General features: G+C 42.2%; 2 protein-coding genes and 1 pseudogene across 3 annotated transcripts; 1 reads left to right on the top strand and 2 right to left on the bottom strand.

Annotated features, from left to right (window-relative positions):
* Positions 1 to 35,523: 35,523 nt before the first annotated feature.
* Positions 35,524 to 77,127, bottom strand: LOC147434990 (uncharacterized). 2 transcript variants are annotated; one of them, XM_086491355.1, is made up of 8 exons: positions 76,619 to 77,123; positions 75,965 to 76,086; positions 36,638 to 36,742; positions 36,446 to 36,538; positions 36,275 to 36,349; positions 36,081 to 36,143; positions 35,893 to 36,002; positions 35,524 to 35,825 (listed from the first exon to the last, which is right to left on the bottom strand). In XM_086491355.1, exons 1-8 carry the CDS (start codon positions 77,058 to 77,060, stop codon positions 35,798 to 35,800), a joined length of 1,038 nt encoding a protein of 345 aa, XP_086347481.1. In that variant the 5' UTR covers positions 77,061 to 77,123; the 3' UTR covers positions 35,524 to 35,797. The 2 variants fall into 2 exon arrangements, with proteins under 2 accessions (XP_086347481.1, XP_086347482.1); XM_086491356.1 differs by lacking the exon at positions 36,081 to 36,143 and having other exon boundaries at positions 76,619 to 77,127.
* A 1,988-nt stretch (positions 77,128 to 79,115) lies between these two features.
* LOC147434991 (uncharacterized) lies at positions 79,116 to 80,099 on the top strand (annotated as a pseudogene).
* A 45,874-nt stretch (positions 80,100 to 125,973) lies between these two features.
* LOC147434992 (trihelix transcription factor GT-3b-like) lies at positions 125,974 to 128,547 on the bottom strand. The gene is made up of 2 exons (XM_086491358.1): positions 127,843 to 128,547; positions 125,974 to 126,984 (listed from the first exon to the last, which is right to left on the bottom strand). The coding sequence occupies exons 1-2, from the start codon at positions 128,269 to 128,271 to the stop codon at positions 126,424 to 126,426; spliced, it is 990 nt and encodes a 329-aa protein (XP_086347484.1). The 5' UTR covers positions 128,272 to 128,547; the 3' UTR covers positions 125,974 to 126,423.
* Between the last annotated feature and the right edge of the window lie 15,632 nt (positions 128,548 to 144,179).

Below are 144,179 nucleotides of genomic sequence, written 5' to 3' on the forward strand. Positions count from 1 at the left end.
ACCTCTAAAGGAATGCCTCCAAGCCCTACATATTACTATCTTTGTCGACGTACTAGATGCAGGGAAGCCCAATGAAATACAGGTCAATTTAGCAAGGAGAAACCATGTCGAGTCAACCTCCAATCGCAACTTAATACGTCCTCGACCCCAGGAAGATAATGTCAACTTTAGACCAACTCCAGGAGGTATGTCTAACTTTTTAAGGAACAGAGCCTTTTGTGATCATTTATGCTTAAACTGCTTACAATCGGGTCACATACAAAGAGAGTGTTTTCACCGTGATGAACCCGTGGTAACCATCCCAGGGGACAACCCATGATTAGATCATCCAAGGAAGTTTTTCCAACCCAAATAATATTCCAGTGCCTTCCTACTCTCTTATAGAACCCTCAACCTCTTGGTCAACAAGCACGAGGCACTATGAATCAGCAAGGAGGGTGACCCCAAGCCAATATAAACCCTCCTCGCCCACAATTTGGGGGACCTCGCAACACTAATGTAGATCACGGTAATCAACTTAATGATTTTGAAATTGATGGGAGAGTGGAACCAATGGCTCACATTCACATAGCAATTGAACATCAAGGAGCCAACCAACAATTCTTTGTCCTTCAGACACCTGTTGAATACGAAGGTAAAAAGTTCACCTTACTTAGTGATTCAGGGAGCACACATTCTTTTATATCTCCGAAGTGCATAAGGAATCTACAATTAGTTGAACATCTTGATTTCTCACTAATGGTTCAACTTGCAACGGGTAAGAAAACCAAATCACTTACGACACTAGGACAAATCAAATTCAAACTAGGAAATGAGAACAGTAATGCTCAATTTTGGGTACTACCCCTTGGGATTTATGATGGTATACTAGGGATGGATTGGCTAAAGAAGAATGATGCAGCCATACATTGTAAGAAGGATTTACTAACTTTTGAGAATGATGATAACAAGAGAACAACAATTTTAGTTATTAGAGGGAAACCAAAACTTCAGCTAGTCACAAAACTATTAAAGGCTTACAGGAGGAAACAAATGGTCTATGCAGTCAAGCTAAACCCCACCAACAAGAAAACCACCCAAACCGAACTAGAATGGGTGACTGAGTACGATGATGTCTTCCCAGAAGAACTTACTAAGCTACCACCTAAGCGTGAGGTTGATCATGCTATTGATCTTATTTCAGGAGCCCAACTAGTAGCTCGTAGACCCTACAAGATGTCTGTACCAGAGGCTACTGAGCTTAAAGGATAACTTTCATAGCTACTTGATCAAGGATTTATACACGGTAAAGCTTCTGATTTTGAGCCATGAGAGGTTGGGTGTGTGGATACAAGTGTTGTTTCACCTATGGTTATATTCATTGTTCCTCACATGCCATGGAGCGTCCTAGTGTTTCACCTTGGAGCACACTTTCTGGAAAGAAGAAAAAATTGTTGGGTAAATCAGTAGTTTTTGTTATCAAAACATAGTGAAACTATGTTTTTGTAAAACTTATCAGCCCATAAGAATAGGATAATTAGAGAAGGTCTACATGATCAAAATCAAATTTTGATGCATAGAGATATGAATTATAATTATTCGTGTCATAAAATCTAATATCTAACTAACCCAAATGATTTTCTCATATTAAATTGATCACTTAATGTGGGAGAATAAACGGGAACAAGTGTTAAGATATAGGTATGTGCTTATAGATCTATCTCAACACGGGGCCAATGGTAAAGGGGCCCAAAAGGGAGATGGTCTATCAAAGAGCAAGGCTAACCAATGGAGCATAAGACCTTAGGGTTAGCTTCATTGAAGACCTCCAATAAATGTGTGTAAAAGTCCTTTGACCTTAAGTAAGCTAGGGCTGAGCTTGAGGTGGGAACCCGGCCCAAGCTCGAGGTGCTTGTCATGCTTGAGGTGCTTGTCATGCTTGAGGTGTTTTTCATGCTTGAGGTGCTTGATTAAGATGCTTGAGGTGCTTGACTGGCTCCATGCTTGAGGTGCTTGACTTGCTGCATGATTAAAGTACTTGAGGTGCCTTGAGAAGCTTGCCTGAGATGCTTGTGGGAACACCCCCTAGTTCAAGTGCTTTGTCATGCTTGGTGAGTAAGGTACTTGATCACCTAAAAGTCAAAAGCATTCCTACAAGAGGGGGGGCGAGCCCTTTTCCTAGGGGCTAGAGAGAGAACACCCACTCACACACACAAGGGAAGCCCAACTTGAAGAGGCAGCAAGGACACATGTCAGGCCCCTACCCATGTTACCTTCATGTGTTGCTTGAAGCCTATTGGCTAGGCTTCAAAGGGGTCCAATGATAAATTACATGAATTATCTAATTGTTTTAGCATTTATCAAGTCCTCTCTCTCAAAGGGGAAAGGGGGACACTTGTCCCAAGGCTACCCATGTTACTTGTAATGGCACTTGCTTGTGATTGGCTAGGCCTGGAGGGGTCCAATGAGCTTCAGGCATGAGCTACAAGGGGGGGTCGACCCAAGCAAGCTAGGGGGGTGCCTAGGGGGTATACTCACCCACACACACTCACAAGCACTCTCATTGTGTGATATGCAAAGTGCAAGAGCTCCCTCTCCAAGCAAGTAGAGGTTGAGAGCCTACACCAACACTCTTGGCTATGGAGTGCAAATCCAACCAAGAGCCATGCTTCAATGCTTAAGCTTGCCATATCCTTCTTCTTCATTACTATGCTATTATGTATGCTAGCAACAAGAGTATGATAAGTGAGGAACTAATTCTTTCTCCTACGAAATGTTTCTTCTTCCTCTTCCCTACCCTCATTCCCTGCTAGCTCTCTCCACCTTCGAAGGTGTTTGAGGTCTTGGGACTGAGGCTTGGGATAGTTAAAGCTTTCTTCAAGTTTATGTTATGTTTGTGGTGCATGAAGCCTTCCATCTTCATGGCATCACCTAGGTCACAAGGAACACAAAGACTGTATTGTAACAAGTCTCTCTTTATGGGAGAAATCATAATACAAATGCCTATTGGAGGGGGGACCGGCTCCACATAAATCCGTTCCTCAATTGTTGTCATGTTCTCTAAACTCTCTCTCTTGCAAAAGTATTGTCTATGCCAAGTTAACTAATTGCTATGATTATGTTGCTATCTTCAATTATGTCTACCCGCTATGCTCACAAAATCATTTCTTGAAAGTACTCTCATTAAATTCCGCTATTCTCAAATTGAATAGGCAAATTCCATTACAATTCGTCAATTTTGCATTTAAGTTTTGTGTTTTTTCGATGCATGGGGGTAAAACCACTAAAACTTATCCAAATTGAATTCTGTTTGTTGGAGCACGATCAGTGTGTTGAGATGAGTTGAATTATACTTTCAAAATCATATTTTGATGTTCCAACATAGATTCACATTGTATGCCAAGTCCACAGGTTGTAATCTGCATTTTCTTTTTCTCGTATGCATGCTAAGGAGATAACCGGACTCTGAATTTGATTCCACTTGTAAGTATGAGGTTATGGTACCAATTTGGATTGATTTATAAGTTCAAAAAGAGTTTTTTTTTAATGTTTGGATATAGTTAGACTGTGTATGGATCGAACATGCGGACATGCGAGCTCATGACATCTTGAGGATCAAAAATACATTGTGATGCTTGACTTGTTGCCTAATCATGATTGCAGGGAAGCTAATTTGATTCCTTGATGGTAAAGAGGAATCATTGAATGTTTTAGTTGGATTTTATAATGAGCTATTAAGATTGATGGTTTTCATGAGTGAAAGTAATTTGTGGCTGGTATATTGCTGATTGCGTTATAAGGAAGATTGACATGCGGTATGGTTACTTGTAGCATTTTTATATGATCCAAGTGATGATGCCAACCAATAAGTTGGATCATCTGTATATGATTGGATAATAAATAAGTATGGCCGGGTATGTTTTCGTATGTTTCCGGGTATATTCCCATGTTTTTGTCCACGATCAATGTCGCATTCGGAAGAGGCTGGTTTGCCTAAATCACCAATTGGCACTAATCTCTGTCACTGGTGGGTATGAGATCCTTTCGAAGCTCGGGCTTGTGGAGGTGTTCGCAGAGGCCCATGACCTAAGTGTTGGTCTTAGGGTGTCAGGCGCCACACCGTAGAAGCAAGATTCTCTTCGTTCGTAGGGGAGTGTATGGATGGGTGGCCCGATCGATCCTTAAATGGTGCGAGGCTCTCCAATTTATTATTTTCAAGTTTGATTTGAATTTATTCGTGAATTGAGTTGTACGAGTTATATGGTTTTGTTATTAATGCATGCCTCACGTAGAGATTATGACTTAGATCACTCTATGTAAACACTCTCTTTCTCTCCCTCTCTTCTCTATCTTATCTCTCTCTCTGTCTTCTCTCTTATCTCTCTCTCTCTCTCTCTCTCTCTCTCTCTCTCTCTCTCTCTCTCTCTCTCTCTCTCTCTACTCAGAATAGCACCAGGCATTGGGTATTCCGGAGTCAATACAATCCTATTCTAGGGTGGATGCGGGAGACCCCTTCCTTCTGGGTATCCCAAGTCATGGGGCGAATATAATGTCTATTTGGCTTCCACTATGTATATCAGGTTTAAGAAAATCCAAATGATAAATATTGAATAGACCCCGAGAGGCGGGGATCTCTCAGAGAAAGGTTGTAAGAAAACACTTTTGGACATCCTCAAACTCTTTCCAAGTAGACTTTGAGATGCTCTTGCTCCACACTTCAACTCCATAAAGAAGAATGGGTGTCACCAATGTGTTAAAAAGGTACTTTTAGAGAACCCAACACTTGTTGTTTCTCGCATTACACATGTTCTCAAATGCATAATATACTTTCTTTCCAGCTTCCAAACGAGGTATAGCACATTCATGCCACTTGTGATTGGTAGAAAACCTCAAGTCCAAGGTACTTAAAGCTCTCAACAACTTCAAGTGTCTCATTGTTGTACACAATGCATGGCTTCTTCTTCTGGTTGGTTTTCACAAGCATAACCTTTGTTTTGGATTCATTCACAATCATCCCACTATGCAAGAAAAAGTTCTCAAGGACAACCATAAGCTTTTGTGCATCCTCTAAAGTGTGTGCTAGAAGCACTACATCATCTGCATACAACAAAAGCATGATTACCGCGTTGCAAATAGTGACCTCTTCAATGCCTTCCTCTTGCATAAAGTCAAGTACCATTTTTTCCAATTGATCAATGCATAGACCAAAGAGATTTGGTGACAACGGAAATTCTTGTTTCTTGCAATTTTTTTGGAAATTCCTCTTTCCATGTGCAATTGACACATCATCTTCTCATAGATTCAAGAAATCGCAATCAGAAACCGCACTTGGATTTCTTCCATCCTTCTCCATAAATTGTTACGTGGAATCATATCAAATGCTTTTTAAATTCCACAAAGCAACAACACAATCATTTTCCTTAAGAGTGATAAGATGATCAATGGTGCTATGGCATCGATGAAAACCCACTTGTCCTTTTGCATGCTTGCCATTCTCTTCAGCCCAATCACTCAATTTTATCACCATTATGCACCCAAACTTTTCCATGAGAGACCCAATCATTTTAGTCCGGTAGTTATTTACATTCTTTACATCCCCTCCCTTATGCAAATGTTTGACCCGATTAGTACTCCAATCATAAGGCATACCATGTTTGAAGTGCAAGGTTGAACATATCACACATCCACTCATGTGTAAAATCACTCGTCCAGTTAATCATTTCCGGATTGATACCTAAAACATCTCCCACTTTGCAAGTGGCCAACTTTGGAAACCACCATATACATCCTCAATAGAAAAAAAAGAGGGCATACATAAAAGTGAACCATAAAATGGCATTTTTCCATCACTTGGTTGCTCTTATAGTTGCCTATAATGTGTGTACATATCCACAAGACTCAAGTTACCAAAACTCTTAGGCCACTAGCCCCTCAAGTTTTCCAAAATCTTCCACATGCATGTGTGTTTTCTTGGACTTGAAAAAATTGATGCTTTATTTCCCATCTTTTTTTCTTCTTTTGAATCAATGCCTTGTATGTATGCAAATAACTTTGATAGTTGTCTTTGTCCGTAGTTGCATCAAGCTTTATCAGGGACTTTCAAGCATTGTTAGGTGCAGCAAACACAGAGATTTGATACCAATGTCATGTCACAAGTGCAGTGGAAGTGTTTGAGGATTTAGCTCGGATCAGTGCTCTGCACAAATAGAAGAACATTTTACTTCACTTGAAAGAATTGAATTGAACTAAATGAAGAGAGAGAGAGAGAGAGAGAGAGAGAGAGAGAGAGAGAGAGAGAGAAGAGACGACACCGAATGTCAGGTCCCAAACCCTCAAGGGCCTCTTTGCTCTGTTGCCAGAGCAAGTACTTTCTTTATTCTTGCACAATGCTGATACAATGACTAAATGCTGAGAAATTGACGCTAGTGGGTACTAATGCTACTGATGTTGGGTACTACTGAGATTCTAAGGATATCACGGCTACTAGGGTACTACGGGCATAGAGGTGCCACGGGGTGCTGACGTACTGATGGGTAATGAGGATACTAAGGTACTGATGGGTTCTATGTTGATAAAAATGACGATGATGATGGGTTACTGATGGATCCTATGTCGACAACAACAAGGTATTGATGGGTTCAATGTCCACAAAAATGATGAGGTACTGATGGGTTCTGTGTCGACGACGACGATGAGGTACTGATGGGTTCTATGTCAACGATGATGATGATGATGAAGAGGTACTGTTATATCAAAGTGCTTTTTACGACCAATCTTTTGGAGCATCCTTTGGACTTCTTTTTGCTTTTGTAGCTATTCCATATCTTTTGGCATCAAGAAAATTTATGCCAAGATTCCCTGTGTATCTCTGAATTTTCCATAAAATATGTAGGTACTGTGCTCTTGAAGATAATAATTGTCAAGCTAGTAGGTTGTGGCTTGTTTGATGCTTTCTTCATCTAGCTAGTACGGTGCCAAGTTTCCAAGTTTGTTATTTTGCTTCTACTTTTTGGAACTTGTTTCCTAAATTTATTTGCAAAGGATGAACTTGGCAAGTTCGATCAAAAAATTCAACTTCAATATTTTATTTAGTGATATACAACGTGTATACATGCATAGCGGAGTGCACAAAACTTGTAAAAAGTGTAAATTGACACACTTCTTGCGTATCATAACTCTGGACTATTATGCATAGTAAAAGAGAATTGAGCATTGATTAGTGTTAATCAAGTCACATGAGAAAGGAGAAGCTCAAGGACTCCATAGCCACACACCTCATGAGCGCTCACTAGAAGTGTTCTCAAAAAATGAGGCTAAGAACCCAAATTCCATTCACACACTACTTTATATACTAGGGTTAAAATGTGCAATGTTAGGTTGCCCAAGACCTTTAGGGCTGCACATTTTATTGTATCTGCAACCTAGGCACACTAGCTAATGTATTCTTTCTAGCTTGGAACTTTCATTGAATCGTAGCACATCACAATTATTACAATATCTTGAAATAAAATGGGTTATTACAATACATGTATATTTTGGGAAAGTGTGAAAATGTGTGACTCCAATCTTTATTGCTTCTTTGCATTTGTCTTTCTGCATTCGCATGGGCCTTTAACAACTCCTATTAACTAACACCTACTCCATTAACACTCTCCTGTTCCGATTTTAGTGCCTACCCACGGGCTTTTTGTTGACAAGTGTTAGTGGAGACTGAAAGGTTGTTGGTTGATTGTGAATGGGATGTATTGTCTTCATTTGTTGATGAATCTGTTGATGAGGTTTTTCCATTATAACATCTTGAATGTCCAAACTTGTCTCTAACGTGAGAGATAATGTTGCATTGTTTAATGTAGAAACATAATGGCGAGGCTTTCTCTTTATTTTATCAAGAGTATATAAAGAGACATAGAGAAATGGGGATCTAAATTAGGGTCCAATACCTAATGACCAAAGAGAAAACACCTAGTGGGAAAAAAGTTTCTTTGGGATACGTGCATCATTGGAGTACTTATTTGCATGGGAAATATTAATAAAGTACTGAAGGGGTTATTTACTAATGTATATAGAAATAGAGGGCGGAAAATATGAGTAGCAATATGAAAATTTTGTTTTCCTATTGTAGTCCACTTAAGGTGCATAGGTGGAAACAAAAAAGAGTGTATAATGCATATGGGACATCCTCTATGCATACACAAAAATTCATGGAAAACAATAAGTTGTGCAAGAAATATTTTTGAGGGGTTATTCAAAAAGAAGGTGTAGCTATAAAAGGATATGTCATGGCTTTACAATCTGGGACCCCTTTAGGAAGGGTTTTTGTTGTTGAGGTTATATGCTCTCATCTTGCTATGCACTATGCGTGAGTGTAGGACTCTACTCCACCATAATTAAATTAATAGACTTCGCTCATCTCATCCAACATGAGCAACATGGCTTAGATAAGCTCAACTCTTCTAGAACAAGTGTAAGCCTTATAACTATGACTCTTAGCACATACTTTATTAAGGCTTGAATCTTTGGGACTAATACTTTGCTCATTTCTTGGCATAGAAGCGCGACTCTGACTACGCCAACATAGAGTGTTTTTTGCACCCTAGCAACTTGAATTTTCACATTCTTGTGCTTACTAAAAACATTTTATCTCATACAAGTAAGCTTGAATCCTCAAAAAGTGGATTATTGAAGGACCAAGGTGGCATTAAAGGTTTCTTTTGCCAAACCTATTTAATCAACTTGAAATTTGTAGCTATGCTGGTTGGATTGTCCTTCATTGATTGTGAACGCTCCATTGTCTATTTGATTCTCCAATTAGGCCTATTGTAAGGAACCTTTGAAGTTGTTGTAGGGCTTTGTTGATGTTTCATCTTTGATTTTTGACTAAGAGCATTAGAAACTGTGGAATCCAAATCTTGCTATTACCTTTGTAGCTCCTTTGGTGACTTTTTCTAGCATAAGGTCTTATTGAGCTCTTGAAATCTTCATGCATCTCGTCTATAGTAGATGCAATTGGCTTGTGGTTGACTGGTAGACAAATTCGTGGGTAGCATATGTGGAATCCTTGTGCAAGACAAGATTCTATGGAATCCATCTATTTTTTGTATCCTCTTGAGGGCTATGGTAAACTTGAGTAGCACTAAGTGTTTTCCTTTTGTATTGTCTCTTCTTAGGTACCTTGGGATGTTGTCGAGATTGATACCCATTTGGCCTTCTTGCTTGGGATGGTTTGCATTTCATTTTTTGTAATCTTTGGATTTGGTAACCATATCAATCTATTACATCTGTGATGATATCCATCCCATGTGTTTGTCTTGTTCTGTTGATCTTGCATTTTCAATCCACACCGGATCACTGACTTTTACTAGACTAATCAAGAAAAACACTTGCTTGACTTGCTCAGGATTTAATATACCTTTTCTTTTCTGGGTGGCTCCCTAGAGGTTTTGTTTGGTTCAACAAATGACTGGGAGTTTCCAAAGCTTGACTTGCTTGAAGGATTTGATCCATGAGGGTTCCTTGATGTAGAGACATATAATGTCACATCTTTCATGCTAGTCAGCTATAGGTCCACTTTAGCTTTACTTATGTCTATAAGATGTGGCAGTGATTCTTGTGACATTTGTAACTCTAAATCTAGTATTAGTGATACTTGTAACAATTGCTAACTACCACTTGGGGAAGAGAGTAATAACATTATGTCTTCTCTATAGGCCTTGTGTTGGTCTAACCATTGATGACCAAGGATGACATCTGCAAGCATTTCTCTTGAATGATTTACTTGAAACTTTACTTGCTCTTCATGATTTTGGATGTTAAGGGTAGCATCCATTTCTCTTTGACTTGTAGCCATTTCTCATATTTCTCTATTGTCTAGTTTGTGTGGATTAATCTCTAGTATTCTCGAGATGTTGTCTAAAACCATATTGCACGTCTTTTATTCATCCAATAGAGTGTTTCATCTTACACTTGCTCCACTTGCATTGTTGAGGACAATAGCTATTCTCATTGGTGGTTCTTTTGAAGATTCTTGTCTTGCTTTTGTTGTGATATCATCTTGACCTAGCTGGTTCTTTATGAAAGGTGGTTTGAGACTTTGTGTTCCATTGGGACTTCCATCCATCATCTTAATTGGGAATGAGTGACATACCTTTTGGTTTCCTATTGCTTCTTGGTACCATGATTTCCTTTACTTCTTGTCTTGATGGAATTTCCTGCTTAGTAGCTTTAGTGGTTGCTTACTGTTGTGTTTAAACTACACTTTATTTTACCTGATCTACTCCAAGCTCACTTGAGGTTCTGCCTATTGAAGATGAACCATCTTCAATAGGCTATGTTTTGGCATTTATTCCACTTGTATTGTTTTTGAGGAATTTGTGCTATCTTCCATCGGTGACCATGACTGGTCTCATTCTTGGTTGTCTTTCAAGAATGCAGCTTGTTTAAACTCCATGTTTCAGAACTTTTTGGGCTAGTGACATTCCCAATATAATGTCGAAATTGAGCTATGAGGTATGTGAACCTAATTGAATGGTGGTGTAAATGATTCCCCAACATTTTGCTCGTGTGTTTCTAGATATGTTGTAACAAACTTGGACACCCCAAGTCAAGATTCTACTGTGACACAATAGAGATTCACTTCAAAGTTATTCACAATTCACAATAAACTCGACACGGCCCGGCATATTCCGTGCCAAGAGGTATTGGCCCCAAAGATTGGCACCCCTTTTGGTATTTCTTTTTATATTAATATGTGTGCAAAGTACAAGCGAGTCCCTGGGAACTCACACTCAGACTCTACGTCGAGATGCTCTTAGTAATGAGGCCCAAAAGATCCCTGATTTTAGCATGGGTGAATCTAGTGCCTCGGGCTTGCACAACAGGGGAGTCACTTTGCTCCTTTGTCAACAGATTACCCCAATTTTGATATAGAGTCACTAATGTCCCTTTGAGTTTCAGGGATACTGCTGGACTGACAGTATTCTGTTGTACAACTTTATGAACCGAAATTTGTAAAAATGAAATTGAAAATGATTGATTTGTACTTGACTTGTTTGAGTGCAGGAACTGAAAGACGAAATGAGTGCAGCATTTTGGTCTCATAAATCTCTATACACATGATTGCAATAAAATCGGGCATCTATGAGGTCTCGACTAGATCTAGATGCGATAACTAAATACGTTGCCGATTAATCATGCTTTGATATTTGGAATGAATTTGTATGTGATTTGTCATGTGATGTCAAGTTATGTCATGTGATGTCCGATGATGTGACGGTCGTCTTGTACAAGTGCTAGATGTGTCGTGTCTAGTGCATCGGTACTAACTATCAAGTCTACTAAGACAGTTTATGGCCTCTCTCTATTTTACAGGCGTAATCAAGGGCAATTTCAATTCTTTCAAGAGGGGGGTATGTCACAAACTAGTGATGTGGCAGGCCCTTAGACAAACACACAGATTGAAGGGACCTGTGAAATGCACCGACAGGCTGACATGGCAGATTGTACGGACCCCCGCAAATTCCGCTAATTGCTGACATGGTAGATTCTCTGCAAAATGACTGGGCTACGGTCATGGCAGTGTGTACCGAATTTTGCAAATTATGTTGGCTGATTTTGACAGCTTTTAAGTTGAGAAGATTTTGGGGGAAACAATTGCTTTGATTTTGAGAAGCTTTGGAGTTTCAAAGCTTTTGAGTTTAAAATTTTGGGGATCTACTTTTGGGCATCCCTTGTAGCAATAAATTATCGGAGTAGACTATGCTAAACCGCATGCTTCAAGGTAAAGTTCCAAAAACTGAGGAGTATCTGGTAGGTCCTCCTCCTCCATCCAGTTTGCATCCAATGCATGATAGCTCTTGAATTTAACCAAGAACCACCTAATCACTTTACCTTTAATCTTTCTATCCTTGTGTGCCAATATCTGTTTTGGAGAGAGTATCTCCTCGCTTTCCTCCACTTCGTGTTGCTCAAATGGCTCCCCATCATCGAGCACATCGCCTTTGAACTAAGTTACATTTATATGCCTGTATATTAAAAATTGTACGTATATTACGTAGTTATATGTTGTATATCCGTAACATACGCGTTTATCTGAATAAAGTGTACTTCAATTGAAATATATTTCAATCGAAATATTATTGGACTTATAAAAAAAGGTGTCGCGGCAGTTCGAACGAACTGCCGCGATAGCGATTGTTAGAGAGAGATATAGACATTTTCTAGAGAGAGAGAGAGAGAGAGAGAGAGAGAGAGAGAGAGAGAGAGAGGATAGTAGAGAGAGTGCATGGACAGAGTGAGCAGAGCAGGCCCGCGCCGAGATAGACAAAGCAGGTAACTCTTTTTGTACTATTTCCTTTTTTTTTTTTTTGCAATTCAATCTTTGCTAAGATTGTTGTTGTGGAGCTTTGCTCGCACCTCAGTGCTAGTTTACATTTTGTTTTTTACTAGCATTGTTGTTGTGGAGATTTGCTCACACCTCATCGTTAGTCTGTAGGTTTAGACACCCGTCCTTGGCTGTGTTGATCCTCGTGACACACTGCAAGGAGGGTTAGACTTTAGACGCTTCTTCCTTGACTGTTGCTGACCTCCGTGTCACACTGCAGGGAGTAGCTTAGGTTGTTCAATTAGACTTTCCGTCCTTGGTTGTTCCTGACCACCAAGTCGCATTGCGGGGAGGAGTTAGCTAACTTACATCTTTTCTTCCTAGTTGTTGCTGACCATTGCCTCGCACTATTGGAAGATCGGATTTAAAATATTAGATTCCTCATCTCTGGTTGTTGCTAACCAACGTGCCGCACTGCAGGGAGGGGTTTAGGGTTGTTAAATCCATCGTCTTTGGTTGTTGCTGACCATCACGTCGCACTGCAAGGAGATTGGATTTAATAGATTCTTCGTCTCTGGTTGTTGCTGAACACGGTGTCGCACTGCAGGGAGGGGTTTAGGGTTGTCAAATCCATTGTCCTTGGTTGTTGTTGACCATTGCGTCACACTGCAAGGAGATTTGATTTAATAGATTCCTCATCTCTGGTTGTTGCTGACCACCGTGTTGCACTGCAGAGAGGGGTTTAGGATTTTTAAATCCATCATCCTTGGTTGCTATTGACCATCGCATTGCACTGCAAGGAGATTGGATTTAATAGATTCCTCATCTGTGGTTGTTGCTGACCCCCGTGTCGCACTGCGGGGAGAGGTTTAGAATTTTTAAATCCATCATTCTTGGTGGTTGTTGACCATCGCGTCGCACTACAAGGAGATTGGATTTAATGGATTCTTCGTCTCTGGTTGCTACTAGCCACCGTGTTGCACTGTAGGGAGGAGATATATATTTTACATCCTTCAATCCTGAATGCTTTGACCATCGTGTCACACTTTAGGTTGATTGGATTTAATAGATTCCTCGTCTCTAGTTGTTGCTGACCACCATGTTGCACTATAGAGAGAGGTTTGGTAGTATAAATTCTTTGTCCCTGATAGCTGTTGACTACCACGTCGCACTGCAAGACGATTGTTATTATATGTTGTTTTCGTCTTTGATTTTTGTTGACCACTGCCTCATACTGCAGGAAAATATTATAAATGTTTTAAAGTCTTTCTTACTGTTGTTATTATGGTGCATAAAATGTTTCAATCTCTCATTACTGGAGGTTATTATTGTCCATGAAATATTTTTGTTTAGAATTATTTACAATCATATATGTCAAATTTTTATCTATTCTAGATTTACCTTACTTATATTTGCTTCATGTATTCTCAGGCTTCAGTCATGGTAGAGACAAGTTAACGCGTCAGCATCGCAAAATCATTAGTGATTCTTTGATTTTGTCTCTCTATGGAGCTTCAGACGATCATTTGCGACAAGCATTTGATCCACTACAGGAAAAGTTCTATGATTTTGTGATTGAACTTGTGGAATAGTATTGGCTGAAGATGTGCAGTGCATTCCCAATTTCATTTGACCCTACTCTGCGCACTAATGGAGTGATGCATAACACAGTAAAGCAATTATTGGGTCAGGTCACTAGAAGTTTTGAAAATATGGTTCATCCAAAAATCAAAACCAAACCTGGAATCAAAGAGCGAATGCAGCTTGCAGCACAGCTACATTCAGAGTTGAAGAGCAAAGTTAAGATTGAAGGCTCTTCAAAACATCCTAGGACAAAAGAGGATGTACCTCCTCCATCAGGTGCTCAACCCTTATCTGTACACCTGGATGATATGATATGTCCTCCTGTCCTACACTTACTTGGGGAGCATTCCATCTTTCACTTGCAAGCAACCCAATTAGGTGAGGGACATTTTGCAAATGTGAAGCAAGTATCAGTGACTCATCCTCCCTTCAAAGATCCTGTCTATACGGAAAAGATCTACAAAGACCAAATAGGAAGCAAGCCGACATTACAGATCGAACTAGAGGAGGCAACTTCTACAACTATTCAGCATTGTGGCATGATATTGCCTCGTGCTCTTGTTCGATATAGCAAAAGACCTATGTTGATCTTCAAGCTTTGGAATGGAGGTCATCTTGAGCAGTGGATTCAGACATGTCATCATGATTCAAGCAAGCCTGCAATCAGAGAGTTCCAACACGTCTGGAACTATATAGCAATTCATAGACAACATTTTTCCAAGCTGAAATGCTCCTCTGCATACGATTAAATTCGTGCATAGTCACGAATTCATTCACAATGATCTACACACTAGAAAGGTTCTACTTCATTTTGGCGAGCGAGGAGTGTATGCTAGCATTGTAGATTGGGGGCAAAGCACACCATCAAGCACGTCAGCAACATTTCCCAAGCTGCCAAATCTCACACCTCAATGTAGAGCTTAATTTGAACGAGATTATCCATGGACTGCCCCTGAAAATATCAGCACCAATCCTCCTCCATTCACCAAGGCATCTGATATATATAGTCTCTCATATATTCTTAGATGCTTTATTGTGTGTATTCGAGAGCCCACTGAGGTTCTCAAGCACGAATTTTTACGAAATGTAAATAAACATTTTGCTAGTGGAAAATCCCCCAAACCCTTAGATAGACCTAAGATATGGGATTTAAGGCTTTGTTTGAATGGAGGCCATAATGTTGGCTATCATATTGTAACCAAATCTGGCTTGAGGCTTGTTGATGATTAAACCGAATCAACTTTTTTGACATTAATGGTGTGCAATGTGGTGTGATATTTAGTGTGGTTATATGTAAAGTGTTTCATTAATAGTGTTCAATTACGTCTTTAAAGTTCTCAAGTTGAGGTTTTAAAGTATTTCAAGTTGGATCGCTCAATTCTCTAAAACAACTCTCTTTTCCAATTGTTAAGACCTATTTCACTAAGTTTATTATTTTGCATTTCAGTTATGGAAGATATTGCTCTTGACCAGAATGCACAGCAGCCTAATGATCCTTTGCTTAATCATGCGCTAGCTCAGCAAATTTACAAAGAGGAAGAAATTCAGGTGGCTCAAGGAGATCTTAGCACTTTGGCTGCAATCCAACAAGATGAATCAGAACTTCAAGGGGAGCCACTGAATTACAGGCAATGCAGACAGCTATTCCCGAATCACTTCATACGCAACACATTATTTTGAGTCAGTGGAAATGCTAAACCTTTCACTCCCTTGAAAGTTTTAGATTTGCAACACATTGTTCTCACAAGAAATATCCTTGCAAGATTTATCCAAGTGTACAGATCACCAACAAACAATAATCAAGTGGCAAATTACTTTGTACAACAATGCTATTGCTACTATGTATTGCGGCTCAAAGTTGATTGGAACGATCATCCCGCTACAGGAGGTGTTGTAAAAGGACGCCCAGCCGAGAAGATTTATGCACGGGAAGCTAATGAAGAAGACCCTCCTCGCAAGAGAGAATATACATACTTGCCTAAAGAAACCGCAGTCATTGAGCAGCTTGCAACCCAAGGCGTGGATTTGGCAAGTCAAGGAGAGACCCCAGCCATGTTGCGTGCTCGTATAGCAGTTCTAGAAATAAAGTTGGCATGGTATGAGGCAAAGTATGGGCATGTTAATGAAGAAGAGATAGACAATGCACGTGCAAGCGATTCATTTGGCCAATCAAAATTTTGTGTATCTGACCTTTTAAGAGATGCAATCCATGATTTAAATTAAATCTCCCTCACAATACTAAGCTCTTTTTGTATCTTAAATCTCAAGATTTGTAACGAAAACCTCTTTTTGGTATGTAAATCTTTATTTTCTGCAACAAATGAACATGTCGGCTCTTGTTACAATTGTGTAAGTTTTGTTCTCTCTCTCTCTCTCTCTTTTTGACAATGATATGGAGCAGATGGAGAGAAAGGGAGACAAAGAAAGAGGAAGAGAGTGGGTGAGAGAGAGAGAGAGAGATATTTTGAAGCTAAACTCTACATAACTTTCGCATTGCAAAATTGATAGAGAATACAGTACAAACTTTATAGCTCATCCGTCCCCTCAATCACAGGCACCATGTCATAAATTTCTTCAACATCTGAATAATCTGGATCAATATCTTCCGGGTTCCATTCCAATTCATCATCGAAGTTGAGCTCATTTGCAATTGCTTCGTGTGTTTGAAAGCGCCTGAAGCTTTCTTCTGTGGCACGTGGCTAACTTCGCTGGCTTGTGCATAAGTCACATATTACAAAATACATAAACCAAATTCGCAGCTCGTTTAGGACTTAATCGATTTTGTTTTTTAGTTTGCAAGAAAGAAAACGAAGCGGCAATAGATAATACTCTCACAGCCACATGTTGAAGTTCCACTTTTTCTCCACCGTACCCTTTCCACCAAAGTGGTGCGGTCATCGTCTTGATAGCATCTATATGCCAAGGATCCCAAACATTCCTTCTCTGCTAGTATATGCCATCTTATGTGTGTATGCCACCTGTCCAGTTGCTTTGTAGGTAGATGCATTATCTGTGACAATGGCTGTCACATTTTTAGGTCCTCCTGACCTTCTGATTGAACGCTCATACACACCAGCAAGATACCCACTAGTTTTCTCTTTCAAGGATGTATCGATCGCTTCATGAAAGATGGAACCTCTTGGACAAATCAACATCACATTAATCAATGGTTTCTTCTTACAATTTGTCCAACCATCTAGAGCAATTGTGCATCCATATTGTGGCACATAATCAAGAGTTGTGCGCTTTAAAATATTTTTTGATGTAGTTTTCACTTTATCTAAGTATTCTGTACGCATCTTATTATAATCAGGTACCACAAAACCCTTCTTCATCGTGCTCTTTAAAGCATCTTTGAAGATAGGATTTCGAATGACATTAAAAGGAATTCCACATGCAACAAATGCTTGCGTCCACTTAAGATGGAGTTCAAGAAGGCATTGTTTACCAAATGCTTGAGGCAAAGTAGGACCATTGATGCAGGTTCTCCTCCATTCCATGCTTCACTTCGGCTTATGTTAGCAGAGCTTCCGGTAGGATTAGAGCTACAATCCCCAGCAAAGGATGAATGATGCCCTCCTTGATGTGAAGCAGGGTAGAGGGAGGGTTTTGATCATTCTCGAGTGTCATCTCGATGTCCCTAGCCATAGATAGAGCCATCATTTTGGGACCTCCCTTTTTTTTGCCTTCAAGAAGTGCTCTCTTTGCCTTGAGCGCCCACTCGGGAAATTTTTCTTCAATACCTCTTGGGGGATTTTTGCAAGCTAAAACATTTCGAGGAATTTTAAACACATGTTCTTTTATCCTGTGCGCATTTTCGCTAAAATTATGGCCACACGTCTTGCACTTCAACTTTGATGTATTCTTTCCACTAACCAATTTGTCTACGTAGTTCCTCTCATATCCTTTCACCATCTTCTTAAGATCTGCAAACTCAAACAGAACTAATTACTAAATACACATTTAAAATCAAACTCTAATACCATTTACATTACTTTAATTATCAAAATTTTCAACCTACTTAATTAATAAATACCAAAAATAGATTTTTTTTCAAGTGTGAGCTCTCACTTTACACTTGAATCATGATAAATAAATCGCTTAATCTATCTCAATAACTTCCAAGTGTGAGTAAACTCTACGCATAGCAAGTTATTTTTAAAAAAACTATCTAAATTACCGCCAAGTGTGAGTGTAACTCTACACATGGCAAGCAATCAAAATTCACTACTTCTATAAATCTCTTCTAGGTGTGAGAGTACCTCTACACAAAGAGAGAGATTAATATTTAATCTACCTAGATTGTATGTAGTGTGAGTACTACTCTACACATGATAGACAATCATTAGATAAATCTAACCTAAGTTACTTCCAGGTGTGAACGTAGTTCAACACACAACAAGTAACTCCTCACTGTAACTATCTAACTTAAGTTACTTCTAAGTGTGGATATAGTTCAACACAAAGCAAATAACTGCTAACTTTACTTTTATTGAATCACTTCCAAGTGTGAGTTTCCTCTACACAATGCATGTAATCATTAACTACCTTAGTTAATTTACCTCTCAGTGTAAGATATACTTCACACAGAGCAGATAAAGACTAAAATCAACTCCAAAACATAAAAACACATTTTGTTTAAAGCTCTAAATTTCTATTAAATTATTCAATAACATTAAAACTAGTTTTTTTATATTTTTCTTGTTGTTGAGGCTCACCTACAGATGACGAGAGGAGAAGAGAGCTCAATGGAATGAGTAACACAAGCCGTTTTCACAGTATATAAAGAAACTTATTTCGATCGTAATATTATTTCGATCGAAATAATATATAGATCCAAATATTATTCAATCGAAATGCTAATAAATTATACAATACGGTGGTTTTGTTGTGATGTGGCATCATATAATACGGCCAAATGAAAAGAGGTGTCGTATATGACACGTCCGTTTAAAGCGTATTATACATACACCGTATAACGTACAATGCAACTTAGCCTTTGAAGGGCTTCAATAGACTCACATGAAAAGCATTGTGAATCTTCCAAGTATCGGGCAGCTTTAGTCTAAATGAGACATCATTTATCTTTTTGTTTATCTGGAAAGGCTCATAGTATCTCATGCTAAGCTTTGGAAAAATCCACTCCTTTCCTTTTTGTTTTCTTAGGCGTGCCTTCTCAAAGTAAGAGCACCCAATCATCCTCCTTTAATTCCAAATCGTGATCGATGATGTCCATCTGCTGCCTTCTTATGTCTTTCTTGAGATTTCTCTAAAGCCTCCCGGACCTTCGCAAAAGCAGTGTCCAAGTCCCTCGTGTATTGGTTGGCTTCAAAAATCTCATCATGGGTCTAGGTAATGTTATGATCTACCAATTGATTCCCTTTTTCCTTTCTTTCCTTGTGCCTTGGGACTTGCGGGTAACGTCTTTCGCTTCCCTATCCATTGGCAAGTGAAGGTACACTATGTGTTGCCTTGTCAGTGTTTGTCATTTGCAGACCTTCTACATAGTTTCCTATGTACCTCCGTGAAACATGACAAATGTTTCTCCAAGTCAAGTTGTAAGTTGCATTGTCCTTGCCTTGATATTGTCTATCCTGTGGGTCTGATATGACATGGGCTTCTGTGGTTTTAGGACCAAAGGCATCATAGATTATAGATTCTCATCAATATCTATATTCATTTTGGTCATGATATGTGCTTGTCAAGTTACAATGTTTAAGCTTTATGTGGGTGATAGTTTGACTCTGGATAGATTTTTGGGTACACTCGAATAAGGTCTCTAGAGAGAATGGACTATATAGATTCTTTCCTCTGAAATAAACCATCCTTCTTGATCTATCACTGGGCATAATTCTCTGAGTTGGTATGTAGGCCTCTCAATCATTGGTTGGTCCTTTTTGTACAGTTGTCCTTCTCGGTCTACCTAGTGTGCATATGAATTATGTGTACCATATAACGCTATTAGCATTCACTTTGATGTGTCCCTTAGACTCATAAATGATTTCACACTATTGGTTGTGGATGTAGGATCACTTGCAAACCTAACACTCTTTTTTACCTTCGGTGATAGCTAAATTCTTTGATTAAATTCATGCATGAATTTGTTGTTTAGAGGTTCCAATTTAAGCTTTTCAAGTGCCTATGCATCTTCTTGCAGATTCTTAACTTGCAGTGGTTTCACATGTGCTTCTAATGGCAATGAGGAATCATTTGATTGCATAAAAAATGACCAATTAGATGCACTTACATCGCAATTCGCATTTCCAGTTTGCTCAGTGCTTCGCTTTCCAATTGCTATGTCCCTGTTGTTTGGATTCTTGAGACGATCCTATGGGAAATGTTCAGAATTTCATCCACATTCTCAACAATACACCATTATGGGTGGCACTTCAATTGGCTCATTCATGTCAAGCTCTTGTTGAGAAGTTTGTGCTTCTTTGCTAGTGACATCATCTTTTAGAACACTGCATCAAGTTGTAGATTATTTCATCTTGATCTTTGTACTGCTTTGGGCTTGGTTTTCCAATAATACTTGCTTATATTGGCTGATCTATTGGATTTTCTAGTTGTGGCTCTCAATTGTAGACTCAACCACTATAGTCCATGTACAATGGTCGTGATTGCATATGTACCAATTGTTTGGTTTGTTGGCTTGTGCAAATGTCTGGGTAGCCACTTGAGTACCAACTGCATGGTTTGTTGGCTTGTGCTGAGATGTCTGGATAGCCACTTGGGTCAATTTTTTGAACTTCTATCTACACCTTGTCTTTTAGCTTACAATACTTGGCTCCATTGAAATCTATGAACATCTAGGTGTTCTCTGGATCTGATTTTTCTATGATCAATAAGATCTTAGCTCCCGTGTTGCTTTTATATACAATGCTCATACAAATTAGAATCGGACAATTTAATACAAGGATATAGCCAAAACTATTGGGGTAAAGGCATTGTGCCTTTACCCCGGGCTGGACGTCCGGTATCCGACCGCCCATCCACCGTGTGTACATACCCTTATTCTTTGTATATGAAGAATAAGGAGCTCCTCACTTACTACCACTTCCAGAGGTTGCATCACCCACACCATCTCTTGATTCTTGTGACGACCCGGGAGTTGGGCCGTCAATGCGGAGAAGCGTGGTGGGCGAGTTTGCGGAAGCGTGCGGAGAAACAAGGGCCCGGCTCGGACGGGACCGGCTCGGGGCAAGGTGCTTTTGTCTTCACGGGGCCTGGCTCGGACGGGACCGGCTCAAGGAGGGCCCAGCTCGGACGGTACCGGCTCGGGTTGAGGTGCTTGTCTTCCAGGGGTCCTGGCTCGGACGGCACCGGCTCAGGAGGGCTCGGCTCGGACGGGACCGGCTCAGGTCGAGGTGTTGTCTTCCAGGGGGCCTGGCTCGGACGGGACCGGCTCAGGTGGGCCCGGCTCGGGTCGAGGTGTTGTCTTCAAGGGGTCCTGGCTCGGACGGCACCGGCTCAGGAGGGCCCGGCTCGGACGGGACCGGCTCGGGCGTGGTTGCGTTCCATGGGTCGACGGCCGTGTTGCGTTTCGCGGGTCTTGCGTTCCGGGTCCCTAGCCCCACGTAGCCTCAGGCTCCGCCGCACTCACGGAGGGTCATAGCGTGCCCTGGGGAACCTTGCGTGGAGTCCCCACGGTGCACGAGTGCATGGAGTGAGGCTAGCGTGTCTAGGTGGGGGTCCCCTCCCGTGACCGTTTTCGGGAGGCTCATACCCCTTATATACACCCCCGGTTGAAGAGAGTTCGAGGTCCTCGTCGAACGAAGGAAAAAGAGGGCTTGGCTATGCATGAGGCCAAGGGACTAAGGGATGCATATAAGTGCAAAGCGAGAAAACTGTACCCGAATAATGCAAGTAGAAGTATGCTTTGTTTTTGTCATTTTTGGCATGAAGTGTGTGTGTATTTTTGGATTTTTGGCAGAAGGCTGAAAAGATATACGTTGAATACCCAAGTAGAATTCCCCATACTTGAGCATTAAACAAAAAGGGTAACTCGGAGTGCGCGGAGCCACCTGCTGCGTTGGCCCGCGCGGAGGCTTTTTGAAAGCCGAATGTGAAGGAGAATCCGTCGCAATGCAGCCCTTGCGAAGTTGCAAGGAAACTTACCGTCATTTTGACGAGCGTTGTAGACTTAGGCTGACACCAGCTTTGGTTTCCAATCGCCGAATCTTGAATCGGGCAAGGTCACTTGGTTAGATGCAGTCTTTGGGTTGAAGTCGCTTTGGTCGTCATGACACCATGAAGGCTTTGGCTGAAACTTCACTCTTCAAACTGATCCCTATTTGTCCCTGTGTGGACGTCATTTGGAGGGCTAGCTCGGTGCCTTGTGGTCTCTTGTAGACTTGAGTGGGTCTTCAGCTCAGCATGGGCCACAAAAGTGGCCGGGGCGCGACGAACTCGGTTGACTTGGTCCGTCGCGTTTTTCTCTTTTTGTTTTTGATGTGAAGAGCCCTGTCTGGCTCGCATCTTTCCTTTTTGTCATGTGGAGGTGCCCGGCTCGGATCGGGATCGGCTCGGGTCATGGGTGACGGCCCGGGGTTTGGACACGTCACAGGGACGGGGACTGGAGCTCTCTTCCTGGAGCTCTGATACCAAGTGTGACGACCCGGGAGTTGGGCCGTCAATGCGGAGAAGCGTGGTGGGCGAGTTTGCGGAAGCGTGCGGAGAAACAAAGGTCCGGCTCGGACGGGACGGGCTCGGGGCAAGGTGCTTTTGTCTTCATGGGGCCTGGCTCGGACGGGACCGGCTCAGGGAGGGCCCGGCTCGGACGGTACCGGCTCGGGTTGAGGTGCTTGTCTTCAAGGGGTCCTGGCTCGGACGGCACCAAGGCATTGAAGACTACATCCGCAGCTACGTCAAAGCAGATCAGAAGGACTGGTCCGAATACATGGACGTCCTGGAATTCCACTACAACAACTCCATCCATAGCAGCACTGGCTACACCCCCTTCGAGCTCTCCACAGGTAAAGAAGTCATCACACCTCTTGCACTGGCAACCGGCGACGTGCATGCCCAGGATCTGGAATGTGAAGAGTTTCTTCAACAATGGCAAACCCGCATGCAAAGGGCAAAGACAAGTCGCGAGCAAAGCAAGGTACGCATCGCCAAATACGCCAACCAAAAGCGCAGGCCTGCCGAACTCCTCCAAGAAGGTGGCTTAGTCCTCGTCAGCTCCCAGAATATCACCCTCCCTCAAAGCCTCTCCCCCAAGTTCAACCACCGCTACTATGGGCCATACAAAGTGCTGAAGTCCTACAACGACATCACCTACAAGCTGGACCTCCCATCACACATCAACATCCACAACGCCTTCCATGTAAGTCTACTCAAAAGGTTCGTGCCGGATAACACCTATGGTAGAAGCCTCCCCGAATATGTAAAGGATGGCCCGCCACATGAGCCGGAGGCCATCCTAAAGTCGCGCTTTGGGCGTCGGGGACAATTATTCTATGTCAAATGGCGAAATCGCCCTATGACGGAATGCACTTGGGTACCTGAAGAAATCATACTCCGACTTGGGAGACCCCTTGTTCTGCGCTTCTACAACATGCCAACTGAAGAGGAGGACAACCCACTAAATGACAACCACATAGAGTAGTCCTCCCTCTCCCACTTTGTAACTAGCATCACCTTAGGTAGCTAGACATTTTGGTGGCAACATCTAACTCCCCTCCTTGTAAATATCCGCCCCAAAACCTCGGAATCAATTTTTGTATCGGCACTTCTCAAAACCCCGGCTTGACGTGGGCGTCAAGCTCTCTCAACCCGGGGGTGTATATAAGGAAAGTATGTGCCACTTCCCCCAACTTGCCAGCCCCGTTTTCAAGTGATTACTTGCGTTCCTTGTATTCGGCACTTTCTTATGATATTGATCATTCGTTCGCGTCCCTCATTCTCGTGTCCCTCTTGCGTTCAGTTTTCAAGTTGCGTTTTTGTATGTGCGTTTGCTTGCCTGCAGGTCCCGTTTGCATCGCAGGTGAGCCGGCGCGGCCCCGTTTCCGCGACGTCCCGAACGAGGGCGTCACACTATATAAGGGGTATGAGCCTCCCGAAAACGGCCACGAGAGGGGACCCCCCACCTAGACACGCTTCTCCGCATTGACGGCCCAACTCCCGGGTCGTCACAATTCTCCCCTTCCCCGCATTGCACCGCGCACGCATGCATCCGCACACACATGCACTCACAAGTCGTAATTAGAGCTACGACTTGGCAGGCGCAACGGCTTTCGGGCGACAATTCGGAAGCGATGGAGCTCGCCGCCTATGGTAGAGCTCGGAGCTCAAACGTGAGCTCAATGGTGGCAGATCTGGCAAGGCAGAACCGCATTGGGCGAGATATAGGTTCCCGGATACCCGGCGTGTGCATCGACTCAATCGGGTATGGAATTTCTTGAGGAGCTTTGGAGCTTCGCTCAGCAAGAAATTTGGGAGCTTGAAATTGGGGCAAAGCAAGGAAAGGAAGGGCTACTGCAGGCAGAGAAGCCCGAGAGAAGGGCATCAAGAGAAGCAAGGGAATCATCATCTGCAAAGCATCACAGGCAGGTATCAAAGCAAAGGGCAAAATCAAGACTGTCGACAGAGCTTGGTGGGAAGTAACAATCCAGGAGAGCTTGTGTGTGTACACAGCGAGCCTTTGGCTTGAGTCAGGAAGGCACTGAAGAATTAGAAAATCAAGCAAGTGTGCAAGCAGGCAGTGCTGGGGAATCTGCATGGCAACTCAGGATAGAGTCGACAAAGAGCATGGGAGTTAAGGAGTTAGAAAAAAAAAACACACACACACACACACACACACACACAAACAATTCAAAGCTCAAACAAGTGGGGCAGCGGGAAATTGAACCTTGAAGGCTTGGAAGCCCTCGGCAGGTCGCAGCAGGAGCAAGTGAGCAAAGCACCGAGAGCAAGAGAGAATTGGGGCAGCAGATTTGGGCAAAAAAGGCAGACAGTGCAGAGCTTGGAGATAATTGGGCAATTTGGGCAGTAGACTCAAAGGGAGACACCGGCAGTAGACACAGAGCTTGTGAGCAAGAACACGATCGGGGCCTGATTGAGGCAATGCTGGAGTCACACACCACCAATTGACAGGCTCTACAGGTTTTGATAGTTCTCGTTTTTTTTCTTAAACCATTACACACTTAAGTGTGTGCAGGGGATCGCTCCCACGCAGTTCTAGAACCCCTCCCCCCCCCCCCCCCCCCCCCCCCCCCCCCCCATTCCTTGACCCGGTGTGTGCAAGGGTTAAACCCCAACACTAAAGCCCTCGACAAACCTGGTCCCCCGCTCCTACTAAACCCTCGACATTGCAACCCTCGACTCCCTGCCCCGCTCTCATACACCAGCTCACACACACCCAAGCGTGCACATGAATTCACATTGGATCTACTCCACACATTAAACATTTGTAATGTGACTGAAAACCGTACAATATCACCTTGAAGCTTTACAAAATAACCTAAACATCACACGACTCCCATGAGATTTGCCCAGCTATCCAAATCTCATACATAGACATTACCATGTGCTATCGATCCTCATCCTTTTAAGGAGTGTTAAGGCATCCATACCACACAACATATGGAAGACCAATATAACACTTATAATAAAGATAACAAGATTTCTCTAAACATCAAATAATTGAGATTTGGGTGACCACCCAATTCTCATGGAACCATTTAAGATAGAAGCACCAAGATTTATGAGGCACTATAATAGAGTTTACAAGGAGCTCAAGTGAAATGGAAACTATGCTGACATATTCAATCATTTTAAGAAAATTTGTTCATCTATCAAGCTCCACAGGATTTAGCTAGTCGTCCAAATCTCATGCATAGTGCTGACTTTGTGCTATCAGCCCTCATTCCTTGCAAGGTGTCAATGTATCCAAATTATTAGACATTGGCAAGGCATTATGCTAACATATGTTGAATTTACTATAGTTTCCAGGAGCACATTATGGACTTCAACACAAGAGTTCACATCCTATATAGTGCATATATTTTTAGCATGACTCAAACCCATATGATAATATCTTGAACCTTTGCATGATAACCTAGCTATCTAGAGATTCACATAATATTTGGCCAATTCTTCAAACCTCGCACCATAGACACTACCATGTGCTAGTAACCCTCGTCCTTTTAAAGAGTGTCAAGACATCCACACGACTAGCATAACAGAAGACCAATATGAACACTTTTAATAAAGAGAGCAGGGTGAAAGCATGACCGGGTGGTACACTTTTATGGATTGATTACTAGTTTTGAATAGCTGCACTATTAGACGTGGTGCGCGGTCAATTTTTTGCAAATTAATTCTAAATTTGGTGCCAAACAGCTTTTTAGATTCTCCTCTTTAAGAGCTATCCAATGATATATCACATGCCTTGGGTTCTTCTATCTTTGTCAAACATATTACAGCTATTAATTTGCCAAATAGTGATGTCCTGGACAAAGCTTTGGTGTCCACCCAGTCATGCTTTCACCCAGCAAGCTTTCTATAAACATGAAGGCAATTGAGATTTGAACGGCCATGCAATTCTCATGGAACCATTTTTTGATAGAAGCACTGAACTTTATGAGGCCCTACATTGGAGTTCGCATGAGCTCAAGTGCAATGGATTCTTGGCACTACCATATTCAATCTTTACAAGAAAACTCTACCCTAGCTATTAAGCTCCATGAGATTTAATCAGCTATCCAAATCTCATGCATAGTGTCGATTCTATGTAATCAACCCTCATCCCCTATATGATGGCAATGTATTTAGACAGTATATAAACCTATGTTGAATTTATCATATTTTTTGTGTCAAGGATATTAATGAGCAACTTATTTCTGCGTGCAAAGTCATTTCAGACAGTTCCCTTGTGCAGACTATTCTTGATGCTTTGCCAGATTCTTACCAGACTTTTGCTAGTACTTGGAGACTTATGACCCAAGGAAATCTAGAAGTTGTCAAGTTTGATGCATTATGCACATTGTTGTTGCAAGAGTCACTTTCCAAAAAAAACAGGGCTAAACAGCGTGCAGTTGAACAAGCATTTGTTGTTGCTCAAAGTAAAGGTGGTAATAGCAATGTAGCCACTTCTCATGGTTCTTTTGTGAGTGGTAAATCACATGCTCGTAATGATTTTGCTAGCAGCAATTTGTCTGGGAATTCTAGTGAAAAGGGCAAAAAGAAGATGTGTTGCCATTATTGTAAAGCTAATGACACTTGATCAAGCAGTGTCCTAAGTTGAAGGCAAAAGAGGCTAAGAAGAAAGAGGTTGGTTCCACTAAAAATGAAGCTATTGTTGAGTCTTTTGTGAAAGGAGATTGTGATGTTGATGTTAATGCAGAATGGGCTTTTAGTTCAAAGTGACTTATGATCCTTTTGTCCATGATGCATGTATGTCAGTTTTTTTAGATGCTCATGTGTGGTACAGTGGTGCTACAAAGCACATTACCTCTCATCGTGACTTGTTTACCTCGCTCGAGGATTTCCCTCATGGGAATTCATTCATTTGTGCCAATTATGCCTCTTATCCATTCAAGGGAGTTGGAAAGACTGTGCTAACTGCTGCTTCGAATGGCAGCTCTTTCACACTTGTTGATGCACTTTATTTACCTGGGATCGAGAAGACCCTTTTGTTTGTATCTGCACTTGTTGCTAGACTTGGTCTTGTTGTGAAATTGTTGCATCAAGAATTTTATATCGTGGGCTGAATAAGCTCACTTTGTATGACAAGTGTGGGCAAAATTTTGCAAATGCACTTGTGGATTTTAAGTCTATTTCAGATGCAAAACTTTGGCATGCACGTTTTGGGCATCTAAATTTTGCCAGTTTGTTGCGTTTGCAGAAATATGGTATGGTTGCTTCTTTCCCGCCTCTTGAGGCACCTGTTAAGCATGTTTGTGAAGGCTATATTTTGGGTAAGATGCAGTGTTTAAAGTTTCCAAAGGATGGCTCAGTTAGGGCTACATTCAAGTTGTAGCTTGCACATAGTGATGTTTATGGGCCCATGCAAACTCCGTCCTTGGGCAATTACCTTTACTTCATGACTTTCATCGATAATTACTCCAGGCATGCGTGAGTGTATTTGCTTACGGTGAATTCCGAAGTGTTTATGTGCTTCAAGCAATGGCTATGGCTGAAAGTGTCTCTAAATGTACTATAGACACCCTCCATTTCGATCAAGGGGGGGAGTATATGTCTCATGAATTTAATGCATTTCTGGCTAGTCGTGGGATAAAACACCAATGTACAGCGCCGTATACGCCTCAACAAAATGGTGTTACTGAAAGGAAGAACATGTCACTTACAGGGATGGTACCAAAATGGCCAGTGCATACTTTGCATGACAGTCAATTGGATGCAGCTTTGTCTAGTTGTACTCATTCAGGTTCTCGCCATGCATCTTATGCGGATAATTTGTTGATCAATGGTCTGAATGAGGCTATTTTCAAGACGAAAGATTTGGGGATGTTCCATCATTACTTGGGCATACAATTTAAGGAGTGCGATGGTGGTATTGCCTTTTGTCAGACAAGCTACATAGAGACATTGCTATGTAAGTTTGGACTTGAGGATTGTAAACCTATTGCCACTCCCATGGAAACAGGTTTAAAATTGATTCTTCATGATGTTGGTGATCCTGTTGATGTTACTCTATACCAATTGATGCCCTCTTTATCGGATGGGAATTGAGGGATCTTTTTAAGTAGCTTTTTAGGGAGCTTTTTTCCTAATTTTTACTTGCAGAGCAGAAATCAAAAAAAGCTTCCTAGAAAGCTCCCTCGTGAAAAGAGCTTCAGGCCGAAGCTCTCTCTCTCTCTCATACATACATACATACATACATACATACATACATATATATATATATATATATATATATATATATATATATATATATATACACACACACACACACACACACACACACATATATATGACCCATAAAGAGAGTTGTAGTCGAACGGTGTGCAGAGGCACCTTTACTTATTGGATAATTTACTCTACGCGTTGTTCGGCTACAAACCCATTAATGGGGTTTATATATATATAAGGAAGATATTATATATATACACATACACACACACACACACAAATATATAACCCATAAAGAAGGTTGTAGTCGAACGGCATGCGGACGTACCTTCACTTCTTATTTCCTCTGCACGCCGTTCGGCTACAAACCCGTTAATGGGGTGGTATATATATATATATATATATATATATATATATATATATATATAGATATATATACCTTCACTTCTTGTATAATTTCCTCTGCACGCTCCTTGGCTACAAACCCATTAACGGGTTAAACTCCGTTAAGGGGTTTGTAGCCAAGCAGCGTGCAGAGGAAATTATACAAGAAGTGAAGGTATATATATTTATTTATTTATTTATTTATTTATTTATTTATTTATATACCACCCCATTAACGGGTTTGTAGCCGAACGGCGTGCAGAGGAAATTATACAAGAAGTGAAGGTACGTCTGCATGCCGTTCGACTACAACATAGATATGTACACACACACACACACATATATTCTTGCTCTCTCTCTCTCTCTCTCTCTCTCTCTCTCTCTCTCTCTCTCTCACACACACACACACACACACACACACACAGAGATAGGGAGATAGATAGACCGAGTTAGAGAGAGAGAGAGAGAGAGAGAGAGAGAGAGAGAGAAGGGAGAAAGCTCCCTCCTAAAGAGCTCTCCCAAGAGGGCAATTTTGAGGGAGCTTTCTAGGAAGATCTTTTTTATTTTTGCTAGTGCAAGTAAATTTTATTTTTTTAAAGCTCCTTAAAAATCTCTCTCCATACCTGTATTCCTAATTTATGTATACAACATAACGCCAGATATTCACTTTTCAATATCACGGGTTATGAGATTTATGCATAGCTCAGGGTCTAAGCATTGGCAGGCATCAAGTGGATCTTTCGCTACTTGAGTGGCACTTTACATCTTGGGTTGTTTTATCCCAATGGGGGATCATTGCCGCTAGATTTACATGCTTTTTTAGACTCACATTGGGCTGGTTGTTTTTAAACGTGAGTGTCCACAAGTGGTTTTTGTTTCATGCTCGATAGCTCATGCATATCATGGTTGAGCAAGAAGCAACCTAATGTGGCCACTTCCAGTTGTGAGGCTGAGTACAGGGCAGTCTTCACATCTACGATTGAGTGTGTATGGCTCAGACACCTTATGGATGATTTGGGTGTTGGAGAGGACACTGCCAACATCATCTACATTGACAGTTAGAGTGCATTGGTAGTTGCAAGGAACCTAGTTTTTCATGCTTGCACAAAGCTCATTGAGGTGTATTACTACTATGTCAGGGAAAGACTCTCAGTAGCACAGATCATCTTTGCTTATGTGCCAACACATGACAACCTCGCAGATCTTTTCACAAAGGCATTATCCCATGAGAAGTCGAAGCTTTTTGCAAAGCTTTGGGCTTTCTCCCCTTTGTGGAATGATCGTGTCCTTAAGGCATGGCACTTTATGTGCCAGCTCTCATTTAATGCATCACTCCTAAGGGGATTTGTTACCATATACATGTGGTAGTGATGTGTGTGAACACACTTAGGACCACTGGGGAATTTTTTCCCTCACTAGGAGGTTTTTCCCCCCCGTGCATTGTATATACGCCCATCACTCTAGGGCTATCTTATATTTCCATTACACACTAATTAATACACTCTCTCTTGTGTGCCTTGAGATTCCTTCATCTTCTCCAAGTTCTGTGTGTTTCCTTGCAACCCTTATTCCAACAAGAGAGAGAGAGATGCACACAAGCTTTACGGCCAATAAGTTTTCATGGTATTATGTCATGTCTTCTACTCGAAACCTCCTTCATTTACCAAATCACCATGAGGAACATGGGATAAGTAAGCACTAACGGGCTTTGCACTTGAATGCTAAGGACACAATGAACAAGCACGATAGCACGTCCCCACATATGTTAGGACTATGCAAACTCTACCATGCAAGGAAACTTGCATGTTTTTATTTTTTCTCAATAATATAAGAATAAAACCATATTATGAAAATCCAGCAATACTATGCTAGAATTAGTCCAACCATTTGCACCTACCCTTTACAAGGTACATTGAAATGAGAACTTAGATTGTGCGCCTCCAATAAGGGAAAAACTGTGATGCATAAAGAGTGAGCAATTTCTACGATGCGGGGAAGGACAAGAGGAGGAGACAGAGTGTTTGGGGTGGGTCTATCTCTCAAGCATAACAATGAAAGAGCTCCTTGTTCTTGTATATATACATGAATAAAGGGGAAGTAAGTGGGCAGTCGGACATAACCGAGGTAAGGCACACCGCCATTACCCCGACAACAACCACATTGTTACACAAGCAATGATAGAAAACACAAATTACATATTTTTTCCACATAATTATACTTATTAATGGTTGTGCATAATTATTACACGGCCATCACATTTGCCTGCAGTACATTTTCATTTTGTCATTGCAGGGAGATTGCACACACAAGTGTAAAACTAAAATCAACACTCAATGGAACAAGCTAGAAAACATATGAGACAACATATTATGTTGATAGCAAGAGGGCACACATCAGTGATGAGGAAACTTAGATTAGTGCAGTGCAAGATCGTGGGTAGAGATTGGCAACTTTGCCTCTCATGGAATTCAAATATTGTAGGGAAATTCAAGTGTATGAGCATATGTCACATCTATGATGTGGTTATTATCTAGAAAATATTGTGGATAGTTTGTTCTCAAACTGAGAGAGAGACATGAAGTGCAATATTTTCTAGTACCCTATTGGTTTTTGGCTTGGAGGATGCACAAATACAAATGCAATGGTTGCAATGTTTTACTTGTGCCAACTTAAATGCACGTCAAACATACTATGTGCCATTGCTTACAAGAATAATATTAAATGGGAATCAACTACACCTAATATTGTTGAACATGGTTGACATATCCCTTAGCACCATCTCAAATCGTAATAGCAATTGCATGGGGTACACTCGACAAGCGGTCCATCTTGGATTAACCATTGCTCTCATGGAGCAAAGAGCATAGATATGGCAACATCACAACTTGCACATACTTGCGTATGATTTGGAGAACAACTTTGTGGTTAAAAAGACTTATTAATGGTTGAATGGCTTAAGAATAGGCTTGTGGCTTTTATAGTAAGCTAGGAAAGCAATATAGTTAAATAATAGCAAGAACGCACTATTTGCATTGATATCACAAGTCAATACAAACTTGATGTTAAACAGCCTTGAAAACATTGTTGAGCTAGCTAGAAGAAGGGTATATGCTCATAGCAATACAAGTTTGCATCAGAGCATCTCTGTGGCAGTCAACAATTGCTTAAAATAATTGCTACTTTCAAGTCCAATGGCATGCCTAACTCATTGAGCTTCACATTACGATAGAGAAAACAACCTTTATGTTCCTATTTCCTCTCCAAAAGGGTCAATATGAAGGCAAGATCTACTTCAACTCATTTGTGAAGATGTGGAGGTCAACAATATTATTTGTCTACACTTTGTACAAGCCCTACTTGCTCATCATGTACCAATTGAAGTAGTCACTCATGTTAGCAAACAACACAAGCATAAGCTTGCTACAAAGGGAAATCGACCGTTGTAATAGAGAAAACCATATGGAAACTGATGAAGTCACTATAAGGCACAACAACACTCCTTCTATCATGTTGAGCTTATGCTCATGGCACCAAAATAAGCTAAAGGGCCTAATAACAATGGTGGACAAATGGAGAATGCTCGATCTGTTTTTGGCCTCACCGTCGACAAGGTCATAGAGACTATATGGACTGAAATCAACAAGATCAAGTTGATATCACACACTTGGACATACTGTTTGGTTGAATGCGCTCTCACATTTTACTCTAAGTTTGAGATGTTTATATGGAAATACATTCTCATGAGAGGTGTGTTGGGCATGTCCAACACACTCGAGATGCTCTTATGGAAATAAATTCTCATGAGAGTTGTGTTAGACATGTCAAACACCACTTGGTTAGATATGAATCCTACCATCTCCTAAAGTATGCCCTCAAGACGAAACCACTAGGCCACCCAAGATACACAGTAAATATGCAAAGCGGTTGGGCCTAGATGGACTCGTTGATATGATACTAAAATACAGCAAAACAGGCACTTAAGCAGGTAACTCCATATCGTATGTAACAAAACCCTTAGCACATTGTGCAATAAAAAACAGAATGTTATCGTAACCAAATCTATGTGGGTAAGAGACCAAACATCCACCATTCCACCATCATTCTTCCAGTCAGTAAAAAACAAACCAGACTCAATGTTATCCACCTCAAAGGGTATATCATACCTACCAACGCTATCATCAAGATGCTAACCAATGTAAGCTACCTTCATTAGGTGCAGACCTCTTCTCATATAGAAGCACACTCACTCATATGTGAAGAACAAGGAAACCAACAAAACGTCGTCAGTTCTTAACCAGTAAAAGATACCGACAACACAGAGGTTGAAAAACAAACCTTTTTTATTCTTTTCAAAAACATGTAACAATTTAGCAGTTATTAGCAAACTTATCCCCATAAAAGCCAAAAAAAACTTATGTTTATTGTGTCTGTACCCAAACTTATGAATGCAGTACTCCAAAAAAATGTAGAAACAACAGAGTATCATGTTTGACAGAGGAAAAAAATGTAATCCTTTGCAAAGCGCTATAGTTTATAACAAAATCAAGTCAGGTAGTACCACAAACCTGTGAAGGTTGCTCGATGAGTTCCATATCCATGAAGTAAACGGCAACAAGCGCAAACCTCACTTTCAAATACACACACACCAAAAGTCAATCAAGGAGTGAGGGGCAAAAGGCACCCTTACCTCTTCAAATAGAAACAAGTCGCAATTGAATCATCATGACGAGTAGCCAACAGTATCCCGCATAATAACAAGCGCGATCCGATAGGGCACTGTTCTTTAAAGGTCTCAAATGCGGTCGACCCAGAGGGAACTATGAGTATGTGGCTTTAGGTCAAAGTGCACAATACAGCCTGAGAGGAGGATGAGTGGCTGAGGAGGAGAGGGAGAGAGAGGGAAACCCACATTAAGGGCATGAAAGTAACTATGGTAAATGGGGGGTTTAACCATCATCGTTTATCCCCGCCATCATAAGGTTACACTTACAAAGCACCCTTAACAAGGGTACTCTCCCACTAGGGAAATGTCCCATGGGTAGCCAAGTAAGACAAATTTAGGAAATTTGGAATTTATTCAAGTCCCATATTTTTTATTGCTTATAAGAAAAAGATGTTTCATTCGAAGTTTCCATTATAGGTTCTTGCATATTTTTCAAAATGTATTGACGCTTTACATATAGCGGATGAATGAAAACACCTTTTGATGCTGACTGATCATCTTAATATCTTTTTCTTTCATAATAAATATCGCAACAAATAGGAAATATGCCTACAAGTTGAAGCAAATTGAAGAGCATTTTGAAAACACAACAATTTTGTGTTGATTGCATAGAGCTTCTAACATGAGTAGACAAATTCATGAGATAGTGACCATAAGCAGATCATAAGTTTCAAGATTTACCCTTTCTGTTGGGTTCAAACTTAAAGCTAAGATTCTTACCTAAAACTAATACAAAACCTAGAACTACACATATGAGCTTCTACAAAGGCTGCCTACCCTACTAGATCATATGTTGGTATGGTTTACCTTGAAGATGCTCAAACGTACCCTTTGACTGGATCATGGCATTACCTAAGCAACACAAACGGTCTTCTACAGAAGATTTCAAAAACTACACCTTATAGTTCACATGTTCTATGCTTAAGGTCTGATGTATGGTACTAGTATTTTTGTCTTCTTCCCTTCAAAATGTTTGTGGCCTTGTTCTCTAGTTGGCTACGCAACGACCATAACCTTCTTATGTAAGTTGTTCAAGACATGTGACTTTTACTGCTGGTGAAAAAGATAAAACATTAACAAAACTATCAAATGAAAGAAAAAAAGCTACTATTCTACAAAAATTTTGGTATTGGTTCAACCTGACAATTGGGGTGCAAGCATCTTTTGAACCTACAACAAGCCTTTGAATTTGTTATGATGATTCTTTGGGCAATTAATTGGAGGTCGGCATGGAATAGCCATGTATTACTTAATTTGTATTGAATCTTACCTAACAAAATGAATTGAGTCATGCATCACAATCCTTGGCAAGACACTAGTACTAATTTGGACAAAGCTTGTACATAACAAAAATTCCGGGCAATCCCATCAGAGCCATTGCATATCGCATCTTCCAAATACAACCCAGAAGAAAAAAACACTCAAAGAGACTCCCTAAACATTTAAATAGCCAAAGAAAATCCCCACCATGCTCAATAAAAGTCAAAAGAATATATTATACACAGACCACTCTTATGTAAAAACAATTGCAAGAAACCTTATTTGATGAGCTTTAGTGGTGTTGGGTCATAATATAGACTTACTTTACTATGTCTTCAATGTGTTTGGGTTTATCTTGGCCTCGAATAAAAATCAGTAATACAACCAAGCTCTATGTATGATTTGTGCGTCTTTTTGAAATTCATATTACAAAAGAACATTAAAAAATTCAGACTCCTGGCCGCAACTTGGATATTAATTAAACTCAAAAAGCATAAAACCTATGTTTGAAATAGTCCTTCCAATACATGAGCAATCAAAAGCTGTTGATGTGAAGGGTGCTAAAATACATGTAATAAAATGGGCATCTGAAAAAATCTTAGTCTCAGTCTTATAAAACTTCTTAGGCTATTTACATGGAGTATCTCTAACATCCACCATTGAAACGATGAACCTTCACCCACTGCTTGTCATTCAGCTAAAATCGCCTCTGCAAGCCAAAGTCTTGCTCTTTATGCTCGAGACAGCACTCCTTTTGAGCTGTGACATGGACAAGTTTAGTACTGAATGATTTGCCATTAAATTAACGAGAGAAGTGTTACTATACCTTGGGATACTTCCCCTCCTTCGCACGTCATACTCTGTCGCTTTGCGTAATGCTCTTGCAAATGCTTTGAAACAGGCTTCAATGATGTGATGAGAATTCTTCCCTGAGAGCTGCATTTAAAAAATTCCAGTCATATACATATGGTAATTGCAGGTTGTCTACACCCAAAAAAGTACACAAAAAGGTACCTTTCTTATATGAAGTGTCATGCCTGATGTGTTTACTAGTGACTGAAAAAAATGCTCGACTAGCTAGAAAAAATAGCGACAAGGATTAAAATTAATAATTAAATGAAGCATAAATGAGGATGGTCCTCTCATACAAAAAACATAAGCACAATTGATAATGCATTGTTTCCTTCGTTGAGTAACCTGAATCTTACTTGGGTATCGTATGTCCCGACACGTTCAGTTGGAATTTCCATATCATAAGCAAGAAAGGGACGCCCAGAAAGGTCCTGTTAAGTGTAAGACATGCGCATCTCAATGAAAGTGCTGACATGCTCATTACAAAGATACTGAAATGTGAGTTCGAGCCAAGGTAACACACCTACCAAAACAACATGCACTAAGGCTTCATCGAGTGGTGCGGTAAAATCCCCAAATCTAGAGATGCCTTTTCTATCACCCAAAGCTTGCAATAATGCCTGCAAGGCTACAAAAAACTTCATTATTATAAAGCTCATTGTCACACAGCATAGCACTAATAAGATAGAAAGAACAAAGTAAGACAATGGAGGCCATACAGTTCCAAAAGCAAGGGCGATGTCTTCATTAGTGTGATGATCATCGATATGCAAATCACCCTTCGCTGTTACATTCACATCAAAAAGCCCGTGTGATGCAATTTGCTGCAAAGACACAACCTCAACATCAAGAATACCACACAAAAACTCTCTCTCTCTCTCTCTCTGGGGCAAGTGGGGCTTTTACCCTTTGCATTACATAAAATTGGGCTTTTACCCTTTGCATTACATAAAATTCGACCATGGGTCAATACACAAGAAATATGGGAACGACTATCAAAGATATAAACTGTCAGTCAAAGTGCATGAAGGATCACATTAGGAAGATACAGGAGATGCAGCAAGTGATTCTTCAGGCAGTCTCTTTGCAAGATATAGCTAAAATCTTCACGATGCATTGGACTCCTGAGCACGGTGCTTTCAATTCAACCTTGATTACGTTAGGGAAGAACAGTGCCATGACATGGGAGGAGCTTGTTCCCATGATGTTGGATCAAGAAGATCAGTTATGGAGATTTAGATTTAAAGGGGGCTCTTAGACCCTAACACAGTTGTCTAAGAAGAAAAGCAAAAGCACAAGATAATACTTATGGTACTTGTGAGAGATCCAAGAAGAAGGTGCTATGTCATAAAGAGGAATATGCGGAGGAATTGCCCGAAGAAGTCAGATTCAGATTCGGAGCCCAGTAATGCGGTTACAGTTGCACCTACTCCAGCATTTACAGACTACCTTCATCTACATGAGATACTCACGGAGACTTGCGGATGGATAGCACTTGTCATATTTCTTTCCGAGCACCTATTCATTTTCCTTTGAAGCCTGAGTCAAAGTGATCCAGACTTTGGAGCAACATGGCCCGGAACATCTCCGACTTTCTATAACGAGGCATGGCACATCCTATAACCTATATTTGTTGATGACATGCCCACATGGCATGGTGTCTAGGTGGAGGAGCTCTAGCCTTTACGACTGACACAAGCTTCCGAACCTGGTGATTCTTCAAGGAGGGCTGATCTCTTGCCAAGATATGGCTAAAATCTTAAAAGACGCATTTGACTCCCGAGCGCAGTGCTTTTGTCACGTGGTTAGATGTGTACGTGGACAAGCTACTTCATGACATGGGTTCGGTTCAGTTCAGTTAGCCTAGCTTAGGAAGTGTTCTGGCACTTTTGTGAGTCTGTCCGCAGACCGTGCATGTCCAGGCACTTAGAGTAGATGCATATCCTTTGGTTGCACACAGCATGATCATTCGATTACCATCATAACCCATCAAGAGCATTTTTACAGTGCAGAGACCTATTTTAGCCATTTTTCACTTATTATTAATAAGTGCCTTTGTTGGGAAACTAGGAAAGGCAATTTTGACAAGCATGTATATAAGAAAACCTAGCGCTCGCACTTTCTGGCAGAAGAGGCAGCAAGAACCAAGTGTGCAACAGGCACCTTCTCAGCAAGACCTCCCCGACACTCAACCTAGCGTTTTCAGCCAACAGACCAAAGATCAAGCCTAGCGTTTTTCATGAAGGACAGTCAAGCGTTTTTGGAACCTTCTACAAGCGCCAGCAAGCAGCAATATTCAGCCAGCGTTTTTTGCAGTTGATGAAATTGCGTTTTTCAGCCTGCTGAAATTGCATTTTTCAGCCCTGCTATCCAACGTTTCCAGCAAACAAACCAACGTTTGTTCAGTAGATGGAACCAGCGTTTTCAGCCAGCAATCGTCCTCATCGTCGCCGCCGTCGTCACCGACTTAGAACCTCATTGCATCATAGCGTCGAGAACTTGCATCAGCATCTTGTATCAGAGCATCTTGTATCAAATTGTGCAATCAATAGCATAGACTTCTCTCGCCATCGAGAGAGGGGCCCTTGGAGGAGGGTTTGACAACATTCTGGTGTCATATTCTTCTCTCTCTATCTCTCAGTCTCAGTACTTTCATGCACAGTGTTTACCCACTTTGTTTGTGATCATTTGCACTCTCTCACTAAAGGAACAGAAGGCTCTCCCTTCCATAAGTAAAAGGAAACCTTGAGCGCAATTCGGAGCACTCATCTTGAGCAAAGTTCAAGACTCACATCCACTGCACCTTACATTGGTATCAGAGCTTTGGCAGTGTTCTGTATCACTCAAGGAAAGAACCACATTTTTTTTTTTTTGCTTGTTGCGGTCGCACGTAACCCAAGTCCACTTGGGCGTGACGATCCCTAGTCGTGTTTTTGAAGAGTGACAAGAACCCAAAGAAAGAAGGGCTTGTCCAACCTCCCCTTGTTTCTCTTTTCACTCATTAAGAGCGGACCGTGCACTTAACGGCCGGCCAATCGACGTGAGGTGGGAAAAAGCAACCTTGGTGAGCGCAAGGCCGCCAAGGGGTGCGCCCGCGGGAAAGAGAAGAGCTCGGGTAAGAGAAGATCCTTCTCTAACACGGATTGCAAGCGAAAGAAGAACCTCAAGACTCCAGAACCTCAAGAACCTCAAAGACTCGAGAACCTCAAAGACTCAAGAACCCAAGAACCCAAGACCCACAAGAACCCAAGTTCCTTGTGAACTTAAGAACCTAAAACTTCAGTGATTTTTTACCCTCCCCCTTCCCCATCTACGCCAAGGATTGCATCAAATCCTATGGAGGCTTTGGTCAAGTCGATGATGGACATGATGTTACACCAAGAAGCGCAACGCATTACCTTGGAGAGTGAACTAGAATAGAGCATGCTTTGAGAGAAAAAACCATGATAATGTGATTCAATTCAACAACTCCACCATCTTGTAAATCGTGTATTAAGTTTAAGACTTCTTTGCTTAATCCAGTCTCCAGATAGCCTGTCAGCATGGTTCCCATATTACAACATCTTTACCTGAGAGTTGGTTGAAAACACTACGAGCATCCTCAAAATGCATGCATAGGTGATTGTGTCTCTGTTGGGCATATCCTGCAATCAATGCGTTCCACAAGACAACATTCCGCACAGAAAGTTCGTCAAAGACTTGTTGCACACTGACAGGTGCACCACACTTGACATAAATACTGACCAACATTTTCCCTAAGACTTGAGTATGCATTCTTTTGAAGTAACCCGCTATCGGAATATTAACATGAACCCTACAGCCTTGGTACAAAACCTTCTGCTTAGCACAGTCTTTAAGCACACCACATTTGGCATACATGTCAATCAAGACAGTGCCAAACACAACATTTTATGTCAACAGCCCCCCATGAACTCTTTTGCCCATACCAACATCGTGCAAGATGTAGGTCATTGCATCGGGAGCGGAGCTCAATGCCACGTGCCTTCAAGATAGAAGGTGATTGCATTTAGAGAGCTGCCCTCTCTTTGCATCTGCTGAAAACGGCCCAGAGCTTCCTGCCCTGCCACTGTTGGGCATATCCCACGATCCGGGCATTCCAAGAGATGACATGGAAGAGCCCATATCAGCACCTTGGGTAGAACCACATGCCTTCAACATTCATGCATAGGTGAGCTTTCTAGCCCTGCTCTTGTTGTGCATATCCTGCAATCAATGCATTCCAAGAAATGCCACTCCGAAGTGCACCACATTTGGCATACATGCCAAGGTAGTGCCAAGTACGTAGTTTTTTTCCAATGGTCCCTCACTAACAATATCATCGTGAATTCTTTTGCCCATATCAGCTTCTTGCATAATGTCACATGCCTCCAAAATAGAAGCGTAGATGATTGCATTTGGAGAGCTGCCCTCTCTTTGCATCTGCTGAAAACAGCCTAGAGCTTCCTGGCCCTTCCACTGTTGGGCATATCTCGGCGATCAGAGCATTTCAAGAGAGCCCATATCAGCACCTTGGGTAGAGCCACATGGCTTCAAGATGTATGCATAGATGATTCACAACCTAGAGCTTTCTAGCCCTAATCTTGTTGTGCATATCTTGCAATCAATGCATTCCAAGAGACGTCGCTCCTAATAGTAATCTCCTCGAGCACTTTTTACGCTTTCTCAAGTGCACCACACTTGGCATACATGCCAAGGCAGCGCCAAGTACGTAGTGTTTTTTTCCAACAGTCCCTGACTAAAACTATCATTGTGAATTCTTTTGCACATTCGAGCATCTTGCATAATGCCACATGCCTTCAAGATAGAAGCATAAATGATTGCATTTGGAGAGTTGCCCTCTCTTTGCATCTGCTGAAAACAGCCCAAAGCTTCCTGGCCCTTCCACTGTTGGACATATCCCACGATTAGAGCATTTCAAGAGAGAACATGGAAGAGCCCATATCAGCACCTTGGGTAGAGCCACATGCCTTCAAGATGCATGCATAGGTGATTCACAACCTAGAGCTTTCTAGCCCTGCTCCTGTTATGCATATCCTGCAATCCATGCATTCCAAGAGACACCACTCCAAACAGTATGATCCTCAAGCACTTTTTTCTCAAGTGCATCACATTTTGCATACATGCCAAGGCAGTTCCAATTACATAGTTTTTTTCCAACAGTCCCTGACTAACATTATCATCGTGAATTCTTTTGCCGATTCCAGCATCTTGCATAATGCCACATGCCTTCAAGATAGAAGCATAGGTGATTGCATTTGGAGAGTTGCCCTCTCTTTGAAAACAGCCAAGAGCTTCGTGGCACTACCACTGTTGGGCATATCCCGTGATCAGAGTATCCCAAGAGACGACATGGAAGCTCGGCAAGCACTTTTTGTGATTTAAAAAGTACACCACATTTGGCATACATGTCAACCAAGGCAGTGCCAATCACGATGTTTTTTGTCAAGAGCCCTTGATGAACAATATCACCGTGAACTCTTTTGCCCATACCAATATCTTGCACATGCTAGATGCCTTCAAGCTGGGCATTGTATCGGAAGCTCTAGGCCACATGCCTTCAAGATAGAAGCGTAGGTGATTGCAGCTGCCTGACATGGAAGCTCATTAAGCACTTGTTGTGCTTTGGCAGCCAGCTCTGTGCAAACTTTCACAACGAGAGAAAAGCATCGACACAAACACGAGTAAAAACCAGCGCTGTGTTTCCTGCGAGGCTCCTCGCCATGCGATTCAAGTTGTGCGCAATGGCTTGGATCGTGCCAAGTGGCCACTTGTGGGCTCAAAGATGGAAAAAACGACCTTTGGCTCACCACGTAACAAGCGCGCTTGGCGGCCGAGGAAGAAAAGCAGAAAGAACGGCAGCTATTGAGCGTGAGCGTGAGCAAGCGCACTTGGCGGCCGAAGAAAAGAAAGGAGGCGGCCAAAGAGAGACGAGCAGCCTTGGAGTCAGAGCGTGAGGCGCAAAGAGACCAACGCATGAAAGAGTTGGTCCTACAGGTCCTTACCTCGAAACCCGAGCCGGCCAAAGATGTTGGTGGTTCATCAAGTGGCGCAAGCGGAGATTCGGACTCCAACAACCCCGTCACAGAAAAGATCACGTTCAGTAAGTATGATGGTAAGATGGATGCTAGTGTTATTCATTCTTGGTTGCATCAATTTAATGCTTATTTTGCGACAACTAAGAAGACAAGAAATAGCAAGGTTTTGACGGCAGCTATGTACCGCAGCTATGTACCTTGCGGGTGATGCCATTAATTGGTACCACGCATAGCAAGAGGCATAGTTGACCGCGCACCTAGAGGAAGCCGAGGAAGGCACGCCCCTTTCCTTTAATTGGGTCACTTCCAAGACAAGCTCAAGGCACGGTTTATGCCACCACAATAACTAGCGCGGTTGAAAGAGGATTGGCGAAATCTCAAGCAGAATGGTATGCTAGTCATGTCTTTTTCTAACCATGTTTTGCAGCTTGGCACCCAATTACACAAATCGGATGATGAGCGCAAAGAGTCTTTTTTTTTGGGTTGGACGAATATATCAAGTTTGATGTAGAAGTCTTCGACCCGCGGATCTCAACAAGGCGGTAGCAATTGCTCTCTCCCAAGAGATGAAGCACAACAAGGGAAAGCCTAATGAGAACAAGACTTCGCAAAGTACCTCTCAGACTTCTCAAAACCCTCAGAACGATAAGAACGGCAAGAATGGTAACTCTTCTAACCAATCTTCCTCTAGTCTCTCAAAAAAGAACTCTACAAATGAACCTAAGGGTAAAGCTAACACAATTGCTAAACCTAAGCTCGCTCCATATGAAAAGGCAGAAAAAGGAATTTTAGGAGGATACACCACGTCGGAAGAACAAAGCATTTATTTTAAGGAAGGTCGATGTTATCATTCTCACATCAAGGGTCACATAAAAAGAACATGTCATAAGCTTGAATCTGAATCTAATGAATCTAAAGAACCCACAGAACCCACACCCTCTGTCAATGCAATAAATGAGAACACGTGTGACCCAAGTTTCTCATGATCCTATTGATGAGTCTCTCATTAAGTGTTATGATCATGTGAAGAGTGAGCGTTTTGTCATATTGTTTGACCCAGGCAATATGCATGATGTGATTAGTGACCCTCTTGTCGAAAGAGCCCACTTGGAGGTTAGCAAGACATCTCCTTTCGAGGTGTCGGGCTTCACTCCCGCTATGGACTCTCTCATCACGCAAAGAGTGCCTTGATGTTTTGTTCACTGTTTAACAAGCATCCTTCCACAGAAAATTTGTAGTCTCTCCTCTTTCAGGATGTGATATGCTTTTGGGCATTCGATGGTTCCGTGAGCATAACCCTCTCTAATTGGGCGGAAAATACGTTCACTTTCAATGCCACAAGTGACTCTCTCATTGTCATTCGTGAGGAGGAAGTTGTTCATTCTTCATTTCTCATTTTTAATGTGCAGGTGAAGATTGAAAAGAATCAGGAGAAGGAGACTCTCTCAATCTTTTCTTCTCCAAAGCACGACACATGATTTGCATGATAATGATAAGCATGATGATTTGCATGATCAAGATGTGATTATTCACGAGTATGATGATTTGCAGGATAAAGATGAGATTGTTCAACATAAAGCCGCCGATGAACACTCCTCCCGCATAACCTAATAAGGTCCGGGCCGGGAGATATTCAACGACTCCCTCATCACTCCTCCCGCATAACCTAAAAAGGTCCGGGCCGGAAGATATAGAGGCCTTTTACAACCAAATGCCCCCCAGACCGCAGTCTGCGTCGTTCGGAGGTGCTGAGAGTAACCACTGCTCAGACTTCTTAATACTCCTCCCGCATAACCATCCAAGTCCGGGCCGGGAGTCTCAACAACAATTATTTTACAAGCATACAACCAAACGCTCCCCAGGCATCGGCCTGCGTCGTTTAGAGGTTTTCAAACATACAACGAAACGCTCCCCACGCATTGGCCTGCGTCGTTCCGAGGTTCAACAATACCAAAACAGTATTTCTCACTTCCCACCCGGGAGTAAAATCACCAATCATTGAAACCAGTATCAAACCAGAGTCAAACAATTCAAATCGGCACCAAAACAGGTTCAAAACAGATACCATCCATTTCAAACAAAGTTTCAAACAATAATTTCTTAAACAAAGTTCAAAAGTATTTAACTATAAAACAACTAGAGAGTTCATTCAGGATTTTGTTCGGTGAGGACGACTGGCTTGCCCTTCTGCATCACGGTGATGGTTCGGTTCCGGACTTGGAGAGTCGCATCATTCTTGTCATGCCAGGGCATGCCTAATAGAACGTCACAATTGCCCAATTGCCCAACTTCATGATGTGGAAATCAACTTTTCCATGATAATCTTGAATAGTCACTGGAAGAGCACCAATGGGCGGTACTACTTTCTGAGTTTGCCCTGTGGCTAGCTCAGCTTCAATTTCTCCACCCTCTCCATCATAATCAAAGTGCATCTGCTTTAAGAATTCTCGATGGATGAAGTTCTCTGTAGCTCCGGGGTCAAAGAAAATAAGGGCTTTGAAACCATTGACTTTGCCATATGCTCGACACAATTCATTTGTACTCTCAAGACGTATGCCATAAATATCAGGAACTAGTCCAATAGCGGGTCTAGCTCTCTTAGCAGGAGGTGGCGTTGGGGTTCTGTTGACCATTGGTGCTGGCGTCGGCTCCTCTGGTCTCAGTGCGTTTGGAACAATTAGAATGATTATGCCCTGTTTGAAAGCATCCAAAGCATCAGCCTTCTTGTAGTAAGGTGTCTCGTTGTTGAGGCGTCAAACGAGGCCTTTGCGGTTGATTTTCACGAGACTCTCGAGAATTTGTTCGTTGTTGCCAAGGGTTGTGGTTAGTGGCCGGAGATTCTTCTGTGGTAAACTCTAGCTTTCCCTTCATTAGTTTGTAGCCGACCGCAGCATGGTCCATAAGTTCTTGCATGGTAGAGACTTGCTTGGATAGACAATATTCCTGCAATGGTGATGGTAGTCCAATGGTGTATCGCTCACATTGGGCCTCCAAGGGAACAAATCTAAAGGACACCGGAAGGTACACGTCGAGAAACCTTTGGTTATATTCGTCCATGGTTTCAGTGGCAAGCATTTTCAAGTTGCCCCACTCTGCCAAAATCCGCACTTCAAACATAGAAGTCATGTAACTACGTGCAAAAACTGTCTTGAAAGCTTGCCAAGTCCTTGGAGCATGCGGTTGTGTCGCGATTTAACTCCACCATTGCATAGCATTATCTTTAAGAAATCCCGCTGCTCGAGAAATCTTGGATTCTTCTGTATAGTTCCCTAAAGCATAGATGTTGTCGAATTGCTGTAGGAACTGCAATGCTTTCTTGCGATCTTTCACCCCAGAAAAAGTGAAAATTTTGACTATCGTGCCACCATCTTTGAAATCTTTGGGTTGGTTTTGCGCATATCCCGGGTATGGATAATAAGGGTATCCATATGGGTTCCAACCATTGTAGCCTGGTGGCGGTGGTGGTGGAGGTGGGGGCAATGGCTGTGGCAAAGGCGGTTGCACTGGATCAAGGTCAAATGGCTGCACCATATTCCTGAAGACTCCCCCGATTGGGACAGACGGCTGAGAAGGTTGCCGGTTGGAAGCTCTCGTACTTTCTGGTGCCGGAGGAGGAGGTACCACCTGGGGCATCAAAGGGGGTAACATGTAGTTCAAAAATTGTTGAAAACCTTGCAGCATCGGAAGATTCTGCCGAGGATGCCACGAAAGAATGTCGTAAAGCTCGTTGAGCAGAAACTGCAAATATTCTGCAGAATCCATGAATTCCAAGTATTGGGTTCTTAATTGGCTTATGCCCTGTAAGACACTGCGGTGAAGACGGGAGCGCGCCCGATGCGCGATGAAGTAAGGGTGGGAGTGGCTAATAAGTCCACGTTGGAGAGCGAAGATCCCTCAAACAATAGCTTTGTCTGCTCTTTTTTTTTTTAGAACCGGTATGCTTTCAGAAAAGCACACGCCTGATGCTCTAATACCGCTGTCACAAGGCGGGCACCACGTGCCAATAGAAAAGAATAGACTGAACAACTTTAAGCACTTCAAATAACAATTGAACTGAGAGAGAGAGAGAGAGAGAGAGAGAGAGAGAGAGAGAGAGAGAGAGAGAGAGAGACAACACGTGACACGGAGTGGCGGAATTCCACCCCAGAGAGTATTGGCCCCAAACCTTGGCGTCCCTTTCAGTATTTCTTTATATTGCATCAACACAGTACAAGCCGGTACTCCAAACTCTACACCTTCACTAGGAGGCATGCCAGAGAATGAGCCCTAGCCTCATATTTAAAGACCCTTGGCCTGAAAAGCAGTTATAGTAAAAATGCTTTAAAACTCAAAAGCTTCTGGTTCAAAAGCAAAGCCAAAAAGCTGTCAACGCAATTTACGAAAATCCGTACAGCCTGCCACGTCATCAGCCAGCACAAAACGCAGAAATCCGTACAGCTTGCCACGTCATAATGTCAATGCAATTTTCGAAATCTGTCTGTTGTCCTTAGGGTTAGGGTTAGGGTTTCTGCAGTTTTAGGGTTAGGGTTTCCAAAATTAGGGTTTAGGCCCCTCAGCCACATCTGTAAGTTGACTCCATTCTTTAGGCTTTGACACGTCAACAGTTTGTTACACCCAAGGCTAGCACTATCTGGCAGAAGAAGAAGGAGAGCATCAGGCACTCAAGTGAAGCAGGGCCTCTGGAGACCCTTCTCAGCAAGACGACCCTCACCATTGCCTTGGGCGATTTCAGCCAGCAAGAGGACAGTAGCTTCAGCGTTTTTGAACCAGAACCCACCAGCGTTTTGGTGAGCAAAATCAACGTTTCTCAGCCCAACAGCCTCAGTGTTTTCAGCATCACTGCATCATCGATTCCCTCACGGAGTCAGCCCTACTATTGGCGCCTATCAGCCCTGCCAAAGCAATGTCAGGATCAGCCAGCCACTAGCGTTTTTGGAAGGCCATCACAGCAGCGTTTCCCTAGCATTTACAGCCAGCATACCCAGCGTTTCTGAGAGCCTCATCAGCGTTTTTGAAGCAATACAGATCAGCGTTTTGGAACAGCTTTAGGGCAGCGTTTTGCACATGCTGTCCAGCGGTTTCAAGCCATAAGAAAACAGCAGTTTCACCCATAGGAAGCAACGAAATCAGCCATCAAGTTCGCAGATCATCCTTCGACTTGGTGACACAGATACCGACTCGAAGCATTCAGTTTTCAGCCCTAGTCTCGTCCTCATTGTCCACACCGTCGACATCGACATAGCCGTTAGACTTGCATCAGCATCGTTGTATCAGATTGTGCAATCAATAGTAGACCACTCTCACCATCGAGAGTGGGGCCCTTGGACGAGGGTTTTACAACGTGTCACAAAGTGATGACGTGGCTATGGACAGCAAAAACCCTAATTTCTGCCAGAAACCCTAAAATTCCTGCAAACCCTATTTTTTTGCCAAAAACCCTAATTTACGGAAATCGCGGAGGCTGAAAAAAAAAAGTTAGCGACGCGAATTTTGCTTTTTTTTTTTTTAGAGAGAAAAGACTCTCTAAGAGAGAGAGAGAGAACTGATGCTTTTTATTTTAAAAGCTTTTGGGGCTCTGCTTTTGGGCATCCCTTGTAATCTTTAAATTAGTCGTGAGGGCCTCACTTCTCAAAGCATCTGGACGCAGAGTCTGAGAGTGAAACCATAGCCACTCTCTTGTACTTTGATCTGATTAATATAAAAAGAAATACCGAAAGGGGCGCCAGTCTTTGGGGCCGATATCTCTAGGCAAGGAACTCCGCCGGGCCAGTGTACATCTATTGTTGATCTATGACTTGTTTTGAAGTGGTTATTTGGTGCTGTCGCGGTTGATCCTTGACTTGGAGTGTCCAAGTCTGTTACAGTGGTATCAGAGCACGACCGATTTCTCTTCTACGGGAAATCCGATCCCCAATTTTTTTTTCCGCGGCACCTATGGCTTCACACAAGGATCAGTCGACTCCCTCTGCATCTGGAGATGCGGGCTGGGATCACAACAAAGATTCTGGCAGAGAGTATGGCCCGCCTCGGCCTACTCAGGCGGAGCAAAGAGAGATGACGCGTCGTCAATTGATCGGCGATGCAACGAAGATGATGCTTAGTTTTGCCAAGGACCCGAAGATGGCAAAATATATGAACCAGACCTCTTTGGAAGAGGTACAGATGGAGTGGCAGAGAACCACAACACCACTCCCGAAACCCGCTCTCAAGAAACCTTCTGCCTCCAAGAAAATATACGGAGAAGGAACTCGAGAACGTGGTTGATGCACGGATTGCTCAGCTTTTTGACGCGCAAAAGAAAGCCAAAAAGCACGGCAAAATGCAAAAGAAAAGCACTAACTTTCCAGGTTATTTGGGTCGTCAGTCGACTTTTGACAAGGCAAAGAAACAAAAGAAGCGTGTTCGATTTTAAGGAGTACCCGGTTCTTCTTCTTCTTCTTCTTCTGATAGTACTTCTAGCTCCTCGGATTCGAGCGAAGAAGACAGTAAAAGCAAAAAGCGAAGCAAGACACAAAGCTTCGGAAAGGGCAAGAAAAAGACAAAGAAGGCTACATCTCGCCCAGAGACTGACAGTTCTACTGAGGACTCGTCTACAGATAGCTCAAATTCCGATGACGGAAAGTTTTATGCGAACAAGAAGAATTTTTACAAAGCTAACCAGTATGACTTTCTCGAAGATCAAAGCAAGAAAGTCCGAGAGTTTAAGGAAGGTGGCCACTCGATCAAGTTTGATACTTTTCAGGATACTCAGATGCTTCGAAGGCTTTGTCTTTTATACAGCAGTTTGACATCTCTTTCGCGGGAGGACGCTATTCAAAGCACTCCAAGATTCAGAGAGCTGCCTCTTACTTTAAGAGGAATGCTCGTACTTGGTGGTCCACGCTTCTTTTAACAAGAGTGCGCCAGTTAAATGGCTGAAATTTAAGAAGCTTTTTATTTCTTCTTGGTTGACGCAAGAATATAAACGAGATGTACGAGCTGCTTCGAACCATCTTCGGATGACCATGAAAGATACAATCAATGCTTATTGTGAAAGATTCTAGAGCTCTTTTCTACCCGCCTCTTCATTCAAGAAGATCTCGTTCAGAGAACAGATTGAGCGGTTTACCTTGGGTCTACCTACAGAGATCCGAGATCACTGCTTGGAACAGAAGTCAGCTTCTATTCAGGAGTTGATGAGTCATGAGAAGCGGGGCTTTGCCATTCACTCTGGCAGTTTGACCGACCCCATGACACAACGAGCCGAAATGAAAGTAGAAAGAAAAAGAGCAACCCAGAGAAAAAGGATGCACGACCCAAGTTTACTCCTGAGGAGAGAGCTCGCTTCATCAGAGACGGGAAGTGCTTTGGATGCGGGGAACATGGACATATCTCCGCGAAGTGCCCTAAAAAGGCACAGAAAGAACAGAATGATAAAGACGACGACAGGCCTGAGAGTTCGAGAGCAGTTGAGGAATGTGGCAGAAAAGGCAGATAGAAAAGCAGAACTGGTACCACATGGCGTGGGACCTACACCGAATCAAATGAATGAAAGTACAAACTTCGCCGCTTTTTGGGGCAAAGTGAAGGATCAGGAAGCTCTTTTGAAGGAGCCAATGCCAACTTCTTTTCACTTGGAATTGGCGGCTAGATTTGGAATTACGCCCAACAGACTGACGCCACATGCGGAGGTAGTTCGACTGGCACCCGGATGGGATGTTGCCATTACACCGAGCATTGGCAAACTTCGTTTGCAATGACAGGGGTGTTCAGGGCACGCGAGTGACGTTCTACTCAGGATCCCTTGGTACCACCAGAACTATGCCGTGGTTGACTACCGGGCCGAGAAAGCAACTTTGATAAATGAAGGGCTTAGAGATTGTACTTGATGAACTTCAGTTTCTTCCTCATTCTTTTGGGAGAGAATTGAACGATGGATAAAGGTTGAATATGTTTTGACGTGATCAAAAGAACGCCAAGATTTTTCTCCACACTCATGCCGATTGCTTTTCAGAGGGCCTGAAGATCATACCATTGATCTGATACCTGGAAGCACGTCACCAAATCGGCCACCTTACCGTGTGAGCCGAGTAAAAAATGAAAAGATTATGAACCCAGTGAAAGACCTCTTGGAAAAGGGTCTTGTCCAGCCTAGTCCTTCACCGTATTGCTCTCCAGTGTTGTTGGTTTTGAAGAAAGACGGATCTTGGAGAATGTGCATCGATTATAGCACTCTCAAAGAACAGATTTCCGATTCCTAGCATCGATGATATACTCGACAGGTTACAGGGATCCTCGTGCTTTAGCAGGATTGACTTGAAGAGTGGATATCTCTCAGTTTCATGCACCTTCACGCACAATGTCCATTCACTTTGTTTGTGTCCATTGCACTCTCTCATTAAAGAACGGAAGGCTCTCCCTTTCCTAAGAAAAAGGAACCTTGAGCACAGTTCAGAGCACTCATCTTGAGCAAAGTTCAAGATTCATTCCGCTGCACCTTACACAGGATTACCGAGATCAACTTGGTTTTTCAGTTATGCCCTTGTCACATTACGACTTGATCCTTGGCCAATCTTGGTTATTTCAGTATGATCCAATCATCAATTTCAAGGATCACTGTCACAAAACGGGAGCGTACACGAGCACTTAGAAAATCTGAAAATTATAATTCTTTGAAAACATGAGAGAAGGGAGAAGATCGACACAGTATTGGGAACCAGAAGATATTGGAGGTATATGTCCAAGCACTACAGTTGAGGTCAACTGTTTAGAAGCCAGAGGGATGTTGCTAATTGGACTATTTCTTATTTTTAATGATTAATTTCTTTTTTAGGATATTTTATTATGTGCACTAAGAACTGTTAAAAGATTGTAGCTATAGGAAATGCCATCAGGAACGGACAACTCTGATGTGTCATTTGATGGGTGACGGTAAACATCGCGAAGGAGCTGTCACAAAACGGGAGGGTACACGAGCACTTAGAAAATCTAAAAATTATAATTCTTTGGAAACATGAGAGAAGGGAGAAGATCGACACAGTATTGGGGAACCAGCCGATCTCCATCTTACTCTCCTGATTATACTTCTACTTCTCGATCATCTCGTCAGGAGGAGGAAGCCGCTACTACTACTACTCTTCATCAACCTAAAGATAAGCCTCGATTCAAGAAGCATGCTGGCAAGTCTCAACATCGCATGAGAGTCTTCAAATCAGGCGACAAGGACATCAAGTTCGAAACCTACAATGGACGGAGAGACATCTCCAAAGCACTGTCCTTCATCAGACAGTTTGAAGTCGCCTTTACCAATGGGCACTTCACAGAAAGATCCAAATTACGCCATGTGGGGATGCACCTCAAGGAAACGGCAAGTAATTGGTGGTTAGCCAAGATTCTGGAAGGTTCTCACGCCAGAACTTGGGAGAGCTTCAAATCTGAATTTTATGAACAATTTCTTCCACCTGACTTCGACCAGGACATACGGAAGGAATGGGACTGGCTTGCCCAGAAGGAATATGAAAGAGTAAAGACTTATGTGAACAAGTATTGGTCGGTTCTTCTGAAGGTCACTCCCTTCATGAAGATTGCCGACGAGGAAAAGAAAAGAAAATTCGAAGCGGGTCTCCAACCACAGCTTCGAAAGAATATGAAGGTGTATCCGCATGATACTCTTCAAAGGATGATGGAGTCAGCAATCATTGCTGAGGATTTGCACTCAACTGGGACGCCAAGAAAGATGGAGCATAGCACTTACCGTGCAAGACAAAGAGGGGTCTACGATGACCAGGGGGGCCAAGGAAGAAAAACATCCTCCATCTAGAGACGATGATCATTCTAAGAAGCCAAAGGGCACTGGCAAGCGAACTAAGTATCTTTCTCCTACTCAACTCCAAACTTTCAGAGAGGAAGGAAGATGCTTCTACTGTGGCGAGAAAGGACATATGAAACCGGACTGCCCGCTCAAGCAGCAACGGCAAGAACAACCCTCTACGAGGCAAGAGAAAGCAAGGAAGGAACCCGCACCACCAAGCTCGAAATCAATTCCAGATGTTCAAGGAAACACTCCTGATGAACTCCCTCCGGTACGCCCGAAAGATCACCACATAGATCTCATACCGGGTAGCTCGCCTCCCAATCAACCCCCTTATCGGGTGAGTCTTGCTAAGCAAGAGGAAATTTTGAAGCAAGTCAACGAGCTTCTAGAGAAAGGGTTAGTACGGCCAAGTGCTTCACCCTACTGTTCTCGAGTTCTACGGTGCAGAAGAAAGATGGCACGTTTCGAATGTGCATAGACTATCGGTCTTTAAACAAGATCACAATCAAGAATCGCTTTCTGATCCCTCGGATTGATGATATACTTGATAAGTTGCAAGGTGCAAGTGTCTTTAGTCGCATAGACTTGAAGAGTGGGTATCATCAGATACGGATCGCCCCTGAGGATGTCCATAAGACAGCTTTCCGCACAACCTTTGGACTATATGAATTCTTGGTAATGCCTTTCGGCTTGACAAATGCTCCTGTGACGTTCAATCGCATGATGGACCGCATTTTCAACCCGTATCGAGCTTTTACGGGAGTATTCTTTGACGACATACTCATCTTCTCTAAGTCAGAACAGGAACATCGGAAGCACTTGGACTTAGTGTTTCAAGAATTGCGAAAGCATGAGTTGCATGTGAATGCAAAGAAGAGCGAGTTCTTTCTCTCAGAGATACACTATCTCGGCCATATAGTCTCTCACAATCAAGTGAGTATGGATCCTGCCAAGATCCGAGTGGTAGAAGATTGGCCTATTCCCACTACGGTACATGATGTACGTAGTTTCCTCGGATTATGTTCGTATTATCGAAGGTTTGTTCGAGGATTTGCTCATGTAGCAGGACCACTTTATGACTTGACAAAGAAGAAGATTCCTTTCTGATGGGGATCGAGACAACAAGGAGCTTTTGATCGGCTCAAGTACTCGTTAAGCCATGGACCTATTTTGATAGTGCCTGACTTGAGGAAACCATTTGAGGTTCACTGTGATGCTTCAGGCGATTGCATCGGAGCAATGTTAAACCAAGAAGGCCATGCAGTGGCCTACGAAAGCAGACGGCTTAAGGATGCAGAGTTGCATGCATCAATCTACGAAAAGGAACTCACGGCTGTGATTCACGCCTTATCCAACTGGAAGCACTATCTTCTAGGAGCAAATTTTGTGATCAAGACTGATCACCAGAGTTTGCGGTATTTTCTTACTCAAAGGAAACTATCTGAGAAGCAGATGAGATGGGCAAACTTTTTGTCTATGTTTCACTTCCAGATCCTTCACACGGCTCGGAGTAACAATGTAGTCGCAGACGCACTGTCTAGGCAGCCAAGGGTGAACGCTATCACTTCGGTGTATCACCAAGAATTAGAAGCACTACCGGATTTATATCCGAATGATCCAGACTTCTCCACCATCTGGGGAAAGCTACATCGTGGAGAGAATGAGTTTCCCTATTCTATTCGGGACAGTTATCTCTATCACCATCAAGCCATATGTGTGGCGTAACCATTAAGAAAGAAGATCATGGATGAAGCACACGCTTTGCCTTATGTGGGTCATCGGGGTATTCTCCCTACGACCTTAGCAATGGAAAGATATTTCTTTTGGCCTAGTCTTAAAGCAGACATTGATAAGTATGTCAGGGAATGCTTGGTTTGCCAAAAAGTGAAGTATGATCGGCATAAGACGCCTGGGTTGCTACAACCTTTGCCTGTGCCTAATGAACCTTGGGAAAGTATTGCCATGGACTTCGTCATGGACCTCCCTAGAACTCAGACTGGAAATGACGCGATCTGGACCATTGTGGACAGGTTTAGCAAGCAAGCACACTTTATACCAGTCAAGAAAACGATCAAAGCAGATCATATGGCTAGGGTTTTTGCAGCACAGATCTTTAAGCATCATGGAATGCTTAAGTCTATTGTGAGTGATCGAGATCCTCGCACGACACGAAAATTTTGGCGTGCCTTGATGGATAATCCTGGTACGAAGCTGAATTTTTCATCTGCCTACCATCCTCAAACGGACAGGCAAAGTGAGATAGCCAATTCCACAGTATTGGATATGTTAAAAGCTTATGTGTCAGACCGGCAATCTGACTGGGAGAAATATTTGCCTCTTGTCGAGTATGCGTATAACAATACCATACACTCATCGACGGGGAAAGCACCTTTTGAGATTGTTTATGGTAAGCCTTTGCTTCCACCCATCCTTTTAACTAAGGATAAGATGTTTGCAGCAGATGAATTTGTCCGGGATTTGGACACCGCCTACGGGCAAGTTAGGAGAACTATTCTACGCTCTCAAGAAAAGCATAAGAAAGCTGCAGACAAGCACAGAAGGAATCTAGACTTAACAGTCGGACAGTTAGTCTTACTCAGGTTTGAGAAGGCAAGACTTAAGAAACAAGCGTCTCATAAGGGGAAAGTGGTAAAACTTTCTACCCGTTATTATGCGCCGTTTAAGATCATTGAGCGAGTGAATGATGTCGCTTTCCGATTAGAGCTACCGCCTAATTGGAAGATCCATAATGCTTTCCATGTCAGTTTACTCCGGCCGTATGTGGGACCGCTTCCAAGCCAGCCTAGTGCTGAAGAACCTCCTGAGGTTCAGGAAACAGAAGAAATACTCCAACCGGAGCAGATAGTAAGTCATGAGGAGCGGTCTCTCAAATCCGGAAAGATAACACGGAAGTATTTGGTTAAGTTTAAGAACTATTCGAATCTAGATGCTCAGTGGATGACGCAGGAGGAATTAGCAGCTTATCCCGAGATACTGGAGGTATATGTCCAAGCACTACAGTTGAGGTCAACTGTTTAGAAGCCAGAGGGATGTTGCTAATTGGACTATTTTCTTATTTTTAATGATTAATTTTTTAGGATATTTTATTATGTGCACTAAGAACTGTTAAAAGATTGTAGCTACAGGAACTGCCATCAGGAAACAGACAACTCTGGTGTGTCATATGATGGGTGACAAGAAGCACCGTGAAGGAGTTGGCCTGTTAGTTCGGTGGGAGAAGACCAGGTAATGGTGGTCCCTGATGAGTCACAAGATGGGTGACAGGTTCATCGGTAAGGGGACACACTTAGGGTCTAAGGAGGAAATCCGAACTAAGTAAGAAAATACGCGTAAGAACGTAAGCACAAGAATAAAGATGGGGTTCAATGAAAATTTTTACGAAAAGCAGGAACAATCGCGAGAAGGCAGACGCTTTCCCACGAGGAATCTATGTTTGCATTGCATTCGTGCATGTGGTTGCATCCAGGGAAGCTTGGGAAGTATTGTGAAATGCATTGGTTTTAACTTATAAGGTTTTATTGAGTTTTTGGGCAGGTTCAGACCAATTTTAAAATATGCCGGCCGCCCACTTAATAAGTGGGCAGCCACTTAGAAGATAAAGCAACAAAACCAGCCAACGAATTCTCTCTCCCTATTTCAAGTAGAACAGCGCAAAAAAAAAAAAAAAAAAAAAAAAACGGCAATATTGGGGACCAGAAGATGGGCTGGTCCCCCCCCCCGTAAAGAGTATTCTTTTATTCAGGGAGAATTCTTATACAAGCACGAGAACCCGAGGAAACCCCTCCGTTCTGTAATCTTAGACCCGAAGGTCGTGCTTTCCCGTAAAGGGCTTGGGCACAAGGCCGTTCCTTCCCGTAAGGGACTTAGGTGCGAAGCCGTGCTTTCCCGTAAGGGACTTAGGCGTGAAGCCATACTTTCCCGTAAGTGACTTAGGCGTGAAGCCGTACTTTCCCGTAAGGGACTTAGACGTGAAGCCGTACTTCCCGTGAAGGGCCTTCCAGTAAGACGGGAGATTCCTGCAAAACAAACCACACAAACACGCGACAACAATTCGTATGGCGAATCCACAATAGATACCTGTCGCTCTTGCGCGGGAAAAAGCGACTTCCGTGCTTCGTAGTCTCGCGATCTCTTGCGGCAGAGTCTTCTCTTGCTGACGTTGGTACCCCACGTGAGTGAGGGCATGTGGTGCTTTTATAGCTCCCTGGCCACGGCACGAATAACTGCTCCCGTTTTTTTTTTGTTTTTTTTTTCAATGCGATTCTACCCGAAATAGGGAGAGAGAATTCGCTGGCTGGTTTTGTTGCTTTATCTTCTAAGTGGCTGCCCACTTATTAAGTGGGCGGCCGGCATATTTTAAAATTGGTCTGAACCTGCCCAAAAACTCAATAAAACCTTATAAGTTAAAACCAATGCACTTAACAACACTTCCCAGGCGTCCCTGGATGCAACCACATGCACGAATGCAATGCAAACATAGATTCCTCGCGGGAAAGCGTCTGCCTTCCCGCGATTGTTCCTGCTTTTCGTAAAAAGCTTCATTGAACCCATCTTTATTCTTGTGCTTGCGTTCTTATGCGTATTTTCTTACTCAGTTCGGATTTATCATTTCCTCCTTAGCCTACGGGATGCCCCCTTACTGATGCACCCGTCACCCATCATGTGACGCATCAGGGGCACTCATAACCCGGCCCTTTCCACCGAACTTACGGAAACTCCTTCGCGATGTTTACCGTCACCCATCAAATGACACATCAGAGTCGTCCGTTCTTGATGGCAGTTCCTGTAGCTACAATCTTTTAACAGTAAAATATCCTAAAAAAGAGATTAATCATTAAAAATAAGAAAATAGTCCAATTAGCAACATCCCTCTAGCTTCTAAACATATACCTCCAATATCTCGGGATAAGTTGCTAATTCCTCCTGCGTCATCCACTGAGCATCTAGATTCGAATAGTTCTTAAACTTAACCAAATACTTCCATGTTATCTTTCCGGATTTGAGAGACCCCTCCTCATGACTTACTATCTGCTCTGGTTGGAGTATTTCTTCTGTTTCCTCAACCTAAGGAGGTTCCTCAGCACTAGGCTAGCTTGGAGGCGGTCCCACATACGGCCGGAGTAAACTCACATGGAAAGTATTATGGATCTTCCAATTAGGCGGTAGCTCTAATCGGAAAGCGACATCATTCACTTGCTCAGTGACCTTAAACGGCCCATAATAACGGGTAGAAAGTTATACCACCTTCCCCTTATGAGACCCTTGTTTCTAAAGTCTTGCCTTCTCAAACTTGAGTAAGACTAACTGTCCGACTGTTAAGTCTAGATTCCTTCTGTGCTTGTCTGCTGCTTTCTTTTGCTTTTCCTGAGAGCGTAGAATAGCTCTCCTAACTTGCCCGTAGGCGGTGTCCAAATCCCAGACAAATTCATCTATTGCAAAGATCTTATCCTTTGTTAAAAGGATGGGTGGACGCAAAGGCTTACCATAAAGAATCTCAAAAGGTGCTTTCCCCGTCGATGAGCGTATGGTATTGTTATACGCATACTCGACAAGAGGCAAATATTTCTCCCAGTCAGATTGCCGGTCTGACACATAAGCTTTTAACATATCCAATACTGTGGAATTGGCTATCTCACTTTGCCCGTCCGTTTGAGGATGGTAGGCAGATGAAAAATTCAGCTTCGTACCAGGATTATCCATCAAGGCACGCCAAAATTTTCGTGTCGTGCGAGGATCTCGATCACTCACAATAGACTTAAGCATTCCATGATGCTTAAAGATCTGTGCTGCAAAAACCCTAGCCATATGATCTGCTTTGATCGTTTTCTTGACTGGTATAAAGTGTGCTTGCTTGCTAAACCTGTCCACAATGGTCCAGATCGCGTCATTTCCAGTCTGAGTTCTAGGGAGGTCCATGATGAAGTCCATGGCAATACTTTCCCAAAACCAAGCATTCCCTGACATACTTATCAATGTCTGCTTTAAGACTAGGCCAAAAGAAATATCTTTCCATTGCTAAGGTCGTAGGGAGAATACCCCGATGACCCGCATAAGGCAAAGCGTGTGCTTCATCCATGATCTTCTTTCTTAATGGTTCCGCCACACATATGGCTTGATGGTGATAGAGATAACCGTCCCGAATAGAATAGGGAAACTCATTCTCTCCACGATGTAGCTTTCCCCAGATGGTGGAGAAGTCTGGATCATTCGGATATAAATCCGGTAGTGCTTCTAATTCTTGGTGATACACCGAAGTGATAGCGTTCACCCTTGGCTGCCTAGACAGTGCGTCTGCGACTACATTCTTACTCCCAGCCGTGTGAAGGATCTGGAAGTGAAACATAGACAAAAAGTTTGCCCATCTCATCTGCTTCTCAGATAGTTTCCTTTGCGTAAGAAAATACCGCAAACTCTGGTGATCAATCTTGATCACAAAATCCGCTCCTAGAAGATAGTGCTTCCAGTTGGATAAGGCGTGAATCACAGCCGTCAGTTCCTTTTCGTAGATTGATGCATGCAACTCTGCATCCTTAAGCCGTCTGCTTTCATAAGCCACTGCATGGCCTTCTTGGTTTAACATTGCTCCGATGCAATCGCCTGAAGCATCACAGTGAACCTCAAATGGTTTCCTCAAGTCAGGCACTATCAAAATAGGTCCATGGCTTAACGAGTACTTGAGCCGATCAAAAGCTCCTTGTTGTCTCCATCCCCATCAGAAAGGAATCTTCTTCTTTGTCAAGTCATAAAGTGGTCCTGCTACATGAGCAAATCCTCGAACAAACCTTCGATAATACGAACATAATCCGAGGAAACTACGTACATCATGTACCGTAGTGGGAATAGGCCAATCTTCTACCACTCGGATCTTGGCAGGATCCATACTCACTTGATTGTGAGAGACTATATGGCCGAGATAGTGTATCTCTGAGAGAAAGAACTCGCTCTTCTTTGCATTCACATGCAACTCATGCTTTCGCAATTCTTGAAACACTAAGTCCAAGTGCTTCCGATGTTCCTGTTCTGACTTAGAGAAGATGAGTATGTCGTCAAAGAATACTCCCGTAAAAGCTCGATACGGGCTGAAAATGCGGTCCATCATGCGATTGAACGTCGCAGGAGCATTTGTCAAGCCGAAAGGCATTACCAAAAATTCATATAGTCCAAAGGTTGTGCGGAAAGCAGTCTTATGGACATCCTCAGGGGCGATCCGTATCTGATGATACCCACTCTTCAAGTCTATGCGACTAAAGACACTTGCACCTTGCAACTTATCAAGTATATCATCAATCCGAGGGATCAGAAAGCGATTCTTGATTGTGATCTTGTTTAAAGACCGATAGTCTATGCACATTCGAAACGTGCCATCTTTCTTCTGCACCAGTAGCACTGGAGAGCAGTAGGGTGAAGCACTTGGCCGTACTAACCCTTTCTCTAGAAGCTCGTTGACTTGCTTCAAAATTTCCTCTTACTGAGCAAGACTTACCCGATAAGGGGTTTGATTGGGAGGCGAGCTACCCGGTATGAGATCTATGCGGTGATCTTCCGGGCGTACCGGAGGGAGTTCATCAGGAAGTGTTTCTGTGAAACAATCTTTGTACTTTTCAATAAATTGAAGACGCTTCCCTTTCTCCATTTCTGTGTTTCCTTGAACATCTGGAATTTAGTTCCAGCTTGGTAGTGCGGGTTCCTTCCTTGCTTTCTCTTGCCTCGTAGAGGCTTGCTCTTGCCGTTGCTGCTTTAGCGGGCAATCAGGTTTCATATGTCCTTTCTCGCCACAGTAGAAGCATCTTCCTTCTTCTCTGAAAGTTTGAAGTTGAGTAGGAGAAAGATACTTAGTTCGCTTGCCAGTGCCCTCTGGCTTCTAAGAATGATCATCGTCTCTAGCTGGAGGACGTTTTCTTCCTTGGCCCCCATGGTCATCATAGACCCCTCTTTCCCTTGCACGGTAAGTGCTATGCTCCATCTTTCTGGGCGTCCCAGTTGAGTGCAAATCCTCACCAATGATTGCTGACTCCATCATCCTCTGAAGAGTATCATGCGCATACACCTTCATACTCTTTCGAAGCTGCGGTTGGTGGAGACCCGCTTCGAACTTTCTTTTCTTTTCCTCGTCGGCAATCTTCATGAAGGGAGTGACCTTCAGAAGAACCGACCAATACTTGTCCACATAGGTCGTTACTTTTTCATGTTCCTCCTGGGCAAGCCACTCCCATTCCTTCCGTATGTCCTGCTCGAAGTCAGGTGGAAGAAATTGTTCATAAAATTCAGATTTGAAGCTCTCCCAAGTTCTGGCCTGAGAACCTTCCAGAATCTTGGCTAGCCACCAATTACTTGCCGTTTCCTTGAGGTGCATCCCCACATGGCGTAATTTGGATCTTTCTGTGAAGTGCCCATTGGTAAAGGCGACTTCAAACTGTCTGATGAAGGACGGTGCTTTGGAGATGTCTCTCCGTCCATCGTAGGTTTCGAACTTGATGTCTTTGTCGCCCGATTTGAAGACTCTCATGCGATGTTGAGACTTGCGACCATGCTTCTTGAATCGAGGCTTATCTTTAGGTTGATGAAGAGTAGTAGTAGTAGCGGCTTCCTCCTTCTGACGAGATGATCGAGAAGTAGGAGTATAATCAAGAGAGTAAGATGGAGATGAGATAGAGATGTCCTTGCTCTCGTCTAGCAAAGAGAGCACTTTTTCGAGACCTTTCCTTGGAGTAGGCCGTTCATTACAATCCGAAGATCCTTTGTGCACCTCGGCACGTTCTTCTTATCTTGCCACCTGTGGTCTCAAGCCAACAGTGTTGCCTGGATGCTTGACTGCATCAGTTCCATTCGTTTTCTTCATTCCGCCCAAAAGCTTTTGGACGTCTGGCAACAGTAAAATTTGTTGCAACTCCGCAAGCTGAGCTTGCACTTGTTGAAGCTCCTCTTCAACGCTTCTCCCTTGGCTCGGCATGGTTCTTCCCGTTCTTCCCGGAATCGTCCTTCTTTGCAGAGAAAGAGAGGAGTCCGAGCTCTGATACCACTGTCACAAAACGGAAGCGTACACGAGCACTTAGAAAATCTGAAAATTATAATTCTTTGAAAACATGAGAGAAGGAAGAAGATCGACACAGTATTGGGGACCAGAAGATAGGCTGGTCCCCCCCCGTAAAGGGTATTCTTTTATTCAGGGAGAATTCTTATACAAGCACGAGAACCCGAGGAAACCCCTCCGTTCTGTAATCTTAGACCCGAAGGTCGTGCTTTCCCGTAAAGGGCTTGGGCACAAGGCCGTTCCTTCCCGTAAGGGACTTAGGCGCAAAGCCGTGCTTTCCCGTAAGGGACTTAGGCGTGAAGCCGTACTTTCCCGTAAGGGACTTAGACGTGAAGCCGTACTTCCTGTGAAGGGCCTTCCCGTAAGACGGGAGATTCCTGCAAAACAAACCACACAAACACGCGACAACAATTCGTATGGCGAATCCACAATAGATACCTGTCGCTCTTGCGCGGGAAAAAGCGACTTCCGTGCTTCGTAGTCTCGCGATCTCTTGCGGCAGAGTCTTCTCTTGCTGACGTTGGTACCCCACGTGAGTGAGGGCATGTGGTGCTTTTATAGCTCCCTGGCCACGGCACGAATAACTGCTCCCGTTTTTTTTTTGTTTTTTTTTTTAATGCGATTCTACCCGAAATAGGGAGAGAGAATTCGCTGGCTGGTTTTGTTGCTTTATCTTCTAAGTGGCTGCCCACTTATTAAGTGGGCGGCCGGCATATTTTAAAATTGGTCTGAACCTGCCCAAAAACTCAATAAAACCTTATAAGTTAAAACCAATGCACTTAACAACACTTCCCAGGCGTCCCTGGATGCAACCACATGCACGAATGCAATGCAAACATAGATTCCTCGCGGGAAAGCGTCTGCCTTCCCGCGATTGTTCCTGCTTTTCGTAAAATGCTTCATTGTACCCATCTTTATTCTTGTGCTTGCGTTCTTACGCGTATTTTCTTACTCAGTTCGGATTTATCATTTCCTCCTTAGCCTACGGGATGCCCCCTTACTGATGCACCCGTCACCCATCATGTGACGCATCAGGGGCACTCGTAACCCGGCCCTTTTCACCGAACTTACGGAAACTCCTTCGTGATGTTTACCGTCACCCATCAAATGACACATCAGAGTTGTCCGTTCTTGATGGCAGTTCCTGTAGCTACAATCTTTTAACAGTTCTTAGTGCACACAATAAAATATCCTAAAAAAGAGATTAATCGTTAAAAATAAGAAAATAGTCCAATTAGCAACAATCACTCTATTCGGCTCTTTCACAAGGAGCAGGAAGTGGAGCTTCGTGGTCTCTTCACTACCAAACCCATTATATTGGTCTCTGCTTTACAAGTCAAACACCTGGTTCGAAAACGTGATTGTGCTACTGCATTAATCATGTTGCGAGATGTCAAACCGAGTGCAAAAGAGTCATGTGAAGAACAATCTAAATCCTCGTCAAAACTTGCTTATTTGCAACAACCCTTCTTTCAACCCCATCTGGACTTATTTTCCGATGAGCTACCAACAACTTTGCCTCCTCGCCGTTCTGTAAATCATCCCATAGATTTGATCCCCGGCTAACCTCCACCAATTCGAGCCCCTTATCGAGTTTCATACTCGGAATCTCAAGAGATATAGCGGAAACTAGAAGATTTGCTGGATAAAGGTCATATTTGCCCAAGCAAAAGTTCCTTTGGAGCTCCTGTCCTGTTGGTCAAGAAAAAGGATGGGTCTATACGTCTTTGCATCGACTATCGTACTTTGAATAAGTTGACAATCAAAAACAAGTTTCCCTTGCCTCGCATCGACGAGTTATTTGATCAATTATTGGGTGCAAAGATCTACTCCAAAATTAATTTAAAGTCACGGTATCACCAAATTCGCATTCGCATTGGTGATGAGTACAAGACAGCTTTTCACACAAAGTACGGTCAATATGAATTTTGGTATTACCATTCGGGTTAACCAATGCCCCAGCCTCTTTCATGACGTTGATGAACGGAATCTTCGGTCCTTACTTGGACAAGTTTGTGATCGTATATTTGGATGATATTCTTGTTTTCAGTCGAGCGGTGGCTGTCACAAAGAACATTTTCAGATTGTCTTCCAAATTCTGCGAACCAATGTGCTATACATCCACAAAAAGAAAAGTGATTTTTTCAAGAATCGGGTGGAATACCTTGGTCATATTATTTCTACTAATGGCGTTGCAGTAGATCCCAAGAAGACACAGGTCATTGTGGATTGGCCTTTACCGCTCACTATCTCAGATGTGCATCCTTTTTTGGGACTTCCCAATTTCTATCATACCAAGGTGCACAAGTTCTCAGATATTGCAACTCCTTTGACTGAGCTTACCAAGCAAGATAAACTTCAATGGTCTAAAGAAGCAGAACAGTCGTTCAAAGCTCTTAAACATGCCTTGACGACAACTCAAGTCTTGGCTATGCAGATCCCACTCAACCTTTTCAGGTAATGACAGATGCGTCAGATCGTGCTTCTGGAGGTGTTCTTATGCAGAACGAGCGTGCCATTGCTTTTGACAGCCGCAAGTTTTCAGCCATTCAAATGAGATACCTAGTTTATGACAAGGAATTCTTGGCCATTGTAGATGCTTACCGCACTTGGAAACACTACCTTCTTGGCGCAGATTCCGTTGTTCAGACAGATCATCAGTCGACACATCATCAGTCATTAACATACATTTTTACTCAACCAGTAATGAATCCTCGTCAAGGACAATGGATTGAGTTCTTGGCAAATTTTCATATGATTATTCAATACGTGCCAAGCCTTGCAAATGCAGTTGCAAATGCCTTAAGTTGCATGCCTCGCGCTACTAACTTTGCCATTTCTAGTGTACAGATGGAAATACCTGCTTGTTTCAAGCATGAGTATTCATATGACTATTCAATACGTGTCAGGCCTTGCAAATGCAGTTGCAAATGCCTTAAGCCGCATGCCTCACGCTACTAACTTTGCCATTCTAGTGTGCAGATGGAAATACATGCTTGTTTCAAGCATGAGTATTTGACAGATAGGGATTTTGCCCGCATTTCAAGCTCTTAAATCCTGTACTCCTTCTCCTGCAGAGATGAATATGTTTGCAGCTTACACCATTGTTGATAACTTGCTCTATTACATTGATCGCATTTGTGTTCCTCACAATGCGCCATTGAGAAAGATTTTGATTCAAGAGCATCATGAAGTCCCTTTTGCTGCCTTCCCAAGCATCAACAAGACATACAGATTGTTGTCCGCAACATATTTTTGGCCACAAATGCAGCAAGATGTTATCAAGTTTGTCAAAGCTTGTCATTCCTGTCAAGCAATGAAGACTTCTCGACAGCTTCCTCAAGGTTTACTTCAACCTTTACCAGTACCTCATGAAAGTATCAGCATGGATTTTATCACTACTTTGCATCGTTCCCAAAAAGGCAATGCACAGATTCTTGTAGAGGTTGATCGGTTTTTCAAGACGGCACAGTTTATTCCTTGCAAGAAGGCTGCTTCGGCCCCAGACGTTGCGCAATTGTTTGTGCAACACATTTTCAGATTACATGAGTTGCCAAAGTCTATTGTTTCAGATAGAGATCCAAAATTCACAGGACATTTTTGGACATCTCTCTTCAAATCTCTTGGTACAAATTTGCTATTCAGCTCAGCATACCATCCTCAAACTGATGGTCAGAAAGAAAGAGTGAATCAAATTTTGGAAGAAATGCTTCGACATTACATACAAATTCGATTGGGGTCATGGAAAGAATATTTGTCACTTGTAAAGTTCGCATACAATAACTCTATCCATTCAGTAACTGGCATGACTTAATTCCAAGCAGCATATGGACATACTCCTCTTGTACCGACAAACTTTGTTCTTCAACACAAAGTAGCTCTAGCTGTCACCAGTGTGTGATACTATCTATCATTTTTGTTGATTTCTTTCTTATTATTTATTTACTTTCACTTTTTGGAAACACCCCTCGAGAAATCTAACTGCCCTGCATTGCATAGCTAGTGTGGAACTGTCCAGAGGGAGTCCAGGCCTGAGGGCAAGAGAGCACTAAGGTTGGACAAGGACTATGGTTAGCCAAACTGGGGTCATTGACTAGCCAAAGTGGAATCCTTTGCTACAGAGGCTACATTTCAGTTATGGGTGTGGTTGCAGTGTACAAAGGGGGTCAGATGACCTAGAAAGATACAATGGCAGCATCTCCTAAAATTTAGGGAACTGCTATTTTCGGACTTGAAAAAGTGTCCGCGTCATTACCTCCGGTATGACTAGGGGGACATTTTATTACTCTGCCGCGAAGTCAACTGGGCAACCGGTCAAGATATTTTTAAACGGCGAACCCGAAACAGGAAAATGCTTGTAAATGCGCCAAGTGGCACATTTCTGTGCACTTGCCTTCTCAAGGAAGAAGTGGCGCTGAATTTTAAGATGGGAGAGGCTCATTTGCAGATTTTGTCACAGGTTAAGAGCTATGGAGTGCTTCCTTTCCCTCCTATGTACAGTGCGGTGCCAAGACTCAAGAGTGATGCCCTGCACGCTACACACTGCCCTCTCTCTCCCCTATGGCAGTATGTTATGCCCCTCTAGTGGGCTTTTCAATTGACCAATGTACAGTTGTGCGGGTTCATGCGCGATTGCCGAGGCAAGAGCCTCTTGCACAGGTACTGGATTAGCTAGCGGCTAATCCCCCGCAGGTACAGGTGAATTCGGAGAGGTTTCACGCCAGAAATCTCGTTCGATTCAAAGGGCAAGTAGCCCTACAGGTGCGGGAGCTCGAGGACTTGCCACGGATGCGATCGGCACGCAAAACGGAGCCCGAAACAGTAAATTACAGCCTGCTGTGTATTTTTGCAGGTTTAGGGTTTTGGCCCTAAACGGTCCCTAATATCCCCAGGAGGTTCGGGGACGCGAGGGGACCGCTGTACAGGTGATCTGGCGCATTTTCGGGGCTGAAAACAGGGAATTCAGTGTGCTGCAAATTCTCGCCAGGTTTTGCGAAGTGCCCGTATGCGTCGGGAAAGTCATTCAATGTGTGGGAATACTGGCTGTGAAGGGTCCTAGTACAGTTATGCTACCGAAATCGGGCCGGAACAGTTGAAATTCAGCCAAGCTTGTGCGGGGCAGCTCGTAGGGAACCACAGCGTTTATTCCCTCTTATAAACAATAAAGAAATACCGAAAGGGGCGCCTAAGTTAGGGGCCAATCTGGTGTCGGTCTACTCATACAGGTGCAATCTAGCAGCCTGTATCCCTCTCCCCTTTGTTGTGTCTTGAAAGTACAGGTAAAGTGGGCGACAAATTAAATGGGTGAAAGCAAATAAGGATTAAGTCTAAAGTCTACCGCCCTTTTGGATTGAAAAGGCCGGTTTCATGGTTCCATCGACGGGATTAAATCACTTTTTCCCATAGAAGTGAGCCTTGGTCAGTTTGGGCTTGAAGACACAGGGGATCATAGACCAGACACAGGGAATTGCAAGTATGGCTGACAGACCAGATGATGTGACTGAAGAGGTTTCCTCTTCGCAGGGTCAACAGACACATGAAGTGGGTGAGTCTTCAAGACCACCACAGACGGATGATGATATATTCAGGACCCAGTTGGCTACTGTTGTGGCTATGTTCACACAAGTAATGCAGAACCCGAGGGTTTTAGCCTTTCTGCAACCTTCTCTTCCGTCTCAGCAAGTTGGGTCACTAGATCATATTCAAAAGCCTGTTAAGGCTCGAGCACAGGTGATTCATACTGCAAAGTCAATGGAAACACCTGTACACTTGACGGAGAACATGCAGTCTCCACAACCTGTGTCTAAGGTGCAAGAACAGGTGGCTGAGATGCCAGTCTTTCAAGCTGTACCAGTTCAGCCCGCCACCTTTCAGCAGCCTATAGCTGGTTTTAATGGGCAGGGAAGCAACCTACAGGCTATGCAACAAGTCTTCCCACCACCTTCAGTACACCCTGGCTATTTTGGAGGTGGATCGGTATTCCAGAGCATGGCTGGTCATGCACCTGGAAATCAGTTTTACACGCCATGAACAGTGTTCGGGGGTGCTCAAACGATGATGCCTAACCCCATGTATGGTGTCACGGGCATGCTACAAGGGTTTCAAAGCACTCAGGGCCAATTTGGGATGCCACAAGCAAATTTTGGTATGGCTGGAATTACAAATCAGCAGCCAAATATGGCATTTCCAAGTCAACTTAATTGCGGTCAGGGAACACAAATGAACCCTAACAGTGTTCCCATGTTTCAGTCACTTCCATATGACAACTTAGCGCCGCTGGAGAGGCCAACTCCGTACAAAGAAGGTGGCAAAGGTGTCACATTCACGACCTTTACAAGGTTTGATGACAGGAAGAAGGCTCTCTCATTCCTCCAGCAGTTTGACAAGGCCTATGCAGGGGGAAACTTTACAGAGGCTTCAAAGGTCCGCAAGGCAGCCACTTTCTTGACAGGAAATGCGGGACAATGGTGGACAACTTTATTGCTGCAAGGGCAAGCTCCGTCCACATGGATTTACTTCAAGCATATTTTTGCAGCAGTATGGTTATATGATGACTTTGAAGCAGATGTCATGACAGAATGGCACCAACTTAATGCTGCCACTTGCAAGAATCTGGATGACTACAATCGGAAGTTTTGGAAAGCTCTACTTCCAGTAACTTCCTATAGGTTTGTGCCATTGACAGAACAGATTGAAAAATACTGTTGTGGCCTACCCAAAGGATTGAGAAAGTACTACAAGAAGACCAAAGTCACTACTTTGACGCAGCTCATCGAGGTAGCAAACACTGGCAATGGTTTGCTCAAGGGAGAAGATTGTGAATTCAATACTGGCGTCAAGGAAGGATCAGCCAAGAAAAATTCAGTGAAGAAGCACATTCCCAATGAGGTTCCTAAAGGGACTCAGGAGCCGGCCAACGTAGGGAAAGGCAAAGCTACCGCTGAATCAGAAAAGGGACCTGCAAAGAAATGGAAAAGACGTTTTTCTCGCAAGTCGGAAGAGCAAAAGAAGGTCTTGAGGTCAAAGAACAAATGCTTTATCTGTGAGCAGCCTGGCCACAATTGTCCTACAAAGAAAAGGCCAGCTGATTCTGAAGACAAGGAGGACAGGAAAGGAAAGAAGCCCATGGCTGGTCTAGTGCCAGATATGGTGGGCGACAAGCCAAATTCAGATGCAAGTCAGCTTTGCAGAGCATGGGGAAAGGTCAGGGATCAAACAGTGCTTATCTTCTTTGATCCAAGTGCCAAAGCCAACATCATTTCCCCAGAATTGGCTTCAAAGTTGGGAATCAGACCTGAAGAGATGGGGTATACAGCAGAGGCAGGTTTGGCATGTCCTGGCCATACACAGGCTGTGACACCCATCATCGGAAAGTTGCGCCTACATATCCAGTCCTATGTAGATGCTGAAGAATTTTACATCATGCCATTGGACAGATGTGATGTGTTGTTAGGTATTCCTTGGTTGTTTCGTGTACAGGGAATCATGGATGCCTACAACAAAAATATCACTGTACAGAGCAGGGGAAAGACTCACATTCTGGGTGTAAAGCTTAAAGGAGAGTCTATTCCCACTGTATCAGCTTCTGCTATTACTTCTGTAATGAAAAAGCATCTTTCTGCGTACTTGGTTTTTGCACGTGAAGTGTCAGATTGTGATGAATCAAATTTATTCGTGCTAGATAAAGAAAGGTCAATGTTTTTACAACAGTATAGTGATTGTTTTTCCGATTCATTACCGTCTCAATTACTGCCAGAGAGACCCGAGGACCATGCGATAGATTTGGTGCCAGGCAATAGCCCACCAAATAAGCCTCCGTACAGGGTTAATGCGGCTCAGCAGAAAGAGATAATGGGCCAAGTACAAGAGCTGTTAGAAAAGGGGCTGATTCAGCCCAGTTCATCTCCATTCTGTTCTCCAGTGTTGTTGGTGCAGAAAAAGGATGGCTCATGGCGTATGTGCATCGACTACCGTGCACTGAACAAGAATACCATCAAGAATAGGTTCCCTATACCTAGAATTGATGATATTCTGGATAAATTAGAAGCAGCAGCTATGTTTAGCACGATAGATCTAAAGAGTGGGTACCATCAGATCCGCATTAGATCATAGGATGTGCACAAGACTGCTTTTAGAACAACGTTTGGCCTTTACGAATTTTTAGTGATGCCCTTTGGTCTCACAAATGCTCCTGCTACGTTCAATCGGATGATGGACAAAATTTTCCGTCCACACCAACAGTTTGTTGGTACATTCTTTGATGACATGATAGTCTACTCAAAGAATGAAGAGGAGCATAGGCATCACTTGGCCATTGTGTTCAAAGAGCTACGCAGTCATAGGTTGCTCATCAATGCAAAGAAAAGTGAGTTTTTTCTGGAAGAGATTCATTTTCTGGGACACATTGTCTCAAAGGATGGTGTCAGAATGGATCCTGCAAAAGTTGAAGCGATCAAGTCATGGCCAGATTTAAAGACGGTGCACGATGTCCGAAGTTTCTTGGGACTATGCTCCTATTACAGAAGGTTTATCCGAAATTTCGTTGAGATTGCTTCACCTTTACATGCTCTTCAAAAGAAGGCAGTCACCTTTAGATGGACACAGAAAGAGATTTCAGCTTTTAATCTCTTAAAGGAAAAGATGACTTCAGATCCAATCATTGTGTTGCTAGATCTTAGGAAGTCATTTGTGGTCTAGTGTGACGCCTGTGGTAGTAGCATTGGTGCAGTGCTAATGCAAGATGGCAGGGTAGTAGCCTATGAGAGTAGAATTTTGCAAGGGCCAAAGATGACCATGCAGGTCTATGAGAAAGAGTTACTGGCCGTGATTCATGCGCTCTTAAGTTGGAAACACTACCTGCTAGGTGCAGACTTTGTTGTCCAAACGGACCATCAGACCTTGCGATACTTCTTGACACAGGCAAAGTCATCTAAGAAGCATATGCGATGGGCAAATATCTTGTCCATGTTCCACTTTCAGATTGTGCATGTGGAAGGCAAGAAGAATGTTGTGGCTGATGCCTTGTCAAGGAAGCCACAAATTTCAGCTGTGTCAATTCCTTATCATCATGAACTTGATGATATGAGGCAATGATGAAGATTTTGCAAGGGTCTTCGAGCAGCTAATGGATGGACAACGTCATGAACACTATCTTCTCAGAGATGGGTTCATGATGATGCATGGCAGATTGTGTGTCACAAAGCCATTGCGACGCAAAGTTATGGAAGAGTCATGTCCCACCGTATGCAGGGCATCGTGGTATCCAGTTAAAGCGGTTGAGACATTCTTCTATTAGCCTACATTGAGAAGAGATGTGGATGCCTTTGAGCGAAAATGCCTAATTTGCCAGAAGGTCAAGTTTGACAAGCAAAAGGCACCAGGGTTATTGCAACCACTACCTATTCCAAATAAACCATGGGAAAGTATTGCTATGGATTTTATCTTTGATCTTCCAAGAACGCAGACAGGAAACGATGGTATCTGGACCATCATTTGCAGATTTAGCAAGCAGGCTCATTTAATTCCGGTCAGGAAGAAGATAAAGCCAGATCAGATGGCACGCTTGTTTATGAGCAATATTTTCAAGTATCATGGCATGCCACAGTCGATTGTTAGCGACCGTGATCCACGCATGACAAGTTTGTTCTGGAGAGGCTTGTTTGAGAATATGGGCACCACGCTCAAATTCTCTTCGTCATTTCATCCTCAAACACATGGACAGTCAGAAGAAGCAAATTCTACTGTCCTAGATCTGCTTTAAGTGCTATGTCTCAGAGCATAAAGGAAAGTGGGAGCAGTATTTGCCATTGGTGGAGTATGCATACAATAATACAATGCATTCATCAACTGACAAGGCACCTTTTGAGATAGTTGAAGGTGGCAAGAAAGTTCCTCCCATACTGCATACAAAGGACAAGATATTTGAAGCAGATAAGTATGTTCAGGACATGGATGAAATGTACAAGAAGGTCAAAGTGGCCTTAGAAAAGACTCAGGCAAAGCAAAAGAAAGCAGTTGATCGTCACCGTCGTGAAGTGGTATTTTCACTTGGTGATTGGGTGCTTCTACGCTTTGAAAAGGCAAGGTTAAAGAAGATGAAGGGCAAGGAAAGACTGTTTCCAAAGCTCAACATGTGTTACTATGGGCCTTTTCAAGTGTGCGACATAATCAGTGATGTTGCATATAGGCTGAAATTGCATGACAATTGGAAGATTCACAATGCGTTTCATGTGAGTCTTCTCAGACCCTATGTGGGTGATGTGCCAGAAGATATGCCAGCTGAAGATCAGCCGGAAGTCGAGGAACTTGACGAGATCTTGGTCCCAGAACAGATTTTGGCACATAAAGCAAGAAAAGTGAAAGGCAAGGTTGCTAGGCATTACTTGGTGAAGTTCAGAAACTATCCACCAATGGATGCTAAGTGGATGGAAGAAGGTGAACTTGCAAAGTCACCAACTATGTTATCACTTTACCTTGAAGCCTTCGATTTGCAACCTACCTTGACACCTTGAGTTTCAAAGCTACATGGATTGTCAGTGTGACAATGGCTTCTGAAACAAATGATGTACATGGTATTTAAAGTGAGCTCAAATCAAATACATGTTACATGAATGTTAGAGCTGTACAGATTGTCAGTTTGGCAATTGCTCTTATGGAATGTCCAAAAGTTTGGTTAGTGCTATAGAAGTGAGTATTTCTTGTCAGTTTGTCAAGGATACAGTAATTGCTTCTATTAAAGGGTACATGTGTAACTGCATTCTTAAACTGTCGGTTTGGGTATGCTCGAAAGTGTTACTGGGCCCAACGTGTACTATAAGACAGTGGCAAAATGTGTGCCTACAATTTTGTCATTGGAAAGTTAGTGACTCAAAGCAATGGCAGAGTGCGAAGCTACCACTATGTCATTGGGACAGGGTTCACACGCAGGCAATACATGTGTCGACGAGGTGTTGAATACACCAGGGTTGACAATGAGCATGTATGTGTCATACATGTGTCGACAAGTGTTGAATACATCAGTGTTGACTGTGAGCATGTACGACATAGATGCAAACGAGGACGTTTGAGATTTCAAGAGGGGGGTATGTCACCAGTGTGTGACTACTATCTATCCTTTTTGTTAATTTCTTTCTTATTACTTATTTACTTTCACTTTTTGGAAACACCCCTCGAGAAATCTAACTGCCCTGCATTGCATAGCTAGTGTGGAACTGTCCAGAGGGAGTCCAGGCCTGAGGGCAAGAGAGCACTAAGGTTGGACAAGGACTATGGTTAGCCAAACTGGTGTCATTGACTAGCCAAAGTGGAATCCTTTGCTACAGAGGCTACATTTCAGTTATGGGTGTGGCTGCAGTGTACAAAGGGGGTCAGATGACCTAGAAAGATACAATGGCAGCATCTCCTAAAATTTAGGGAACTGCTATTTTGGGACCTGAAAATGTGTCCGCGTCATTACCTCCGGTATGACTAGGGGAACATTTTATTACTCTGCCGCGAAGTCAACTGGGCAACCGGTCAAGATATTTTTAAGCGGCAAACCCGAAACGGGAAAATGCTTGTAAATGCGCCAAGTGGCACATTTCTGTGCACTTGCCTCCTCAAGGAAGAAGTGGTGCTGAATTTTAAGCTGGGAGAGGCTCATTTGCAGATTTTGTCACAGGTTAAGAGCTATGGAGTGCTTCCTTTCCCTCCTATGTACAGTGCGGTGCCAGGAGTGATGCCCTGCACACTACGCACTGCCCTCTCTCTCCCCTATGGCAGTATGTTATGCCCCTCTAGTGGGCTTTTCAATTGACCAATGTACAGTTGTGTGGGTTCATGCGCGATTGCCGAGGCAAGAGCCTCTTGCACAGGTACTAGATTAGCTAGCAGCTAATCCTCCGCAGGTACAGGTGAATTCGGAGAGGTTTCACGCCAGAAATCTCGTCCGATTCAAAGGGCAAGTAGCCCTACAGGTGCGGGAGCTCGAGGACTTCCTACGGATGCGACCGGCACGCGAAACAGAGCCCGAAACAGTAAATTACAGCCTGCTGTGTATTTTTGCAGGTTTAGGGTTTTGGTCCTAAACGGTCCCTAATACCCCCAGGAGGTTTGGGGACGCGAGGGGACCGCTGTACAGGTGATCTGGCGCATTTTCGGGGCTGAAAACAGAGAATTCAGTGTGCTGCAGATTCTCGCCAGGTTTTGCAAAGTGCTCGTATGCGTCGGGAAAGTCATTCAACGCGTGGGAATACTGGCTGTGAAGGGTCCTAGTACAGTTATGCTGCCGAAATCGGGCCGGAACAGTTGAATTCAGCCAAGCTTGTGCGGGGCAGCTCGTGGGGAACCACAACGTTTATTCCCTCTTATAAACAATAAAGAAATACCGAAAGGGGCGCCTAAGTTAGGGGCCAATCTGGTGTCGGTCTACTCATACAGGTGCAATCTAGCAGCCTGTATCCCTCTCCCCTTTGTTGTGTCTTGAAAGTCCAGGTAAAGTGGGCGACAAATTAAATGGGTGAAAGCAAATAAGGATTAAGTCTAAAGTCTACCGTCCTTTTTGGATTGAACAGGCCGGTTTCACTAGCAGATCAATTGGTTCAAGAAATGCAAGATGTACTTATTCAAGTACGTCACAAGTTGGTTCATGTCCAACAAAAGTACCAAACACAAGCCAATAAGCATCGACGACATGCAGATTTCCAAGGAGATTTGGTCCTCTTATATGTAGCACCTCATCGCTACAAAACTGTGAAATCGGTCTATCCAAAGTTGCACCCTCGCTTCGATGGACCTTTCAAAATAATCAAAAAGTATAAGTTGTCAATTACAAATTGGACCTTCCACTCTCATGGGGAAAATTATCTTCTTATGCGCCTGAAATTGAAGATGAACAGATTATTCTTGTTCTAGAAAAGATCTTGATGTTCGTCAAAAAGAGACAAGACGAAAGATCACAACAAAATTTCTTGTTAAGTGAATGGATCTTGATGAGTCAGATTCCACTTGGCAGACGGATGAAGACATGCAACAGTATCCTAACCTTCTTCAAGAGTTCTTTGACAAGCAGATGACTTTCATTTAAACACGGGGTTTTAATTTAAATGGGAGGGAATGTCACGATTGTGACTTGTTACACTCTTCTTGATTCATTACAAATGCAGATGCGAAGTGTGACTAACCCGGGAGGACTCCTGTTCTCGAATGGTCACAACCCTTCGTTCAAAAGTCATACCTCTTCACCAACAGCCACACTCCTTCGACGACTCATCATGCCCCTTCGACCAATGGTTGTGCTCTTCATCGAATGGATGTGTCCATTCGCCTAAAGACATGTCTATTCGCCTAAAGAATGTGTCTCTTTAAGAAGGGTCGTACCTTTTCATAGCCTTGTAAACTGCCTCAAAAATATGATCACACAACTCATATGTGAATTGTGGTGTACTTGAACAGAACAAGATTGTTGTCCTAATGGAAGCATTGCCATCTAGCTTTGACTGACTAGTTACCATCATAGAGGAGAAGGACCCAACCCCCGACTTGCACGATGTGATCAACTTTTTACAATCTGAGGAGAAAAAGCAGACGAGAAACTCAATTTCAAGGCCAGGAGCACAATCTTGTTCCTCTTTGCAATAAAACTTGTTTTGAGTGTGGCAAAGAGGGGCATTAGCCAAAGATTGCCTCGTATCAAAAGACTGTAGCAGTTGAGGAAAGAAGGGACATCCTCCCTCCAAGTGCTTCAAGAAAAAAGAAGGCAGTACCAGTAGCAGTTTGAAGCCCTGAAGATCAAGACAAAGAAGAAAAAGAAGAAGAAGCCGACAATAGCCTTCTCGTTACTTGCGAATACAACTATGAAGACATTCTCTAGCTTGTTTTTTCCTTTACCTTCTAGTGTATGTTGTTGAAGATAGCTTGGATTAGCTTGGTATCTGTCATTATACATTTGTTCGAGGGGTGTCTCTCGGATTAAAGATATATTGTCTCCTAGAATAAGGATGGTCTCTTAGACTGGAGATGTCCTTTTGCTCCTGAATTGGAGTGTGTCAGAGATGTCAAATATCATAGTCTAAAGCCCAAGGGGAGGGTTGTTAAGTTTACGGGCTTTATCCTATGCTTTGGTATGTATTCTACCACATGCCTAGGTGACGATAATCATGTGGTAGCATGTGAAAAGCATACCTCAAGTGTGTAGGTACCCATGAGGGGCTTCTAGACAATATGGACTCGCCAAAGACTTAGTAAGAGTGCATAAAAGGGCCTTAAAGAGTACCCACGAGTTCTCTAGTGAAGTTGGGCTGATTTGGAGCCTCTTATGATGTCATGTATGATGCCAGATGAGATTCCTACTCTAGCTCTATATAATGAGCCTCTTTGTCCTCACTTTCTATCAATCTAGCTATCATTTTTGTGTCTACACTCTACTCTAATCTCAATTGTGTGATTAAGTTGTCATTAGCATCGTAATACCATGAATGGTTCTCATTTTTATCCTTCCTAATCCCTACCACAACATAGTTATACAACTTTGTCATGGTTGAGAGAGGAGCACCAAGATATAACAGCAAACACACATGAGCACCGAGAGAGAGGAGAGATGAAGAATGCTAGAGCAATAAATCTAGCCCAAAAAATTCAATAACTCAAGAAGCAATAACTTAACATTGGACAAAAATGAGCCTCCAAGGTCAGCCTAAGGACACAGTAGCACATTTTGGACCTGCTGAAACAACACGTTGTTTCTTGACCATTTTGGAACGTCCGAAACAGTGTATCAGAACATTCTTTTTACTAAGGCTGAAAATTATGTCCCTCTATTGATGTGCAAGTGCATTTCCTTTCGCAAGGCCTACGTATTTCTTCAAAACTATGTCTCTATGTCTGCACTATGTGTGCCTGCTCTAGTCAAACATGCAACTCTCGCTAATGGCCATACAAGCCAATTTCTCACATAAAATGTAACAAACTCTCCGAGACTATCATGTTGGCATCTAGTTTGCAACTTTTTCAAGCTTCTTACCACCTTTAGCAAGAAACCCGTAGCTTATTGCCATCTTTCTAATTATGGCAATGAACATTAGGAATTGCAAAGACTCTCAGACAGAAAACTTCATCATCTTAAAAACAAGAATCTAAAACATTGCTGCACAGACAAAACAGAACTTACATCCAGCATATGATCTAAGAAGGGGATTCCAGTATCACTTTGACAAACTCCGGTTCCATCAAGATTAATTCTCACGTTGACATCTGTCTCCTTTGTTTTCCTTCCCACTTCCCCAATCCGAGCTGTTGATGAGAAACGTCGTTAGCATTAATTACAGAATCTGATATAACATCTTCAACTCAATGTAGAGTAGCTTTGGACCAGGCTTTGGAGACTAGTGCTACTCATGTTCTTAAAGAATCACTCGTTTAAAAGTGCAGTATGAAGTTGTAAATATTTATGTGACAATTTTTGTTTTCTGATAGTTATGGGTGCTTCGTTTTCTATTCTCAGATAGTCCTTTTTCTTTGTAAGGTTTGGTGTTATTGAGATGTACTTAAAGAAACTATAGAGTCTCCGTGTTAGGTAAGATAGACTTGTGGTTTCTACAAAAAACTACATAAACACATATGTGTATGCAGTATGCAGTATTCCAAGATAAACATATTACACAAGAGCATAGTCTGGTTAGGATTGCTTGTATGGCTTACATATTGTCTAAGTTTATCCTGGCTTTGGAGCCGTTGATTGTTCTAGTTGTAATTTTTGTTCCATCTCTATAAACACGTTTTGCAAACAATTCCTTCCAGGCAGCACAAAGATAATAATGCAAACCTGGCTCATCCATCAAAATCGGAGCACCATTGGAGGCACAACAGGATATGGCTGTGTGTTGAACAGGGAAGGAACAATCTGTTGGACTTTGCATTTGCAGCAGTGCTGCAGGCTGCGCCCACAAAGACCTTGGTGGTGGTGTTGATGATGATGATGAATTCGATGTAAATGTCGACGAAGACAAGGAGGAAGAGCACACCAAGGTATGGCTGCGGGCAACCCCAACGCTGGAGCGGAAGCAAAATCTAGGACAATAAGGCCCCACTATGCAATCATCATCTGAGAGAGAAGAGCCGTTTGCGGGGGCAGTTGCTGCTGATGGTGGTCGCAAACAGGTTGCTAGCTTGAGGGCCAGGCAGCCATGCAGCAGATGCGTGGAAGAACTTGAAGAAGAAGATTGCAGAGAAGTGCTCTGATGCAGAGCTACCTGCATAACAGACATCGTTACGTAGTTGTCTTTAAGTGAGGGCGTTAATCTATAGAAAGATAGAGGGAGTACTATCTATCTGTCTATCTATCTATTTATGGGGAGCCATATTCAGGCAAGCCCGGTGGCACATGAAGAGAAGCATGGATGTGAGGTTGGTGACCCAGGAGGCCCAGGGTGGAGCCAGAAAACCAAATTCCTACTTACACGTGTCAACAAAGGCAAAGCTCATAGCACATTTGTTAATGCAATGCCCATGATTCTGAGCTAGGAACATTGTGCATGCAAATATGAACCACCATGCACCCACTCTTACCCCTCTTTGTTGCTTGGATAACCGTAGCATTCAAATGCATGGGGTAGCTAATTACTGAAACAAGGATGGTCAGAGTGATTTGGCCCATTCAAGTTTTTCTATCTCCGCATTTGGAGACCAAGGCATTACACACAACCCTCACATTCTAATAATCCCACCACCTTGCAAACAAAACTTACCTTGCATGCACATGTAGGCATCCATCAGTGAGCACAACCCTGCGTTTCACCCACACATGAGGTAGCTCGCATTCTTCCTTTGCTTTCAACTCTCACATTGTGAGCTTTTGTCCCTGCCATTGAGGGTGCTCAGTGACATGTTTTCCATATTTTACAACTTCATAATAACCCACAACCTTCATGAGAGTAGCAAAATAAGTCGAGAAGCTGCAAAAGTGTTGACTGGATATTATATGCTGAGGCGGATTCATGTTGAGTCAGATTATGTTGATCCAGATACTAATGAATCGGATGTTGAGTATGACGTTTGCTGGGTCGGAATATTTGTTGAGTCGGATTTTTGCTAGGTTGGATTTTGTTGAGTCTGATATTTTATGCCATGAACATTTTTGGGTTGGACAGTTATACATCAGTCGGTACTTGTATTTGGACGAGTTTTGAGTAGGGGAATGAGAGAGAAGCTTTAGCCATGGTATTCTTTGCTCTGTCTGATCTTTCTCTATGTTCTGTTTGCTGACTCTGAAGTTGTCTGACTGTGTCTTTTGCTGAGTCTCATTATGGAGTACTATCTATTCTCTGTTTGAGAGTATGTGTGAGAGAGAGATTCATGTGTTGTTGAACCCCAACACATTTGGTGATCCCACTGGGCCACTGAAGGTTTTGCCAACACATGGTGAACCTACTGCAATTGTTTGTTTGTTGTGTCTGACATTCTTGTCTTGTTGATTATAATTACCTACTGTAATGGTATGTTTGTTGGGTCTGATTACCTTTTGTGTCAGCATTCGAGGTTTGTGTTTGTGTTTCACGAGTGATGATGCAAGAACCTATCCCAAAGGAGAAATTGTTAGACCAAGGAGCGGAAATTCAAGAGCAACAGAGATGATGGATTTCAACCATCATGTTTGATTAGAAGCATTGTTGTAGATTCAAAATTCAGATTTTGCTACTATAGGATTCAAGTGTTGCAAATTTAGGTTGCTCAAATTTAGCAAGATGCTGCAGATTCAGGTTGCACAGATTTAGTTAGGTGCTGCAGATTCAAGCTGTGCAAAATGGCAAAAATTTGGATGATTTTGTAGAGACAAAAGAACAATTATTTGAAATCAAACAGAGAAATTTAATGCTGAAGCTGATGTTGATAATCAGATATATTGAAGCAAACAAACTCAAGGATGGTATCTTTTACTAAATTTTTCCAAACATATAAATACATCACTAAACTAAAATATCACAATCAGTTTAAGTAACCAATTAAGTGGACTACGTGAATCTCGATACAGCATCCGTGGCTCTCTGTTTAGCGACTTTAATGGGTCTCAGATTGGTGTGGTGCACCGATCTTGAGGGCTAAACATGATTGTTGTATTTTATGAAGTGAATGTTATGGGGGGTAAAAGAAAGAAAGAGAAATGTGAGGTTTGCATGAGTGAGAAGCATGAGGTGGATGATTGTCCGTGTGTAGTTGGTGAGTGCTCAAGAAAGATGCGTGTAGGAAGTGGTACATGGTGGATTTGTGCACAAAACTTCATAAAAATTAGCACAAAATTGCATAAAGTAACTTCCTATAACAAAATGGAAAGAGCCTTAGAGAAGCTAGATGATTTTGAAGATTACTTCGAGAATGCATATGAATGGCTAGATGATCATAAAGGGGATAGGCAAAAATCATGTTCTAGTAGAAAGAAGGTTTTCAAGTTGCAAAAAGCATGTGAAAAACTGAGGGATGCATATGAGAATGAGTTTCAAGGGGATTCAAGTGATGGTGATGATGATGATGATGGATGGATGGAGGATGGGTCATGTAATCCACCAAGTAGGGACACCAAAGATGGAGGATAAGGAGGTGCAAAAGTAGGTTGGCCAAAAGAGCTTAGAAGAGCCCCTAGATATCCCTAACCTACCACTAGCGTATACCCATGGAGTGGAAGAGGAAGATCCATTGCTTAAACTTATGTTGTTTGCATATGGAAAATTTTGTTAACCTATTTGTGAGGAGAATCATGTCATACATAAACATGATGGTGCTCACGTTATTCAAAGCCCACTTAAAGAGGTGGATAGTGAGATAAATGCAGAGGAGGGATTGCTAGAAATCAGATTTCCTAAAATTAGATTCGCTGAGAAGGAATTTCTAAAAAACATATCAAATCAACAGGAGTCTCAACCAAAAAGGTCCCTACATGTGAAAATGTTGCCAAAAGGTGTTGAAGGAACATTGAAGGACTTTACAAAGGCTGATTCTGATGATCAAAAAATTCAGATAAAAAATCAAACCACTATGCCAGATGTTGCGGATGATCAAGCGACTCAGAATTTTGGTTTTGAATGTTTTGAAGGACATATTTTGATGTCACGGGTCGATATCAAGCAAGGATATGTTTCAGTTGCAGAGAATTAGAAGAAGTAGATTGATTGTTGTTCCAATGTAAACATAAATGAATCAAAAAAGGTCTCACATATCAGATTGAGCATGAGGAATGTCAAGAGCAAGTCTTTGAGGAGTATAAAACGGGTTTAAAAGGTTTTGTGGAGCATGCAACGATGTTTGAACTGTAAAATGATGAAATTTCAATGCATGTGCATTTTGAAATTAATGTGGGACAAGTTGTTGTCAATCTAAGCATACTTTTGTTGAAAGATGTGTGTTTTAAAGCTGATGAAATAGTATAAGTGGATTCTTACAGGATGGACTATTAGATATGGATGGTGGACTATCAAAATTCAGATTTTTACGTGCTACAGATTTTGGAGTTGCAAATTGGGCAAAGAAGAATAGATTATAGGAATGTTCAAGTGGACTAAACAATTGGATTAGGTGGAATGTTCCTTTTATAGGAGGCTGATCTAATTTTGAAAATTTGGAGTTGGAAATTTTTCAATGGAATGACAGAAAGTTCACAATGCAAAAAGGCAGCAATACATCAGATCCATCAACAATGGAAAGTCAATCAGTTGTTGCAGTAGTGGGTATATCAAAAATCTACAGAGGAGCATTTTGTAAATGGAAAGTCAGTGGATACTCATAATTTTAAAGAGGATGTTCCGTTGGAGTTTGTGTAGAATTTTTTCGCCAAGTTGAAATTGTTTTTTACACCTCATCTTTGGAGTAGAGGATTCTCATTGAATTTTTGTTCCATAAGTTTATTTTGTATAATCTGATTTGGATGTATTTGTATTTGAGAGGTTCCCTACCTTGGCATGTTGTCAAAAAGTGGAGTACAATGATATGGATTGCACATGTAAGGTGGAAAAACATTTAAATTTTGAAGTGACATCAGAACAAGGACATGTTGTTGCAAAGGAAAATGGGATGGCTGTCAAGATGTTTGCAGATGTGCAGGAGTACATCAGTATGCAACAAATTCATCTAGAGACTCAGATGCAACAGGTAGCAAATTTTGGTGTATCTAAAGTTTTGCTGCAAAAACAAACTCAATTAATCAATAGCCTAAAATCAAAGATGGAATCTATGGAAGAGAAGCATACTCAGGAGCTACAGGAAATTCTGACACGGCATCATAGTGAAGTGGCAAAAGTTAAAATGTCACTTGGCATGTTTAAGGAGTGGATGAAAACTTTGGAGGTCAAAGTACAACTTGAGTTGGGGAGCAGCTAGATAGTAAGAACAAATATTGTAGGTCCAAAATCAAAAGCTCGATCAAAGGCTTCAACCATTGTTGGAGCTAGAGAAACAGGCATTAGGTCACGAAGATGCAGATGTAAATGGTGTGTTGATGTTTGAGGAAGATCTTTCGATTGTAAAATAGAAAATGGTAAAGAGCATGCAAGAAGTTTGGAAGACCATTAAGGTCCATGAGTAAAGAGCCAAAGAATTGGGGAAGCGGGTCTTTGATCAGAAGCAGCAAGAATCTGAGTAGGTCAAGAAGGTTCCAGAGCAAGGAGAAGGATCAGAAACACCTGTGGTTAAACAAAGAAAGCCAAAAACAATAAAGGATCAGTTTGGAGAAGCAATTGTGGAGGTACTTAAGAAGCTGGTTCCTGAGTCTGAACTATCGATGACTAATCCAGATTGTTGCAAAGATAAACAAAACCTATGAATGTTTTTTGATCAAGGGATGTGTGGATCCGAGTCGGATTTCTACAAAATCCACCACTGGGATGGGCCGTGTGTTGACTGGATATTATATGCTAAGTCAGATTTGTGATGAGTCGTTGAGTTAGATTTTTTTCGAGTCAGATTATGTTGATCCAGATACTTATGAATCAGACGTTGAGTCTGATGTTTGCTGAGTCAGAACATTGCTGGGTCGAAATATATGCTGAGACAGATTTGTGATGAGCCGGATTCCTGTTGAGTTAGATTTCTACCGAGTCAGATTTTTGCTGAGTCAGATTATGCTAATCCAGGTACTGATGAATCAGACGTTGAGTCTGATGTTTGCTGAGTCAGAACATTGTTGGGTCGAAATATTTGTTGAGTTGGATTTCTACTAGGTTGGATTTTGCCGAGTCTGATATTTTATGCCAAGAACATTTTTGGGTTAGACAGTTATAACCATCAGTTGTTGGTACTTGTATTTGGACGAGTTCTAAGTAGGGGAATGAGAGGGAAGCTTTAGCCATGGTATTCTTTGCTTTGTCTGATCTTTCTCTGTGTTCTATTTGCTGACTCTGAAGTTATTTGACTATGTCTTTTACTGAGCCTGATTATGGAGTAACTATCTATTCTCTATTTGAGAGTATGTGTGAGAGAGAGATTCATGTGTTGTTGAACCCAACAGAAAGCTACCATTTCTTCCCTTCATCAAAGCTCATGGGGTCAAGTGGGGCTTCATGACATTTAGTTTTCAGGTACTTCGGTTGAAGGAGATATGCAAGGAAGCAATCATTCCTCTTAAAGCACTCAATGCCAACCTTGTGCGTGCATGTACATGCGTGTGTGTGTGTGTGTGTGTGTGTGTGCACACGGGTGCAATGGAGGAAGGTGCTCACGAAAATTTCAAGACTCAAGACATTCTACATGCTTCGGGTGAAAGGTTGCAACAAAAGTGTGAGCACAATGCAAGCACAATTATAATTATGTAAGCTATGTATAGCTTACATTGTGCATGCATCAACACAATCAACATCCAACTTTATCTTGAACTCAGAAATGTTTCTATGATTGCACTCTTTGTTGCCACAATCCTCGGAATCAATTGAATAAAAATTAATAATGGCCTTGGTCTTATGATGATGTAGGATCCGACTGTGAAGAATATAAGCATCTTATTGAGGGTTGAATGCCTTCATAGTAGGCACGAACATGCAAGATAATGTTGCCTCTGATCAAGGTTATCATTTGCTAACCATTGCTTAGTCGTGTACAAAGAGAGTTTGATGATCTCAAATGTGTTATGAACTAAGGATTAGTTGGACTAAGTCTATGCCCAACTTTGTGTTTGAGGTGAAACTTGAAGCTCATTTTTCACACCTTCCTCTATACACGTGCTTTGATTAGTTGTGTGCATTTCACTGTTTAAAAAATGTTGTAAATATGTCTGATCCTATGGACATACTACCATGTGGAGACAATATACATATACATGTTTGTATTACTCTAATAAATCGGTGCCTATATATTGACAGAGATACAAATATATTGACAACTATGAAAATCTTGGCTAGGAAGGAAAAAGATTTAAGAAAATTTCAAATTTTCCTTAAACCATTTCAACCTCTTTCAAAAGAGTTTTTTATTGTGATAATTGTACTTTTATTGTTTAATTTAGGATTAGAAGGTTAAGATGCATGACAATACACCATGATGCAAGGGTTGTGCTCTGCACTAAGATATGTGTGAAGGTAGTTATACACACATCCTTCATTTACCCATGTATCACAATTTTAGCATAATGCTCTCTCTCTCTCATCCTTAAACCATTTCAACCTCTTTCAAAAGAGTTGAAGTTTTTTATTGTGATAAATGTAGTTTTATCCTTTAGTTTAGGATTAGGAGGTTAAGATGCATGACAATAGACCATGATGCAAGCGTTGTGCTCTGCAGTAAGATACGTGTGAAGGTAGTTATACACACATCCTTCATTTACCCATGTATTACAATTTTAGCATAATGCTCTCTCTCTCTCTCTCTCTCTCTCTCTCTCTCTCTCTCTCTCTCTCTCTCTCTCTCTCTCTCTCTGAAATCGCTGATATCCACCTCACATCCGCCTTTGCTTTGCGACCATAGCTTACCTTTTGCTGAATCCGCCATTTTATGGATTCATTGCCACTTTGATATTTGTATTCAACTAGAATTGACATAGACTTATGGTGGTCCTCTATTCCATGTTTCAGGAAGTTGGATATCAATTTGTCTCTAGGAGCCATGTTTTCTCTTGATTTGTGTGTTGGCCTAGACAATTCATTTTTTGTCGAGAGCTTAAGGCATTCACGATCGACTTGGGCCCACCTTTCCCCTTCCAAGGCAGTAAAGCTATTGAACACATGTATATAGTCCCTCAAATTTTTCATCTTTCGTATTTAAACATAATAGAAAACTACCTAAAATAAAACAAGATGAGGAGTCACAAAGGCTTTCTGAAGTTAATGCGGGATGACACTTATGGAGAGTAATTTTGAATGAGTGCTTGCAATTTTGTTGTGTTTAAATTTAAAATTGTCTACAATTTTATCGTGTTTAAATATGAAATTGTATTGTCCATTATACACAAAATCATAAAATTCTTATATGTTACGAAGGGCCCCACTTAAACAAGGTGAAAGGCACACATTGGCATTTCTATACTACTCTATTATGGAGAAGAAGGCATGCCATGTGGCCCAAAAAGAGAATGGCTCCATCTAGCACGGGATGGGAAACCAGTTTGGGGAATGTGAGAAATTGAAGAGCTTCCTTGTGGAAGGCCAAAAAGGTACCGCCTCTTGGCATGAGAGAGAGAGAGAGAAAGAGAGAGAGAGAGTGGAACAGAGAGACACTGCGAATCATGAACACCAAGAGACCCAAGAGGAGGCAACTGCCCTAAAGTTTTCAGAGGACCAACCGCCTCTTGACTATTGTTGGGGACCAGCCTGCAACCACCAAGAAGATAGGAGTAGCCATTAGGAGGCCCGAGAGAGAGAGAGAGAGAGAGAGAGAGAGAGAGAGAGAACGCAACTGGTTGGCAATGTGTCACCTGTTGTGGGAATAGAGAGGAGTGTAGTTGTGTACTAGAGAAACGTGGGATATGATTAGGCAATGAATTTGAAAAAACAGAGTGTATTAGGATCTCGATCTAGTCTCCAATAAATTTTTACCTACGTTCATGCATGTTGAGTTGGTGGAGCCTACTTAAAGGAAGTCATAGGAGGTGATGGCACTAGCAAAAGACGACCTCTTAGTGACTAAGATTGGGTCATAGCTTGTAGATTAAAGAGCTACATTGCTAGTTGCATGCCTCTCTCTCTCTCTCTCTCTCTCTCTCTCTCTCTCTCTCTCTCTCTCTCTCTCTCTCTTATGTGTGTGTGTGCTATGGACAAGCTCTTTGACTTTGCTCTTGGCCATAATGGGCAATATGGGCTTAATGACATGAAAGTACGATGACATTGCCTAATGCATCTACTCAGCTAGCCTAAGCATCCATTTGGGGGGGGTGGGGGAGGAGAGAGAGAGAGAGAGCTCATAACGGTGCCAATAGCTATTGATCGCAGGGAATGATGTCATGATGCTCGGCTCTGTGGTCTCCTTTTTTTTAGAGAGAGAGAGAGAGAGAGAGAGGGTTGAAATGGTGAGCTTGAAGCTGAGTGGAATTTTGAGAGTTGTCTAATACGTGTTAGTAGCTCATGTATTTGACAAGCTCGGATGTGTGTGTATGCGCGCGCGCATGTGTGTGTGTGTGTTGTATTAAACTTATACTTATACAGAAGCGAACATAAAAGTTCAAAAGACAGTTGGCTTTAGACAAATGAAAAAGATAAGCACAAAAATGACTTAGTCTGCAACCAATCTTGAAAGATAGTAGGTTCTCTTGTTTTAATTAAACATTGTATATCTCAAATATTCTCTTTGCCTAATTAGAAAACAAGAAGGTAGCGAGATAATCAACGTACCAGACTGAGGGATTTCTAAACTCTTTATATGTGTTGGATCATTAGAAGCCATCGCACGAAGAATGTAGGTTTTGAAATCCGCACAAGCCCAACCCATACAATCATTCTTTATTCACCTACTTTGGCTCACTCTATTGTGCGTAGTGTCCTGCATGGATGTCCATCCAATCATCTCCCAAGGACAGATCAACAATGGACAATGCATGTTTTGTCATTTTTTTGGATGACCTGTCCATTTCAAAGACTGCCTTTTTGTATTGGGCTTGAAACTCCAAGGGCAACACTGTATCCTTCTTTACCATAATCTTTTTCAGGGCGAGAGTATACTTTTCCTACACACATGGTGCCAATGATTATTCAATTCTTTCGCAGAAACAAATTTCTTTAATTATTAATTAAACACTTTGATGCTACTTACAGAATGAAGAAGCTATGACATCAGAGGGCAACAGGAACATTGTACCATGATTTCCAACTCTCTTGTCAATCTCTACCTACATCCATCTATAGACAACACATGATAGCTTCTCCATGATAGCCTCTTTCAAAGCAAAGCCCATAGCCTACACCATCCAAAGCATGTCCATGTAAGAGGTAGCCACATTACCTATCTCGTTCAATCTACATGGGATCGACAAAGAAAGCATCAAGACAAAATGTCATCAAAGCTACTCACGCACCAAAAATCAAAGGATCTTACTTTTTTATATGCATTATGATGCTCAACATAACAGCCTCATTCGAAGAGTCTATTGTCACCAGTTCAACTCAAACTCTTGGGTGTTGATTGATGTCTTTCTGGTAAGTAATACCTAAAACCAAAGAAAAGGACACGTGATTAGTGCAGTGAATACATATGCAAGTTCAAACCACTAAAAATTTTACTTACTCTTTATGAACTTCCATCCATGCGGCTAGCCTATGATCGCCATCGCAGGTGTACAACATTTTATCGGACAAGTCATCCCACCAAGTGTCTTTGACCTCGAACTCATCGTTAGCTTCTTGCCACAATGGATCCCATCTTTGCAAAATTTCATCGTCTACATCGAGGAAGGATGGCCTGATGCATCAAGCGAGCATATAAAGCATCCCTTCGGCTCATAATACCCCTCCAACAAGAATTTATTGGCCAATGGTTTTAGCCAATTAGTGTCCCAGCTAACTTTTCTTGCCTTCTACAACTTAATCAACATGTAAAGGGGAACCCAATGTAATGGAGTATCGTGCTCCACCAGCATGGTCCAAAATATGTTAAAACCCACACTAGGCAACAATTATTGCTCCATTATACTCTTATGTACCTTCAAGTTTGGAAGATGTTTTGACAACATATCTTGAAAAACTGTAACACCTTTGTTAATTGGAAATTCACCTCCAGTGTTTGCTTTTGCTGACATGTATGCCTCCATTTCCCTGTCATCAATCTCTTCTCTAGAGTCTTCAATATCAGCTACAAATTTAGAAGAGGCTCCTTTCTACAACTTTGCTTTTCCTTTTGCAATCTTTTTAGATGTTGTTTTGTTGTCGCAATGGGTGGCGATGGCACAATGCTAATTGGCTTGCTCTTTGAAAGCAAGACACTAGCAGATGGAGACATTTCTTGTTGTTCTTTCCTTGATGTCTTGGAAAGTCGTTGGCAAACAAACAACAAAGTACTAATTCTTTAACAATTTAAACTGTAACATTTAATGGCTTAAAATCTTATGTGTAGCGGAAATTAGCATGAACATAGTGGGCATTTCATTAGAATTGATTCCTAATGAGAATTACAAGAGTGCTTGGGTGGAGAGAGCAACAAAAAGCATAACACCTAGTTAGATAGCATCGACAATACTTTCAAAAGAGAGAGCAATTAAGCTATTGACAACAGTTGAGGACCGGATTTGCATGGAGCCGGTCCCCCCTCCAAAAGGCTTTGTATTATGGTTTCTCCCATCAAGAGAGACATTGTACAATACAATTCTTTGTGTTCCTTCAAGACTAGCTAGTGCAATGAAGATGGAAGCTTCATACACCAAGCAAAACACTTAATCAAACACAACTTGAATTATCCCCGTTCTCAGACCCAAGACCTCACACACCTTCGAAGATGGTGAGAGCTAGCAGGGTATGAGAGTAGATTGAGAGGAAAAAGAAGTAACTTACGAGAAAGAAGTACATCTCCTCACATAATCACTCATATTAGCATAGCTTAGCTTAGTAATTAGCTTGGTAGAGAAGATGAGCATGCATTGAAGCTTGGCTCTTGGTTGGATTTGCATCCACATGCCAAGAGAGTGTTGATGTAGGCTTCTATCTCACAAGCTTGGAGTAGGTGATGAGCTCTCCATTAAAGCTTGGGAGGAGATAGAGTAGTTTCCCTTCACACATGGTCAAGTGTGAGAGTGTGTGTGTCAATGCCAAGCAAAAATCAGCCCCCTCTCTCTCTTGGGCGAGCCCTAGCTGCTAAATAAGTCTGGCCTTTGTCTCATTGGACCTCCCCGGGTCAAGCCAATAGGAATTAAGCAGCATAAGTGATAGCCTTTAGACATGTGTCCCCCTTTCCCCTTTTGTGAGAGCTTTAGGTAATTAAATAATTAAACTAAACTCTCATTGGACCCCTTTGCCTCCTGGCCAATAGGAATCAGGCAAGCCATGGGGCTCCTGAATGCTCATTGGACCCCTTGGGAGACTGCCCAATAGTCTTCTAGGAGACTTAATTCTCATTGGTTTCTTTTATTAAATGTTTTTAAATTAATTAAACTAGATTTACTCTAGCTTAATTCTCATTGGTCCACTTCAAGGGTCTTCCAATAGGAATTGGGCACACCTTGTGGGCATCTGGCCTAGGGAGCTGACATGTGTCCCTCATTCCCTTTGTGTAAAGGGAGCCTGTGTGTGTGTGTGTGGCTTTCTCTCTCATCCCCTAGCTTTGGGGCTCGCCCCCTCCCATGTAGGGATGTAGAAAGACTTTTTGGGCACACACTAAGCATCCAATTTTCCCTAGGGTTGACCTTTGGACACAACCTTTGAATTTTGGAAGTCTTAATGGGCTGACCCTTAGGGTCTTTTTGGCCCATTGTTTCACATGGCTCTTTTGCAGATGGCCCCCCCTTTGGATCCCTATTTTCCCTCCTTTGGATCCCTACTGTGGCCGGTCTGCTAACTTAACCAATATTCTAGCTTTTTCTCCCTTGGCACTTCCCCACATTAAATGATCAGTTTAATATGAGAAAATCATTTAGGAGAATTAGATATTGATTATTATGACATTACCTCTCTCTTGAAATCATAGTCGTCCTCGACTATGGTGTAGAGAAGATAAAGCATATGCATGGGTCCTTTTCTTAGCGGGTAGAGGATCCCTATGTTACCCTACGACATCATTCCATAATGGATGACTAGTCCATTTGGCGCTTGAGAGCCTGAGGCTGCCGCAAGCATGTCTGCACATTAGTCCTATCAGTCTTCCATAGTAGAGTGACAAGCTCTACTTTGGTGTTTGGGAGACGTCGTCCCCGCAAACTTGATCTAAGCATGCATACTACTTCATTTTTGTGCACAAATAAAGAAAAAGAGAGTCTTATAAGACAAAATTTTTTGTTCATTTTTAACATTTTGTACATTTGCTTACTCTTGGGAAGCATTGTAAGCATTGACAAGGTTTAGGTTATCCTTTAATTGTATGCCTTGCATCCATCTAGCATCTTCAAAAGGATAATTCTTAAACTTAATAAGATATCGTCGGATAGTCTTACCGCCTCTTAATACCTTGTCTTCATGTCGGAGAATGGACTCGGGCTGCAGCACCTCCTCGTGGTCCTCGATCTCCGGTGGGTCTTCAATAGTTGGTTCTTGAGGTGGCTCTCCTTTGTAAGGCTTTAAGAGGCTCACATGAAAAGCATTGTGTATGAGCCAATGATTGGGCAACTTAAGTTGATAGGCCATCTCATTGATTGGCCTAAGAATCTGGAAGGGACCATAATACCTTTTTGCTAGTTTAGCATAGTACTTTTGGTGGCCCGTAGGATTCTTGCCCGTCGTGTGCCTTAATCGAGCCTTGGGAAACTTTAACAAGACCCAATCGTTTTCTTTAAAGGCTTGGGCTTTTCTGTGTTTGTCAGCAGCAGCCTTTTGCCTTTGCTGTGAGATAGAGATAGCATCCTTAATCTTTTGGAAAGATTCTTGTAGGTCTCGGCTATACTCATCTGCAGCGAAGATCTTCCCATGTACCTTAAGTAGCAAGGGACTTTTTGATCTTCCCTCAATTACCTCGAAAGGTGCTTTTCCTGTAGAAGTATGTACAGTATTATTGTAAGCATACTCTACTAAGGGTAAGTACTTCTCCCATTGGGATCTTTGATCTACTTCCGTTACATAGGCTTTCAGTAGATCGAGAATAGTTAGGTTAGCTATTTCACTTTGGCCATCAGTTTGTGGATGATAGGCCGAAGAGAAGTTTAGCCTTGTTCCTAAATTCTCAAAGAGACCCTTCCAGAAATTACTGGTCATTCTAGGATCTCTATCCGACACTATGGACATTGGCAAGCCATGGTACTTGAAAATTTGTGAAATGAAGAGGGTTGCCATTTGATGGGCTTTGATAGTCTTTTTGACAGGTATAAAATGAGCTTGTTTACTGAACCTGTCTACTATCGTCCATATTCCTGTATTCCCATGGATAGACTTAGGCAATCCAAAGATAAAATCCATGGATATGCTCTCCCACGGTGAATTAGGGATTGGCAAGGGTTGAAGCAATCCAAGTTGCTTCCCTCTATCAAATTTTGTCTTTTGACATACCACACATTTGGAAACATACTCATGTATGTTCACTTTCATGGTAGGCCAATAGAAATATGTTTCAATTTCCTTTAGGGTAGACTGAATCCCTCTATGCCCCGCATATGGGGGAGCATGAGATTCATACATTACTTTCTCACGTAGTGAGTTAGTAACGCATAGTCTATTGCCATAGAGAAGATAACCATCTTGTAAAGTAAATGGTTCTTCTTTCTTCCCTAATGCAAGGGCTGAAATCACATCTCTAAAATCGGGATCAATAGCATACTCATCTATCATTGAAGATAGATCATTGTGAGTTGCTATGGAAACCGCATTCACTCTCGGGCGTCTTGAGAGTGCATCGGCTACTTGATTATGCTTGCCAGCAATGTGAGCAATATGAAAATGAAATTGCGAAAGGAAATTTGCCCACCTCATTTGTTTGTCGGAGAGCTTGGTCTGCGTCATGAAGTACTTAAGACTTTGGTGATCCGTTCGCAGAATGAAAGGAGTCCCCAATAAATAGTGCTTCCATGAGTCTAAGGCATGTAGAACTGCAAGGAGTTCTTTTTCGTATATGCCTAGAGCTTGCTCAACAGGGTCGAGCCTTCGACTCTCATAGCCTATGGCGTGCCCTTCTTGGAGCAGAACAGCCCCAAGGCAATCACCACAAGCATCACATTGGACCTCAAATGGTTTTGAGAGATCCGGTAGTGTAAGCACAGGTTGAGAGATAAGCTTTTCTTTAAGCTTTTCGAAAGCATTGTTCTCCTTAGCAGACCACGTATACCTAACATTTTTCTTTGTTAGGTCATGTAATGGTCCCGCAATTTGTGAGAACTTTTCTATGAAGCGTCTATAGTATGCACACATACCTATAAAGCTTCTTAGTTCATGAAGATTCCTTGGTTTAGGCCATCCTTTTATTACCTCTAACTTGGATGGATCCATTTGGATTCCATCTCGAGAGATAATGTGACCTAAATATTGAATCTCTTGCAAGAAAAATTCACTTTTCTTTCGATTAACATAAAGTTTATTCTCTCTTAAAACTTGAAATATTACCTGGAGGTGTTGCTTGTGTTCCTCCAATGAATTAGAGTAGATGATAATATCATCAAAGAACACTCCAGTGAAGGTTCGATGAGGCCTGAACAGCTTCTCCATCAAGCGGTTGAATGTGGCTGGTGCATTAGTCAAGCCAAAAGGCATGACAATGTATTCGTAAAGACCAAATGTAGTACGAAATGCGGTCTTTACAATGTCTTGATCAACTATCCTTATTTGATGGTAGCCGCTTTTTAGGTCAATCCTACTGAAGTAGGTCGATCCTTGTAGCTTATCAAATAGGTCTTCTACCCGTGGAACGGGAAACCTATTCTTGATAGTGATCCTATTTAGTGCTCTATAGTCGACACACATACGATATGTGCCGTCTTTCTTTTGCACTAATAGCACAGGTGAGCAAAATGGAGATGAGCTAGGCCTAACCATGCCCTTCTCAACTAAGTCATGCACTTGCCGCATAATCTCCTCTTGTTGAGCTTGAGAAACTCTATAAGGAGGTTTGTTAGGCGGTGAACTTCCTGGAAGAAGTTCAATTGCATGGTCGTCATTACCTCGTTTAGGAGGTAGCTCACAAGGGATGTCGTCAATAAAGACATCTTGAAACCCCTTGAGAAAATTGGATAAATCTAATTCCTTTTGGTTGCTTTTATTTTCTTTTGCTAAAGCATTAGGTTCATTTTGAGAATCTTTAACAAAAATCATGTACACGGAAATAGAGCTCTTTATTGACTTGTTGAAAGCTGGTGTATGTACAATGGGGATGGTGTTACCCATCTCCCTAGCATCTATATACATGTCCTTTTCCCTGAACTTAAAGGAGATTCTCCTTTCAGGAAATTTAACATGGGCAGCCAGGCGGTCAAACCATGGTGCCCCTAGGATTACATCCTCATGCTTGAGAGGAGAGATAAAGAAGTCCTCTTTGTCCACATAGCCTTGGACATGAAGCCTCAATTTCCCGATTAAGGGAGTGACTGAAGCTTCTTGCCCCTTGAAGGCACTGTCTGCGGGTAGGATATCTCCCATCTCGTAGGATTGTATGCCTAGCTTGGTGGCTAACTCCATAGATATGAAATTGTGAGTAGAACCAGGGTCAAAGAGAATAAAAGCATCATGTTCTCTTACCTTTCCCCAAGCATGGCATAGAGGAGATCCTTTGTGGTGAGTTTGATGAATCTCCTCCTCTTGGATTTCAACCAAAGAAGCTCTAGGAGGATCTTGGCGGTTGTTCTTTTGGGGACAAGCGCGGTACGCATGCCCTTGTTCACCGCACTTGAAACACCGGTTATCTTTACGATAACACTCAAGCTCTTCAGGAGAGAGTTTATTCTTTCCTTTGTAAACTCCCTTCTCTTTAGCTTTGTTGGAATTGCCCTTAGGAGACTTTTGGACATTGTCCTTCCCCTTAGGCTCATTGGAACCCTTGTTGTCCGGGGGCTTATTATTTCTTTTACCCCCCGTTTGGAAATTGATTCGCGAGGCCACCATAGTATGGTGTATTACCGCCGATATGGTACGGGGTCTTTGGGAGTTGACATACTCCGCCATTTCTTCGGTTAAGCCCGCACAAAATTGTTGCTTTTGCTCTCCAAAATCCAACTTTTTGAAGACAGTGGCTTTGAGTTGTAGGTCCCAAAACTTGTCTACATATTTGTGGATGGATTCATTGGGAGAGAGCTTTAAGCTTCGCCATTCAGTGAGTACTTTGTCTTTGGCATCGGTGGCCAAAAACTGCTTCATAATGGAAGCTCTTAAAGCCTTCCATGTTCGTGGAGCTTCACCGTTGGCTCGTAGGCTAGACCACCATTGTCTGGCGGACTTTTGAAAGTGCATAGCTACATGGCGTAGCTTAGAGGACTCCGTGAAGCCCTCATCTCCAAACGCCGCATCGAATTGCTGGATAAAGGCCAAAACTTTGTCTGTAGCACCGAAGGTGCCATCATAGGTAAGGAAAGAGATGCTCTTCCCTCCCTCTTTGAATTTCTTCAGCTTGGACGACCTCTTCCATGCGGCATAGGATTTTCTATGGCCTCTTCTTTTTGATGGTTCAAAAGTTGCACCATCACTTTCTTCAGAAGATGAAGAATTTGAAGAAGGTGGAGAAGAGGGTGACCTCTTTCTCGCCTTTTTCTTGTCTTGATCTTTGTCGTCTTCACCATAGCTTTCATAAGAGGAAGAGGATGAAGAAGATGGAGAAGAGGGTGTCCTCTTTCTCGCCTTTTTCTTCTCTTGCTTTTTATCATCCCTCTTTGAATTATGGCGTGGAGAAGAGTGTGATGGTCTTCTCCGCTTTGGTGGTGATGGAGAGCGTTTAGCCCGCCGTCTTCGTGGAGCCATCTCCGCCGAGGTGGCGGGAGACTCGCTTCTTTCTCGTTCCTTCGGTGGAGGCTCTTGAGTTCTCCTTTGGGAAGGAGATGCATCATCAAGAAGTAAGTTCTTGAGCCCTTCATATGGATTCTCTTCTTCTTCCCGAATCGGAGAGAGACCTCTTTTGGTAGTCTCACAAGGAGGCTTCCTAGGTGTTCTCTCGTCATGGTGATGAGCTTGGAGAATCCCGTGAGCACGGAGCTGCCGTTGCACTTCACTTTGGAGAGATGGATTGCCCATGGCTTGTTGAAGCCTAGAAACAAGATAGTTAACAAGCATTGAAGCATCATTAGTAGCTTGCTCATGAGCAAAATCAAAGTTATCAACATTAATTTCACTCTCTTTACTATTGTCAGCCATTCTAACAACTTTTAGGTGTACTTTGGCACTTCAAGCCCTAGTTGCTACTCCTCTTTACCCCTTTAGAAAAAGCACTCAAGCTACTGTACCCGCGGCTCGAATACCATTAATTGCAAGGAATAGAAGAGAGGGTCTTTCGACACCAAAACAGCACCGGCTCCTGTCAAGCTTCTAATAGCTCAATAGTGGTTAAGCCGTAGGCAAGCCCCGTAGGACTCCACTATTAAGACCATAGCTCTCGACGGTGATGCCCCGTTAACTGCACAAAGGCAGGCGCACTGCAAGGCTGAAAAATCCCTATTCTACTTATTCACAGGCAATTAATAATACCAACCATTTGTAGCTAGCTTGAGGACCTCCCTTCTTGAGCAAGAAAAGAGAAACCTTGAGCTCTGATACCAATGTAACATTTAATGGCTTAAAATCTTATGTGTAGCGGAAATTAGCATGAACATAGTGGGCATTTCATTAGAATTGATTCCTAATGAGAATTACAAGAGTGCTTGGGTGGAGAGAGCAACAAAAAGCATAACACCTAGTTAGATAGCATCGACAATACTTTCAAAAGAGAGAGCAATTAAGCTATTGACAACAGTTGAGGACCGGATTTGCATGGAGCCGGTCCCCCCTCCAAAAGGCTTTGTATTATGGTTTCTCCCATCAAGAGAGACATTGTACAATACAATTCTTTGTGTTCCTTCAAGACTAGCTAGTGCAATGAAGATGGAAGCTTCATACACCAAGCAAAACACTTAATCAAACACAACTTGAATTATCCCCGTTCTCAGACCCAAGACCTCACACACCTTCGAAGATGGTGAGAGCTAGCAGGGTATGAGAGTAGATTGAGAGGAAAAAGAAGTAACTTACGAGAAAGAAGTACATCTCCTCACATAATCACTCATATTAGCATAGCTTAGCTTAGTAATTAGCTTGGTAGAGAAGATGAGCATGCATTGAAGCTTGGCTCTTGGTTGGATTTGCATCCACATGCCAAGAGAGTGTTGATGTAGGCTTCTATCTCACAAGCTTGGAGTAGGTGATGAGCTCTCCATTAAAGCTTGGGAGGAGATAGAGTAGTTTCCCTTCACACATGGTCAAGTGTGAGAGTGTGTGTGTCAATGCCAAGCAAAAATCAGCCCCCTCTCTCTCTTGGGCGAGCCCTAGCTGCTAAATAAGTCTGGCCTTTGTCTCATTGGACCTCCCCGGGTCAAGCCAATAGGAATTAAGCAGCATAAGTGATAGCCTTTAGACATGTGTCCCCCTTTCCCCTTTTGTGAGAGCTTTAGGTAATTAAATAATTAAACTAAACTCTCATTGGACCCCTTTGCCTCCTGGCCAATAGGAATCAGGCAAGCCATGGGGCTCCTGAATGCTCATTGGACCCCTTGGGAGACTGCCCAATAGTCTTCTAGGAGACTTAATTCTCATTGGTTTCTTTTATTAAATGTTTTTAAATTAATTAAACTAGATTTACTCTAGCTTAATTCTCATTGGTCCACTTCAAGGGTCTTCCAATAGGAATTGGGCACACCTTGTGGGCATCTGGCCTAGGGAGCTGACATGTGTCCCTCATTCCCTTTGTGTAAAGGGAGCCTGTGTGTGTGTGTGTGGCTTTCTCTCTCATCCCCTAGCTTTGGGGCTCGCCCCCTCCCATGTAGGGATGTAGAAAGACTTTTTGGGCACACACTAAGCATCCAATTTTCCCTAGGGTTGACCTTTGGACACAACCTTTGAATTTTGGAACCTTAGCATTTTGGAAGTCTTAATGGGCTGACCCTTAGGGTCTTTTTGGCCCATTGTTTCACATGGCTCTTTTGCAGATGGCCCCCCCTTTGGATCCCTATTTTCCCTCCTTTGGATCCCTACTATGGCCGGTCTGCTAACTTAACCAATATTCTAGCTTTTTCTCCCTTGGCACTTCCCCACATTAAATGATCAGTTTAATATGAGAAAATCATTTAGGAGAATTAGATATTGATTATTATGACATAAACACAAGAAGAACCTACTCTAAAACCATTCAAGATAGCATAAAAAAGTACCAGATCACTTTTAGGCCACACAATAAGACTTTTATGTGCCTTCTTTAGGGTAGTCATTTCTTCGTTGGTCAAAGGGACATGTGAAAGAGGAGCATCCTTGCCATCATATACTCCAACCACTCCAATGGAGTAGCAACCAGATGGAAATCTACTCCCATGAAGACAAGCTAAGTCTGATGTCTTATCAATTTTGCTTAAACAAAGCGGATCGATTCAAGCTCCTTGAGCAATCGAAGCTTCTCAAGGACACAAAAATTTGGTTTGCTGAAGATCTCACACCCACCCAACTCAAACAGAAGAAGGCCGAACTCCAAAAGATGCAAGAAGCTCGCACAGCAGGGAAATGGACAGTTTACCGAGGTAAAGCCATCATCCAAGAGTTTCAACTCCCAAACTGGCTCCCCCCTCCTCACCTATCTCATCTTTGGTTTTTTTTCATCCCACCTTATCTTTTTTCCACCACTCGATGGACCCTCAATCCTTAACCGATATGTATCGGACGGAATCCTTTGTACTGTTTTGTTTCTGGTCCCATAGGTCATATATGACCTCCATGGATGATAATTCAATCTATCTCTCTCTCTCTCTCTCTCTCTCTCTCTCTCTCTCTCTCACACACACACACACACACACACACACACACACACACACACACACACACTTTCACTCTCTCTATCTCTCGCTTCTCCTTAAATTGTTATCTTTCTCTCTCTCTCTCTCTCTCTCTCTCTCTCTCTCTCTCTCTCTCTCAGTGCAGCCGTTTTTTGACCTAGTAGACATCAGTCCACTCTTTTGATCATAACTTCTTCATCCGAACTCCGATTTGGGTGATCTATAGCCTCAATCGAAGAGCACGAAGTCCTCTACGCATTGATGTAAAGATAGAAATTTTCAGAGTTATGGAAGGCATTTCTGTAGCAGCATTTCCGAAGTGAACATGTTCAACAAAATTGATTCTCATCTCCTATTTTACATACAATGTCTTCCGGCACTCGCAAGGGTTCTTCTTCTTCAACAAGGTCCACAACCATTGTGGAAAATGATCCAAAATCTCCTAAGTGTGGAGATAGCAACACAACCACCCAACCAACGACATCGGAAACCATGATCATGGCATACTTGGTATCATTGCAAGAGACCGTAAACAAACAAGGCGAAGATTTACGAGCACTTGCAATGGAGAATGGCACACTAAGGGTACTTGTGGTTGAGAATGAGAATCTCAAGAGGACACTTGAGATGCAAACAACACGTTTGATGCAACTTGAAGAGGAAGTCAAGGAATGTAAACGCTCTCTTGTGGACTTGAATGCTTTGAAGGAGCAGATGAGCAAAGTAGAGCATGACCATGTATTGAAAGAGGAGAAATTTGACACTATGAGCCGGGATGTATGCGACATGAAAAATGTATGCACAAACAAGTCTTGGGCTGATGTATGTGGTAGCAATGTGGTTTCTAATTCCTCACTCATGCAAGCTATGGTTCAAACAAAGAATGTTGAGAATGTGGATGTGGAGGAGTTGAAGGAACGGGAGCGATGTTCCAAGAACATTGTTATTCGTGGAATTCCTGAAGAGAAGTTAGAGACACCTCCTTCTCTTGCCATTGTTATTGAAGATTTCTTCAAAACCCACTTTGGCATGTCCGGAGTTATGGTCTATGGAGCACATAGAGTGGGGAAGCAAGGAGCTCCTCGCTCGGGAGAACGGCCAATTGTATGCACCATGCCGGATGAGACCAAGCGAAAGATTATCCTTGATAATAGTTGGATCTATTTGAGGGATACAAAATGTTTTGTATGTGAAGATCGCACTATTAAGCAACAAAATATGCGTCGCAAGGCATATGAGGAAAAGAATAATAAAAACAAGAAGATCTCTCATGAAGAAAATGTGCCCAAGGAGGAGGCAAGTCTCTCAAGCAAATAGGGATGCGTGACCTATGAGACCGAGTTACAATTGAAAATATGCTTTTGGAATTGTAATGGATACCCATGGAATGCGGGGGTTGGCATTGATGAACTAACAAGCAAAGCCGATGTTGTACTTCTTGTTGAAACTTGGGAGCATGATACACAAAGGATTAACGGCTTGGAGGATTACAATGTACATTCATTGATGTGGTCAAAGAATCTCAAGCAACGAAGAGGACAAGGAGGGTTAGCATGTATGGTTAAGAAAGGATTGGAAGATTTTGTATCAATTGTGAAAGATGACAAGTACAAACGTTATGTATGGCTAAAAATTATGACACCAAAAAGAGCACCCATTTTTGTAGCCGGTTGCTACATTCCTCATCATGATTCTCCCTTTTATGCTTGCATGGATAGAGATCAACCATTTTCTGATTTGGAAGAGGACATTGCTTATTTCAAAGGTGAAGGTGATGTTATTGTATTTGGGGATATGAATGCTCGCACAAAAACATTGCAACATGATACTCAACAATTTGATATGCCATACATTTCAAGGGAGTTGGAGGAAGTTCACTTGTATGATCGTACTTCAATGGATGAGAAAGAGCCGGATCACTATGGAAAGTTACTTTTACACATGTGTAATAGCACGGGTATGCTCATTGCCAATGGTGTATCTTTGTGGAGTGGAACCAATGGATTTACATGTAGAAGACATAATGGGGATAGTGTGATTGACTATATGCTACTCTCTGAAGCCATCATGTATCGCATAAAGAGTTTTATGTTTGGTCAATGGACCCCGGAATCCGACCATCGCTGAGGAGAATAGGCCATTAGACCTAGGATATGTTGGAGGTGAAGTGTTGGAATTTTCAATGAGGCTGAGGAGAATAGGCCATTAGACCTAGGATATGTTGGAGGTGAAGTGTTGCAGCAATTGTTTCTGACAAGGAGAAGATTAGAATATGACCCTCTGGGCATTGGCGGAAATATTCCACGGCAACCAGTAATACCGGGATCATCATTATCATCCTCAGCAGGGCAGTTATCTCCAAATCCGCAAAGGAATATGGCGGCAGTGGCTAGAGCAGATTTACGCGTCAAGTTCAGGACCTTCTCAGGAAAATCCAAACAGGACACTGATTTCCATGTAGCTCAATTTGAGACAAGATGGCAGTCTAGAGGATTTGACGGAGTATATGATGCAGCAGCCAAAATGCGACAATTTCAAGCGACATTGGAGGGGAAAGCCATGCAGTGGTTGAGTAATTTCAATGTGGGACATTTTGTGGATTATGATGCATTGAGAAATGCATTTTTGAACAGATTCCGAAAGGAGAAGACACCAAATGATGTGCTTAATAAAGTGAAGGGCATTAAGCAGAAGAAGATGTTTGTTGAGGATTATACTCAGAGGTTTAATCAGTACCTGAATAGGCTTACCTATGCAGAGAGTCCTACAAATGAAATGTTAGCCGGATATTATATGAATGGGTTGCGGAAAGAATTGTGGAATGCAGTTGCAGGTGTTGATGTTGGAGCAGGATTGGATAATTTGGTAGCAACTACCACAAGGGCAGAGAAGAGGTTTGGAGTTGTTAACCGAGGTTCCTCTAAAAAGAAGTTCAAAAAGAAGGAGAAAAATGGTAAAAAGAAGAAGAGATCAGCAGATGACAATAGTGGGGATGAGTAAGATTACCATTCAAATTTGGATACGGATACAGATACAGATTCAATTCAGATTTTGGTAGCAATACAGACTCCGATGAGAGTTCAGACTCAGATTTTGATTCAAAGAAGGAGGAAAAGAAGAGGAAGCATAAGAAGAAGGGTAAGAAGAAGGCCAAAGGGAAGTCTAAGAGTAGTACAGTGGAAATGATGGTAGAGAAGAAATTGAAAGAGTTGGGTGTCAAGACGAAGTCATCTACCAGGAAGCTCCATTGTGACATTTGTGGAAAAGATGGTCATGTTACACCTAATTGTTGGTATAATCCAAATTTTCGAGGACCAATCCTAGAGAGGATTCAGTAGAAGATTCAGCAAAATTTGGCACAAGCAAGTGGAGTTTTTCTGGTTACAGGTGGACAACAGAAGGTATTTAGTAATCTGGACTGGCAGAGAAATCAGCAGCCATTCTCGGGGTGGAGACCACCTTTTAATCAGAATCAACCATTTCGGGGAAATTTCAATCAAGGATTTTGACCAAGGTTTGGAGGATATCAAAATTTTAGGCCATGGTGAGGAAATTGGAATCAATAGCAAAACTGGCAGCAGCCACAGGGGTGGCAACAACCACAAAATTGGAATCCACAAGGGTGGAATCCGCAAATTGGGAATGCGCAGGTACCACAGTTGCCTGCACCACCAGCACAACAGGTAGCAACAAAGGAAGCGGCTCAGAGCAAGACTGAATCAAACTCTTGGATGGGTGTTTTCAAGACATCTCTATAAGTGTGATCTTTTAGATTTACTCTTGTTATAGATCCCACTTGCTTCAAGTACAAATAGTTGTTTTCCCAATCTTGGATAAGATGTACCTGTCGCATGAAAGGTCTTCCTAATATGATTTCATAGTTGAGTTTTTTTCCAAAGTCTACTATGGCAAAAGTGTGTTGATATTCAATTCCACAGGAATTGACTATTACTTTTTCAAGCAGCCCTAATGGTCTCTCACTGTGTTCGCCAGCCAACTGCAATTTCATTCGAGTTTGTCTAATGGCTGGCTATCCCCAGGATTCCCATACTGCTTTAGTGGCTATGGCTATGCCAGCTCCACTATCTAGTATTGCCATGGTTTCCATGTCATTATATTTCACTTGGAGGGTGGTGTTTCTTTCTTCCCCTTCATAATATTCTCCGACTTTGTTCATAGGAACTGATCGAATCTCTTTGTTTTCCATTTCATTTTTCAAATTTTCCAAATTCTTTGAGATTAACCCCGTTATCCCCACCTTCTCTAGGGTTTTCTGTAAATCATTCCACAAGTATGGTCTGAGTTTTAACAGTTCTCCCAAGGTAAGAGTGCATTGGATGGGTGTAGACATGATTGAATGAATGTTGTCTACTTCTATGGTTTGTTCAGCTCTTTTTACTTGAGTGGTCTTGCACACGATGGATTCATCTTCGTTATCTCCCAAGTAAGAAGGTAATGTTTTTAATGTCAATAGTTTTGACATTCTTGAAGCTTTTGATCTGCAATCCTCAGACAAGGATTGTAAATCCATGTTCATATCAAAAGGTAGGTTATCCAACCAGACTTCCTCTATAGGAGCTGACTTTAGAGTTAGGCTCCCATCATTGATCTCTCTCACTTTTTCCCATAAGTGTCCTGGCCAATCTTCCTCTACGAATGGAATTCCATCTAAGGCATCTTCGCTCTCCGGCATTATAAGCTCTGGTTCATTTGTTTCAAGGTGGGTTTCTGCCACCACATCGGATTTTGATTTCGTTTCTTCTACCGCAAGCTGTTCAGGTTTTGCAATACTTTCAGGCTTGGGTTTTTATTTCTTGCGTGATTCTTACCAAATTTTGATAAGATTCCAACTTAGCTGCTTCCATGTCTGGAGATGGATAGTTTTTCCACTTGTTTTCGATGTTTTGGCCTACTTTAAGTCCTGCTTGGTAGGCTTCAAAGGTGGCATTAATAGGCTCAAAAATTTTATCAACCAGAATGGATCCTTCAGATTTCACAGTTGTTTCCTTGAATTCACTGCCAGTTTCTTTCAACTTGTCGTGGGCCTAGCTTCTTTGCTTTCTCTTCAATTTCAACCCGTTGTTTTTGTTTTCTCATCTCATATCTTTTGCTTCTGCTCCTTTTGATTGTTTGAGAAGAAACTTTTGTGTGCTCTGAATCATCAGAGGAGTTGTGTTTCTTTTTCTTTGCTTGGGCTCTAGTGATTACCTTGATTGAAACTATCAGTTCACTCTCCGATGAGCTACTAGGCATCACTTGGACTACGTTTACTACGGTTTTACCCTTGTTCAAAGGATTCTTAGACAATCTTCCAGAAAATATCCTCCCTTTTTTCAACATTGTATGCAATAGGCTTCAATTGGTGAGGTTTTTGTCAGGCTCTGGACATTCTTTTTTCCAATGGTCATCAGCACCACAGTTATGATAGTTTCCTGTTCTTGGCTTCATCATGGGTCTTACCATGGGAGGTCTGACACCTTGATTAGCTACATAATACATCGGTGCTAGCTCTGGTGGAGCATAAGTCACGGTTTCTTCCATTGGTGGTGGACGTGGATTATACCAATCTCCTTCTACCATTACTGTAGATGGACTAGGGTGTAATAGGCACTAATGCTTGTTCATCTATGACTCCTTCAGAGTGCATGTACTTTACAGGCATTGCATTATGTCTTGGATACGGAGGTTGTTGTCCCAACACAGGTTGAGGTCTTTCCATACCCATTGGTGGTCTTTGAGCTTGGGCCATGTTAGGTTCATGGGCTGTTACGTGACACATCCCAACCCTATGTGTCCGTGGACAAGATATACCACAACAGGGTTCTATCAATTCAGTCAAGTCTAGATTAGCAGTGATCTGGCACTTTTGTGAGTCTATTCATAGACCGTGCATGCCCAATCACTTAGCATTGATGCATATCCTCCGGTTGCACACAGCATGATCATCGAAATTCCCATCAGAATCCATTAGCATCAGTTTAGAGAATTTTCCAGTGCATTTAGCCTATTTTCCTATTTATTGGTATTTTCACTTATTATTTTTAAATGACTTTCCAACAAAAGTAGGTAGGGAAATTTTTCTAAGTTAATATATAAGCAAACCCAAGTTAGCACTTTTTGGCAGAAGAGGCAGCAGGAGCTTCCCGCTCAACAGGCAACTTCTCAGCAGTAACCCCTCAGCCATATAGCGTTTTTGCATCTTCTCCCATCCCTGGCGTTTTTGCATCTACACCCCAGTCCTTGCGTTTCCTTCCACAACAGGCCATTGCCATCGACCTTCAGCACCCTAGCGTTAGCAGATTGTTGCCATCGCCAGGAATTCACCAGCTTCCCTAGCGTTTTCCCAAAACAGCCCAATCAACATTTTTGGATTACAGAGTCAGATCAGCCCAGTGTTTTTGGCTCTCCATAGGATGGAAAGCTCTTTCTTTCCCTAAGAACTAAAAGGAACCTTGAGCAATAAAGATCACCAATCTTGAGAAAATACAACATTCATTCTGCTGCACCTTACATTGGTATCAAAGCTTTGAAAGTGTTCTGCATTACTCAAGGAAAGAACCACAAGAATTATTTTTTTCCTTGTTGCGATCGCACGAACCCAAGTTTACTTGGGCGTGGCTATCCCTAATCGTGTTTTGTTGAAGAGTGACAGGAATCCCAAGAAATAAGGTCTTGTCTAGCCTCCCCTTGTGTCTCTTTTCACTCATTGAGAGCGGACCGTGCACTTAGCGGCCGGCCAATCGACGTGATGTGCCAAAAAGCAACCTTAATGTGAGCGCAAGGCCGCCAAGGGGTGCGCCCGGCAGAAAGGAGTAGAACTCGGGTGAAGAGAAGATCCTTCTCCAACGCGATTTACAAGCCAAAGAAAACCTCAAGAACCCCAAGAACCCAAGAACCCAAGACCCTCAAGACTCAAGAACCTCAACAACCCAAGATTCTCACGAATCAAGGACCTCAAGAACCTCAAGACCCTTAAGAACCCAAGTTCCTCGCGAGCTTAAGACCCCAAGATCATAGTACATGGTCGTCACCCAAAGTGGAATGGATACTTCGCATACAGGTGATGAGCATGAGAGAGGCGACGAAGACTCGTCTCCACCAGGAGATGATTTCTTCAACCCTCCCCCTTTGCCATCTATGCCACCAAGTGCACCAGACCCTATGGAGGCAATGGTCAAGCAGATGATGGCCATGATGGATAGACTGGAAGACAAGCGCCTTGCTTTAGAATGTGAGCGCCTTGCTCAGGAACGTGAGCGTGATGACAGAATTGCAAGAATGGACGCAGACCAAGCAGCCAAGGACAGCGAGTGCGACGACAGAATTGCAAGAATGGCCGCAGATCAAGCAGCCAAGGACCGCGAGCGCGACAAAAGAAACGCAAGATTGGCCGCACAACAAGAAGAAAATCGACTTGCTCTCGAAGGCGAGCGCGATGAACGAAATGAACGCAAAGCAGAAAGGGGCGCCGAGTGAGAAGCTCAAAGGGAGATTCGCAATCAAGAATTTATTTCCCAATTGTTAGCCTCAAAGACCGAACCACCCAAAGATCGTGGGAGTTCGTCAAGTGGCGCAAGCCACGACGCGGATTCCAACCATCCAGTTACAAAAAAGTTGACCTTCAATACGTATGACGGTAAGATGGATGCTATTGTTATTCATTCTTGGTTGCATCAATTTAATGCTTATTTTGCGACAACTAAGAAGACAGGAAATAGCAAAGTTTTGACGGCAGCTATGTACCTTGCCGCTGATGCCATCAATTGGTACCACGCATGGCAAGAGGCACAGCTAGGCGCGCACTTAGAGGCAGCCAAAAATTTCACGCCCCTCTCTTTTAGTTGGGATGATTTCCAAGACAAGCTAAAGGCGTGGTTTATGCCACCTCAGTACCTTGCACGATTGAAGGACGATTGGCGCACTCTCAAGCAAAATGGTATGCCGGTTATGTCTTTTTCTAATCGTGTTTTGCAGCTAGGTACCCAATTACGCATGTCGGATGATGAGCGCAAAGAGGCTTTTCTCTTTGGATTGGACGAGTATATCAAGTACGATGTCGAGGTATTCGATCCAATCGATCTCAACAAGGCGGTATCGATTGCTCTCGCACAAGAGATGAAGCACAACAAGGGAAAGCCTAAGGAGAACAAGACTTCCACAAGTACCTCGCAGACTTCTCAAACCCCTCATAACGATAAGAACGATAAGAATGGTAAGAATGATAACTCTTCTAACCAATCTACCAACAATATCTCATCAAAGAATTCTTCCAATGAATCTAAGGGTAAGGCTAATACAATTGCTAAACCTAAGCTTACTCCAGATGAAAAGGTAGCACAAGGAATTGTAGGAGGTTACATCACTTTGGAAGAACAAAGCACGTATTCTAAGGAAGGTCGTTGTTTTCATTGTCACATTAAGGGTCACATAAAAAGAACATGTCTTAAGCTTGAATCGAACGAATCTAAAGAACCCACACCACCCACTACATCTGTCAATGCAATGAATGATAACACGGGTGTACCCAAAGTTTCTCAGGACCCTCCCATTGATGATTCTCTCATTAAATGTTATGGTCGTACGTCGGGGCACCGTTTTGTCATATTGTTTGACCCAGGTAGTATGCATGATGTGATCAGTCCCTCTCTTATTGAGAGAGCCCGCCTCGAAGTAAGTCCGAGATCTCCTATCGAGGTCTCTGGCTTTCGTCCTGGTATGGACGCTCTCATCACGAAAGAGTGCCTTGATGTGTTGTTTGCAATTCAACAGACTGCCTTCACTAGAATATTTGTTGTTTCTCCTCTCTCAGGATGTGATATGATTTTAGGCATGAAATGGTTTCGTGAAATAAACCCTCTTGTTGATTGGGAGGCTAACACTTTAACTCTCAATGCCAAAAGTGATTCTCCTATTTTCTTTCATGGAGTGGACATTGTTCCTTCTCCATCTCTCATTGCTAATATGCATGACAAGGTTGAAAGGATTCGGGATAAGGAGATTCTCTCAGTCTCTCTTTCTCCACACCATGACACATAGGATTTGCATGATTATAAGAAGCATGATGATTTGAAGGATAATGATTTGCATGATGATATGGATAACAATGACAAGCATGATGATTTTCATGATCAAGATGTGATTTCTCACAAGCATGATGAGTTGCATAAAGAAGATGTGATTGTCCAAGGATTGTTCACCAGGATGAGGTATTAGTGAATGCTTTTCCTAGCGAAGCTAACCTCGTTGCAGATTCGATCAATCACAAAGAATCGATCAATCACCAAGAATTGATCTTGGCTTTCGAGTCGAGGTCCATAGATCCCCCACAAGAAGATTCGATAGATCCCGAAGAAGCGATCTTGGCTCTCGAGCCTGGGTCCAAAGAACCATCACAGGAAGTATTATCTGTTCACATGATTGATACGCACACATTGTTCGAGTGTTTCATTCGCAAAGGTTTCCTGTATTTTAGTTAGCATCGTTATGTGATCCCTTTTCCTAGGCATGACATATTGTATGTTGAGCATGTTTCTCGCACGGATTAGCACGAATGTATGTGGATTGTTCATGAAAAGCAGAAAAGTTTGTATGTAAGGAAGTCACATTCCATGTCTCTTCCTTGGCATGACACAGTTTCCGAACGAGCACATGATAGTATGAGCACCAAGCATGGGCATCTCCATTGTGATTTGCCACAGTTGATTGATTTCGATCAAACAGAAAAGATTCGGCCTCATTGTTTGCATGTGTTTGATGAACGGGTTGTCACTCCGTCTCTATGTTCATCTACATTTCATACACAGTCTTTAGAGAAGACTATATTTTTTTCCTTCACTTTACACGGAATGGGTATGTTCATGGTTTTGTGTTGGAGATGGTTTCAGGAATTTTCAGCCATGGAGATTCTTGAAGACGAAAGAAGCAGGACTCTAGACAAAGTTGAAGCATCAAAGGAGATACAAACGACTTTGTGTCGCTTTCGACGCGGCCCGAAGAAGCAAGCATTGCAGACCTTTATGAAGTTCAAGTACCGCACGACCCACACATCAGAGTGGGCCGGCGAAGAGTCCCTTCCAGGATTCCGGATGCTGTTGGCGATGTCCCTCAACGCCATACAGTTCGGTAGCAATACCTCACTTTGAAAAGGAGGGGATGTCATGTGACACATCCCAACCCTATGTGTCCGTGGACAAGCTATACCACAGCAGGGTTCAGTTAGTTAAGTCAAGTTTAGATTAGCAGTGATCTGGCACTTCTGTGAGTCTATTCGTAGATCATGCATGCCCAGTCACTTAGCATAGATGCATATCCTCCGATTGCACGCAGCATGATCATCGGAATTCCCATCAGAATCCATTAGCATCAGTTAGGGGAATTTTCCAGTGCATTTAGCCTATTTTTCTATTTATTGGTATTTTCACTTATTATTTTTAAGTGACTTTCCAACAAAAGTAGATAGGGCAATTTTGCTAAGTTAATATATAAGCAAACCCAAGTTAGCACTTTCTGGCAGAAGAGGCAGCAGGAGCTTCCCGCTCAACAGGAAACTTCTCAGCAGTACCCCCTCAGCCATCTAGCGTTTTTGCATCTTCTCCCATCCCTGGCGTTTTTGCATCTACACCCCAACCCTAGCGTTTCCTTCCACAACAGGACATCGCCATCAACCTTCAGCACCCTAGTGTTAGCAGATTTTTGCCATCGCCAGGAATTCATAAGCTTCCCTAGCGTTTTTCCAAAACAGCCCAATCAGTGTTTTTGGATTACAGAGTCAGATCAGCCAAGTGTTTTTGGCCAGTAGGCAAGAACCATCAATGTTTTTGTTTTCAGCCTTAACCCGCAGCAGATACACGCAGTTTTCAGCCTATGGTACCGCAGCAGATCAGCCCCCAGTCGGTTGCAGATGTTCCCCCATTTTCAGTCATAAAAATGCAGCCACAACAGTCATTTTCAGCCACCAAAACAGTCCCGAAATTCAGCAATTAAAGAAGATCTCAGATTTCAGCCATCAAGTCGTCGTCGTCACCACCATCGTTGTCATCGGCATAGTCCCATTGCATACGCATTGTACACCTTTGTGCAATCAATGTAGACCACTCTCGCCGACGAGAGTGGGGCCTTCGAAGGAGGGTTTTACAACCTCTCGGGTGTCGTATCTCTTCTCTCTCCTTCTCTAACGCACAATATCCACTCACTTTGTTCGTAATCATAGCACTCTCCATAAGACGGAAAGCTCTTTCTTTCCCTAAGAACTAAAAGGAACCTTGAGCAATAAAGATCACTAATCTTGAGAAAATACAACATTCATTCTGTTGCACCTTACATGGGCACGTACTAAACATTCCCATCATACTTTGGTCTGAAGTAGCACTTGTGAGTCTCATGGTTGGTCCACTTACCCTCGATTGCACACCATTTTTGTGTCCTAATTGGTTGTCTCTGTGGAGGTATCCCTTGTCTTGGTCCTCTCATAGGTGCCTTTTGCATATTTTTCATCACGTCGTTCATCATTTTTAGCATATCTTCTATGGCTGAGAGTGGTGCCGCAGCAGCTGTTCCCACTTGTGTTGGTTTTGTGGACGTTGTCTTCTCACTTTGGTTATCCTTAGGGACATCTCCTTCATTGAAGATCTCGCAATTGTCTCCTAGGTCAATAGCATCAGACACACACGGTTCTAGGGTTGTATGCTTTTTACTATAGAGTATAGCATGAAGTTCTTTATTTAGCAGTCCCTCCAAAAACAAAGATACAAGTTGTTCTTCTACAGGTACTCCATCTCTGGGCATCTGGCAATGTATTGTTTCATCCGAGTTGCACAATCCCTAACAAACTCGCCATGTTTCTGTTTAAAGCTATAGATTTGAGCTACGATATTATGTTTGATCCCCGTTTTGGAACAAACAACTACAAATCCTTGAGCTAATGTGTTCAAGTCCATGATTGACCTTGGTGGAATGTTTTGGAACCATGTCAAAGCTTTTTCTTTTAAAGTCATTCCAAACCCCTCAAATTGAGTATGGAAATCGAATATACGCTCTACTCTTATCACTTGCTTAAAGCTTGCTAAGTGGTTGTATGGATCCCCTGATCCACTGTATTTTCCGACCCATTTCTGAAAATCAGCTGGTCTGTCGCGTGTGTTTGGTTCAACTCCAGGTCTTCTGGGAGTTGGTCCTATTCCGAGTCCTTCAAACCAGTCTGTTGGAAATAGTGACTCGTGTAGCTCTGGACTGGCCTTAGTGTCACCTGTTTTTCTACGTGATGAGGTGGTTTTTGGTTTCTTCACATTACTCTTAGATGATCTCTCATGGTGTTCATCTCTTGGAATTGTTTTTGGTCCTTGTCCCAATATCCAATCCCTGACGGAATACCCTTGGTATTTGGTTTGTTTTACCTCCTCAGGAGTCATCATAACAAAGTTGTTGTTATAACAATCCCTAAACAAGTAGGTTGGTAGGCCTGATGATCCCTTATCTTTGATCTTGAAGATATAGATGATCTTCTTGGTCGTTAATTGTCCTGGTTTGGCATGAGAAGTCCATAGAAGATCTTTTATTTTTCTATCTTCCCAACAATAGACTCCGATCCTAGGATTATCCGTACTAAGCCATTTCAAAGGCTTCAAGTCTACTTGATCGTATTCCTCAAATTCTAAAGTTGGTGGTCCTTCTTTTTCTGACGTATCTGGGATTATGGTGTTTACTTCTAACCCCCATTTTTCTATCATGTCAGGGTTTTCAACCTGTAAATACTGAGTTCCGTTTCGATTCATGTACACTTTTCCTTGTTTGTTTGCCCTAATCTCTTCTTCGAACTCAATACCATGGTCATCAATGCGAATAGCATACTCCTCGTTAGGGTCCAAGTAAACCTAGGCTCCATGACGGTTAGTCTTGTAAAAAGATAGTATATGCTTATAGTGCACTATCGTTCCGGTTTCCAAGTGAGTCGAGTAAGAAGACATTTCGGATGTTGAATCTGAAAAAGTGTCTGAGACTTCTTCAAAAATTGTGTGCAAGGAATTGCTTAGATTCACGCTTTCTTTGATAGATACTCTACTGGAGGTTTCTCCGAGTATGCCTTGATTTCTTAGTACACGACCAGATCTAAGGTTCATATAGACTTATGAAGCCCTGGATAGAGTACTCACCTTTGGATTGACTTGTCGTCAATTTTCACTTGATTCAATTGCAACTTTATGTCAAGCCACTGATTTCTCGTCTACAACCTGATTCCTGTGCAATTTGGATCAAGTTAGCTATTCTTCTATAAAGACAGTAGAGTTTTTGCTATTCTCGTGATTGGTCTCTGTGTATCACTTCAAATCGAGCTATAAGAGTCAAAATTTGACTTTCAAATTCGACTTTAGCAAAAAATCAAAGGTTTGATCTACAACCTGAAAACTAAGTGTACATGTATCAATTTTGATCCGATTGAACCCAAAATTGCCCTGTGGCTTTATATTATGTTGGTCTATCACTGTATAAGTTCAAAAGTCAAAATTGATGTCTCTGGATAGCATGAGTAAATAATCGCGATTATTTACTTTTGTCAAATTTTTGTAATTTTTTGATAGGTTTGGCAAGTATACAACTTGTTAGAGTCCCTGGACAAGTTTCAACAAGTTTGGACAAAATCTGATTAAGTTTATCAACTGTTTAGTGTCCGTAGACTCTGATTTCAAGAATCTGGCTTAAGTCTCCCTTTTGGGATCCAAATTTCACCAAAATTGATTTGTGAGGTCCACTTGATGTGCTTGACCTTGTGGTATACTCAAATTTGAAAAATCATCAAGTTTTGAAGCAGATGTAAATAATCATGATTATTTACTCCAACTAAATTTTTACAAATTTTTACCCCAACTTTGACACAAAACTGTTAAGCACCTTAAGTTAAGGTCACTAGCCAATTTTTATCAAGTTTCGACAATTTTTGGTCAAATGGTCATCCATTATCTGTCCGCAGACTAACTTTGCAATTTTAGTCACGAATTTCACTCTAGTGGTCCAAATCTTACCAAATTTGGTTTGTGGTCTTATTACAACATGGTGAAACTAGTGGTAAACAGACTTGGTCAAAAGAGTTGAAAAATAGGGCAGATGTAAATAATCGCGATTATTTACTTCTGAAAACTTTTTACAAATTCTTGGTCAACTGAGTATGTACACATGTTTATCACATCAACATAAGCCTATGAATCAAATTTCAACAAGTTTGGATAAATTTTTTCCCAATTTATACTCAAGATTCAAAAAGTCAGTACAAACTTTAGTTTTTACCCAATATTTTGTCAGTTTAGTGATCCAAATCTCTTGGGCCTTTACAAAAGTTGTTTGCACACATGCAATGAGTCAGTGGTATGAACCTTGGTCAATTTAGAGCAAAAGGTTAATAATCACGATTATTAACTTTAGGCTTGAAATGAGGACTTTTTTGCAATTTTCTCAAGGACAGTCTTTTATATGATGCATTTTAAGCTTAAGAATCAAGTCAAAACTTGATTTGGCTTAAAATGTCAAGAAAAAGTAAATAATTTGAGTTTTGGCCAACTCTTGAAATTTTTATCTCGAAGTGTCTTTGAGCGTTTTCTTGTGTTTTTCATGTTTTTCAGAGCCTTGATCTTAAGACTTGTCTCATCTACCAATCATTCTCCAAATCCTAATCTAAATCTACAATCCTACAATCCTAAAGGTACTCAGCAAGTGCGGTTACTTCCAAACTACCTCTACACAGCAAAAGACGACAATCTTAAGCTTAGCGGTTTCTAAAAGAAATTTTTGAATTCTAGGCGAACCTCGAGGAAGTTAAAGGACAACTACATAAGACGCTCATTGTTTTTCCTAGTTTAGGTCTCTTCGATCCCCGGGAGCGGCGCCAAATGTGGGACGCATGTCTAACCTCACCATCCTATCTTATTCCAGTATTAGCGAGAACCACGATTAATTTGTCAAACCATGGGACGAAGGTGACTCGACTAGTGCATAGAGGCTATAAGAGGTTGTGAATCTTTCGGAGAACAACTAACAACTCGCATCTAACTCAAGCTACACTCAAGTGACTGAAATCACCAAAAGCCAATCGCTCATCGACAAACAAATCACATCCATTATAGCATCAAATGACATCCAAACATAACGAAACTTCTAGGACAAGTTTATAAGACCTAAGCACACATGCCTATGGCCTTAAACCCCACTTTAGTTCATGTTTCAAAATCGCGATTATTAACAGTAATGGATTTTTGACCTAGTAATTTTCAACCCAGAATGCATCTAAATGCTTAGCAATGATGCCCCAATACCCCGCCTATGCTTAGTTTTTTATTTAAAAGTGTAAATTTCTAGTTATGATGAAATTAGGCCGTGGGTCGGCGATGCCAAAAGCTACAAAATACTGTGAATGGCTTACGTCAATGCGTAGAGCTCTTACCTGCGATTGCAATGCAACAAATACAATCGCAATGTGACAACCGGAGAGGAAGTAGGAAGTGCGAGAAGGAGAGAAGTGAGTGCCGTTAGCTCACGCTGTGTATTTCCTATCCAAAACTTATAAAAATCTTACAAAAATTGGCTTTTACCTTAGCCAAGGTTTGTGGGTGGTCAAAACTAATAATCTGGAGTTCTACCAAAGCTAGGTGATGACTGGCTGATACAATCTGGAAGCTTGTAGCCTCGGCTCATTAATTACAGAGTTTACCCGAGAAAATAGGAGTTACAATATTCCCGATTTATCAAGATAATAAATGTTTTACAAAGAGAACTCCAAAAAATGGTGTCTGTGTTAGCTAGCTGCTAACAACCCTCTCTTCTATTCCTTGCAATTAATGGTATTCGAGTTACAGTAGCTTGATTGCTTTTTTTAAAGGGGTAAAGAGGAGTAGCAACTAGGGCTTGAAATGCCAAAGTCCACCTAAAAAGTTTGCACCTAAAAGTTGTTAGAATGGCTGACAATAGTAAAGAGAGTGAAATTAATGTTAATAACTTTGAGTTTTCTAATGAGCAGGCTACTAATGATGCCCCGATGCTTGTTAGCTATCTTGTTTCTAGGCTTCAACAAGCCATGGGCAATCCATCCCTCGAAAATGAAGTGCAATGGCAGCTTCGTGCTCATGGGATTCTCCAAGCTCCCCACCATGACGAGAGAGCACCTAGGAAGCCTCCTTGTGAGACTTCCAAAAGAGGCCTCTCTTCGATTCGGGAAGAAGAAGAGGATCCATATGAAGGGCTCAAAAATTTGCTCCTTGATGACGCATCCCCTTCTCAAAGGAGAACTCAAGAGCCTCCACTGAAGGAACGAGAAAGAAGTGAGTCTCCTGTCACCTCGGCGGAGTTGTCTCCACGAAGACGGCGGGCTAAACGCTCTCCATCACCTCCAAAACGAAGAAGACCATCGCATACTTCTCCACACCATACTTCAAAGAGAGATGACAAAAAGCAAGAGAAGAAAAAGGCAAGAAAGAGGACATCCTCTTCTCCATCTTCTTCATCCTCTTCCTCTTATGAAAGTGATGGTGAAGACAAAGAAGATCAAGGCAAGAAAAAGGCAAGAAAGAGGTCACCCTCTTCTCAATCTTCCTTGAATTCTTCACCTTCTGAAGAAAGTTGCAACCTTTGAACCATAAAAAAGAAGAGGCCATAGGAAATCCTATGCCGCATGGAAGAGGTTGTCCAAGCTCAAGAAGTTCAAAGAGGGAAGGAAGAGTATCTCTTTCCTTACCTACGATGGCACCTTTGGTACTACGGACAAAGTCTTGGCCTTTATTAAACAATTCGATGCGGCGTTTGGAGATGAGGGCTTCACGGAGTCCTCTAAGCTACACCATGTAGCTATGCACTATCAAAATTCCGCCAGGCAATGGTGGTCTAGCCTACGGGCCAACGGTGAAGCTCCATGAACATGAAAAGCTTTAAGAGCTTCCATTATGAAGTAGTTTTATGCCACCGATGCCAAAGACAAAGTACAAGACAATGTCCAAAAGTCTCCTAAGGGCAACTCCAACAAAGCTAAAGAGAAGGGAGTTTACAAAGGCAAAAATAAACTCTCTCTTGAAGAGCTTGAGCGTTATCGCAAGGATAATCGTTGTTTCAAGTGCGGCGAGCAAGGGCATGCATACCGCGCTTGTCCCCAAAAGAACACCCGTCATGAACCTCCTAGAGCTACCTTGGTCGAAATCCAAGAGGAGGAAACTCACCACAAAGGATCTCCTCTATGCCATGCTTGGGGAAAGGTAAGAGAACATGATGCTTTTATTCTCTTTGACCCTGGTTCTACTCACAATTTCATATCCACAGAGTTGGCCACCAAGCTAGGCATACAAGCTTACGAGATGCGAGATGTCCTACCCATAGACGGTGCTTTCAAGGGGCAAGAAGCTTCAGTCACTCCCTTAATCGAGAAATTGAGGTTCCATGTCCAAAGCTATCTGGACAAAGAGGACTTCTTTATCTCTCCTCTCAAGCACGAGGATGTAATCCTAGGGGCACCATGGTTTGATCGCATGGCTGCCAATGTTAAATTCCTTGAAAGAAGAATCTACTTTAGGTTTAGGGAAAAAGATATGTATATAGATGCCAAGCAAATGGGTAACACCATACCCATTGTACATACACAATCTTTGAATAAGTCAATAAAGAGCTCTATTTCTGTGTACATGATTTTTGTTAAATATTCTCAAAATGAACCTAATGATTTAACAAAAGAAGATAAACACACTCACAAGGAATTAGAGTTATCCAATTTTCTCAAGAGGTTTCAAGATGTTTTTATTGACAACATCCCTTGTGAGCTACCTCCTAAACGAGGCAATGATGACCATGCAATTGAACTTCTTCCAGGAAGTTCACCGCCTAACAAACCTCCTTATAGAGTTTCTCAAGCTCAACAAGAGGAGATTATGCGGCAAGTGCATGAGCTAGTTGAGAAGGGCATGGTTAGGCCTAGCTCATCTCCATTTTGTTCTCCTGTGCTATTAGTGCAGCATATCGTATATGTGTCAACTATGGAGCACTAAATAGGATCACTATCAAGAATCGGTTTCCCGTTCCATGGGTAGAAGACCTATTTGATAAGCTACAAGGGTCCACCCTACTTTAGTAGGATTGACCTAAAGAGTGGCTATCATCAAATAAGGATAGTTGATCAAGACATTGTAAAGACCGCATTTCGCACTACGTTTGGTATTTACGAATATATTTTCATGCCTTTTGGCATGACCAATGCACCAACCACATTCAACCGCTTGATGGAGAAACTATTCAGGCCTCACAGAACCTTTATTGGAGTGTTCTTTGATGATATTATCATCTACTTTAATTCATTAGACGAACACAAGCAACACCTCTAGGTAGTATTTCAAGTTTTAAGAGAGAATAAACATTATGTTAATCGAAAGAAAAGTGAATTTTTCTTACAAGAGATTCAGTATTTAGGTCACATTATCTCTCAAGATGGCATCCAAATGGATCCATCAAAATCAGAGGTAATAAAAGGATGGCCTAAACCAAGGAATCTTCATGAACTAAGAAGCTTTATAGGTATGTGTGCATACTATAGACGCTTCATAGAAAAGTTCTCACTAATAGCAGGACCATTACATGACCTAACAAAGAAAAATGTTAGGTATACATGGTCTGCCAAGAGAACAATGCTTTCGAAAAGCTAAAAGGAAAGCTTATCTCTCAACCTGTGCTTACACTACCGGATCTCTCAAAGCCATTTGAGGTCCAATGTGATGCTTGTGGTGATTGCCTTGGAGCTGTTTTGCACCAAGAAGGGCACACCATAGGCTATGAAAGTCGAAGGCTTGACCCTTAGAGCAAGCTCTAGGCATATATGAAAAGGAACTCCTCGCAGTTCTACATGCCGTAGACTCATGGAAGCACTATCTATTGGGGACTCCTTTCATTCTGCGAACAGATCGCCAAAGTCTTAAGTACTTCATGACGCAGACCAAGCTCTCCGACAAACAAATGAGGTGGGCAAATTTCCTTTCGCAATTTCATTTTCATATTGCTCACATTGCTAGCAAGCATACTCAAGTAGCCAATGCACTCTCAAGACGGTCGAGAGTGAATGCGGTTTCCATAGCAACTCACAATGATCTATCTTTAATGATAGATGAGTATGCTATTGATCCCCATTTTAAAGATGTCATTTCAGTCCTTGCACTAGGGCATTTACTTTACAAGATGGTTATCTTCTCTATGGAAATAGACTATGCGTTACTAACTCACTCCATGAGAAAGTAATGTATGAATCTCATGCTCCTCCTTATGCAGGGCATAGAGGGATTCAGTCTACCCTAAAGGGAATTGAAACATTTGTCTATTGGCCTACCATGAAAGGAAACATACAAGAGTATGTTTCTAAATGTGTGGTATGCCAAAAGACGAAGTTTGATAGAGGGAAGCAACTTGAATTGCTTCAACCTATGCCAATCCTAATTCACCATGGGAGAGCATATCCATGGATTTTATCTTTGGATTGACTAAGTCTATCCATGGGAATACGGGAATACGGACGATAGTAGACAGGTTCAATAAACAAGCTCATTTTATACATGTCAAAAAGACTATCAAAGCCCATCAAATGGCGACCCTATTCATTTCACAAATCTTCAAGTACCATGACTTACCAATGTCCATAGTGACCAGTAATTTCTACAAGGGTCTCTTTGAGAATTTAGGGACAAGGCTAAACTTCTCTTCGGCCTATCACCCGCAAAAGGATGGCCAAAGTGAAATAGCTAACCTAACAATTCTTGATCTACTAAAATTCTATGTAACGGAAGTAGATCAAAGATCCCAATGGGAGAAGTACTTACCCTTAGTGGAGTATGCCTACAATAACACTGTACATACTTCCACGAGAAAAGCACCTTTCGAGGTAATTGAGGGAAGATCAAAAAGTCCCCTGCTACTTAAGGTACACAGGAAGATCTTCGTTGTAGATGAGTATAGCCGAGACCTACAAGAATCTTTCTAAAATATTAAGGATGCTATCTCTATCTCACAGCAAAGGCAAAAGACTGTTGCTGACAAGCACAGAAGAGCCCAAGCCTTTAAAGAAAATGATTGGGTCTTACTCAAATTTCCCAAGGCTCGAAGGCACACGACGGGCAAGAATCCTACGGGACACCAAAAGTACTATGCTAAGTTAGGAAAAAGGTACTATGGTCCCTTCCACATTCTTAGGCCAATCAATGAGATGGCCTATCAACTCAAGTTGGCCAGCCATTGGCTCATACACAATGCTTTTCATGTGAGCCTATTAAAGCCTTACAAAGGAGAGCCACCTCAAGAACCTACTATTGAAGACCCAGGAGAGATTGAGGACCAAGAAGAGGTGCTACAGACCGAGTCCATCCTCCAACATGAAGACAAGGTACTAAGAGGTGGTAAGAGTATCCGTAAAACTATCTGATGATATCTTATTAAGTTTAAGAATTATCCTTTTGAAGATGCTAGATGGATGCAAGGCCTACAATTAAAGGATAACCTAAACCTCGTCAATGCTTACAATGCTTCCCAAGAGTACGCAAATGTACAAATGTTAAAAATGAACAAAGTTTCTTTTGTCTTATAAGACTCTCTTTTACTTTATTGTGCACAAAAATGAAGTAGTATGCATGCTTAGGTCAAGTTTGCGGAGATGACATCTACCGAACACCAAGTAGAGCTTGTCACTCTACTATGGAAGATTGATAGGACTAATGTGCAAACATGCTTCCGGTAGCTTAGGCTCTCAAGCGCCAAATGGACTAGTCATCCATTTTGGAACGATGTCATAGGGTAACATAGGGATCCTCTACCTGCTAGGAAAAGGACTAATGAATATGCTTTATCTTCTCTACCCCATAGTCAAGGATGACTATGATTTCAAGAGAGAGGTAATGTCATAATAACTAATATCTAATTCTCCTAAATGATTTTCTCATGTTAAATTGATCATTTAATATGGGAAAGTGCCAGTGGAAAAAGCTAGAATATTGGTTAAGCTGGCAGACCGGCCATAGTAGGGATCCAAAGGAGGGAAAATAGGGATCCAAAAGGGGGGGGGGCATCTGCAAAAGAGAAATGTGCAACAATGGGCTTAAAAGACCCTAAGGTTCAGTCCATTAACACTTCCAAAATGCTAAGGTTCCAAAATTCAAAGGATGTGTCCAAGGTCAAACATTAGGGAAATTGGATGCTTTGTGTGTGACCCAAAAAGTCTTCATGCATCCCTACATAGCAATGGGTGAGCCCTAATTGTAGGAGATGAGAGAGAAACTCACACACACACACACACGCACACACACACACACACACACACACACACACAAGCTTCCTTTACACAAAGGGAATGAGAGACACATGTCAGCTCCCTAGCCCAGATGCCCACAAGGTGTACTCAAATCCTATTGGATGGCCTTGGAGGTGGACCAATGAGAATTAGGCTAGAGTAAATCTAGTTTAAATAATTTAAAAACACTTAATAAAAGAGCCAATAAGAATTAAGCTCTCTAGAAGACTATTGGACAGTCTCCCAAGGGGTCCAATGAGCATTCAACAGCCCAATGGCTTGCCTGATTCCTATTGGCCAAGTGACAAAGGGGTCCAATGAGACTTTAGTTGCATTAATTAATTACCTAAAGCTCTCACAAAAGGGGAAACGGGGACACATGTCAGAAGGCTATCACTTATGCTCCTGAAATCCTATTGGCTAAGCCTGGGGAGGTCCAATGGGGTGTCTGCATGAGCAAATAGCAAGATGGGTCAAACAAGAGAGAGAGAGAGAGAGAGAGAGAGAGAGAGAGAGAGAGAGAGAGGGCTGATTTTCTAAAGGCATTATGGAATTACACACTCACACTAGTCTATGTGTGGAGTAAAAAGACTCTCTCTCTCTCTCTCTCTCTCTTCTCAAGCTTTAATGGAAAGCTTATCACCTACTCCAAGCTTGTGAGAAGGGAGGCCTACACCAACAACTATTGGCTTTGTGATGCAAATCCAACCCAGAGCAAAGCTTCAATGCATGCTCATCTCCTCTACCATGCTAATTACTAAGCTAAGCTATTCTAATATGAGTGATTATGTGAGGAGATGTACATATTTCTTGTAAGACTACTCCTTCTTCCTCTCAATCTACTCTCATACCCTGCTAGCTCTCACACCTTCGAAGGTGTGTGAGGTCTTGGGTCTAAGACCGTGAGGGAATTGATGTTGTGTTTGATAAGTGTTTTGCTTAGTGCTTGAAGTTTCCATCTTCATTGCACTAGCTAGTATTGAAGGAAAAATGTCTCTCTTGATGGGAGAAACCATAATATAAAGCCTTTTGGAGAGGGGACCAGCTCCATGCAAATTCGGTCCTCAACTATTGTCAATTGCTTAGTTTCTCTCTCTTTTGAAGCATTGTTCATGCTATCTAACTAGCTGTTATACATTTTGTTGCTCTCTCCACCCAAGCACTCTTGTTATTCTCATTAGGAATCTATTCTAATGAAATGCTCACTATGTTCATGCTATTTTCCGCTACACACAAGTTACTAGACCATTAAATGTTACACACACACACACACACACACACACACACACACACACACACACACACACACACACACACACACACACACACACACACACACACACACACACACACACACACACACACACACACAGAAGGGTATGTCGAGCAAGTTAGAGAGTCAGAGCCTTGCTACGAGTTCTTTGCAGGCATTTAAGGAGAGAGAGAGCTTCTGCGAGGGCTTTGTCCTCGTGGCATTCAAAGGGGAAGGGAGAGTGTGGGCTTTGTCTTCATGGCATTCAAAGGGAAAGGGAGAGAGAGGCTTGTCTTTGTGGAATCAAGGAGAGAGAGTGAAATGAGGTTTTGCCTCAATGTTCTGATCGAGAGAGAGAGAGAGAGAGAGAGAGAGAGAGAGAGAGAGAGAGAGAGAGAGAGAGAGAGAGAGAGTATTTTGGGTTGTCAAACAATTGCAAGCGCGCTACCCTATAGGGTGCAAGCCAAACTGACGAGCTGCCCTATAGGTTGCAAGCCAAAGTGACGCACTATAGGGTGTATGCCTTGAGTTGCTATCATTTGAAGCTTGAAGCCTACGAAGCTGCCATGACAAAAGGTCAAAAGATAAGTTTTTATTAAGCTGCTGTAAAAACAATATTTCCACAATATCTCATGCTCGTCTCATCTTTCTCTATCTTTTGAAATAAAGATAACATTAGATTCTTCCTCTCTCTCTTAATCAATGGTGAAGTGATCTGTTTTCTTTGTGGATAATCTTTGATAAGATCTGACACCAAGACTGCATTGCACATTTCTTAGCAGCAAATTTTAGTAGCACGTCTCCAGCCACCCATAGGTCCTTGTTGGTGGGCTTGGGTTGGGGGTTTGAGTATAATCTTTGCTTGGTTTTTGTTGTCTAGGTCTGCTCCATGGCACAGGCCTAGAAAAATATCCATCAGTGGCATGCCCAGTGACCCAGCTTCTAGCATTTTCGCTTCAGCGAAGTACCTGCGATTCCTAGAGATGGAGCTAGTTTTTCCCTTTTTGTTGTACCTAACTTTTAAGTTGGTTTCCTTCTTCGCATCCGTTTGGGATGCTTGCATATCTAGGCAGGAGGATTCCAAAAAGAGGGTTGGTTTAACGTCTGTTGCTACCCAGACCTTGAGCGTTGATGATAATGTTGGTGAGCCTTTAGTTTTTTATAGAATTTGGGATGAACTTTTAGCCCATTTGAGTGATGAAGTGGATGAATACGAGGGAAATTCCCTTGAGGATATTGCTTCAAGAAAAGTTTATGGGGAGAGTGCAACTCTTAACGAGTGCATTTGGGATGGCTTTTTAGCCAATGTAGTTGATGATGCCACTTTTGATGAATGTTTTCCTGAGGAGGAGAATGCTGATCTACCTCCCGTCCTTTCCCACCCTCCTACCCTTGTTCAACATTGTTTTGATGAAAGGGTTTTATTGGAATGTTTTCTTAAGGGTATTTTGAGGGATATCCAGTTCCATGTGAGGTTGTTAGATCCAAAGACACTTGAGGATGCTTATGCAAGAGCTAAGGTTGTGGGGAGGCCTTTGAAGCTACCGCCCTAGCAGTCCAATGGAGGGTAACCTTGAAAGCTGAGCACTACCAAAGAGAGGCTTGTTTGAATTCTATGGCGAGTGCTCCCTAGGTTCCTATTTCACCAGTCCTTACCCCACCACCAGCTAGTCCTTTTGAAGTTTTGCGAGCTAATGAGTCACCTTCTTTTGGAGTTACCAGTTTACCTTCTCCACATAGGATACCACACGTGCAAAAGAGTGATATTGTTTCCCATCCAAGGGGGTTATGGCAAGATAAAGGGAAGAAAGAAAGTAATAGAAAAAGGGTAAATTTTAAATGGAAAAAGAGAAGCCCAATGGATAAAGCATCGATCTCTAACCAAAAATTATGTGTTCACACTAGCATGCTAGTTTTCCCTGCAGGATGCCATTGTTGGAGTTTTTTTTTAGTCTCGGGGAGCACGGTTGCATAAGCAAGCTTCACTAAAAATGAAGGATTTTATGATTTTATATGCTATTTGCCGATGATATGTGCACTTGATCAGCTAGTTGGAGCTGTTTTGTAGGTAAACAAAGGGAAAAGTTGAGGGCCAATAGCTAGAGACCAAGCTGGCAATGGACTTGATGCAGTTCAAAATTATGAAGGGAAATGAAGTGTTTGGAGCTGCTATAAAGATGGTTATGTTTTTCTTGTTTTTCCCACTAACGGCACCTCACTTCTAACATCCTTTTCCTCTACACTATATAGCACATTCTTTGGTTAGCATGTATGCCGCGTCTAGATATCCATCAAAAGCTTATAGAGTGCTAGTATGTTTTCTATTTTAGATATTCAAATAATGCCTTACTATGGAACACCATGAACTTTGACTGCAAGAGCCATCAACCTTTAGCGAGGAAGAGGATCGTGATGCTGAGGGGTGTTGGTTATCCAAAGAGTGTGCGGCGTTTGGTTGCCATACTGAGTGAAGAATGAAGAGAGAAGCCAACTTTTGTGGAGTCCATATTTTCTTTAGTGGAATAGGGGTCTAAAGAGGTCTTTTAGGGAAATAAATGGAGGGGTTTTAATATGGACCTTTTTAACAAGCCACAACGGGAGTCGCCATGAGGACGGGAGGGTGTGTCAATTGAAGGGGGACCATCGTGAGCAGAGAGAGAGAGAGAGAGAGAGAGAGAGAGAGAGAGAGAGAGGCTCTGGACATAGCCAGGAATAAGAGAGATCTCCTTTTGTCGGCTCTCCGGAGTTGGGAAGGTGTGAATAGGACCATGAAGAAACTATGCATTAAAAACAAGTGAAAGAATCACGATGGCTTTCTAAAATAATTAGAACGTGATAAAATCATTAGGTTGAGTTTAAGTAGAATCAATGAAAGATTGCCTCAGCTTAGCTTTGAGCTCGGTGGAAAATGGAGACTACCTGGTTGCAAACCATGGTAAAGGAAGAAAAACTGGTGAAATATGTGAGAAAATAATTCAAAAATCTTGTAAATTTTAAATTTATGCTAGTATTTTTGGTTTGCTTCTTTGTGGGAAAGAAACTCAGACGACGGCCACTTAATAAAAGAGGTTTTCCTGAATATTGACTAGAATTAAGTTATAGAATGTAAGAAAAATCAAGCCATGTGAAGCTGTGAAATGAAATATGAAATTAAAAAACTGATTAATATATATGTGTGTGTATCCATAGAATTTCTTAGAATTATGTAAGTGAAGTAAACATTTAAAGTAAGTTTCCATCATGCATTGAAAACAATGAAAGTCTCCCTAACCCAACACAACACTAAGGTTTCTTTTAGAAAGCAAAAAAAGGGGGGGCAAAGAGGGGGGGGGGGGGGGGGTTTTAAGGTTTTTTTAACGAGCTGGCTGAAGGGTGGCAATTAGTAGGGGTGTCGATTGAGAGCCAAGCGAGATCATGGGGAGGCACCGTTTGGTCGTGAGAGCGAGGAGATAGGGGGAATGGGAGATGATTGCAAGAGGGTGCGATGTCGGGGGCAGGACAAGAGAACGGAGAGGAGAGCTGAGTGGGAGAGAGTTGTCGATGACGAGTGAGGCTCTGCCTGTGCCGAGAGTGAGGTAGGGAGAAGAGGGCATGAGAGCAGGCTGCCAAAACCATAACGGGGGAGCGAGAGTCTCCATGATGAGCCAGGCCCGGGTGCATCTATGCAGACTGCTACGAGCATTCTCTCTGAGCGAATCGAGAGTGATGTTTTTGTTTGTTTTAGCCTTTGGCTCCATTGAAACCCACAAGGAGATGCTTCCATAGGAAGGGAATTGAGGGAGGGAAAGAGAGAAAACTCTTTGCAATCGTGATAGAAAGAGAGAGAGATTTGCTCTCTAGTTGAGAGAGAGAATCAAGGAGGGGGGAAGGGGAGAGAGAGAGAGAAGGGCCTGTCGAGCAAGTTAGAGAGAGCCTTTCTACGAGTTCTTTGCGGGCATTTAAGGAGAGAGAGAGCTTCTGCGAGGACTTTGTCTCCGTGGCATTCAAAGGGGAAGGGAGAGCGAGGGCTTTGTCTCCGTGGCATTCAAAGGGAAAGGGAGAGAGAGGCTTGTCTCCGTGGAATCGAGAAGAGACAGTGAAAGGAGGTTTTGCCTCGTTTTGAATCGAACGAGAGAGAGATCAAATCTCTCCATAAGAAAATGAGAGAGAGAGAGAGAGAGAGAGAGAGAGAGAGAGAATAGTGTAGACTATTCCATCAGCATTTGAGAGAGAGGGGGAGAGAGAGAGTATTTTGGGCTATCAAACAATTGCAAGCGCGCTACCCTATAGGGTGCAAGCCAAACTGATGCGCTACCCTATATGGTAGAAGCCTTAAGTCGCTATCATTTAAAGCTTGAAGCGTACAAAGTTGCCACGACAAAAGTTCAAAAAATGAGTTTTTGTTAAGCTATTGTAAAGACAATATTTCCATTACTTATATTGCTCAATAATTTCACAATATCTCGTGATCGTTTCATCTTTCTCTCTCTTTTGAAATAAAGACAACATTAGGTTCTTCTCTCTCTTGATGAATGGTGAAGTGATCATTTTGTTTGTGGATAATCATTGATACGATCTTACATCGAGATTGCATTGCACATTGGCATCAGATTTTAGTAGCACATCTCCAATCATAGTTCTTTGTTGGTGGTTTGAGTATAGTCTTTGCTTAGTTTTTCTTGTCTAGGTCTACTCCATGGCCCAGGCGTAGAAAAATATCCATCAACTAGAAATGATTTTAATTCTATCTTGTAGAGCTTGTTCAAAGGTAATCCAGAAAGTACATCATTTGGGAAGTCGCCTTGGTGCAAGCTCTTAGCTTTAAGCATACTTTCAAGTAAGCTCTTACCATTTTTACCATTTTTCGTATGCAATTCTTTGACCATTGGAGAAAGACACGACACATGAAACTTCAAGAAATGCTCATGTGGAGAGGAACATTATCAAATAAATCCAAAGTTGAACTTAAAAGACAAAGCATGTTGCACATAATCAGAAAGAAAAACCTGTTATATTGCATTATGACAACACAATACACAATTTGTGAGGGCAAAAACTAACATGATATGGAGGAAGGGGGAGGCCTTTACATGTGTTGAAATCTGTGACATGGATGAAGGCTAAAGTCCAAAACTGAGAGAAGACCCTTTGCACGCGATAAAAAGGGAGAGGCCGGCCTTACTATTACTATACAATGGTGCACCCACATAGACGCATGTTGGGCCACATTTATCCTATCCATGTCCATGACTTTGAAAATCCTTCAAGTTTATAGTCGCTTACAAGCCGACAAAGGCATAAAGCAATTCTCCCCTACAATAAAGGAGAAAAAGCCTTTTCGTGCCATGTTGTTTATTCCATGTCCCCTTGGCAATCTCTTGTTGTATGTAAGAGGAAGGCTAACATGCAAACATTTTGCCGTTAGGAGCATGCCATAGCAAGCACTCTACTCGCACCCATGGTGATGAAGGAGAAGTGGCTAGCTTTGGTACCACTAAAAGAGAGAGGATAGGAGCACACCCTTGTATGTAACTCCTGACCTCGAAACCAAAATAGAGTGTGATTGCCTTGGCACTCATCCCTACCAACCCAAGCTTCTACGCATGAGGCCCCCAGGTTCATAGCCTTGAAGCCTTGCTCCCTAGGACTGTTGTCCTAACAGCATGTACAACTTTGCATCTCTTCTCATCAAGCTTTTGGAGCTCATTGAGACATTAGAATGAACTTGCCATCTGGAGAGTACGTATGAAGGAATTCAATGCGGAAACATTCAAGCCGTAGACCAACTCATAAGAGGGTCATTCGTACTGTCTAGTCTAGTCTAGTACGCAGTCCGTAGACCAACTCATAAGAGGGTCATTCGTACTGTCTAGTCTAGTCTAGTACGCAGTCCTATAGGCCCATAACACACAACATCTTGCTCCCATGTAAAATTTTCCCTTTTGGACCACTTTGTTTCTGCTCTCAGCTTGGCCATTGCATTGTGGGTGATATGTGCTAATTGTTTGTTACTTAGCATGAACACACCAAGCAGTTAAGGAAACGAAAGCCTCGATCACTCAGCAACTTAAAAGGCCAATCCAAAGTCGGCACATATACGCTAAAATGAAAATCATCTTAGTATGAGCATTAGCTTTAGTGCTAGGCGTGGCAGTGCATGGCTACAATGGCATTACTTGCATTTGGAATTCTATCCTTATCACAATGCCAATCCCATGTGCAGATGATTATGGAAATGTTTCTTTTGCCTATTTAACTCCAGCTAGTAAGAGACCTTATAGCAAGTATCCAACATTTTCACTATGTTGCATGTTCTACTCCAAAACCTACCCCTCAGCTTACTCCAAAAACTACCCCTCAGCTACCCTTTCCAACATATTGACAAGCTCATGGTCACTCCCAGCTTCCCAATTATCATACACTTAGTCAGTCACTTTCATGGCATCCTGCATTCACAACTCATTGCTTCAGCTCCGAAAAACCTCGGTGAGGAACACACCTTACTCAACAGAAGCATTGCCCTCATTATCACAACGTCACAATTGAGTAAATGATCAGAATTTTCAGGCATTTGGCAATCTTCTCACTGTTCCTTTGGTGCATAAGAAGATCACTCAAGTTTCAGATTCAACAGGAACATGCTTCTTTCAATGGCTCAAGAGGCAGGCAGGCAAAAATAACCTGCAGCATTTGCATATATTTGATCAAAGAATCTCCAAAAACAAGACTTACACTCACGACTTGTTATAAGTAACGCTGACACTTTGCTCCGCTTCAGCAAGGTAACTAACAGATACAATGCATTTATACTTTTCGACCTGACATTGTTGCACCACAGTATAAGAGGCTTTGCTTCAGCTCATTCCTCCGCGCATGACGTAGTAACAACAACTGGCACATCGTATACTCATTGTGCACTGCAAAGCTGACCAGGAGAAAAAGGCGTCCCATAGGATCAGCTTGAACACCACAGCTTTTGCTATTCAGCCTTTTGCACAGGCACACATGCTCAACTCTGCAAAGCCACCACATTCCTTTGTCGCACTACCCACGCCCTCCAGCTCTGCACTCTCTTGAATATTGCAAGAAGGAAACCTCAACTTACTCTTCCTTTGTCAATCTAGACAAAAGTGCAGAGAAAAGGGCATCTCTCTTCCGCGCCCGCATCTCCTCCTGGGACCTTCTTTGGTCCTCCCTATCTCTCCACATCTCCTCCCTTGCTATCCTTTCTCTTTCTAGCTTTTCCATGGCCTCCCTCCATTCCTGCTCCCTTCGCCTCCTCTCATCTTCTCTTCTGTGCAAGGCTTCCATCCACTCCATTTCCATCCTTTGCTGCTGCTGGAAAAACTCCTCCAACACCTCCTGCATGCTGTTTGCCCTGCACTTCTCCGCATTTGGCCTCACTCGCTCTCTAACATCCGCTTTCCGTGCCTTCTTGATGGGCCTCTTCACCTTGTTGTCCTCTTCACTTTCCTCATCATCATCGTCATCGTCATCTGAAAGATCTTCAGATGATCTTTCTCCAAGGGCACCTTTGCGGCTCTTTGTGGCACTACTTGGCTCAGCACAGAGTCCATCGAGGGCTCTGTGGGGATCTGAGAAGATGGCATGCAGCTCTTCATAGAAGGGGCAGGTCTCCGTTCCTTGAGAAATGGCCGCTGCCTGGAAAAAAAACAGCATTATTAGCACATAAGGGGTGTCTGCGACAGAATGCCGGCAAAAACACACAAAAAAAAAGCCAACTCCTGTGTGCAAACATGCGCGCATATGCATCCTCTCTGATTCCTCTCTCACACACACACATGGCATCTAACCAACAAGCTTGAAAGCTATGATTAAAGACAAACTGGAAACACAAACAATGACATTGTCTAATCCTTTACCAAGTGACGGTAAGATGACAACCACACAAGAGCACTATTGCTCATGAACGAGCCAAATATGCAGATTTCTAAACCAAGCAGTGACTCCCACAAGAAGATTTTGACATTTCCTCATGTAGAAGATGGGCTCTTTCTCGTAGCTTGCACGTACTATTTAAGATCATGAGCTTCCGGTCAGAAGGCACTGCATACCGTGCTAGGTGCAGTTGGGGGAAGGGTGCCACCGGCTCAGCCCCCCTGCCCCCAACCGCACCTAGCTAGGTATGTCATGCCTCCCTGACAGAAGCTCATAATGTGGTGGTAAATCACAATGTGAGAACTATTGTTGGAATTAGAGCAAAAGCTAGTGCCCTCAACTAAGAAATTACCATGAAACAAACAACAACAGATGAAGCAATATACAAGAATAAGCGATCATGATTTACAAGCAATCCCTCTTCCTCCACTTATACTGCTTGCAAATGACCAACAAAGCTTGAGGGTGAATAAATAAAGCATTTCTGAAAGACATGACAACGTCACCAAGGTGTCCCTTTGGACAATGCCAATGTGCTCCTACTGTATCATTATATTTCATGAAAGCAACGCAAGCACCTGATATCGTCGTTTATATATGTACAGTGCGAAAAGGATCTACCTTGTACCGGTTGTACAGATTCTTCCATTTCAGCTTGCATTGCTCTCCACTTCTATTATATCCTCTCTCCTTCATCTTCGAGGCTATGGTCTCCCATAAGCTTTTGTTACGCTTTGCATGTGTGAAGTCTCTTTCTAGTTCAGACCTGATTGCGATAAAATCCTTTGTCTCCTGATAGCTCCACTGCCCCATGCGCTCTTCCCTCTTCGCACCATTCGCAGTGTTACTTACCATGGACAAGCTTGAGGCTGCCACGGATCCATGTGAAGGAACATGAGGGGGCACATGTGAGGGCGTGGCTCCCATGTCGGCAGCTCCACCTGCAACAAGAAGCGCTGGGTTCATATGTAGTGGAAAAGCTGCCATAGCTGCTAAGCTCTCGGGCCATGACTGCTGTTGCTGCTGCTGGTGCTGGGGCCGCAATGCCATCTTAGGGCTTGGAGGTCTGTTTCTTGTCTAGATTACAGAAAGAACTGCTGGAGATGCTAATGATGAAGGAACAGCAAGAACGGGCGGCGTCGGATTAGACGCAGATGACGAAGTGATAATTGGGAGCCATAGTCACTAGACCTGCGAGGAATGGGGTGCAGACAAAGAAGTGGGTTGAAGGGAGATCGCCAGCAATAGAGAGATATAAATGGGAGGGTTAAATTAGAATACTAATGGGGCAATCACCCAAGTGTGAAATCAGGAAGTGAAAGCAGGAAAGCCCGCGCAGAGAGAGAGAGAGAGAGAGAGAGAGAGAGAGAGAGAGAGGGGGGGGCGTGACACACTGACACAGACGGACGTGTGTGTGTGATAGAGAGAGAGAGAGAGAGAGAGAGAGAGAGAGACAGAGAGAGTGTCAAATGCAAGGTAGCGTGTGGGCAAAGCGGGGGGAGAGAAAAACAGAGAAGAGAGAGAGAGAGAGAGAGAGAGAGAGAGACGAGAGCGTGTGTGAAAGGAGCGTAGGAAAAATGCGCGTAACCTCCACCTGCACAGTGCACATGGAGAGTCCACATTGCCACGAGTCAAATTGTGGGCACTCGCCTCCTTTGTCAAACCCGCATTTGACTCCTCCCCTCCTCGGACCCCTAGGCTCGCACGGGATCAAATGATTGTTATTTAGATCGGATCCTTGAACAGCATACCCAACTAATTACTTTGGTCCTCTGCTGTCAAGCGTTCGGAAAAAACCATTTTTCCAAACATACAAAATTCCTTTCCTTGAATTTGCCAAGAAGAAATTTTTAAAAATTAGCAAGCTTTTACCTATTTTTCTATAGTTTGGGACAAAATTTCTCCTTTTCCTCTTACACTCAACCTGCATTTTGGAAATTGAAAACGGCACGATATTAAGCTGAGACACATTTTTCCCGAACACTGGGACACTCAGCCTGTCAACATATGGCTCATGACACTGCTAGAAATCCTCGCTCCCCATGTTGTCAACATACGACATACAACATCATATTTGAGATTAGGCTGCGATCACGCGAAGCTTAGTTGTTCGTTACAAGCCTCGACCAAGCCTGACAGCGTACAACTTTCCACCGGCGTAGTGTTGTCACTATGCCTTTTTTCCCATAGTTTTCAAACCAAGCGGCTTTTGTGCCGATCAGCCCTTGTCCTCTCTCTCATGTCTACCCCTCGATCATCCTCTCACTACTGGCTGCTCCCGGTGATGTTCTGCACTACCGCACCTGTTGTAGTCAGAGCTTCGCAGGCCTACAGATAACTAAGCTTCGCATGGCCACAATAACAACTACCGAAAGACACCGTCCCGAGGGCTTTTACAGGGAGCCCCCAAACCCGAGATACAAGAAGACTCAAGCTTTTACAGGGAGCCCTAACCCAGTTACAAGTCATAATTGTTGAAAGCAAGAGGGGTTCTCATGTTTTCTGGCTCAACTATGGGTGTTGTTCTCGAGTTGGAGCGGTTGATGTTACATGGCTCACCTCGTGTTTGGTTTGGGTATCTTCTCCTGCTTGGCTGAAGTTCGCTCCATGCGATGGGGCATGTGCATGTGACATGTTGTGACAGAGCTCCATCGGTTGGTGGTAACTTCCTCTACGGGTGGTCGTGCTTCTCTTTTGGCCTTATGTCTGCATCTCTTTCGGCTTGGTGGACAAGGGTGATGATGTGGCAGGTCATCCCCCCTTGGTGGCAGCCCCAAGCTAGAGCAGCTTTTGAGTTTCTGTCGTTTGGATTATGGTTGGGTGGCTTTCATGTCAGTCGGTCTTTCTATGTCAAGGTGGCTCCCTTTATCAACCAATGTATCTTTTTTATGGGATTGGTGGTTTGTTGAGGTGCCTTGGCTCTGGTTGTGAGCAGGGTGGATCTTGTAATTGTTTCTATGTCAAGGTGGCTCCCTTTATCAGCCAATGTATCTTTTTGATGGGATTGGTGGTTTGTTGAGGTGCCTTGGCTCTGGTTGAGCAAGGTGGATCCTGTAATTGTTTTTTGGATTTATATAATACAATACCACTCACTTTGGTGAGTTCTGAAAAAAAAGAAATCCTTTCTACAATCAACATAGGACATTTGACATTTCCACACACACACACACACACACACACACACACACACACACACACACACACACACATTGTTAACCACTTACGGACACCCTACACTTACGGATACCGTATAACCTTTGACGGATGCCTTATCACTTTATTTGAGTCATGGACCGGGCTTGTCGGTCCTATAGGTGCGTAGGTGATCGCCGATGAGAGGCGCACCACTTATTTTATTTTTACAGTATTTTTGCTATAACGAGCCATTGTGGGCGCCCATGTGTGAATGGGTCAGATTCATATAAAATGTCCATTTTGACCTGAAATCCTCATTCTTGAGGTGCATGCTAAAGAAGTGCTCTTGCTCTACCTCTACCTTCTTCTCCATCGTGTTCTCACGGATGTGTGTGTGTGTGTGTGTGTGTGTGTGTGTGTGTGTGTGTGATCGAGCATTGCGGCGGCATCGGCGGCGATTGAGCGCGGCGGCAGTGGCGGCTCCTTCATCTTCGCGGCACGGAATCCTTCACGACAACAAGCATTGAGAGGTGAGTGACACATCATTGCCCCTTTGAGCTTACTAGGATAGTCTAGTTGTGTGCTTGCAGCCATTCGTGGCTCGCACACAGTGTTCGGCAAGTTCCCATCCTCCGAACGTGCGGTAAAAGTGCACATTTTTGGCGCCGTTGCTGGGGATTGCCTTGCACTAAGCTTGAGGAGCACTTTGTGCTGCCTCTTGAAGCCATTCTTTTCATCTGCTTTCGGTTTTTGATGAGTTTGGATTAGATCTGTTAGTGGTTGTAATGTGCAGGTTTTGTTAGATTTGTTAGTGGCTGCAATGTGCAGGTTTTGTTAGATCTTGTCATAAAATCTAATATCTAACCAACCCAAATGATTTTCTCATATTAAACTGATCATTTAATGTGGGAGAATAAACGGGAACAAGCGTTAGAATATAGGTATGTGCATTCAAATCTATCTCGACATGGGGCCAATGGTAAAGGGGCCCAAATGAGAGATGATCTGTCAAAAAGAGCAAGTTAGCTAATGGAGCTTAAATACCTTAGGGTTAGCTTCATTAAAGAACTCCAAAGGTTAGTGTTAAAAAGTCCTTTCACCTTATGTGAGCTAGGTCTGAGCTTGAGGTGGGAACCCAGCCCAAGCTTAAGGTGCTTGAGGTGCTTGTCGTGCTTGATGACTGTCGTGCTTGCCAACTAGGGAGCTTGAGGTGCTTGATGACTAGGTGCTTGAGGTGCTTGTCGTGCGCTTGTTGACTGTTGTGCTTGCCGACTAGGGAGCTTGAGGTGCTTTGTCATGCTTGCTGACTAAGGTGTTTGGGGTAAGGTATGCAAAAGTCAAAACCTATCCCTACAAGGAGGGGGTGAGTCCTACAAGAGGGGGGTAGAGAGAGAAACACACACCCTCACACAAGGTAAGCTTGGTACAAAGAAATCATTTAGGGCACGTGTCAAGTTCCTCCTCATGTTGCCCTCTTGGTGTGCCTAAAGCCTATTGGTTGGCCACCCAAGGGGTCCAATGCTAATTTAGTAGAATTAATTTTATTTTTTTGTATTTATCAAGTCCTCTCTCTCAAAGGGGAAAGGGAGACACTTGTCCTAAGACTATCCTCGTTGCTTGTAATGCATCCTGCATGTGATTGGCCAATTTTGCAGGGGTCCAATGAGCATCAAGCTTGAGCTACAAGGGGGGTCGACCAAGGAAGCTAGGGGCATGCTTGAGGGGTATACTCATTCACACACACTCTCATTGTGTGAAGTGCAAAGTGCAAGAGCTCCATCTCCTTCTCTAAGCAAGTAGAGAAGTTGAGAGCCTACACCAACACTCTTGGCTATGGAATGCAAATCCAGCCAAGAGCCATGCTTCAATGCTTAAACTTGCCATCTTCTCCATCTTCATTACTATGCTATTATGTATGCTAGCAAGAAGAGTGATGATAAGTGAGGAAATAATTCTTTCTCCTATGAAATGTTTCTTCTTCCTCTTCCCTACCCTCATTCCCTGCAAGCTCTCTCCACCTTCGAAGGTGTTTGAGGTTTTGTGACTGAGGCTTGGGATAGTTAATGCTTTCCACAGAGTTTATATTATGCTCTTGATGCATGAAGCTTTCCATCTTCATTGCAGCATCTAGGTCACAAGGAACACAAAGATTGTATTGTACCAATGGGAGAAACAATAATACAAATGCCTATTGGAGGGGGGACCGGCTCCACATAAATCCGGTCCTCAATTGTTGTCATGTTCTCTAAATTCTCTCTCTTGCAAAAATATTGTTCTTGCCAAGTTAACTAAATGCTATGTTTATGTTGCTACCATCAATTAAGTTCACCCGCTATGCTCACAAAGTAATTTCACAAAAGTACTTTCTCTAATTTTTGCTACTTTCAAAGTTAATAGGCCATTTCCATTACATTGGTATCAGAGCCTTTGGTTTCTGTTTTCGTGCTTAAGAAGAGAGGTCCTTAAGTAGCCTATAAATGGATGATTTTGTTAATTATATTAGGGTAAGTGGGACTGGGATCTATTATGGGTTTTGTTGAGCCCACTATGTGGAATATGGTGCACACCTCGGGAACTTCGGACTTAATAATGGGGTCTTTTTAGACTTGTCTACGGCTTTCCCATTATTGAGCCATACGAAGTCCGAAAGGAGCTAGCCCTTGGCAACTCTGCAATATTAGACCCACTCCACCACTCTCTATAATTAACCAATTCGAGCCGTGGGTGTAGATACTTAAGTGCCGATTTTCAAAGGCTAAGAGGAGTAGCAACTAAGGTTTTGAATTGCCAAAGCATACACTAAGTATGTAACATTTAATGCACTAGTAACTTGTGTGTAGCGGAAATTGATAACATAGTGAGCATTTCATTAAAAACAAGTTCCTAATGAGCATAGAGAGAGTACTTAATTTGAGAAAGCAACATAGCAATTTACACCTAGCTAATTTGGCATTGACAATACTTAAAAAGAGAGAGAAATAGAACAATTGACAACATTTGAGGACCGGATTTACATGGAGCTGATCCCCCCTCTATAAAAGCTTTGTATTATAGCTTCTCGCATCAAAAGAGACTTTTGTACAATACAATTCTTGTGTTCCTTCAAAACTGGTTGATGCAATGAAGATGGAAGCTTCATGCACCAAATTATGCTTGAAAAACACACCTAGTGTCCCTAGCCTTAGTCCCAAGACCTCACACACCTTCAAAAATGGTGAGAGCTAGCAGGGAATGAGGATGATTGAGATGAAGAAGTATTCTCCTCACATAATCACTCTAATAGCATAGCTTAGCGTGACAAGAGGACTTTTGCATCCCCTAGAGATACCTAACAATAAGTGGAAAAGCATCCAATTAGCTTACATAGTTGATCACCCTACTATTGTACAAGGATATGATTCCGTATGGGTGATTGTTGACCAGTTAACCAAGATGTATATGTTCATGTCTATCAAGGCCACCATTAAGACTCCCTTAATTAGCAAAGATATTTGTAAATCACATTTATGGGCTTTATGATTTATCTAATAAAATAGTGACCAATTACAATCCAAAGTTTAGTAAATCGATCTTGGATAGTTATCTCTAAAAGTAGGGCGCATAACTTATTCTAAGTACCTTTTATCATCTAGAGATGGATGGTCAAACTGAGATAGTTATCTCTAAGAGATTGGCGCATAACTTAGTCTAAGTACCTTTTATCATCTAGAGATGGATGGTCAGACTGAGCAAGTCAACCAAGTGCTTGAGGATAAGCTAAGAGCATACATTAGAAAAAGAAAATATATTAGGAAGATTATCTTTTGATATTGAATCATAAAAATTTTAAACATGTGACTATAAAGCTTAGTCCATTGATGCTAATGTATGGCTTTTAACCTAATCACTAGCTATGCTGGAGTTAGCCACAAAACAACTTCAGCAAGTCAATGAATTTACTCAAGGCCATATAGATATGTTGTAGGTTTTCATTCGTCAGCAAGCGCAAGATCACTATAAGAAGTATAGTCACTTTCAAAGAAGGTAAAAAAGAGTTTGTAAGGGTTCCAAATAACTCAGAAAGTATGAAGAATCAACGAACACCTAAGTTATCTCCAAAATATTCAAGTCCATTTAAAATACTCAAGCAAGTAAGAAAATATGGCCTACAACCTGTAACTTCCATTGCACTCTTGAGTCCATTCGCCATTTTGCGTAAATCATTTAGGAAGATGCATATGATAAGATGACAATGTTGTTGATCAAGGTATCTTACTAGACTTCATTGAACCTACTATAGAAGATTACCGCATGAACACAAACAGATCATGGATTTTCATGAACTTTGAATAGCATCATCTTCACCATCAAGCAATATCTAGATTAGTAGAAAGGTAGACATGACCACTTGGAAAAACATAAGTGTTCTTAAGAAGAAATTTTTACTTCTATTTTTAAGGACAAAAACTCTTCCTAAGGACAAGAGTCTTGGGAAGCAAGGCTCAAATGCTATGGGCCAAGGATAGCATGCATGCTTGTTGCTTCTATGTTTAAGAGATATAGGGGTTGTTCTGGAAGAAAACAAAGGCCGTCACTCTCTATTTTGGTTAAGAGTCTAGGAGGTGCATGCAAGGTTGTGCTCTTCCTTTAGAAGCTGTTGTGTACAATTTGATTTCTAGGATTAAGTCTTTGAGATGTCTTATCCTTTTTACTTTAAAGTTGAGTAATTGTTTCAAGTTTTAGACAAGTGAGCTACTTCAACTTATTTTGTGTATACCTTTTCCAAAGACTTTTTTTTAGTGAATAATGGTTTTTTTAATCTAGTTTTGTTTAAAAGCAAATAAAGTGATTTATTTATTTATTTTTTCATTGTTTTCATATTTTATCTAGTTTTGGTTAAAAGCAAATAAAGTGATATTTTTTTCTTTGCTTTTGTAGTTTTGTGAATGTTTTATCCCCTCTTGTAATTCGTGAGTTCAAACTATTTTGGACTTTTTTCAGTCATCTAGCGTACATGCAAAAAAAAATTATTTTCGTCCAAGTGGTGATCGACTGTTGAGCTTCATTAAGATATATTGGTAGGGTGTGCATACCTAACATCTACTAATTTTATATTTATGTGTCAATGTGATTTTATGTGTGTGTTATTTTTCTTTCTCGTCTTAAATAAAGTTTTTTTAAAATAATGGTTCTTTTTGTAATATTGGTTTTATTATAATTAATTGTGTAGAGTATCTTTTTGTCTTGATTTTGGTTTGCTTTTTGTTATGTGAGTGATCTTTTTCTTTTATTTTTAATTTATTTATTGATTTTTTTTCATTTTGTGTTTGTTTATTTGTTTGTTTTTTTAATAAAGCTATAAAATATAACTTTGTAGAATATATTTTTTATTTATGATTGTTTCTATTAAAACCCTTAAGAAATAAAAATAACATCTTACACTTTGTGTCCTTTGGATCAAGGGCTTCTTGTGCGGTTTGATCGATACCTCTTGTGAGAGGAGAGGTTAAGTAGTGATTCTAGCAAGGGATCATGGACATTCGATTGCACACGGTTGGTGACTATCTTTTGAGTGCAGCAAGCAACCTTTTTTAAGGACCTCACTACTTGGCAACAGCCTTGCTATAGAAATGAGGGATGTGGTTAGCACCAACCTAGTAACCCTTAGTATTAGAAGAAACTTGGACTCACTTTTGGGCCCTATAAGAAGTTCAACGTCAGCTTAGAGAGACAAAATGAAAATGTTTAATAGTACATTTTACGTGATGTTTTTTTGCACCAACAAAAATACGTAGTCATCATCTTTATTTTCTTATCCTTCGTTCTCTTGTCAGGAATCCAACTAACCGTATGAATAATGATTTGAAATGCTAACTTACAAGCGTTCCTTCCAAAAACTTAAGCTACAGGAACTCTATCAACTCTAAACATGGAAATACAACCTTCCCTCCCAAAACTTGAGATATTTCGTTAGTGTCGAGTGTCTGTTTGTCTCTATCAACTCTAGGAATGGAGAACACTTTTTTTTTTAATGAAAACACCAATTTGAACTTGCAATCCTCAACCCCTTCATCTTCAATACTTACCCAAAGAAAGAACACACATCATCTTCATGTTGATGTATTACAAGAGTATGCACCATAACAGAAACGTAGGAGGGAGACTTTCTTATCTCAACGGGCGAAAGAACTTAGAAGGAAAAACAAGAAACATCATTTGGATTTGTGGACCGAAGGGTCTATGTACCCAAAGGATCCTACAACAAATTCCCCACCTCCCTTTGCTAATATCACTAACCTTTTACATTTCACAGGCATGGGCTATTGGGTTGCACTCAACATTTGGAAATGCAAGGATTGAATGTAGAAAAGCAAAGAGACTTCCTAGCGATGGAGAACATGCAGCTGAAGAAAGTTAATGAGGCATGCGCTCATAACATTTCATGAGATAGAGAGACAATCCAAAGCCTTCAGAATAAGATCACAAGTTTTCATGAGAAAGACACTGTGCTTGGGAGTCAAAAAAGAAAATGATGTCTATGAAACATAGAGAATATGAAGATTGGTAGTGGTGGCCTAAAAAACAAATACAAGCTTTAAGGTACTTGAAGTTTGTTTTTGCTTTTGTATCATGTATATGCGTTACACTTTCTTATTGATGATCATGACGCATGGTGCTATCTTTGTAGGTCTTTGCTACATCCAAACTTGAACAAAGTAGGTTCCAATGCTGGAGTACATTACAGCCGTTTAGTTTCAAAACAAGTAGTTGAAGAGATGATAACTCAAAAAAAATTCATAAACTGAAAGGGAGGCTCCTTACCTCCTTCATGAAGGAAGACCAACTATAACCAATGGATGTGCAAGCAATACCCGATGAGAGTGGCATTCTTCAAAGCATTAGCTAAAAAGTTTCAAAATAAATTACAGAGAGAATCATTGTTGTCAAAGCAATCACATGTAAAGGCTGAACATCGACACGTAAATGATGAGGTGTTTGAGAAACTTGGGTTACCATTCCATATTGAAGCAACATTCTTAAGCAAGGGGGATAGAGAGGTATAGTATAACGAGCATAACAATGTCTTTGTTGATCTTGAAGCATTGCAAAGGTATTAGTTCACTTCTTTGATATGAGTCGAGAGGAGTGCAATGGGGTTCTCAAATTTGCTTTGAAGCTCGATGACTATGAGGTCCTGAAGAACAGGAAGCTGGAGAAAGTCACCATTATTCTCATGAATAGAGCTTTGAATCCATCAATAACCAAAGAGGATCCACAATACTTCAGCGTGCAATCTGAAAACAACGTTATGATGCTAGAATCATTTCAGGTATACATAGTTTACTCTATAATAACAAACATATTGCATATGTGGTTCTTGATTTTATGTTTCCATTTTTCATTGCAGGTTGATAAAGAAGATTTTGAAAACCTCGATTGGGTTTTTAGTCAAGCCCAAATTCCTTTTATCACAAAGAAACGGAGGTGTGCTTTCGGTGGAAGGATTTGGTGAGTATACAGTCAAATGACACATGGTAGGTGACTTAGAGGCTCTTAAGTGCATGTACAACATAACACATGGTGCAGATATGGTAAATCCATGCTTATACAGCATAGTTGATGCACAATCTCTTGAGAGTGTGCAATGGAGTAGAGCTCCCGATATATACCTTCAAGATAAATCTTTTAGGCTAGTGCTTGATATTACTCTGAGTAGAGTTTACGTCTGTACACTTCATGCACTTTGCAGAATAACTAAAAGGTGGTTCCCCGGTGGTTCATTTGTACATATGTTTTGCATGGACCTTAAAGCCAGAGAGTGAGTTGAAAAGAGTCATCAAATCATTAGAGGGAGTTCTCTTAGACATTGGTTTGCATGGAGGCAATGTCAAAATTTAAGATGGATCCTAAGATGTCTCAAAGTTGTTACAAGGTACCTAGGAAAGCATCGATAGGCAGCTTGAAGGCTAGAAGGTTTTTTGGGTTTAGCCTCAAAGATTCTGATAGAGAGGAGAGGAAAAACCTGTTCAAAAAATAAAAACAGCTACACATAGTGGTTAAAGAAAATGCTGGTGGTGGGGCAATCCAAAATCACAAGGCAAGTGTGTGGAAATCACTTGATAAAATTTTCCACTATGTTGAGCAGCATTCTTGGGATAAGAGTAAGCTTACATCATTTCAAGCAGCCTTGCTAGATTGGAAGAAGGCATACCTGGTGGGGTGGGGTGGACAACATATCACTCATTACATGGTGAGTTACCATGCTCCATATGCAAAAAACATTTAAAAATCTTCTCAACTCACCATTTTGTTTTATTCCAATGCAGCACATATTGTCCAACCATGGTCCATATTTTGCCAAGACATATGGCTGATTGTCATATGGTCCACACAAGGCATGGAAAATGCCCACTACATGGCAAGAATAGGTTACTTTAAGCACACCAGACATGGGGGAGGAAAGGATAAATCCATAGCCTATTAGAGTTACACCAATAGACTTATAGATGACTTATTCATAGAGCAAGGCAGAAGGAGCTTCTTAAGAGCTTATAAATTACACGTTCTTTACAACACATCTGCAAAGAAAAAAAGAAAAGGGCTTGGGGAAACTCAAATGTGGGAGTGCCATGTGAGGTGGTGACAATCACGAGTTGGGAGTGGGAGAAGATGGGCCTGAGCCCGTCGTTTTTATCCTCTTCACTGCACCTCCTTCTTTCTCATTGTGCACATCTTCAATGTGCAAGCCCCTCAGACAAAATCTTTTGTTTGTTGATGGCAGCATCATCAAGTGTCTTCTTTCCCTCAAAAATAGCCTTTTGTTGTATGGATCTAAGCTCTTGGGTCTTCAACTCTCGTGGCTAGAGCCTAAGCTATGTAGGACATGAAATAGGGGGCTCTGAGTGCTTGGCACCCATACCCGATGCGAAAGATGCGTAGAGAAAACTATTTCCCTATTGGAATTAGCCTTTCTGCGTTCAGTGGCAGGGGATACCCACCACACAATCTTGTAATAACTTTCATTGCAAAAAGTGGGAACTTTGCATTGTCCTCAGAGTATTCCTTGTGGTATATTATGATCTAAAAAACAATATTAGAACATTCATGGGTCGCAAGTGAGATGCGTACGATAGAATTAAGTACTTGAATTGTTTCTACAAATTTTTTTGTGGTTGAAATGTCCAATGTAGTGAGACAATGATGCATCCTTGCCTTGTACTCTAGTGAGTCAGTGTCAAACCCTTGCCATGAGCCTCGTGCTCTAAGGAAACTATCATCATTCAAAATCACCTATCAACAAGAATATTGATCACAATATTGCATCACTGGGCCATCTCAAAAACCACTTAAATGCCTTTAAAAAAATTACCATATGATTCTCGTCCATTTCTAGCATGGACCTTTCCCACACGTGAATAGACTAACTATTTGCTACTTGGGCTCTAGGTGCCACAGGGATACCCATGTTTTCCAAGCCAAGTTGTCTTGTGGTTGATTGGAACTGCTCATCTGTTGGCAATTCAACTTCTCCGAACTTTGCTTTGTTTGATCAGTTTCGCCCCTGAAGTGAACAGTGTGCCGTGGACAGTTGTGTTAGCAAGGAGATGTTGGTCCAATCCACCAAACTCCATAAATCCCATGAATGCCTCACAAAAATTTGCAATTGGAACTAGGTAGTAGTACTCCCATATATTTAGCTCATGCATGATATCCATGAGCAGAATGTAGTGAATGTTGCCCGCCATAGCAAATCTGAGAGTGCAATTCAGAGGCAAAGACCCTTCCTCATTTGAGCTTTCTTGCTTGCTTCCTAATGCTGCATTCACAAGAGAAGCAAGATTTAAGCATCCATCAAATGTTTCCTTTAATACTTTTGCCCGCTCTTCTTCAAGGTCAAACTGCACATCCATATCCTCTACCTCTTCCTCCACTGCCAATGGGAAACTACCAAAATTTGATGACTGGGAAGTGTCTGACTCACCATCCGTCAACAAGTACAAGTAATAGATAAACCCGTGGTTGAGTTCCACTAAGTGACACTTTTTAGAGTGCCTAAGACATATGTCTTGGACAAGAAGTGCATCAAAGGGACGCTTTTCTAGACAATGATTCAATCTCCTTGCTGCATGCTTCTCAGGGTCAAGATTGATTGGGTGCACATATCTCATGCCATCAATTCTTAGAGAATTATCACAAATGACTACTTCATACTGTTGCAAATGCGTTTGTGGGTACTCAATTGAGAAATTAATGATTCATTGGATAGAAAAATTTGCATTAATCATTCTTGATAGCTGTAGTGTACGATGATGAGCACGAGTGTTGTATGAGGACATGTACAATTTTTCTTCACATGTATCCTCCTCTACATTGTCCGTCTCTAGGACTACGTTCCCTGTGTATGAAAGAAAAAGCAAGCCAAAACTAATATTATATATTGAACGGTATTTGGTGTCTAAACCAAGCAAATAGTGAGCCTAGAGAATCTCCATTCGCTTGGTTTTGACCCGTGGGTTGAGGTCATAACAAGTCTTGTGATGAGAGTCAAAACCATGCAAATAGGGGCCTGAAGAATCCCCCATGGCCCCTATTTGCTTGCTTCTGACCCATGTGATTATGTCAGTATAATTCACGATGTATCCCTGTTTTTTTTACACACTTATGTGATGAGATTTGGAACCAGGCAATTAAGGGCCTAAGGAATCCCCCAAGGCCCCTATTCGCTTGTTTTTTACCCAACTGATAACGTCAGTAGAATTCACGATGTACCCATATCCATTCGTCATAGATGGATCAGAACATAGAATTGAATGTTGTTAGTAATAGATATATAAGCCCACTCACTCACTATGCCCAAGCATAGAATTAAATGAACAACCATAGCCTTCCACTGTCACACAAGGAGTTATTATTCCAACTATGCCTTGTGTAACATTTAATGGCCTAATAACTTATGTGTAGCGGAAATTAGCATGAACATAGTGGGCATTTCATTAGAGTAGATTCCTAATGAGAATTACAAGAGTGCTTGGGTGGAGAGAGCAACAAAAAGCATAACACCTAGTTAGATAGCATCGACAATACTTTCAAAAGAGAGAGCAATTAAGCTATTGACAACAGTTGAGGACCGGATTTTCATGGAGCCGGTCCCCCCTCCAAAAGGCTTTGTATTATGGTTTCTCCCATCAAGAGAGACATTGTACAATACAATTCTTTGTGTTCCTTCAAGACTAGCTAGTGCAATGAAGATGGAAACTTCATGCACTAAGCAAAACACTTAACAAACACAACTTGAATTATCCCCGTTCTCAGACCCAAGACCTCACACACCTTCGAAGATGGTGAGAGCTAGCAGGGTATGAGAGTAGATTGAGAGGAAGAAGGAGTATCTTACGAGAAAGATGTACATCTCCTCACATAATCACTCATATGTAACATAGCTTAGCTTAGTAATTAGCTTGGTAGAGGAGATGAGCATGCATTGAAGCTTGGCTCTTGGTTGGATTTGCATCCACATGCCAAGTGTTGATGTAGGCTTCTATCTCACAAGCTTGGAGTAGGTGATGAGTTCTCCATTAAAGCTTGGGAAGAGATAGTCTTCTCTTTCTTTACACATGAGCTTGTGTGAGTGTGTGTGTGATAATGCCTTGCAAAAATCAGCCCCCTCTCTCTCTTGGGCGAGCCCCCTTGCTAAATGCTCTTCCTGAAGCCTCATTGGCCCTCCCCAAGTCAAGCCAATTACAATTAAGCAGCATAAGTGATAGCCTTCTGACATGTGTCCCCCTTTCCCCTTTTGTGAGAGCTTTAGGTAATTAAATAATTAAACTAAACTCTCATTGGACCCCTTTGCCTCCTGGCCAATAGGAATCAGGCAAGCCATGGGGCTCCTGAATGCTCATTGGACCCCTTGGGAGACTGCCCAATAGTCTTCTAGGAGACTTAAATCTCATTGGTTTCTTTTTTTTAAATTAATTAAACTAGATTTACTCTAGCTTAATTTTCATTGGTCCACTTCAAGGGTCATCCAATAGAAATTGGGCACACCTTGTGGGCATCTGGCCTAGGGAGCTGACATGTGTCCCTCATTCCCTTTGTGTAAAGGGAGCCTATGTGTGTGTGTGTGTGTGTGGCTTTCTCTCTCATCCCCTACCTTTAGGGCTTGCCCCCTCCCATGTAGGGATGTGCAAAGACTTTTAGGGCACACACAAAGCATCCAATTTTCCCTAGGGTTGACCTTTGGACACAACCTTTGAATTTTGGAACCTTAGCATTTTGGAAGTCTTAATGGGCTGAACCTTAGGGTCTTTTTAGCCCATTGTTGCACATGGCTCTTTTGCAGATGCCCCCCCATTTGGATTTCTATTTTCCCTCCTTTGGATCCCTACTGTGGCCGGTCTGCTAGCTTAACCAATATTCTAGCTTTTTCTCCCCTGGCCTTCCACACATTAAATGATCAGTTTAATATGAGAAAATCATTTAGGAGAATTAGATATTGATTATTATGATACCTTGAACCTCACAACTACGCATGGAGAATCTCAACTAATTGGTACAATTTGTAATTGCCAATTTTGGCATTGCGAGCCTTCTAATCTAACCCTAACGACTACTCTCGGTCCTTGAAGTGTTGTTCCCCTTGTGACCTAACCTAGTGACGCAATGGCTTCGATGCGCACAAAGGTGAAACACACATGCAGAGGAGAGCGACTTGGGGGAGAGAGAGAGAGAGAGAGAGAGAGAGAGAGAGAGAGAGAGAGAGAGAGAGAGAGAGAGAGAGAGAGAGAGAGAGAGAGAGAGAGAGAGAGAGAGAGAGAGCCTGTCGCTGCAATATTCAATGGCACCGAGGTGGATGGTGATGCGGTAGTAAACAGCCTCAAAGCTTTGGAGGTCACCTAGAGCAAGATCGCGAGAGGTGGCTGAGCAAGATCGCAAAAAGGAGAAGGCAAGGGCGATGGCAACGCAGCAGTATTAACAGACTCAAAGCTTTGGAGGTTGCTGAGCGCAAGATCGTGAGAGGTGGCCAAGGAGGAAGATTGCAAAAAAGGCAAAGGCAAGGGTAATTTGTTTCTCCTATGTGGAGATAGAGATGGCGATTGCAACGGTGATCGGTTTTTGACGCCAAACAACAACTCAAAAAAGGCATGTGGGTTGTGCTCACAAGGACAACCAGTTTGGGAGCAATTAACGGGCTCATATTCTCATGCAGTACGATCGACCAACCACCATAAAATTAGTAATGATGCTCATTAAAGAGGTGCATGCTCCTAAGTTTAGAGGTAGTTACCCCCCTTGAACATTTTAAGTCTACCCCTGTCCCAATTGAGCATTCACGCAGCAAGAAAAGAGTAAAAGGATGAGTGCTCTTCTACCTCTTTCTGCATCATCTTATGCCTCTCTAGTGCTCCATCCCTCCTTGCGTCCTATTCCGCCTTGCTTTGTTGATGCGGATCTTTACACACAATGCAGAGGAATTCTATTATACTTTTCTGCAGTTCTATTTTGTGAGGTTAGTACCAAGCGAATAGGGGCAAGAGAACTGTGTTCGGTGCTCCTCTTTGCTTGGTACTGACCATCGTCGCTTGGAGCCCCTTCTATGAAAGGGACATTCACCCATAGAATGTGGTGCGGTTTTTATTTATGATGTTTGTACAGATAGCTCGTGAAAAGGCCATGCCTAGGAGAGTGACAATGAGCAAACTAGAAGACCACGTGATGCAGATCTCTACACACACTGCAGAGGTATGCTATTATACTTTTGTGCAATGTTATTTGTGAGGTGAGTACCAAGTGAATAGGGGTGGGAGAACCATGTTTGGTGCTCTTCTTTGCTTGATATTGACCAT

The sequence above is a fragment of the Adiantum capillus-veneris genome, chromosome 19, assembly GCF_014529385.1.
Source record: "Adiantum capillus-veneris isolate H3 chromosome 19, ASM1452938v2, whole genome shotgun sequence".
NCBI lineage: Eukaryota > Viridiplantae > Streptophyta > Polypodiopsida > Polypodiales > Pteridaceae > Adiantum > Adiantum capillus-veneris.

Coding starts and splice junctions, on each gene's coding strand:
- LOC147434990 (XM_086491355.1), bottom strand. CDS start 77,060: ATGTCTGTTATGCAGGTAGCTCTGCATCAGAGCACTTCTCTGCAATCT. Junction 36,743..75,964: donor TCTTAGATCATATGCTGGAT/GTAAGTTCTGTT, acceptor GTGTCTTTGCAG/CAAATTGCATCACACGGGCT. Junction 36,350..36,445: donor CCTTAGTGCATGTTGTTTTG/GTAGGTGTGTTA, acceptor TACACTTAACAG/GACCTTTCTGGGCGTCCCTT.
- LOC147434992 (XM_086491358.1), bottom strand. CDS start 128,271: ATGGCATTGCGGCCCCAGCACCAGCAGCAGCAACAGCAGTCATGGCCC. Junction 126,985..127,842: donor ATCTGTACAACCGGTACAAG/GTAGATCCTTTT, acceptor TTTTTTTTCCAG/GCAGCGGCCATTTCTCAAGG.